Below are 107,567 nucleotides of genomic sequence, written 5' to 3' on the forward strand. Positions count from 1 at the left end.
CTATTTTAATGTCATATATATTTGGATTATGGAACAACTTTCTGTTCACTTTATATTTGATCAAGCGAAACAAAAAATCTCATAATCAAAACTTTAGTAGAGAGGTGTCTTCTGACTTATGCTCATAGAGTTTTCTAAATACCCATATCTCATCCCACTCCAATACCATTGCGTTGATGTGATAATTCCCACGGCCAAGTTATCTACCCTTGAGTTTTATTTATATGTTTATAAAAGTTGATCTAAGGATTGATGAATATTGCTACACCAGCCCAATGGTATGAGAGTGAAATAGGAGATGAGTATGTAACATAACTCATACCCATAATGCCTTATAGATAGAATACACAACCTCGGTATTTATAGGTTAGGTCAAAGAGCCTCAAATATAATTCTACCTTAATTGTTTTTTCCATCAAGGAATAAGAATTTAATTCTAATTATAATTCCACAAATTATTTCCTTATAGGAATAAATTACCAAAAACTTTGAATTTGTGATTAATTAAACCACACTAAATATCATATGGCATATGGGCCACACTTTATTAGTAAATTTCTCACTGGATAATCCCATTTAAACTGCTAGAAAGACAAATATATCACAGCAATTTGGTACATGCAACTTCACTAGAATAGAAAAATTGATTTCCAAAATGATTATAGGTTTACACATCTAAATCATACGAAGAATATCAGACCTAAACCTCTTTTATATAACTTATTAACACCCATGAACAAGCTGTAAAAAGAGTTATAAAATAGTTGCAAGTATAATATTACTTCTTTTTTTTCTTCTAATTAAGTATAATATGACTTAAATCATATGGAAGTACGACCAAATGGTTCTACCATCATGAGAATTGGGAATTGGGGGCATGGTCTATGGAATGAAAAAACATTTTCATGTTGTCCAGGTAGAAAATAGTTAGATCGATCTGTTTAGTAGTCTATCCGCATAAAAAATAATAATAATAAAGGCAGAGATTGGGGCAAAAGGAAAAATCTCCAAATTGGCACAATAAGACAGTACTAAATATCTTTATCAGGCTCGTAAATGCCAAAATCTCTAATGCAATAATGAAGCCAATTCAGTGAAAAATATGATTAGCATATATATAGGGGCATCATGATATGTAATAGAGGGCATGCATGCACACAATAACGTCAAGGGGATAAGACAAGGAGAGACACTGCCGGCCATATGATGAGACAGATTGCTTGACTAATTGATCATGGTGTTTTCTAATGGCATTTGGTAGTGCATGTTTTTGTGTTTTCAAAAACATCGGTTTGAAGACAGATTTGAACTTCTCGATCGTGAGGATCACGCTAATGACAAGGTGAACATGCTTCCGACTACGGTGGCTTGTTGTGAGTTTTTGATTTTGTACGTTTATTCTCCCAATCAGCAACTATGGAAGTTTGTGGAGTTTTACCAAAGCAAAATCTTGTAGAAGGACACTTGGAAGTGATAATTTAGGTTACCGTATGGCCATACCATTTACTAGAAATCCCTAAACCCCGCTCAAAATTCACTAAAGCTTGCTACTCAACGATTTATAAAGGTCTATTCACCCTTAGGATGGACGGTGTTCGGCAAGTTCCCTCTCTTCGGGGAATTGCTGACCACCGATAGTCATCTGCTTAATTGACTTGTGATAAGAGGACTATAGAAGAAAGGGTATCTTCTTATTGACGGTCTTATCTATTTAGATTTAGCTCAATAAGAAAAGCTATTTATGAGAATATATCATCTTCCATATCAGACCCTTGATCTCTGGTCCTTGCCATAAGTAAAAGTGACGGACTCTTCCCACCCCACCCCCCCCCCCCGCGTGCGCACTCTCTTGCCTATTGTGTTCTGTCAAATAACTCGTTGAATTAGGCACCAAAATGTTTTCCGCCAGCATCTTCATTCTTCAACGAGTCTCCCCGCTATTTGTTTATTGTCTAGATTATGTACGAGCAACGTACAACTTCATGTTCAAATATCACGCTCCACCATGCCTAAAAGCAAAGCCATATATATGTATTTGTAACATCAAGATTATTCGATCAACAACTTTCCGTCGTAGTGAAAACGTTAGCTAGGGAAAAGCATGTTTAAGTCAAGACAGAGACACATAGATTTTGATGATCTTTGCCTTTTTTTCATTTCTCCCCACCTCTTTCTAAGTTCTACATGTCTATAACAGGAGGGTAACGTGGTTTGCTTTTGGCAATCAAAGCATCATTCTGTCGTTGCTTTTGATTTTGAGTGAGTTTTTAACACTTTAAGAAGCTTTTGTAACAAAGACTCAACCCACCCTACAGGCTACAGCAGCTTGACTTGACTCTGCCCCAATGAGATACTGTAGCTGTAGATAGAACACAAAGTTAGAAACCACTCAGCAGTCTAGTCATCCAGAAAGAGCAAAAGAACTACTTGTCTCCCTTGATAAAAGTGATTAAAGTGAACATATATAGCTTTTCTTTACCAAAAGTTAATTTGTGATGGGTGATTATCATTATGATCTGCTAGGGTTAACAGTAAATCTAGACTGCATGGTTTGGTGAAATCAAATCGTAATCAAGACCCATGGTGTGCATGCTCAATATTTGAGAACACCCACTTGGATTGGCCATCAACAATCAATATGAATCCCAATAATTTTTTGTTTAGATTACTAGCAATTCAGGCAAAAAATGAAAGAAGTCACATAAAACCCACCTACTTCAGCAAATGAGCAGACTGTTTAAAACTTATCTAAATTTTTTTTTTGATAAGTAAAAACTTATCTAAATAGGTGAACCTTATAAGAGTTCTCTCATATTTGCTATTCAAATTACTAGCAATTCGAGCAGCAAAATTACTGAGAACCTCTATCCTCTCAACAATGATATTTGCCGTGTGAAAAAGCAAAACAAGTGAATATGATGATCAACTAGCCATTCACTAAAACCAATTTAGAGTGGTGTCATTTTGTCTTCCACTACGTATACACAAACTTTATTTGGCCTTATCATTATGAGATTTTGTCACAGCATCATCTGATATTCCCTTAACCTTGCAATCATACTTGGAGCCCTTTGCATGAAATCCAACCTTCATTTGATTAATACAGTTATAAGTCCTCATACGATAATGATCCAGACAAATCTCAAAATTGCATCTCACATTCCTTCAAGCCAATAAAAACTATCTCAAATCCCATAGACTTCTACTTGGAAGGTACATGTTATGCTCAACTACTACTATATACATCAAAACTGCAAGGGAAAAATTCAAAACTAATATTCTGCAGCCCTTACAAGGAAAACTCAGCTGAAACGGGCCAAGCACATTACTCTTTCACCCTGCTTACATCGATAGCTATCTCTTAGGACGAAAAGATGGCATCGCCTGTTGATTTAGTTCGCAAAAGGCCCTCTGCGCTGTTAGTGTTGTCATGTTGTGCTCATCCATATCAGAGAAAATCTAATGCTTTGCACGTTTGAGGGGAACTGCTTTTCAGAGCCAGAATCTCACCACCAACTATACACTTGAGACAGATATCACTGCTTCACTATAAACTTATGACCAATGCATGTAAAACAGTCCTTCATGGGATCCCAGCCATGCCTCCAAACCATATCTCTGCTGATATAGATACTCTGGATAGCTTTGTCTTTCATCTTGCACTCCCATCAATCCTACACAGGAATTGAATACTAATAAGTTTCTAAATTGGAAAAATAAAATATGTCAAAGAGCATCTGAAATATTATTAGGATGAGAAACTAAGAAGACATCTAGATACTTTCAGCACTATGCCAGCACACGGTTGAAGGGACCGAATTAGAGAATTTTTCCTCAAAGAGCAATTCACCAGACTTGATACTCCAGAGCCGTAATTTGCAGTCCTCTCCACCTAAAATATGAATACAATGTCAGAAAAGCTCAAATTTCTGAGAATGCCACCAGTTAAATAGCAAGCACTTGAATACCTGACATCACAAATTTCTCGGATGGGTCAACTGCAAGCTGTATACGGGTATGAGAGTTAACAAGCCCTTCATAAGATTGAACGGCCCCTCTCTGGATTAGACGATGATCATATAGTTTTACCTGGAAAAGAATGCAAGCCTAGGAATGAAAATCTCCCTCTCTCCCTTTTTGGATGGGCCAACCATAACACAAACTTGAAACTGAATGTGGAAATCTAAGTACATACATACATACATATATATACTGGAAATTTAATTGCAATAATTATTATTACAATTAGAATACTCATGAAAAAACAACTGCAATAAATGCAAAGAGGAATCTTTCACCCAGTAGCAAAGGGTTTGAACCAAGATTTCCAGATGGAGACATTATTTTAAGCTAGCAGCAATGGAAATGTACATATCTCCTATGAAGCATGTATTGCTGCTAGCATAAAATAATGTCTACCATGCGTGTGCGATACATTTTTTACAAGGTTGTTCCAATGTTGCAATCAGACATAGAAGGATTAGCTTAGACAACAACGTTAACATTAGAGAATGTCATGGTTAGATAATAATCATTTCACAGAATAACCAATGTCACTGGAGCATGTGATTAGAGCTAAACATATAAATCTGTAGTGTTAATATGAAAGAGGAAGCAAAACAGAGACCAAGAAAATATCATCTTTTGGTTATTGGAAATGAGTCCCTCCATTTGTTAGAGCATTCAAAAAAAAGTCCTCTCAAGGGGAGGTAAGAAGACATGGGAGGCAGAGGGAAATCGTGCATGTCTTGAGAATTACATACGATATACCCAAATCATGCCAATCTCCATTTTTTTTTGTGTTATTTCTGCAATATAGTTAGAGGTCCTTCTAACTAGGAGATAAAAAAAAAAAAAAAAAAAAAACAGAATTTGTAAACTGAAAGTTCATTACAATTATGTATATCAAAACGTTGGAAAAAAAAAGCAAATAATTATTTTTATAAAAATGTAACAGGCCTGAAAAAAATTGAAAATTTTAATTTCCCATTAATGTAGAGCTAAAAATTACTATATTGAACCATAAGTTTTTGATTGATAGGCAACAAAAGGAAAGAAAATAGAAAAAATACCTTCTGAATCTTAAAATCATGGCCAAATACTATTAAAGATAAACACTTTGCCCAAGGCTTAGCCATAATAAAAATCCCATAAAAGATCTCAAGTACAGCTTGATTATCTTATTAGATGCTCTTCATGCACACCTCAAACTGGTTTTGGAGAGAGGGATAGCCACTGCCAGAAAGGGAATAAGCGGAGAATGAAGGAAAGCCAACAAGACATACTTATGAGCTACGTCTTGTGTTTTAGAAAATGAAATCTTTTGGCTTTTAGAAACTTTTGGAGACCAAAATTTTATATTTTAGAAAAATTAACTACACTTGTTTCTAGATTTTTTGGGCTAACCTTTTAGTTGTATAAGAGCCAAATATATATATTAGACTTTTTGGAGGACTTCAAGAACTTTTGGAGGGCAAAGGCCCCTTAACTCCGCCTTTGCTAACAATAACAGAACAATTCAATTTTTATTGTTATGCTCAATACAGGAACATATTAAGCAAATAGAATTCTAAAAAGAGAGCAAACACTTACCGATCCATCCATGGAGCTTGCCAAGAAGTAGTGGTCATCAAACTGAAGTGATACCAAACTAGAGTTCCAAAACCAAAGTAAAAGTTATAAATGTAATAAAAAAGACAATTTGAAGGAAAAAAGAAGTCCATAAGATGTTGCCACTAACCTAGAAATAGATGAAGGCATTTTTACAGTACATGAAGGATATATGTTTCCAGAGAGCTGCACAACAAGAGATCTAATTCCATTATCCAAAGCTTCACTAAAAAGCAGCTTCAAACAGGTTCTCATGGGATAGTTCATCAAATATAAGTATAGAAGTTTCAAAAAGATCAATTATAAAAATAAATTATGAAAAAGCTGTAAATATGTGGAAACCTAAGTTACCAACCACAGAAAACAGAATCAATGCAGTGCCCAAACTTATTCCCAGTTAGCTCCTCATCACTTTGAATCACAGACTAAAACACAAACATGGAGAAGGAGAACTTGTTGTCTCAAGTCAGATTATGAAAAAATTAGTGTTTATTTGAACGTACTTGAAGACTTAAAAACTGATTTATTAACAGGGAAGAGACATTAAAATCTACAGTATCTTCACAATAAATATCCACATTAAAAAAGAAATGTTTGGTGACAGAACTTCTGGGTCTCAAAATGAACACATAAAGATACACTCATGCAAAAACGAAATTAGTTTAATATTTCCTAAAGAAACTTCATACCTCAAACAATTTCCTAGTAGAATTTCCAACAGTTTTATCCAAAGGTGCATGAGTTATTCTGTGTCTAATAAGTCTGGCAGAACTCCCCACCCGTTTCTCACGAACGTCCACGGTCACAATTACCCCATTCCTGAGTCCACATAAAATAGCATTTCCCTGCAACAATAAATAAAAGACATCAGTTTCAAGAATATGGCTGCAAAAAAAGAAACGAAAAAAACACATACACACGCACAAAAAAAAGAAAATATTCTACCTTCATGTCATTATAAATAGTTATTTTTATTTTTTATCATATAATAGAAATGTATAAAACCAAAATATAAAAATCACCCACGATCCAAAGGCTTAGTCCATTGAAGTATAGATGTGTATGATTTCATCAGGCAACTCAAATACACATCTACTGAAGCTCAAATGTTGCACAAATTACCGATTGAATAAATTGTAGCGCAAAGACATCACTTTTACTACGACACACCCATGATCGTACTCCAGTTTCCAAATCCACTAAAGCAGCTCCAAGATTAGTACCTATAACAATCAAAAGACAAACTTTAAACGTCCTAACAAATGTAGACTGAAAGCATTCTAAGGGAGAAATTACCAGCTTCAATTTTCCTCACTAGATTTCATTTACTTCCAATTTTTATTTCATGACCCAAAAATGAAGTACAGTTCACAAGTGGATGCAATTGCTACAATATAAAATAAGGCCAAATATTTATAAATTCATGTCAAGAGCGACCCACTGTTATCCTTTTGCTACAAGAAGACAGGAAAGTGAAAAACCAATATACCCTTATGGGAACTTAGTCTCAGTATTGGAGAAGTTTGCATATAAGCGAACATGAGGATAAACTAAAGACTAAAATCTTACCTAAAGAGAAAAAGAGGGGATTGAGAGAGAGAAAGCAGAAAAAAACTTGCCAGTTACTGCTTGACTCCCATTAAAATTGCAATCTGCAGTCCAGACTGTACAATCGAAAGAAGCAACCTTATGTATTCTTTGACTTATAGTACGGATATTTGAATCAAGCTCTAGTGGTTCAATGAGTTTAACAATATAGAGTGATCCACCTGATGTCTCTGATCCCAGAGTACTTATCCTGTTTTCTTATGTCAAGGCATTACAACTGCAAAAGTAGATTTTCCTTTTCAAAAATTTAATGAAGATTGTTTCAACAAAGAACATGTTAGGTATTAAGAGCATAAAGGGTACGTCAAAAGTGAACCCCACCATATAAACTATGCAAACCATAAAACAAGTAAACATATAGAAGCAAGTTGAGAATCAAATGGCAGGGCCCCCGTGAAAAACTTCTTTACATGAAGACCAAAGAGGTTACGATAGGGACTACAGAACTATCCAGTACTCCAAGAGAAGCTATAAGAACATTGTATAAGGAATTAAAAAGATAAACTACTTACTTCTTCCGACAATTACACTAGAAAGATGATTCCTTACAGTGATAAAGCCACAAAGGTGAAGGGCATTACCCAATAAATCACAAATCTGCTAAAAGATTTGGATCAAACTGCATATGAATACTAAACAAATAAAACAAGAGTTTGGGAAATATCCAATTCCTAGAAATTCAATTAAATAGATATGAAAAGCTCGATAAAGATTAAAAAAAAAGAAAAAAAAGAAGAAGCAATATGACAACAGAGGTTTACTAAAATTTGAAAGGATACAGCGCTTCCTGGATGTTTGAACTATCATCCATTGTGGAAGAGTGCTTTCTGAACAATTTTATACAAGATATATTTGATGACATTTGTAATGAAGCTCCAGCAAGTCTCCGAATATGCCCAGGAATTCTCACAAACTCTGCATCGTTTTCTTTAATTAAAGGCCACACACGATCTGGCATGCATTTTACCCCGTAATCAAAATGTTGTCTAACTTTTCCAACTTCAACAAAACTGCAAGAGTACAAAACTTCATATGCAATAAATTGTAATGGACTTATTATGCATAAAAATTAAATATTCATAAAAACCATACAAAAACTTGAAATTTAGCAGCACTATTACAGAAATGTTATTGTTATATCATAATAACAATAAAAAACTGATAAGTTTAGCTTTTATAAAAACTGAGCATTATGCTGTCCAATTTGCAGCACCATCACATAAAAGTTTTTATATCATGGCAACAATCAGAAACTAACAAGCTTAGTTTTTCTAAAAAGTGAGCATTACTCTGTACTCTGAAAAGTAGTAGTACTAAAATTAAAATAAGGATGCTGGCTCTGCAAAAGCACATACTGGAACTTCTAAGGCAAGAGAATACCAATTTCCTGTGTAAGAGGAGAGAGGGTTAAGGAGGAGGAGGTTGTAGGTTACGCCGAGGCAGTGCTAGATGTGAAATCGTGCTATCACACTATGGGGATCTCCTTCAGGGGTGATGAGAAGGGTTTTCCAGTTTCTGCTTCAAAACCTAAAGGGAGTAGAGAGCTTAAGAATTTAGAGTGCTCGATTAACTTTGATGCTAGGGAGATTTTTCTATCTATTGGGTTTTTGCAAGTGTTTTCTTTGTTTTTTTTTTTTAATTTTGATGTTTTGGTGTCCTTCTCGACTTCCTGTATGCTTAGGAGTGCCTTATGCTTTTTATGATATTTCTTTGATTACCTATGAAAAAAATAAAATTTCTGTGTAAGAGAAAAAAGGGCAGACAACAAACTATACCAAGTCTACCAACTGAGCCACATTAAAAGCCTACAGTATCGCAACCAAGGTATCATCAATCTAGTAGGGTAAAAGATCTGAGTAGAATTTGATCTGACAATGGAGCATAAGACCACTGGTGGAAAATGTAACCTAGAGCCATAAAACACAAAGTAGAATACTAATACAATCACAAACATGTCAAGGCTCCATTCTCTCTATATAAAGACAACTTTGAAGAAGAGATTGAAATGTTAGGAGAACATGCCAATAGTAATAATAGTGACATGAAGATATCATTATGTGGACTTATCAAAAGAAGATATGTGTAACATTGTAATATTGTATTATTATGATATTTTTTTTCACCACGTTTTTTCATGGTTCCACAAACTTCAAAGTAATGGGCATGTCTTTGATAGTGTATTCTAAAAGACATAAGAAAGCACTTAATGAAATAATAATAACCTCAACATACACTATCTTATGGTATAGATGTATCTTTTACACCTAAGCTTAGACGGGAAGGGGGGGAAGGAAAACAAATTCCCTTCAACTCCTTATAGCAGGATATATTATTTGAAATTACGGATGAATGACACACCATGAGCAGTCGAGGTCTATAAACGCCACATTACAGACCCATCTAAAATGTACTAGATATGTCTACTCAAGGTCCCAAATCAATACTTAGTATATCACATGATAACAATTAAGAAGCCACTTAAATAATCTTGGACTATATATGTAATAAAAGATTATAAGCTGCATTTAGCATCTAAAATTCCTTAATATGGGACCCAACAGTTCCCTCCACTCTCTTTTTGGCAACGCAAAAATAGGGTAGAAAAATCTATCCTGAATGGAAGAAAAAAATAAGTATAAAAATCAATGCATTGTTCAACTATTCTGAAGTCGTCCAAAAAAGAAAAAAAAATGATTAATGAAAAATAATCACTTCCACTTTTTTCTACCTCCTAGCACAATCAGGTTACCTGAATGAAGTGCCTTACATAAGTCATAACGTTCAGTTGTTAAAAGGACATTTCATTTTATAATGCTGCTGGCACAACAATAGCACATGAGTTGTAAATATTTTTTCTGACATGTTCCACTTCTAGAATCTTAGAACCCAGAAGACAGTAATTATTTATTCAAGCGACCATAGCTTACTGCAAAACCTCAAATGTCAAGGAATGTCTTAAAAAGCTTGCATAATTGTTAGAGCATAAAGGCATAAGTGCAACATTATGCAATTTCAATATACCTCAAAGAGCCATTTGCACCGCCAGTTAATAGAACATCAGTTTCAGTTTGACCCTCGGGTGTCTGTACATCAATGTGTATTTGTTCCAAAGCACCATCAACAATCTTATCCGTTTCACTATACTTCCACACCTGCAACATACAAAAAATAATAATATCAACAAAATAAAGTATAATGCAACTCATATATTACAAATTTCAAAGATCAATTCACTATATCCTTAAATGACATTCTGAAACAAGCCACATCAACCTTATTATGATGATATAATTTCCACATGCATGACCAGTTGACCAAGAGAGAGAGAGAGATAATTGTACATAATCTCACTTGGCCAGTAATCCCCGTCATAATCAATAATCATAGATAGATTTAGACGATGATAAAATACAATTTAGATGACTAGTACTTTTAAAAGAAAAACAAAAACATAATACCTCAGTTTGTAAATCTATCTATAATTATGACTGGGATTACCGGTCAAGTGGGAAAGAGTATGCATGCCTCAGTGATTCCCAGAGGTTAATGCAACTCATAAATTAGAGATTCAAAGATAAATTCACCATGTCATGAAATGACATTCTGAAATAATCCATAGCAACCTTATGACAATGATATATCATGAGTCATGACTCATATGAACACATCATTGCAAAATAATTAAGTAAAAATAGATTAATGCAATGAAAGATAACAGGAAATGAGACATTGATATGAAATCTTTTGGGTGATCCCAGAGCCAACATCAGATAAAACATCTCAAGATCCCAGTTCTTCATGTATACTCTCATAGGTTGCAAACAAAAAGAGCAAGAAAGGGAATGATGTTTGCTTCTATCGGCTAAACCCTTGACTCTTTATGGGATGTGATGCTATACATTTCCGTTTGGTTATCTTCCACCTTCTAATCAGTAGGGGTTTCTTTGTATACATCCTGTGTACATGGGTTACGCCCCTCTGCATGTTTGATAATATACTAATTACTTATCAAAAAAAAAAAAAAAAAGTATTGCACTCAGACAAGATGAAGATTTTAACTTCACTAATCCCATGAAAAACTACAGCAATAGCTGCATCATACATGAATTGTCATTCAAATACCGTTCGAAAGGGCAAGTCAAAAATCAGTTCATGAGACATTATATCCAACCCGTGTTGACAGGACAAAAATGAAACTCTTTCCATCTAGTACAATTAGTCTTTTTAAATTCACAAATTTAAGCCATGCGAGCAAAATCATAAAGAAAACGGAACTTCTTCACTTGCACTAGACTTCAATGCCATGGCTGAAGCAAACAGGCTGCATAGTTCACATACATTTTGAATCCACGAGAGTAGCTTTATAAATCTTGCCATCAAACTCCATAAAGAGAAGCATATTTTTCTCTGATGAAGCCTTTTTTTACTTTCTACTTCCTTCTTTTTTAATCAAATAGTAACAGTAGGGTACACAATCACGTGGTCTTCCCTCTTACAAATCCCTTACTTCCCATGGGTTGAACTGAAGACCTCCTCCTTATATGGGGAACAGGCACCACCTTGCAACAAGGGTAAGTTGTGATGAAGCATGTTCCAAGATTCTTATTTCGAATGAACAAATTTTTAAAAGCTTAACGAAAAAAATAAAAAAGGAAGAAACCAAACCATCCATTTAAATGACAGAAAATCTATTAACCCTCGTTAAGTGATACTGTCATATAGATTATCAAATCCTTTACAAGTAAATTTGCGTGTTATAGGTGGCAATGGCCCATACTTAGATGCTTATATGTTTCCCAAAATTCCAACTTTCACTGGTTATGGTAAACATAGAGTTGGGAAGGGCCCATGACAAAACATAGAAAACAAGCATTATTACCCAGAGAAGAAATATTCAGAAAAGGATTTTGAAGTTCGTATAGAATCATGAGTTGATAAAGGAGAACAAAATGCTGGAAAAGCAATAAATTCAAAAATTATAAGCTTATCTTCAATCAACATACCACAGGTTGTGATATCTGTATCTTCTGGAATTCCTCCTTGAAGCTACACTTTCCTTTACTGAACGGAATAATGTTACCAAATAACTCCCTAAGGTGAAGCAGCTTAGAAGCTCTCAGTCCAGTTCTCCTACCTAAGACCTGTGATAAAACGACTCAGTGCAAGCCCAATTGTAGCCAAAATTAAAGAAAGAACTACTATTAAGAGCAAGAAAAAAACAATTGAGGCAGAGGCTGCTATAAATTTTGGACAGCTCCAGATGCAGGTTTAACTTCTTCTATGAGAATTTAAAACAATTTTCATGAATACACATTCAAAAGCAAACATTGTTATTTATCAATAGAAAAAGTCACATATATATATATATATATATATATATATATATATATATATATATATATATATATATATTAAGTAAATGGAAAGGTTTGAGACCCTTATGCAATGATGACAGGCAGAGGTACAGTGAATGGAGTAAGTTACAATAGTTAGCTGTTTCTTCTTCTTAGCAGCTAAGCACATCATACACGCAGTATTCACTGGCAAGGAGTACAAGGTTGTTTGCCACGTCAAAAACTCAGCATGTTCTAGCACTAGTTCTAATAGATTTACAACTTTTAATACTAATTTTTTTTTTTTTTTTGGTTAATGCTCCATTTGGTAGTCATATTTGTTTTACAAGAAAAATTCATGGCTGTCTCAACTTTTGTATAAATCATGATGCATAATCTCATCAAAGAGGTAAGATTAGATTTCAGGAAAATGTACCTTGCGAGAAAACAATTAGTGGTGGATCAACACCTTTAATTGATGACGAAGTCAAGGAAAACATCTAGTTTCTTTTTTTCTATAAATTAATCAGACCCTATAATAAGGAAAAATTTCCTCTGTAACAAAAGATGATCAACGGGCATATCATTTATATAACGTGTAAGCTCTTTTTTTTTTTTATTTCGGGGGGAGGGGGAGAGGAGGGGAGGGGAGGTGTTTCCTACAGTTCAGAAGGCCATAAATGAACATGCTACAAATATGGATAGAGCTTCCTTCACCAAATAATATGCCACCCTGAGGCTTGAGGCTTGAACAATGTCCCTACTCCTCTAGATGCTGAGAACCCAGTCTAAACTCTTTTTCACAAAGCATGAATGTCAATCCAGATTGCATCATCGCATTCAACCAATATCCGCTGATCAAAACAAAGAAAAATGTAGATATGCCCTGAATTTCTTTTTTTTTTTTTTTATTTTGATAAGTAGATATGCCCCGAATTTCATAGCAAACAATTTAATAATTCTCATTGTTTTCAAGGAACCAAACGATTCAAATTACAGTCTACACACTCTCAAATGCCACCTAAATGTATGTACACTAATCAAAATGTAGCTAAACGGCCACAACTCTTACAGCATTAACGTTACCATTGTTGAAAATTGGAAACTACAAACACTAAGAGAACACAATAAAGGAAGAGAAACACTGAATTAATAGAGGACTTTGTAATCTTTTATTCAACTTAATTAAAATAATAACTTACATGGATATTTATAGGATACAAATGACCTAACTTCTTCACATTAACTTCATTAATTTACATCTCATATAACTCCCATGTAGCTCCTATGTAAATTAATTCTTGAAAAATTCCCATGTAGCTCCTATGTAAAATAATTCTTGAAAAAATCCCATGTAGCTCCTATGTAAAATAATTCTTGAAAAAATCCCATGTAGCTCCTATGTAAAATAATTCTTGAAAAAATCCCATGTAGCTCCTATGTAAAATAATTCTTGAAAAAACAAAAGACACAATCTCTTCAAGTCACTTAGTAACATACGAGAATATGAAAGGACTCAAATAAATGTTATTAAAAATTAAGTTTATTATCCAACAACACACCACAAGCATCCTTCATCTAAAACAGATGCAAGATTTTAACTAAAGCACGCTGAATAAAACTTGGGAAATCAAATGCATTATCTAACAAACAAGACATTTGACCATAACCCATTAAACATACACACACATAGTGTTCTGGTAAGAGATAAGTAACAACAACACCAACCCCATGACACTCGAAGCTCTTCAAGACATGCCATCCGGACAAAAATCAAATATTGAGTACATAATGCATAAAACAGTACATACCCGTGTGGACTTTGGAGTTGGTTTTTGAGCAGCAGCCGAAGAAGAAGAAGAAGAAGAAGCACGAGAAGAGCCGGGTATTGGGCCTTTAATAGGGAAGTAGCGGTTCTTCTCCGCATCATAATAAAACCCAGGAAGATCTGCCATTTGTATGTACATGTATCACAATTAGTGTCATTCACCGAAACAAAACCCTGAATTTAAAACAAACCCCACGACCCCCCCGCCCCCGCCCCCACACAAAGAAAAAAAGGCAGAACAATTGAAATTATATATGTGAGCCCATCAAAGTAAAGCGTAAGTAAAGGAGGGAGAGTACCTTGTGGCATAGCTTCAGAGGAACAGAAAGCTAGAGAGGAAGGGAGAAAGCTGGTGACTTGTTTGATGAAAGAAGATGGTAAGAGCTTTGGAGGCGCCTAATCTCAGAGATAAACGGTCAAAACCAAAACTTGCGTTTGCTAAGGCGGTGGAACCACCCCGTCACAAACTCGAAGTGAAACCTCTGGGTTTTTTATTTTTCTTTTTCTTTTTCTATGTTTTTTTAAGGTAGTTGGTTCAACCAAGGTCCAATTTTAGGAGTTGAATGTGAAATAACAATTTGAATTATAAATATTTTATGAATATTTATTCGTCTACCGGTATACATTTTTATGTGATATCTACATATATTTAGTTTATAAGTATAAATATGGATTAGAAAAATAAAGGGTAAATAAATTATAAATCCTTGAGTTAACTCGTTAAAACTGTAAAATTTCTAATTTTTATTTTTATTTTTAGATTTTTTACTCTCTAGGTTAATCGAAATGCCAAATAAATCTCCACATTTAAATTTTTGCAACGCCCGTTAGTTCCAATCAAAACGCATTGTTTTGTCACGTCAACATAATAATTTTTTATTAATTTAATTTAAAAATAAAATCTTTTTTTTTATAAAAAAAAAAAAAAAAAAAAAAAAAAAAACAATTTGAAGGAGTGACTAGCGGTGGTGTTGCTACCCCCCAACCCCTATGGAGTGCCACAAGCTACCCCAAGTGTAGGCAAGGGGTGGTTTGCCCATCCTTAGGGTGGCTTGCGGCCACCCGTAGGGTTTAAGGGTGACATGCGGGCCATCCCAAACCACCCATGGGGTGGCTCGCGGCCACCCTTAGGTGGTTTGGGGTGGCTTGGGTAGGCAAACCACCCCTTGCCCACCCCATAGGAGTGGCCAGGGTTGGTAGCCCCATAATTGGCCACCCCTTTAAAATTTTTTTACTCTTTAGATTTAATTTTTAAATTAAGTTAATAAAAAATTACTATACTGATATGACAAAATAGTGCATTTTGATTGGAACTAACGGGCAATATAAAAATTTAACAGTGGTGATTTATTTGGCATTTTGATTAATCCAGAGAGTAAAAAATCTAAAAAAAAAAAAAAAAAAAAAAAAGAACTTATGATTTAGGAATTTTATAGTTTGGCGGGTTAACTCAAGGTTTTATAATATATTTACCCAAAAATAAATTAGAGTCCTTTAGAATAACTAGAGAATACACATAACTTCATGATAGAATTGTTAGGAATTTAACTATTATTTTTAAGATATAAAATCTAAATAATTTAATTGAAAAATTAATTGTACAATTGCAAAATTAGTAATAATTAAAAGAGTGTAAATATAGTTTCCTCAATAAAAGTAAGGGAGGAGATTACGCTTCTCCCTCTTCCTCGACCGACACTCACTAAGAAAAATTAAGGCACTTACAAAAGGTGGAAAACTCAAGTAAAAGAGAAACTCTCTAGAGAGTTATTATTATTATTATTATTATTTTTATATCGAAGCGACAATTTATAGTCAACAAATAGTAATGTAGATAGTCTCAAAAGAATAGCTCAATCGATTGTGAACCCTACCTCAAGAAACGGAGGTCACTAGTTCGAATTTTTTCCTCCCCATTTTCTTGTGTGGACATGTCAAAATATATATATATATATATATATATAAATAGCATGTGTGTATATAAAAGATGTATAAATGAAACAAAATCTGGATCAGATATTATACCATATAGCATAATATGTCTTAAATCCTTACATAAACATTAGTTAGTACAAATTAAAAACCTAAAAACCCACTCTACAAGTGGTAGATAATCTGTTTTTGACTAAGAATCAGCAAATATATACGAGAGTGTCTTGGGATTGCTTTTTGAAATTAACCAGATATCCTTCACCAACTCTAACAGACTTTTTATTCATCAGCATATTTTATTTATTATAGTTATGCAGGAGATAATCAAGAGTGTATTAATTACTATGGGCATGTTTATTTATTTAAAATAAGCAACAATTAGAAGGAATTATAGGGAATGTTGAAATTTGTGGCTCATATTAATACCAGTAAAAGGCCAATTAGTAGATGGGAGCAGAGTATTGCGACGTTTTGGGGATTTCTTTAATTTGTCCGTACAAGTAGGGTTTAGGGTTTTTCCTATATATATGTATGATATAACCCTGAATTATATATTAAGAGTAAAAATACAGTTGCCTATCTGTGAACGTAGGCAAATTGCTGAACCACGTTAAATTTGTATTTCGACTTTCTCTCTTTTCGATTCTATATTGTTCATTAATTATTGTGCACGGTAACAGGGAAGATATATTGAAGGGAATGCTATAAATTAAACTATTTATATGAAAGCAAAATAAGTTTTAATTAGCTCGTAGGACAAGCATATTGCTTTCAACATGTATAACTCAAGGAAAGCTACGTTGTCTATGCTATCATTTTCTATGAACAGTATGTTGGCTCGGTTTGTTAATGGATTTTATAGGATATTTTCACTTTTATTATTTGAGAAAATGTTTAGATGTGATCTAAAAATAAAAATAGCTTTAATATTTTGTATTTTTGATTATTTGTTAATATTTTTTGTTTTGAGAATAGATAACAAAAGTGGATAAAAAAAAAAACATTAACGAAAAAAGCCGTTATATGTTATTGTCCTGCCAGTAAAAAAAAAAGGTAACTACTGTCCGATCTTGATAGTGTTTATTAGACTAAGGGCCTCTTTGACATGTGTTTGAGAGGTCTAAAAGTGCTTTTAACACTAAAAAAGTCTATTTAAAGAAAAAAAATATTTGTTTGGTAAAAAAAATAAAATCACTTTTAAGGGTCCAAAAAGCCTAAAAATGACAACAACACACTTTTGGCCAAAGCTTAAAAATGAAGCTTTTGCCCAAAAACTTTTTTTTGACTTAAAAACTCTATTTCTCGAACTCAATTTCAAACATGCTCTTAATTTTCGACAACTTTGTTGTAGTGTGTGCTTTTAGCCATGGTCAAATATACTCCTCGAGAATTGTGCATGTCTTATAAGATAGTTCTTTTTGGAGGAAATTAAATAACTTGCTTTGAGGATAAAATTAAACGATTTGGCATGTAGGCCTTTTGGTCAAAAAGATCAAATGTGCTTTGGGATCGAGTTTAAACTACTAGCAAACTTGAAATTTTTTATTAGAAGACACGGCAACCTTACATTTAAACGAGTTATTTTATTATCAATATTTTGTATTGTTGTATTTAACAATATACATAATAACACGCTATTTAAAACCTTTAAATATCGTGACTTCAACTGTAAAATTTAATTTTATACACAGTATATATAGTACCAAGATTTATTGATATCTTTATGTGGAGAGTGGATATCTAAATTGCTCAAAGCTAATTGCATGCAATATTGAAGAAGAAATTAAGGCCAAAGTGTAAAGGAAAAAGTTCTCACAGCAGATAGAGCAAACTACTACTTAATTACCAACAAGTAGTACTGTACCCTTTTTGACATTTTTTGTGCTGTTGCCTGACCAAATAAAACAAAGTAATAGACTACAAAAAAAAAAGCCAATAGGATACATATTGGAAGGAGATGGAGGGAAAAGGGGAGGGGGTTGGAAACAATCCCATGCAAATTGGTTAATGGGACTCACATTATAGTACATAGCACAAGGTAATAATATTAGTGTGAACTGCACAAAATCAAAGTTAGAGGAACAGGGGAGCTAACAATCCCATGCAAATCCATCCACTGGACTTGTATTATAATACATACCACAAGGCAATAATGGAGACTCCACGAAATCAAAGCCAAAGTTTGAGCTCCCAAATGAAGCATCCATGTTCAATATATCATCAGCCTTCTCAATTTCCATCTCACTGGGCGCCTTCTTCTCTTGCTGCTGTGGCTGCAACATTTCATCCTGTCTGTTGAGCTGATCAATAGGTTGAAACCCATTATTGCTACTCCATATGCAGTTCTCTTCATTAACAATCCCGAACCCAGATGTATTTGAGGGAGAAGAGGAGATAATTGGAACACTACTTCCCATTGATGTTTCCATGAAAGTGTTTGGATTTTGTTCTTGGGTTGTCCATACAAGATTAGGGTTTTGGTTTTCATAGATTGGTATGGATGGAGTATCATCATTTGGGAGAATAGAAAGTAATGTTGAAAATGGTATTCTCATGTCCATGGAAACATCTTTGGGTTGTGAATGCAGAGAGAAAACTGAAGTGGGTTTTGGATTGTTGTGATTTTTATTAGCTTTGCTGTGAGAAGGTGGAAGGAGATTATGAGTGTTGGGATCTAACCCTTGTGCAATGAGCTTTTTCTTAACACAAGAGTTCCAAAAGTTCTTGACCTCATTGTCTGTTCTACCTGGCAAATGCTTGGCTATCTGAGCCCATTTGTTCCCAAGAATCCTATGAACATCAATGATGATTCTCTCTTCCTGTGCAGAAAACGAACCCCGTTTGAGATCTGGTCTCAAATAGTTTATCCATCTTAATCTGCAACTCTTCCCACACCTTTCCAACCCTGCAGTGCAAGACCACCTCAGGAACAATACATCAAACACTTTTCAAAAAGATTAATAAGAACAAGAAACATGAGTGGAAATTAAGAAAGTTCAAATATATATACCTGCAAGTTTTGGCACTGAACTCCATGAACCATGGCCATAGGTGGTTATGTGATTGATGAGCTTCTCATCTTCTTCAGGTGACCATAACCCTCTCTTCACTTTCTGTTTGCTGCAGCAGTGATGCCCCATCCTAGTATCCTGCTTGCTGTTCCTCACACCGTTAAGTTTGAGTGCTAGCTAGCTTCCTTATATTTGCTTCTTCATCTTTAGAAAAATAGACCAATTTCTCTTAATTTCTCTATATATATAATACGTGGATGATGCAATTGGAGAGAGAGAGAGAGAGAGAGAGAATGTGCTGGAAATTTAACGTGGGGTTTACTCATAAGAGGACCACTAATCTATTGAGTGCTTCGATAGCTTCCAAAACTTGTCTTCGACCATTGGTCTGATCAAATCAATTACTTTTTTTTTTCTTTGAATTTAAAAATCTTAACTTCATTAGTGTAGAGATATAGTGACCCTCGAAGAAAGCAACATACTTAACCATTTGATGGGTCAAAGCAAATAATCTATCAGTCCGATGGAACTAATTAATACATCTTCTATGCCAAAGGGTTTGTCTTTAGTTGTTAATTGAGATTACCATAAGCTTTGAATGAGCAATGAAGACTATTCGATCCCCCATGCATTTTTAATTTTTTATGCAAGTTAAGACAAATGTGAGAGTGAGCAAGTTTATGTATATATACTACAAACTAGGTAAGACTTAATTGATTACGTGTGCCATTAATATATATGATCAATGTTACTATATATATATATAATTCAAGCAAAGATATATGTAAAAATCAAACCGTATTTGGAAAAGATATGATTAAGGGTAGAGGATTAATAATAAGATGGCCAGTTCCGGCAAGAGACCTAATGATGTAAAGGAAACACTCATCATTTCTTCCATCCGAATATTTAATATATAAAAACTCTCCACCCGAATAGCCTTCTCTCTCTCACGAGAAAGTTGAGGTTTGAAACATGTATGGAAATGGAAGAGTATATATGTATATCTTATAGCTAATATTTAAATGGAGAATATATAGGCTGCATATCCTTCCTTCACTCAACCCTTGCTTGAGGTTGGGGGTGTCAATTTCTTGATGTCAACGACGATGATTATGATTGGATGTCTGCTTTCATGATTTTCACCCCGCATCAATTTTCTGTTGCATACTTTTCATAGATCCTTCTGTTTTTCTTTTGTTTTTTGTGTACGTAGGAGAAAATCACGTCCAAAAGCAAACTAGAAAGGGTTGGAAAAGCAAACAGACTTGAAATAAAAACCGCCCTTCAGCCTTCTACAATTGTCAAATTTGTCTGCCCCCACATCATCAATTACAATAACAGGTGAAATTCTATGTTGTTCTAAGATATTTCTTTCCAAGGTCCGACATGATTGCTAAGTGTCATGTCTATATAGTAGAGGTAAAATATGTTTCTCATGATATTCATGAAGCCAAATACATCTGTTTCTAGATTGTACTTCTCTTTCATTCCTAAAATACATACATACTGGATGCTTAGCTAATTAGTTTACTGAATATCATAATTCATACATCAGCCTAATTAAACTAGTCATTAATTTTCAGGCAAAATTACTAAGCGAGTGATGCTATTCTTTACATCAATTTTACACCAGCTGATGTTGATTAAGTGATTAAATTTAACTCTTCCTATTAGCTTAAGCTTATGTGAAAAGTGATAATTTAACATGGTATCAGAGCCAAATGTCATGGGATCGAATCTTGACTCTGTCAAATCACCTCCTATTTTAAATCAAATATTACACGTGTTGGGCTTTACCTATTGAAAGGGAGTTTGAATCCGAATGAGTGTGTTAAAGTGTTGATTGAATGATTAAATTTACCTCTTCCTATTAGCTCAAACTTATGAGAAAAGTAGTGATTTAACATCTAACACGTCGTATACACCCAAAACATGTTTTAAAATGGCTTTTTCATGTTAGTTACTTAAAATATGTCACGTTAACCGATATAAAATTAGTATAATAAATGGTTGTGAAGAGTAGTATTTTTTTTTTACTAAATAAATCAAGCTCGAGCCTCACTGGTCTAATTTAACTAGGCTCGTAAAGTTTAGGTTTAACTTTTGCAAAGAGGACTTGGTGAAAGAAATGACATTAATAATATCTGAAAAATATGAAAGAAGTGAGAAAAAGTACTTTAATAAAGTTGGCAACCAATTAACATAATTACGAGGGAGTAATGATCAGTAATATTAGTAACTACGCCTTTATTCCATTAGTTCTCACCCTGTTGATGTGCTTGTATCAATCAATCAACTCTTAATTTTTATTTTTTATTTTTTAATTCAATAGCTAATTAACATAAAACTGTGGTTTCTAATATTACTTAGAAAATAATAATAAGAGTAATGTTATTTAGTAGACTGTGCGCTATACGACTGTCATAAAACTGAAATAATATGACAGTGAAAATTAACTATTAGATCAGTACTGTTACATCATTAAGTTGTATGACAGTCATATAATAGTCTATTAAATTTCATTGTTATTCTAATAAACTTGAGAATGTAGATGCATTTACTTTAATTAATTCCATTATTGAACATGATATAAAGTACCCTTGCCAAATTAGATTAGTTGATCAGACGGTTATAATCAAGCTATTATATATGATCAAAACAAATAGAGATATATATTAATTAGCAATTAATTAATCGATACACTTTGTTAATTAGGCAAGTGCTCCATATATGCTGTCTTACTTTTGGGGCTACATGATACTCATCAAGGGTTGACGAAAAGCATTTTCTTTATTTCTTCTTTTGTTTCTTTTTTAAGGGGTTTGTGATTTGTGAAGTAAAATTAGGCTTTTTTCCCACGTTTTAAGGGTGGGCCTTGTGTGTGTTAGAGGGGGTAACTATCTTGTATCATCATAATTATGGATTATGGACCACGATTCCGTTATAATTTCTTTTTAGGAATATTGTAATCGTACCGACAGTTTAATGATTATTTCTTTTAAGTTTTTCTATGTGCAAAAGATGAACAATCTTCATTATCCCCACACCCCACTTGCCAAAGTTGTCAACGTCTCAATGACTCGTTTTTACCCCCACTCATTCTCTTCTCATAGGGTTTCTTTTTGTCTATACCAGATTTTTCTTTCATCTTCAATATTCCTCCCCCTTATTGCACTTGGTTAAAGTTTTCACTAAAAAAAATTATATATTCGTTATTTTTCATTAATCGAGTGTCCGTAGATATCCCGAATTGGAATTCTTGTTGATGAGAAGTTTGAGTCTACATCTACGTACGCATAATATATAGTATTATAATTAGATTATCAAATTCATCGTTTTCTATTAAGTTAAGATTTTAGAATAAGTAATGTTGTAACTTGATTTTGATCAATGCTACTCTTCACACCCATTTATCACACTTATTTCACACTGCAGGTTGATGTTGTGCATTTTAAGTAGCGAATACTTTTGTGTTTTGTTAAGTAGCTGATATGAAAAATTACTTAAAATACGCAACTTTAACGTCCCCAATTGGTAACTCAATCGGTTGGAGATCACGCCTCATGAAGCGGAGGTCACTTATTTGAAGCCCCCTCCCATTTTTCCCTCTCCTTGTGTGGACATGTCAAAAAACACGCAACTTTAACTAGTGTAAAATGGATTTGAAGACCGAAGAGCAGCATTATTACATTTTTTTTTATTTTTTTTTTATGGGTAATGTTATATATTCTTCACGTACAGTACTAGATTTTTATCTCAAGTTCTCATTGGTTGAATAAAACTGATGTAAAAATCTAGTGCAAAGACTATCGTTACTTAAAAGTTGTTACACATATGGTTTGCGACCCTCACCACATGTTCCTCAGGAAAAAAATATGCCACGTACGTAGAAATTAAAGTGGGCCAAACTCCATGATCATGGTTCTCACATCACTAGGGAGTATTATTGTAAAAGATTTGTCAAGTTATTAGGTTTGAAATTTTAAACATGTTTTTGGTCAGCTGGGTTTGCTATAAAGTGTGCACATTAAATTAATTAATTGAATGTGTATTTTAGACAATAAATTAAGCCTAATTCTCATCACACGTACGTACACCTGGATTTCTTAAGCATGCCAATGTCTTGCCAACGATGATCACTAAAAGCTTCAAGGAAAAACAGCAAAGCTTATGATAAAAGATAATTAATTGAAAAATGCATGCAACACAAGAGATCCAACTTTCAAACTTTGATTAATAAATACACCCATTAAATATCATTTATATATGAATAAAAAACACAACTTGCTTTTGGCTTGCAAGTCTAAGAGTGGTAGATATAAGAAGTAAAAGAAACAACAAAAGAAATTAAAACAATAATTATGCATGGTGTACATGTTTTTCCAGCACTGAAAAAAAGAATCGATGGGGACTTGAAGTGTTCAAGTTAATAATCAATGTTTACACTTCAAATGAATGTATAGGGAAATTAATGCTCCTTAAATATATTATGATATTCCTATTACATGACTTATATTGTTTGATTATGTCATTTTTGTATTGCTTTTACTATGTTTCTGTCTCTCTATCAAGGAAATTTTGTTCCAAGACAAGTCACATCTACGTTAATTCTTGTGTCGCTTTTTGATCCATGCTACCCAAATTAATCATATATAAACCACAAACATGTCATGGTAATTGTACTTTCTTATAAGAAAAGAAAAGAAATTAAGAAATTTATCCTGATCAAGATAAACATGAAGATGATCAGAAGTCTCTTGATGATGACGTGTCAAAGATCTACTATTGAATTCCACTCACAACAGGTAAAGTATAGGAGATTTAAAGAAATGAGACAATTACCTCGTTGTGTATAGCTAGCAGCCTAGTCATTAGACAAAAAAGAAGTCGAAATAATAATAATTTTTTTAATTCATTAGATACAAAGAGAAAAAACTCAACATTACCCGAAGGGGGAGGCAAATGAAGAAGCTAAAAGAACGTTGAGTGTTCTTGAGGAGAACAATATATAGCCAAGTTGAGAGGAAAGAAATTAACCTGTAATTTAAAATTGGAATAATCTAATTAAAAAAAAAAAAAAAAAAGTTGGGTGATGACTTTAAATTGGAATAATTTAAACAAGGAAATTCAATTTATAATTGGGCTTCGAATCAAAGAGTTTTTTGTTTTGGGCTGGGAAGTTTACAGAAGCCTCTTTTTAAGGCAAATTGGCATGGCCAATTCATTGGTTCATTCATGGCCCAGTGTTTTACAAGGGTGTATTTAGGGGTGTTAAGTGAGTGAAGCCCGAGTGAGTGAGCGAGCGAGCTCGGACTCGGCTTGTGTTTAACTTGATTATTAAATGAGGCGTTTCGTGAACATAAATACTAGCTCGAATATTAAACGAAGCAAGCTCGGCTCGACTTGGTTAGGCTTATGAGTAGCTCATATAAGGCTCGAATTAGTAGTTATTCACATAGTTGCTCATTCCCAAAGACCAGTTGGAGTGGCCGAAGCCACCCCCTTGGCTGAGTTGATCAGGGTGCCCAGCCACCCTAAATTTTTTTAATTATTTTATTTTATATTTATTTTTTTAAAATTAAATAATATTTTATTATTTTATATTGAGTAGGACACGTGGTGAGTTTTAGCTGATTGGATGAAATTAAACGGTCTAGATTGACAAAAACCCTTATGGGCAATTCCCAGCGATAATCCGCCAAAGATGACAATAAAAGGTGTTAGACGGTGGCTGATGACGGCAAGGGTCTCCGGAGACTTTAAGAGCATGTAATCAGTAGTAACAAAGTTTTGGTGCGTCAGCTCAATTTGACACATGCCCTATTTCTTGAATGGAATGGAGCTACACAATTAACAAGGCTAGCCATGCTAGTCAATCTCTCCCATCACCTACTCAAACATACCAATCACTTGGCTTGTAGTTGTTGGTCCATCAAAAGCTTCAACTCAAGGGCATTGGCTATCAAAAATGCTGCTTCTTCCCATCAAGCCTTATACCTGTACTCAAAAATGCATCGCTTATCTGTACCCGTTGATAGTTTCTCAATACTCTTCACACTCAAGTCTTGTACCCAGTTGCAGAATCTCGCTGTTATTCAACATCTCCATGCCCACATTGTGAAACTAGGTTTCAGTCCCCACGTCTATGTGGCCACCTCTCTTTTGCACGCCTATGTTGTCACGTCGTTTGAGAGTGCTTGTACACTGTTTGAGGAAATGCCGGAGAGAAATACAGTCACTTGGAATACAATGATTTCTGGGTATTCGAGGTTGGGGGATGTGGAGAGAGCGCGTGCGGTTTTTGAGGAAATGCCACTGAAGGATGTTGCGTCATGGTCTGCTGTGATATCTGCATACGTGAATTGCGGTTATTATGAGCTTGGTTTAGCGCTCTTTCGAGAAATGATGGCGACTGAGAGTTCGAAACCTGACCAAGTGACTGTAGGATCAGTTCTGTCGGGGTGTGCTCGCATGGATTCTCTTGGATTATTGGTGGGGAAATCAGTTCATGGGTTTATCGTGAAGAATGGGTGGGAGTTGAATGTGGAACTTGGTACAATTTTGGTTGAGATGTATGCCAAGTGCGGCTTGATGAGGAAGGCCTGCTGGGTTTTTGAATTGATGCCTGAAAGGAATGTCATGACTTGGACTGCATTGATCTGTGGGTCAGCACAACATGCCTGCAGCAAAGAAGCATTATCTTTGTTTGAGATGATGCAAAAAGCTGGTGTACGACCCAACGAATTGACTATCACAGGGATTCTTAGTGCATGTGTGCATGCGGGATTGGTGGAGAAGGGCCGCAAATATTTCAAGATGATAGAAGAATGTGGCTTGGAGCCAAGAATCCAGCATTATGGGTGCATGGTCAATTTGCTAGGTAAAGCAGGGCTGTTAGAAGAAGCTTACGAGATTATTAGGACAATGAGATTTGAGCCCAATATTGTTGTCTGGGGGTCGTTCTTGTCAGCTTGCAGGGAGCATAAGCAATTTGAGATGGCTGAGAGAGTAATTGATCAGGTCTTGGGGATGGTAAAGCCAGAGAATGATGGAGGGGTTTATTCCCTTATTTGTGATTTGTATGTTTTGGGTGAGAAGTGGGATGAAGCAGAGAGGTTGAGGAAATTAATGGCCGAAGAAAATGTGAGGAAGGTTAGGGGCTCCAGTTTTATCAGAAGCCCGTAATGGAAAGCTTACTATTTTACTGTCCTTGGGAAACTCTATTGAGTTGATGAGACTATTAACAACAATATCGCCATAGATTGAGCTTCAGTATTTCTTGCATCAGATTCAGATCAAGAGAATTATCAACACCAGAAGTTCTTTTCAATTCTTTTGGTTGCTATTGTAGATGAAGAAGTGGAATTAGACGAATTAAAAGGAAAGAAGGAGTTGTAGTAGCTTCTATCTCAAAGCTAGGAGGACTGGCAGATCATTCAGATGGTTGGATCTTGAGTGCAACTGGGTCGACCAACTTTTTTGCTTGATACATGGTCAATAAATTTATTTTTAATGTAACTTTTATACACGTTTATTTATTTTTCTTCCTTTTAACTAAAATTTGCTCCAAGCAATCTTGGACAATGATACTCTCCAGTCCAAAATGAACCGGAGAGGATCTGGTTCATGGCTAGGATCTCTAAGGAGAGATCCTAAGGCCATCGACCTGCCATGTGGCACATTAAAAAAATATTATTATTTTATTATTTTACTTTTAAAAATAAATAAAAAACAAAATAATAAAAAATTAAAAATAAATATTAAAAAAAAGAAGGGTGGCTGGCCACCCCATGTTGGCCACAGGGGGTGGCCGGCCACCACATTTTGGTGCATGGGGGTGGCCAAGGGCCAAATCAAAAAAATCAAAAAATTTGCTTTGGCCCTTGGGGGTGGCCGACGCCACCCCCATGGGCCGGTTGGGGGTGGTTTCACCAAAGGCCAAGCGGTGGCCCTAGGCGGTAGCCGATCCACCCCCAAGGGCCTTTGGGGGTGGCGTCGGCCACCCGCAAGGGCCATGGGGGTGGCTTCGGCCACCCCCAACCGGCCCATGGGGGTGGCGTCGCCACCCCATGCACCAAAATGTGGTGGCCGGCCACCCCATGTTGCATGGGGTGGCCAGCCACCCTTCTTTTTTTTAATATTTGTTTTTAATTTTTTATTATTTTGTTTTTTATTTATTTTTAAAAGTAAAATAATAAAATAATCATATTTTTTTTAATGTGCACGTGGCAGATCGATGGCCTTAAAAATTCTAGCCACGAAGTGAATCCTCTCCGGTTCATTTTGGACTAGAGAGGATTCTTGTCCAGCAATCTTCTGGTTTGTACTAACTTTTATAAACGTTTATTTCTTCATCTTTTGAGTAATAAATGCCCCAAAGCGCTTTGTTTTATGTTTTCCATCTAAACTGTTTGGCAATGGCCATGGCCTAGATACTATTTATTATTGACCAGTTGACCACTTTTTCATCCTTAAAATTTGTCACTTTTTTACCATATTGTCCCTTAGTTATTGAATTTTTTCTACAGAAAATCTCATGCTATCAGCCCAGTCCATTCGGTTATGACGAATAGTTAAATTATAAATACCCAAAAGACAGCACCGCCCTCATCCACCATTTATAGAGATGACATTCAAAACAAAGCTCCAGAGTCCTCAGCTACGTTTGGCAAGGGGAGGTCCAGTACTGTAGCTGGAACGGCACTGTTCCAGCTACAGTGCGGAGCTGACATTTGGTCAGTTTTTTTATTTTTTTATTATTATTTTTTTAAGCAAAATATTTTTTTTTTTTTAAAAAAAAAAACAAAACAGAGGGGAAAGATGGGGTGGTTCCAGCCACCCCTTGGCCAAGGGGGTGGTCCGGCCACCCCCTTGGCCCAAAAAAAAAAAAAAAAAAAGGATCGGTGCATTTGGGGGTGGCCGGACCACCCCCAAGGGGCTGGGGGTGGTTTCGGCCACCCCATACGGCCGGTATGGGGTGGTTCAGACCACCCCCAGCCCCTTGGGGGTGGTCCGGCCACCCCCAAATGCACCGATCCTTTTTTTTTTTTTTTGGGCCAAGGGGGTGGCCGGACCACCCCCTTGGCCACGGGGGTGGTTCGACCACCCCCAGATCGGCCAGGGGGTGGCTCCAGCCACCCCCTTGGCCAAAAATGGGGTGGTCCGGCCACCCCATTTTGGCCAAGGGGTGGCTGGAACCACCCCCATCTTTCCCCTCTGTTTTCTTTTTTTTTTTTTTTTTTTTTTAAAAAAAAATATTTTGCTTAAAAAAAATAATAAAAAAATAAAAAAACTGACTGCATGTCAGCTCCGCACTGTAGCTGGAACAGTGCCGTTCCAGCTACAGTGCTGGACCTCCCCTTGCCAAACGTAGCTCTCTATTCCGACTAGTCAAGAACACTGAACCAAGCGGTTTCCATCTTTAAAGCTCCCTCACCCTTTGGACAACACTCATCACCCTCCCCAAGACACCCACCCACCCATCCCTTCCTTCTCTTCCATCACAAACAAGATCATAGACACAACCATCGCCACTGCCGATAACTGCTCAAGCAGTAGGAAATGCAAGGGCAAAGGAGGCCCCGACAACAGCAAGTTCAGGTACGGTGGAGCCCGACAGCGGAGTTGGGGCAACTGGGTAGCCGAGATCCGAGAGCCACGCAAGCGTACACGCAAGTGGCTCGGCACTTTCACCACCGCCGAGGATGCCGCTCGCGCCTATGACCGCGCCGCCATCATCCTCTACGGCTCAAGGGCTCAGCTCAATCTCCAGCCCTCTAGCGGTTCCTCGTCCCACTCCTGCTCCTCCACACGTGGCACCTCCTCATCGTCTTCAACTCAAACCCTCTGCCCTCTTCTCCCTCACCCCTCTGGGTTTCTTTTGCGTATTTATATTTTTGACAGAGAGAGAGGATGCAAGTTTGGGAGTGGGGGGTAAGAAGGGCTCACGCAAGTAGATTTGGGTCAGTTGGCTGAGGAAAGAAAATGAGCTAGGGAGCTGAAGAGAAATCAAAGCGCTAGAATTTGTCAGAAAAAAAAAAAAAAAAAAAAGTAAAGGCTAATAGGGTAATTGTACATCAGGTTTATGAGGATTATTTTATTAAAATGCACTTATACCGATAATCTACAGTGTTTAGGCTGGCTCAACACTTTTGCCAAACACCCCCTTAGGGGTTCAATTCCCCTTGTTCCTTGGCAGCGACAGTTTTGGCTTTACATCAGTCATTGAAAGGTCTTTTCATCTACACCTTGGGCTTTGTGTTCGAGCAATACTGGGCTCTTAATGGGTCACAAGGAGGCCAGTTGGGGCAGCCTAGCCCATCACATCCCTACTTGAATCGGATATTTGATCGAATTTTATCACAATCCCACTTTTGTTCCTGCTAAAGCCTATCCTGTTTTTATCTCTTTCAAAGAACTGGTTGGTGCAGGAGTGGAGATGAGCTCACTCGCATTCTCAGTCGGGATTGTGAATCCCAGAAAGTTCAGCACAAAATTACCCAGAAAAAAATTTGGTTCAACAGAAGCATCAAACATCAATTTCTCAAGCCAACCCCAGCAGAGCTACTGGAGTAGTAGCTCTTCGGCTCCTGTCCTCCAACAAAATGTGAACCCACCTCTCCTCGGGAGAAGAGAAACACTTGGTTTCGGCTTCTCATTTTGCTTTCTTGATGTTCTCCTGCAACCAGAAGCCATTGCAGCAGCCAACGCGCCTCCATGTGAGCTCACGGTAGCTCCCTCAGGCCTCGCCTTCTGCGATAAAGTTGTAGGAACTGGCCCTGAGGCTGTCAAGGGACAGCTCATTAAGGTGATATGTAGTTTTATCCTTCTTTTCTAAGCTTCCAGATTATGACGAGATCAAGATAATTGTATTCGTTGTATGTATGTATGCTATTAATCAAGTGCTTAAAAACCCAGTTTTGTTAATATGTATGTATGATTGCTATATGTCGTAAATGATATGATTCAGTGGATGGAGTGATGAACAGGCACATTATACTGGGAAATTGGAGAATGGTACGGTTTTTGATAGCAGCTACAATCGTGGAATTCCTCTTTCATTTCGTATCGGTGTTGGTGAGGTATATATTAAATCACTACTTTTAATCAATATTTTAACTTTGCATACGTTTTAAACACTTCACAACAATCATTTGCTAGGTTGGTATTTTCCTAAAGGCTGAGAAGTGACCTCTGTTTTCTTATGGGTTGATTAATTATGGCTTTGTGATTTTAAATATGTGAACATCATACTCAAAAGTTGACTTTGATGGGTGTTATTATAGGTCATCAAGGGCTGGGACCAAGGCATTCTAGGAGGTGATGGAGTCCCCCCAATGCTTGCTGGTACAAAGAGAAAGAATCCATGAAAATTCCATTCTTTTTTCATTGTAATTTAATTTTGTAGCACACTCTTTTAAAGTTTCTTTGGTCTTGCTTTATTTAGGGGGAAAACGCACACTAAAGCTTCCTCCAGAACTGGCATACGGCATGAGAGGGGCTGGGTGCAAAGGAGGTAAGCAGTCATCCCAACCCCTATGGGGTGGCTTACGGTTTCCTGGCCGCCCTTCAATTTTTTTTTTTTTTTTAAGATTTATTTTTTAAATTAAATTAATAAAAAATTAATATTTTAATCAGATAAAACGGGGAGTTTTGAGTGGCCTTAATGGCTGTTAAAATTTTTGACAGTAGAGAGTTTATTGTAGTTTTCGATTAACCCAATGAGTCAATTTCCGAAAAAAAACACTTAAGAAGTTTTTAATCAAAATGCGTTGACCTAAGGAGTTTATATATAATTTCCCTAAGATTTAACAATGGCAGTATCTTAAATTTTTTCAGCATATTTTGTATGTTGCAGGTTCTTGTATTATTCCTCCAGATTCGGTTCTTCTGTTTGATGTAGAGTTCATTGGCAAGGTATGAGAAGTAGTTGCCCCAAAGAAAGTGTCTACATCAATCAGTTTTTGGCTTTCTCCAATTTTTATTTGTAAAGTTGAAGAGAAAAATCAAGAAAGCACAAATGTTTCATCCCTGAATAGCATTCATGCTTGCACTGTTGCACACATTTGTCAATTAGAGACCCAAAAGACAGACCTTATATCATTATTAAGTAAATACATTTTGAAAGTGAGATGAAGGTTTGACCCTTTGAGTGCAAATAATTTTTTGGGATTATGCATACGAGCAAAAGCTCGAGTTTTACCTGACTCGTGTGGAAGGAACGCTTTACACAATGTCCTAAAAATCAAGTTTTACCCAATTCGTATGAAAATAGTGCTTTTCTCATCATTAGACGCCTCGTTTACTAAATATTGGGTCTTGAAAGCGCTGCTATTAATGGTTAAAGTGACAATGATAAAAGGTGTTTGATAAAAATGATAACTTGCAATAGTAACGATAATGACAGTGGTAATGTGAATAGTGATACTAATGATGGTAATTCAATTGCATTGGATTTGGGGACGAAATTAGAATTTATCATCGGAATACCAAAGCATAAATGAAGTGTAAAGCTTAATTTTAATAGGGCTAAGTCTAATTTTTGTCTGAAAAATTGAAAAAAAAAAAAAACATTAACACGTTTTTCAAAATAAATTATAAAATTCTATTCAAAACTTAAAACACTTCTTAAAAAATAAAACACAACATATATTTTGTAAAGAAAAAAATAACTTAAATATGTTAAAGAAAATAATTTTATTTTTCATTTTTCTTTTATTTTATAAAAATATATATATTTTTTTTCAATTTTCAATTTTACAAAATATTATTCCAAAATTTTATCAAACAAAATTTCAACTTTTCTCAAATATGACCTCCACCAAATAAATTGTCAACTTTTACATTTTCAAACTTAAAAAACGCAAAACACTTCTCAAAATTTTACCTAACTCTAAGATCTTTCGACCCAAGTTGGAACCCCGATTATTGTTTTAAAAAATGACTATAAAGGAGAGAGTCATTATTATATCTTGTAGTGTTTTAAATTTTAGTTCGAGTTCTTGTAGTATTTGTAGTCACAAATTGTAAAAAGACAAAAGGAAAATAAGAAAAAAGAAAAAAAAGAAAAGAAAGAAAACAATAAAAGTGGAACAGGAAAATCCTTATCCAAGATGGGAGGACAAGCTCCGAAGCAGCCAAACGGACCCGAATATATGCGAATCCAGAAATCATAGCCCTCTTTTATTTATTTAAAACCCTAGCGCCCCGAAAGACAAAGCGAAAGACTAGCGAAGGCGGTGGTTGAAGAAGAAGAAGAAGAAGAAGCGATGGCGAAGTCAATGAGGTCGAAGAAATTGAAGAGGCTTCGAGCGATTCGGAGAGAGATGGTGGAGCCCTACTACGACAACAAAGATGTTGCTAAGCTCGCTGCTCAGGAGGCTGCCCTCGCCGGCCCTAAGCTCCCTGCCCGTCCCACTTCTACCAATACCGATATCACTACAACTTCAAACGCTATGGGTAACCTCTCTCTCTCTCTCTGCTTATTATCCAGTTTCTGGAGTTCAATGATTTGCCTGGTATTCAATATTTCCCTATTGTTGATGGTGTTCTGAGTAGTTGTTTATAGTTTTACAAAATTATGTGCCCTAGCATTTGGTTTTTTTTCATGCTAGTTGGTGATTTTGTGTGTAGCCCATTTTGGCTTATGATGTAGAACCCATTACCCACCAACACATCAACGCCACTATTCATGTCCTGCCATAATGATATGTTTCAATTCTTATACAATGAGCGGATGATACCCCTTCTGATTCCTCAGTATACGCAGGAATGGCAAAAGGGGGAGAAAAAAAAAATGGAAGCTTTGTACTGAATGAATTGTGCTACGCTAGTTTCTTATGTTGGATTCCTCCAGTCTACCATCTATTTTTGTTCTGACCAAGTTCTCTCTGTGAAACCGTTTTAGTTATTTCTTAAGGAGGAAACAGATACTTGTATTTCTTAGCAACAAGCTTATTGAGGCTCTTATCACACCCAAACTTGTTTTGATTTACAAGTATATATATAGACCCCATCTGCAGCTCGAATTCTCACCTCTGTTTTTTTACGCAAAAGGTAAAAACTGCACTCCAACTGAGCGCTACTTTTCAAACTCAGAAATAATTGGCTTTGTTTGGTAATGTGTTTTGGGGGCACTTCTTGTTTTTGGTTTCACATAAAGGTGAAAACTGCTTCTTCTTTTTTTTTTTTTTTTCGTGTTTTGAGGACTAATTTGCCAGCCAATGGATAGATGTTTGTGTTGGATGGCGTAGATGACAACCAGGGAGTCTCCGTCAATGATGATGTTGTTCTTTATCCCCAATTTTGTTGCTTTCTAGATGGCTAGAAGCCGAAGGGCGGCTTTGGCGTCTCCCATGTTGGGGTTAGAGTGGGCTTTCTCTCAGCTTATTATGGGGCATTATCTGCTCTCAAGTGAATATGTAAATTTCGCAATTGACAGAAAATGAGAATGAGTGACACCCTTTCCCACCCATGTAACAAGCGGCGTATCTATTTGCCAAAGCGATTGAATTATGAGTAATGCGATATACTACACCTCCATCCCATTTCTCTTTTACTTGGCTGACGTGGCAGTGCCCATTAGCATTTGATTTTTTTTTTTTTTTAATAAAGATGATGTGGACAATGCCACATCAACCCTGGAGGATGGGATTTATACTTCAATTTTTTTAGTTATAAGAATGAAATATTAAATCCATGAAGAGAACATTTCATTGAAATTCAAAACAAGGAAAAAAAAAAAAAAGAAGAAAAAATAAATCGCAATCAAAATTTTCTTGAGTGTTGCTATCATGAGGATACCCATCGTTACGTTACATTGACTCATTTTGTTTTTTGAGGTACTTTGGAAAATGTAAGTTCACGTACTCTTTAGATTTAGAAAATTTATCACATTATGCTTGATTTTTATAAAATGTTTGCAAAATTTTATGCATCGCAAGCAAAATACAGAAAATGAGAAGTTTAACAAAAAGCCATTGATTTTCTAATAATTGTACTATTTTGATTTCTTACTTCCATTTTCTTGGCCACTAAACATAGCATAGGTGCTTACAGTTTTGAAATTAATTGTGCTATTTTGATTTCCTGCCCTTCATTTTTTCTACTTGGATTGAAGTAATTTACGAATAGCATGGTTAGGTTCATACTATTGATCTCAATTTATTCAGTCATTTTATGGTGACTTTACTTATTCTATGGAATTATCACAAGTTGATTTTTTGGTGATCAATTGTATTGTACGTGGAAATGATTTTGCATTCAAAATCTAGTAAGAATGGAACTTGACTATGTGAATATACTGCCCGATTTTGCTCCATCTGCAATTAGTTTTTGTTCATCTCTAATGCCTGTCAGCATTTTCAATTTTGATGATTTGGATTTTCTCTCCATTATTTGACAGATGTGGAGATAGCTGATGGGAATCAAAGCATGCATTCTTTAAAGCCTGCTGGTGGAATAGGGAAGAAGTTCAAAAGGAAATTCAAGATGGGTAAAGGCAAGCGCCGTGGTAAGGGCATCAGGAGGAAGCACCATATTTGATTCCATAACAGATACTGGTAATTGATATTTCTCCTACTATACTAATGGTATCAAGTGGCCTGTGGGCAATCTTGGTAGTTCTAAGATAGGTATATTTTGTATTCTGATTTTGTTGAGTGACATGAATGTAGACTATCCTTTTTCTTTTATCACAACTTATAAATATGAATGAATGACTTTTTTCCCCTTGCACACAGAAAATTTTAGTGGATTGAAGGACATGTGTACCTATATTCAACTAACTGTTTTACCAAACAGTGTTGGAACAAGTACAAAGTTGTGTAAAAACTTAGGGAAGCCACAGTTCTTACGGAGGAAGCTAAATTATGAAGTCCAAGTTAGTGTTTTAACTGAAAACAAGATGCTACAACAGTCTCATTTATAAACAATGTTAAGCATGCGACTTTTGTTTTGAATGAGAATGATTTAAGTAGAGATGCACATGCTGATGCAGTTTTATTGGCAATAGCTGCATCTGGATTATGCATTGATCAATTTTAGGTAACTGTATTTGCACCACGTGGTTACTAATCATTATTTGTGTGGTTATTGCGGTTATTGAATGCTATTATTAATAGCTATTCGCATATCAAGTAATGGGCCTTTGGGCCTTCTTTGGATCTCTATTATGGCATATTTTATATGCGTTTGAAAATGTTTTTAACCCTGTTTTAGTGTTTTTATTAAGCCATAATGTTTTAGATGAAATTCATATCTTGATTCCACATTTCAGCTTAAAAATAACAAAGAAAATACAAATACCCCATAATGTGTTCATCCACAAAATACAAACATACAAATTACAAAGGGCTATTGCTCAAATGTAAATCCAACAACATTACAAATCCAGCTAACATTTTACAAATTCAAAACAAAAAAAACATGATTAAAGTCTAAATGTAACACATTCAAAAGCGAATGATGAATTTGTTGCAAAGACTAAAATCTTCTTTGGATTCAAGGCTAAATTTCACTACGTCTATGGTATCAGAATGTCCAACTTTTTCCCGTCAAAGGATATATATTGTCGAAGTACCAATCCAATAACTATTAAGTAATAATAATAATAATAAAAAATTTTCACTTCTGAAAGACTGAAAAAGAATGAATTAGAATGAGGTTTTTTTAATAGCGGAAGCATGGAGCTGATGCATCAATTTATAGCTCATCATTTTCTGGATGACAATATTAGTTTCGGTAATGTAATATTAAGAAAGATGGTAATTAAGACCCTAAAATGGGACCATATGAACAAATGGTTATTAGAAAATGGGATGCAATAAAAGAGAGAATGCCTCGCACAATTGTAAAATCATTCATATGTTTGACTTTAACACATGAAGATTGGAGCATATGTTATTACAACAACCTGAAAAACGTATAAGACATAAATAATGCATATGAAGGAAAAACTCCAATCCTCATATAGCTTCAACATCTCTCTGACTTGACCTTCTTTAGCATGCGAACAATTTTGACGTTAACGAACACAACAATCCTATCTTTCAAATTATCAAAACTTTGAAAGTAAGCTTGTCTTCATGATGTTTTGACAATTAGTGTGCCATAAACTCCCCAAAATCCAACAATAAACCCAGCTGCCATGCTAATGTAGAATGATAAGCACTCAATTTTCCTTCTATTTTCGTTGGCTACTCTGTTACCACCATTTGAAGTTACTCTAGGTTTAGTTTCATCCTCTAAACACTTGGTTGAAAGTGGAGGCTCATAGAGTAAAGAGTTACCTTCGTAGATAGAAGAATCATTAAGTGTTTGAAGTTGATTCTCACTTGGAATTTTTCCAGACTTGAATGACAAATTCAAGTGAGTTAAGAAGGTCAAAGAAGACAAGCTTTCAGGGATAGGACCATAAAGCTCATTCACTGGGAGATCAAGTGTTTCTAACATGTGTAAATTCCCCATTTTTTTAGGAATTCTTCCAATGAAATGATTCATTAATAAATTCATGTTGACCAATCTTAAGAGGCTTGTTATATTATCTAGTATTTCTCCTGATAAACGATTAGCTGAAAGGTCTATGAAATAGACAAGATAAATAATTTGATTATAATATAAACGTTCGCTTCCTTTAGAAACCAACACCATTTGATCACCATAGCTCTCAACAATTTCTCCATCGTTGTAATTACTCAAGTTCCCTAAACATTGAGCGATTGCTCCAGAAAAATCATTATTTGCAAGGTCCATGATCTCAAGACTTGAAAGAAGACATAATTGTTGTGGTATGTGCCCGTGGAACAAGTTAGACCTTAGGCTTAACCTCAACAAAGTTGAAAATCTTTCTCCTATCCATGCTGGAAGTTTTCCAAAGAATTGTTTCCTCCAAGATCAAGGCTGGTCAGGTTTCTATAATTTCTAAAGAAAGAAGGAAGCTCCCCTTCAAGATGATTTTGGTGCAGTAATAATAGCTTTAGTGAACTCAAATGTCGCATTGAACTTGGAATATTGCCAAATATATTGTTTTCTGCTAAGTTCAACACTAATAACTCCTGTAAATCCTTCCAATAAGGGGGAAGTTTTCCGGATAGAGAATTGTTTCTCAAAACAAGGCCTCTCAATTTTTTAGCTTTCCAATAGAATGGGGAAGTTTACCAGTAATTGTATTTGAAGATAGGTCCAACCAAGATGACTTGGGCAATAGCTCAACCATGTTTTCAGGAATAGGGCCATAAAACATATTATTCTTGAGATGTATCCAACCAAGATTTGCATGTTTTCCAATTGAATATATCTCAGCATAAAAGGAGGAAACCAATCATATTTGACATCTAAAACCAATGTCCATTTCGTAGAATATTTTGCAGACAAGCCTAGAGATTTTAGTCGGGTGAGATTTTGAAAATGAGCCTCAGTTGGGACACCTTCCCATGAATTTTGATGAAGTTTCAACAAAACAAGCATTGATAGTTTCCCAATGCTTTTTGGAATGATTCCTTTCATTTGAAAACTCGAGAGGTCAACTGTTTGCAATGACAGCAAGTTTCCAATAGAATCTGGAATTGAACCCGAAACAGAGTTTTGAGAGAGGTAAATAGTTTTCAACTTCTTGAGTCTTCTTAATGAATGAGGCAAGTTCCCCCCAAGCAACACATTTGTACTCAAGTCCAGATACTCAAGGCTACTGTTGGGACATTGAGACAAGCCTTCCACAAACTCAGTTACCTCCCCACTTATATTGCTGTATTGCATATTTAATGTTTGCAACTTGCAAAGGTTGGCGAATGAGCTTGGTATCTTTCCAATAAAATAGTTGCCAGCTAAATCCAAGTTACGAAAGTTTGTTAGATGTCCCAGACCAACTGGAATAGCACCTCTAAACCAACTGGACCCAAGATTGATTGTTAAAAGCCCAACCAAATTTGACAACCAGTGAGGTATGAAGGAGTCAAAATAGTTGCAAGAGAGATCAAGGACTGAAAGCAATGTGAAGTTGATGGAGGAAAGAGAGTGAGGAAGACTAGCGAGTTCACAATCACCTAGGTGTAACTCCACCAAGGAAGGGAAGGGAGCATATTAACTGCATCAAGCCAATCCAGAACATTCTTAAGATTTACATCTCCCAAATTGAGGTACCTAAGAGAAGGAAAACCAACAAACCACTCTATGCTTTTCACTTCCAATCTTGGAAAGGGAATGACCATGCCGATGACAAATGAAAATGAAATTGAGATCTAGATATTGCAGCCTTGATAGATTCCCAAGATGGGGAGGAATAGCTCCGGCAAACATTGAGAAAGAGAGATTGAGATACCTCAAATTCTCGAAGGAACCCAAAACTTCGGAATATTGTATCCATTAAAATTATTCAAGCTTAGGTCCAGATAACTCAAGTTCTTTAGACCGAGTAAAGAAGAACTTATCTTACCCCCGAGGCATAACTTCTTGTAAGCTTTTGATATTTCATCACAATGGTACTCATATTTAGTTTGTGAATAATATTCTCCTTCTTCTAAAAAATAAAATTCACTCACCGAAAATGGATTTTTGAGGTCAAGCTTGATGACATGTCTTGTGCTATTGTCACAGCTAACGCCAATCCAAGTGCAGCAATCATCACCAACCCAAGAAGAGAGACGACCCGCACCCGATGGATCAGTAAGACTTTCTTTGAAGCTAAGAAGTGATTTTCTCTCCATCTCTGAGCATTGAAAATAGGGCTTTCGGTGCATGAAACAGGTTTAATAACTTGTAGGTAGGATGCAGTTCCAAGTAGAGAGAAGAAAAAAATCAGATGGAAAGGAACAATAGACATAAAGAAGTGGGTTCTAACCATTTTGCTAGTGAAATGTATGTGATGCTACATGCATGGGATTCGACTATTTATTCTTGCCAATAAGGTTGGTAGAGTTAGACATGTTATGTGGCATTAAATAAATAATAAACTCAACATTTATTCAATTCAAAACCATTAAGTACTTCAGCTTTCAATATATAATTGTATCTCAAGTTGTTAAGTGGTTGTAAGAGTCCTCATATTTTATTTAACATTTTGATGTGATGAAACCACTAAGGACTTTCTAAGTATCCACTAACTTGACTTATAAATCCACTCTCTTGATTCTCTGAGAATAAAGCCAAAAAAAATTGAAAAATAAGATGTAATTGCCGTCCCCTTTGGGTTTAAAAGTTAATCTCAGGACAAAGACTCCACGCTTGGGTCTTCCTTCTATAAAGCAAAAAATAAATTATAATTATGGTATATTTAAGCCTATGAATTTAAGTTTTTCAATTGAACTAAGATTTTGGGTCCGACATTTTTACTTTCATCATACATCATAATGATAGCAAGAGGAAGTTGCAAGGGAGGGGTGAAATTAAAATATAATGGACTATTTTATATCTAAATTGGTTGCGTGTTTGTGACTATTCTTTGATACCCTTGTTTGTACAACTTGTGAAAGGGGAAATATTCATATGCTCATTGCGATTTTGACCTAGTTCTCTCAATAAAATTATTTTAATTGTTTCTATTAGTGTTAAATTATTAATTAAATAATTAAATTCATCATTTTTTATGGAACATCCTCCTCTTTGGGTTGTGAAGTTTCTCTACAAAGACCATCCGAAATAAAAAAGAAGTAGTTCCTGATTGGGAGTCAAAACTACGTGTTTGCAAGTGATAATCAATGAAATGGACATATGGCTTTCTTTATTGATTTGTTGAGCTTAAATTCCTCCAATAATAGTGGGGGGAAGCCACGTTATACTGTATGGGGTCAATTATTTCTACTGAAATATGTAAAATATGTGAACTATTTATTAGGTTTTTGAGAAATTTGATGTATATACAATTAATTCCCAACTAAAAACCTTTGTGGGTTTAATTATGTGAGTTTTTTTTCTCAAAATTGGGACTCCCTACATTTTAGAAACTCGTGATCATTGTAGCTCCCAATCCTATAGACTTGCTTTACTCTATTTCTATTAAAAATTAAAGCAAAAGTAAATTAAAAAGATGCTTTTTTACTATAGAAGAATCATCTGGATGATTGAAAAAGAAGGAAAAGAAACATTTTTTTTACAACTGAAGCTTGAAAGTTCATGCATTCGCAGATTTCATTTCGATGTTTGAAAGACAATATTTGCTTCGGTAACGTAATATTAAGAATGATGTTTAAAATTGTAAATTAAGGCACTGTTTTGTCTTTAGCCAACCGTTGGCCCACCATTTTATTGCAGCACCATTAAATAGAGAATGAAAATATAATGGTAAGTGATGAGAAATGGATTTTGGAAAATGCGATGCAATAAAATAAATAATGCCTTGCACAATTGTAAAAATTATTCATATATATGACTTTGACAAGTGAAGATTTGAAGCAACTTGGATCATACATTATTACAACAACCTGAAAAACTTACAATACATAAATTATACATATTAAGACAAGCTCCTAAGCCCTCAACTTCACTTTCTCTCTTACTCCTTCCTTAGTAAGCAAACAATTTTGACCATAACGAACACAACAATCTTGTCTTTCAAATTATCAAAGCTGCGAAAGTAAGCTTGTCTCCATGATGTTTTGATAATCAGTGTGCCACAAACTCCCCAAAATCCAACAATAAACCCAGCTATCATGCTAATGTAGAATGAAAATGACTTAATGCCAGCACTTCCATTTTCGTTGGCTACTCTGTTACCACCATTTGGTGGTACCATAGGTTTAGTTTCATCCTCTAAACACTTGGTTGAAAGAGGAAGCCCACAGAGTAAAGAGTTACCTTCGTAGATAGAAGCGTCATTAAGTGTTTGAAGTTGATCCCCATTTGGAATTTTCCCAGACAAGTTGTTGAATGACAAATTCAAGCGACTTAAGAAATTCAACGAAGACAAACTTTGAGGGATAGGGCCATAAAGCTCATTCATCGAGAGATCAAGTGATTGTAACATTTGTAAATTCCCAATTTTATTAGGAATTCTTCCAGTGAGATGATTCATTGATAAGTTCATGATGACCAATTCTGATATGCTTGTTATATTATCAGGTATTTCTCCTGATAAATTGTTACTCGAAAGGTCTATAGAATATACAAGACCCACAAAAGTATGACCATATCCATATTCTATTCCTTTAGAAACCAACAACATTTCGTAATCATAGTCCACGTAGTAACCTTCACTCTCTTTACTACGCAAGCTTCCTAAACATTTAGGGATTACTCCTGAAAAATCATTGTGTGCAAGGTCCAGGATTTGAAGATGTGAAAGAAGGCAGAGTTGTTGAGGTATGTCCCCCTGAAAAAAGTTGGACCTTAGTCTTAACCTCAATAAATGTGGTAGACTTTCTCCTAACCATGTTGGAAGTTTTCCGAAGAATTTGTTTCTTCCAAGATCAAGGCTTTGCAAGTTGCTATAGTTTCTAAAGAAAGAAGGAAACTCTCCATCAAGATGATTTTGGCTTAATGATAATACCTCCAGTGATCTCAAATATTGCATTGAACTTGGAACATTGCCGGATATATTGTTCTCTGCTAAGTCCAATATTAATAACCATTGTAAATCCTTCCAAAGAAGAGGGGGGAGTTTCCCAGACAGAGAATTATTTCTCAAAATAAGAAAGCTTAAGTTCTTTAGCATTCCAAAAGAATGGGGAATTCTATCAGTAATTGAATTTGAAGAGAGGTCCAACACTTGCAACTTGGGCAATAACTCACCTATGTTTTTCGGAATAGGTCCAGAAAACATATTATTATCGAGACGTATCTCACGTAAATTACTATGAAAAAGTGGAAGTGGACCCTCTAAGTTGTTGAAACTCAAATCAATATAATATGCCGAAGGTTGAAATTCAAAGTACGGTACCTGGCCCCGTAGTTTATTATTGGATAGACTCCAAAAAGTGATATTTGGGCAACACTTCCAAAGGCCATGCGGAATGGTGTCTGAAATGCCAGCATTCTCGAGAAAAAGAAGATTGAGTTCATTTTGTGTTTTTAGCCACGCTGGAAAGGTTGGGCCGATCCGCACGTATCGTAATTCAAGGTCTATCAGCTTAAAAGGAGGAACCCAGTCCTGTTTGGCATTTAAAACCAACTTCCAATTTGCAGAAGATTCCATAGACAACGAAAGAGATTTTAACCGGGTGAGATTTTGAAAATGAGCTTCAGTTAAGACACCTTCCCAAGAATTCTCTGATAGCTCCAATGAAACAAGCATTGACAGTTTCCCAATGCTTTCTGGAATGGTTCCGCTCATTTGATTATCAGCAAGATTCAATGAAACAAGCATTGACAGTTTCCCAATGCTTTCTGGAATGGTTCCGCTCATTTGATTATGAGCAAGATTCAATGAAACAAGCATTGACAGTTTCCCAATGCTTTCTGGAATGGTTCCGCTCATTTGATTTTCATAAAGATTCAATGAAACAAGCATTGACAGTTTCCCAATGCTTTCTGGAATGGTTCCGTTCAATTGATTAAAAGAGAGGTCAATTTCTTGCATTGACGGTAACTTCCCATCTTCAGAGCTACTGTTGGAACATTGAGACAAGCCATCCACAAACTCAGTTATCCCCCCATTTATATTGTTCCCCCTCAGATATAATGCTTGCAAATTGCAAAGGTTGGCAAATGAATTCGGAATCTTTCCAATTAAATTGTTGCCACCTAAATTCAAGCTTCGCAAGTTGGTTAGATGTAACAACCATTGAGGTATAGAGATAGAGGTGACAAAATAATTGTAAGAGAGATCAAGAACTGAAAGTAGTGTAAAATTGATGGAGGAAATAGAGGAAGGAAGACTAACAAGTCCACATCTAGCTAGGTGTAACTCCCGTAAGGAAGGAAGCACATTAATCGCATGAAGCCAATCAGGTACTTTCTCAAGATTTACATAATCCATTCCAAGGTACTTAAGAGAAGGAAAACCAACAAGCCATTCTAGACTTTCAACTTGATTCAATGCTGGATAAAAGTCTGAATTGAGGTCTAGATATTGGAGCCTCGAAAGGTTCCCAAGCTGGGGAGGAATAACTCCAGAAAACATTGAGAATGAGAGATTGAAATACCTCAAATTCTCAAGAGAACCCAAAAACTTTGGAATATTGGCTCCAGTAAAATTATTCGAGCTTAGGTCAAAGTAACGCAAATGCTTGAGATCGAGTAAAGAAGAACTTATCTTGCCCCCCAGACACGACTTCTTGTATAGTTGATATTGATCAAAATCATCATACAGCGAAAATGGATTCCTGAGGTCAAGCTTGACGACATTTCCTGTGTTGTTATCACATCCAACGGCTAGCCAGTTGCAGCAATCCTCACCAACCCAAGAAGAGAGACGACCCGATGGATCCGTGAGATTGTATTTAAAGCCAAGAAGTGCTGCCCTCTCCACCTCTGAGCATTTGAAAATAGGGCCTTTGGTACATGAAATGGGTTTAATAAGTTGTAGGTAGGATGAAGTTCCAAGCAGAGAGATGAAAAAAATGAGGATGAGATGATGAAGAGTGGACATAAAGATATGGCTGCTAATAACCATTCTGCCAGGGCAATAGTTAGACATGATCATCTAAATGCTTGTGAGGCCTAGACATGCATGGGGTTCATGTATTTATAGTTTGAAGAATTCTAGGCGCTTCTCTTTACACGTGGCACAAATATATGCTGTAGTTTTTTTTTTTTTTTTTTTTTTAATTTATTTAATTTAGAGTTAAATGACAACGTGTAACACGAGGAGACTCCGATCAAGTCAGTTATACCATCAGACCACTCGTTATCTATAGTTTTTCACTCAAGGTTTTGGACTATATATAATCCTTTTAAATGACTATGCACGATAGACACAAATTGGTCTATCATCTCTAATTACAAAAATAAATTGTATAATAAAATGAAGTTATATCTGCGTATGCGTATCCACGCTCTAGTTGCATTCACAATAAATCCAAAAGAAAAATCTACTTTGGGAAATAAAGAAGATATAATTGCTGTCCACTTTGGGATTGAAAGTTTATCTCAATGCAAAGACTTCACACTTGGAGTCGTTTACACGCAAATTACATGTAAGTTTCATACAGATAAAATTTTTCACCAGACTGCAAGTAAGAGTCCTATAATAACTATTATTTGGAATCATTTTCTTACTTACCTCCATATATTTAAAGTTTCGTTATCAATTTGTCCCATCATTTTCTTACTTATCTCATCGTCTGGATTCTCAAATATTATTATTAAAATGATTTAAAAAAAAAAACAAAAAAAATTAATTTAAAAATAATATTTTTTAAAAAAACAAATTTTTTTAAACAAAAATTTTTATTTTTTTTTTAAAACGGAAATTTTTATTTTTAAAATATATATATATATATATATATATATAGAGTTTTAAAAAAACCAAAAATTTCATTTTATTAAACGAAAATTTTATTTTTTTAAACGTAAATTTTTATTTAAATAAAATTATAAAACAAAAATAAAAAATAAAAAAACGAAAATTTTCAATTTATATATAAAAAAAATCTAAATTTATTTAATTTTTTTCTTATAAAATTGATTTAAAAATAAAATAAAAATTGGCCAACGTTTGGATTTTTTTTTTTTTTTTTTTTTTTGTTAGTTTTAGGTTTTTTCTAGAAGTTTTAGTTTTTTTTTTTACAAAAAATTTTACTAAGGGTAATTTCGTCATTGGGGGGAACATTGACAATTTTTGGTAGTTTGGGGGGGACATTGTCACAATTGAAAGTTTGGGGGGGACATTATCAATTGAATGGTAATTTGAGGGGGTTATGTGGACTTTCCCCATTCTTTTATATTAACCAATAGTTATTATTTATTTATTCTAATAACCTTATTGCCTGGGAGTCTGGGACAGTAATAAGAACCTTGTGGCCTAATGAAACTTCTTTTTCTTTTGAAGGTAAAGTCTCAGGAATTGGTCGACACTTGCTTAGAGGAAATATATTGAGATTAAGAAGTAATATATCCTTTGTCAAAGTAACAAAAAATATTAGAAAATTGAGAAATAGTTAAGCGTAAAAACACCTAATGGATTAGCAACATGGGCCAGCCAAAAATTCTTCAGTCATCCGTGACCGTCCAAGAAAAAGAAAAGAACAAAATCATGAGCTCCGGTTCTCGTCAAACATTGTTGGAACGCGAATAAGGGTATTCTTTCGGGAGCAGCAGGGGCATAAATTTCGAGTGCTTCATTATTTTCTTATTTAATTAAGACACCTGGTCCGTAAGTTGTAATGGTCAGGTCAACAAGAAGTAGGAACTGCATCCATACGAATAGGGTGCCAAGAACAGTAGCCAAACAAATGGCTGGAATGAAATTCAATGAATCTTCATGTAACATAAGTAACAGAGCAGCACAAAATGCAATCCCCATGGTTGCAATGGGTTAGCAACATGAGCTAGCTGAAAATTCTTTAGTCATCTGTGGCCGTCCAATAAAAAGAAAGGAACAAAATCATAAGCTCTGATTGTTCGTCAAACATTAAAGGAACCCCAATAAGGGTATTCTTTCGGGAGTAGGGGGGGCAAAAATTTTGAGCGCTTCATTACTTTCTTATCTAACACATCTGGTCCATAAGTTGTAATGGCCAGGTCAACAAGAAGTGGGAATTGCATCCATATGAAGAGGGTGATAGGAATACTAGCCAAACAAATGGCTGGAATTAAAATTTATGAATACTAGCTATTTCTCTCATTTTTTAGAGGAATAGCTATTTTTGTGTGTATGAGATTAATCATTCCCATAAGAATAACTATACCCATACCAAACAAAAGAATGATTATTCCATAGGAATAACCATTCCATTTTAGGGGTCTATTCCGCAAACCAAATGGACCCTTAGTGAGTAATGCTAGAGCCATCTTTTTATCTTCTTAAAGTTGATGTGGCTTTTAAAATCACCATTGGATAAAAATCTAAGTATGATTCATCTAAAATATAATGATAATTTTAAAAGCTATATTTATTTTAGGAGGATAAAAAAATGATTCCTAACATATTACTCAATAAGTATTTAGATAAATGTGATGAGTAAATGATCGAGTTTTAGCTTTGAAGATAAAATTGTACATGTTGAGTCAATAATTGATAATATTTTATTTGAGGTTGTGATAATGAAAGCAGTGAGGACTTTTCATGCACATATATATCCAATTTCTTGACTGACCAAAAATAAATTCAAGAAAATAAAGGAGATGTAACATTTGCTACAAATGAATTCAATGAATCTACGGGTTGCAAATTGCCAGTTAAATTCCACATGGGGCCCATGATGTCAATAATTTCCAAATTCCAAGTGATAATACTAAGAATAAATCCAAGAAATGTAGACCATGAGAAATAAAAACGACGTACCTAACTTATCTCATCAATACGGCCTAGACTTTTCTCTTCAAGTCCTCTTCATGCAAATTGCTTTTTGTTAAATTCCACGTGGACCACATGATGTGAATTTGTTTTGCATGTGATAATCAATAAAGCGTATGGAATTAATTTCTGGATATCCACTCTCTTGATTCAATCCCAATAAATCTAAAAGAAAAATCAACTTTTGAAAAATAAAGAAGATGTAATTGCCGTTCACTTTCGGATTGAAAGTTCATCTCGCACAGACTCAAGGATTGGAGTCGTCCATACCCAAATTGCACGTAAGTTCCACATGTAACATAAGGGCCCTATGACTATAATGACACATAATTTGTCTGAGGCTGAGGGATGGGATTTTAATGTTGTGGGTTTAATTAAAATTGCGACTTCTTAAATTTAAACCTTTTTTTTGTGTCCCCAAGAGGTAGTTCAGTCGGTTAGGATCACGGCTAATGAAGCGAAGGTCACTAGTTCGAATTCCTCTCCCCCCTCTTGTGTGAACATGTCAAAAAAAAAAATTTAAACCTTTTTTTGTTGGGAGCTTAAAATTTAAACTTATGAATAAAGATATTTTGCTTAAATTGTATTAAATCTGAATAATAAGTCAATATATGCCGTATGTGTTCTAAAAATAAATGTGTATTTTAGAAAAAGAGATAAGAGAAAAGGTTGTGGATGCAATTCTTTCTACTCTTCTTTATGACTCTCTAAAGAGTCAATGCTAATTGGTTGGGAAAATTAAGAAACAGCTAATAATTCAATTAAGCCATTATGCACGGTAGAGTTTTCCATCCAGATCCTTTAAGACACAAATTGGTCATAAATTATATATAGAATGAAATATATCTAAGTAAATCAAAATAACTCCCAAATTCCCTACTAAAATGTCACTCATTTTTCTGAAATTGTACCAAGTATATGTAATAAATCAATTTTACATGCATTGTGGAAAAAAAGATCGAATGTATACTTGTAATTTTATGTGATGTTGTGGATTAAAAGGTCAAAATGTAGATACTTGTAATATTAGGTTGTGACTTTGTGATAATGAAAGCATGGAGTGGGAACTTCCACATATCCACTTTCTTGACCGACTAAGAAAAAATCCAAGAAATCCAAGAAAATAGACCAGGCAATGTGAAATGAAGAAGATGTATATTTGCTTTATTAATTGGTCTGCCAAAGTTTACCTAAATGCAAAGACTCAATATCAAAGTCTATTAATGGTGTGACATGACAAAACAAGTGAGGACTTTCGACGTGCCTAATACTCGATCCCTTCACTGACTAAGACTAAATCCATACAAACATAGACCATGGAAAATAAAAACATTAATTGATCGGTCCACATTGGTTGTGGAAGTTTGTCTAATTGTCTTAATGCAAAGAATCCACTCTTTGAGTCTCTGCTTATATAGAAATTGCGTAGTTGATCCTAAACACTGGCTTGACTAAAAAACTCTATACGACAGATAAGAATCTACCTATAACACACAAATATATATTAATTATAATTCCTCCCACTAAAATAACCTTTGTGGGGTTAAATTTTAATAAGGTGAAATCTTTAAAATGAGTTCAATAAAAGACACCAACTCAAAAATTAAACCAATTTGCAACTGAATAATGTTAGAAGGAAGACTCTTGTTAAATTAAAGATTCACTAATAATAAAAAAAAAAAAAATCAATAATGATACATGAGCTCGAATGGACCGGTCATGTCCCGCCTCATGCATGATGAGATTATGCTTCCTTTTGTCATCTATTTACAATTTTTTTTATTATAATACGAGATTATGCTAAAGGCTTATATATAAATAATATATCAAAACGATGCCATTTTGGTGTTATATAGCAAGATCAGCTGAGACTAATCTCCGAACAATATCTCTTCCAACATCAGATATCTATAAATGAAGTCCATCCTCGTCCTGCTAAGCGATAGTAACTGAAAGTCTGAAATAGAGAACTTGAGACATTTTGAGTTCATGTAGGAATGAAATTTAAAGAGTATATATGCTTCATGAAAGACATGCCCGGAGAGAGTACGTGCTTCAAGTCTGATCCGTGGATGACTTGGTAACAAGTCATATGGCATGATATATTGTCGATGTGGTACTCTTAACATCTTGAGAAGCAGTTAGAAAACTAAAGCCAGTTAAAAGTTTCTAAATGGAGAGATTAATTAGAGAAGCAGAATGTGAAGAAGTGGATACTGTATTTTTAGTTAACTTGAAAATCAGTTGTTCTTAATTTTTTGACATTGTATTATTGGGGACCTTTGTCATGTAGGTCAATGACTAAGGGTCCGTTTGAGATTGCGGTTTCAATAGGTGCATTTTTAAAAATTGCGTTTGTGAAATTGCTACTTTTTAAAATCGCAAAAGCGTTTGGTAAAACATGTTAAAAAGTATTTATTTTTTTATTTTTATCAAATATTTGTTATGCAAAATTGTGATTTTGATTTAAATTCATGCTTTTTTAAATAAACACCCCTTAGTCTGCTTTTAGAAATCGCAATTTTTTTTTCCTATTTTATAGTAAGTGCTTTTTAAATCACAATGCCAAACGTTTACGTTTTGCGATATTTTTTTAAAAAACGCAAATTATTCTTACGAAATCGCAATTCCAAATGCACCCTAATTAGATATGGAAGGTAAATTATTATTAATTTTATTTTTTTTATACACAAAGGAAAGTTAGAAAGGGAAAGCTTACATGCATTGACAGAGATGAATAAGAGAGATGCTTAGAAGCGGGATCCACTAATGTCCCTCTACCAAATAAATGATTCCTAGAAGAAGATTCATAGTGCTTAGGAACCCATTCGGCTACTTGACCGATGTGGGACTAATCACATTTTTCTTTTCTTTTCTTTTCACAACATTGACTGAGAAACTAGAAAATGAGAAAAACGACACTAAATAAAAAAAGAGAGGTTCAAAAGCGAGACCCACTAATGTGTAGAGGGTAACTTTACTTGAGTCATTTGATAAAAACATGCATTATTGAGCAATTCTTGCTGATTGAATTGCTCTCATTGTTAGTGCCATCTCATTTTCCAACTCAAAAGGAGGAGCAACTTTAGGCTTAGCAATTAGGAGCGGACGCCTGTACCTGAATCATTCAAGGCCTGTCTTGCTGCAAGGTAAGACAATTGGATCTTAGTACTAAAAGATCTCCTCTTTTTTTTTTTTTTTTTTTAAAGCCGAAATAAAAGAAAAATGTTACGCATACTCTCAACTATTCATTGTTTTTTTTGAAAAACTCACGACTTATTAGATACGTGATTAGTACAATGTCACAATTAATTAATTGGCCGAACAGAGTTCTCCTCCTAATAAAAAAAAAGACGTGTATTAATAATGGTATTAGTCTATTGTAGTGGCAAATTGTTGAGTTAGCTAAAGCTGTTATGGTATGTATATATAATTTAATATGATTTATGAACGGAAGGCTATATATATATATATGAAATAGTTCAGATCTTCACATATTTTCTTCATTTTTACTTCGAATTAAGATATGGAATTTATTCTTTTAGGGTAAAGTCCACATACCCCCATCAAACTACCATTCAATTGACAATGTACCCCCCAAACTTTCAATTGTGACAATGTCCCCTCCAAACTACCAAAACATTGTCAATGTCTCCCCTAAGACTAGCAATAAGACAAAAATGCCCCTATAAATTTCTCAATAAGACAAAAATACCCCTATAAATTAAAAAAAAATGATTTTTTAAAAAAAACAAAAAAATTTAATTTAAAAATAATATTTTTTAAAAAAACAAATTTTTTTTTTTTAAAACGGAAATTTTTTTTTTTAAAAAAATATATATATTTTTTATTTAGTTTTAAAAAACAAAAAATTTCATTTTATTAAACGTAAATTTTTATTTAAATAAAATTATAAAACAAAAATAAAAAATAAAAAAACGAAAATTTTCAATTTTTATATAAAAAAAAAATCGAAATTTTTTTAATTTTTTTCTTATAAAATTGATTTAAAAAAAAAAAAAAAAATTGGCCAACGTTTGGATTTTTTTTTTTTTTTTTTGTTAGTTTTAGGTTTTTTCTACAAGTTTTAGTTTTTTTTTTTTTTTTTTTTTTTTTAATTTTACTAAGGGTAATTTCGTCATTGGGGGGAACATTGACAATTTTTAGTAGTTTAGGGGGGACATTGTCACAATTAAAAGTTTGGGGAGGACATTGTCAATTAAGTGGTAGTTTGAGGGGGTCATGTGGACTTTCCCTATTATTTTATATTAACCAATAGTTATTAGTTATTTATTCTAATAACCTTATTGCCTGGGAGTCTGGGACAGTAATAAGAACCTTGTGGCCTAATGAAACTTCTTTTTTCTTTTGAAGGTAAAGTCTCATGAGGAATTGGTCGACACTTGCTTAGAGGAAATATATTGGGATTAAGAAGTAATATATCCTTTGTCAAAGTAACAAAAAATATTAGAAAATTAAGAAATAGTTAAGCGTAAAAACACCTAATGGATTAGCAACATGGGCCAGCCAAAAATTCTTTAGTCATCCGTGACCGTCCAAGAAAAAGAAAAGAACAAAATCATGAGCTCCGGTTGTCGTCAAACATTATTGGAATGCGAATAAGGGTATTCTTTCGGGAGCAGCAGGGGCATAAATTTCGAGTGCTTCATTATTTTCTTATTTAATTAAGACACATGGTCCGTAAGTTGTAATGGCGAGGTCAACAAGAAGTAAGAACTGCATCCATACGAATAGGGTGACAAGAACAGTAGCCAAACAAATGGCTGGAATGAAATTCCATGAATCTTTATGTAACATAAGTAACAGAGCATCACAAAATGCAATCACCATGGTTGCAATGGGTTAGCAACATGAGCTAGCTGAAAATTCTTCAGTCATATGTGTGACCATCCAAGAAAAAGAAAGGAACAAAATCACGAGCTCCGATTGTTCGTCAAACATTAAAGGAACCCCAATAAGGGTATTCTTTCGGGAGTAGGGGGGGGGGGGGGGGGGCAAAAATTTTGAGCGCTTCATTATTTTCTTATCTAAAACACCTGGTCCATAAGTTGTAATGGCCAGGTCAACAAGAAGTGGGAACTACATCCATATGAAGAGGGTGACAGCAATACTAGCCAAATAAATGGCTGGAATTAAAATCCATGAATACTAGCTATTCCTCTTATTTTTTAGAGGAATAGCTATTTTTGTGTGTACGTATGAGATTAATCATTCCCATGGGAATAACTATACTCATACCAAACAAAAGAATGACTATTCCATAGGAATAGCCATTCCATTTTAGGGGTCTATTCCGCAGACCAAATGAACCTTTAGTGAGTAATGCTATGAATCATCTTTTTATCTTCTTAAAATTAATATGGCTTTTAAAATCATCATTGGATAAAAATCCAAATATGATTCATCTAAAATATAATAATAATTTTAAAAGCTATATTAATTTTAAGAGGATAAAAGATGATTCCTAACATTACTCAATAAGTATTTGGATATATGTGACGAGTAAATGATCGAGTTTGAGCTTAGAAGATAAAATTTAAATTTTTAAATTTTTATGAAAAACGAAATTTTATTTGGGTTTCAGCTATATGTGATGTTAAATGAGTTTCAGCTTTGAAGATAAAATTGTACGTATATGAACATTATGAGTCAATAATCCAAAGAGTCATTGTGAATATATTTTACTTGTGATTGTGATAATGAAAGCATTGATGACTTTTCATGCACGTGTCCAATTTCTTGACTGACCAAAAATAAATCCAAGAAAATAAAGGAGATCTTAACATTTGCTATAAATCCAACAAAAGTTTGGAAGTTTATGATCTGAATCCAAAGAATCAACCATATATTTGCAAATTGCCTCTTAAATTCCACATGATGCATGCATGTCAATAATTTCCAAGTGACAATCCTAAGTTTATCATGTAGCTAAGTTTTTATTGACCGACTAAGAATAAATCCAATAAATCCAAGTCCTCTTCATGCAAATTGCTTCTTAAATTCCACGTGGACCACATGATGTCAATTTTTTTTTTTTGTTTTTTTGCAATGGAATTTCTGGATATCCACTCCCTTCATTCATTCACAATAAATCCAAAAGAAAAATCCACTTTAGGAAATAAAGAAGATGTAATTGCCGTCCACTTTGGGATTGAAAGTTTATCTCAATATGCAAAGACTTCACACTGGGGTCGTTTACACGCAAATTGCACGTAAGTTTCATATAAAAGATAGAATGTTCCTCCGGACTGTAAGTAAGGGTCCTATGATAACAAATATTTAGAATAATTCAAGTTCCCCACATTAAGTACTTTTCTTTCATAAACTATATCATTGTCTTACTTACCTCCATATACTTTAAAGTTTAGTTTTCAATGTGTCCCATCAATTAATTAAGTTTGGATAAAAAAATTATATATAAAATGACTAAATTGGTTATTTATGTGAAAAATTGGTCTGGAATATTAAAAAAACAAATCATCGTCTGGGTATAACTTGTAACCAACTGACAATTAATTGGAAAGAGTCAATTATTGTTTTTTAAAGTCTAAACTATTTATATTACGAACAGGAGAAATTGTAATCTTCCCCAGCGATAATAACTGAAACAGAGGATTTATGAGATTTAAAGTTTAAGACAGAAAACGACAAGTTATAACAAATGGAGGCATTGACTTAATTTCTAATAATTGTACTATATATTTTGATTTCTTGCTTCCGACTTCTTGGCAACTTAACATATAGCATATGTGCTTACAATTCTATGCTATGGTTATGTTGAAACTAAATTGTGCTATTTTCATTTCTTGCCCTTCATTTTTTTTTCAACATGGATTAAAGCAATTATTTAAGAGTACGTAGCATGGTCAGATTCATTCTATATTGATCTTTGCTAATAAGTTGCTTTTTTGGGTGATAATTGCATTTTACATGGAAATGCTTAAGAATGGAACTTTTGCTGGTCTACATCTAGATGCCTCCGATGCCTCGGATCTGCTTCTTTCTTTTGCCAGTTTGTCGCCATGGTAAGATCGTTGGCTCTGATACCAAATGTAACGGATTTTTCTTGTGTTTGAATGATATTTTTGGATTTTGATGTATTAGATGAATGGATGCTCATGAAATTATAGAATGGAGATGATTTGATGATAGAAATACTGGATAAACTTGTATTGAAGTGATAAAGAACAATTTCTCCTGAAATTATAAGATATTCTTTCTTGGCCTGTTGATTGTTGGTTGGGTTGATTCTTATAGACCCAATCGGTTACAATTGTCTAACAACCAAAACCCATAAAACTACTAATAAAATGCAAGACTACAAAAAGGACCTAATTAATTTACTAAAAGACCCATTACAAATTTACAACTAAGGGATCTACTAACATAATAGACCCATAAAAGCCCACTACCTAAGAAACCCATATTTTGTAGCTCAAGTAAATTTTTGTATTAGTTATAAAAGTTTTCTAAAGAGTACATACCATTTTCTGATGTTCAAAATTAAAAACGTACCAAAAAAAGGTGGTTTCATAATCCATATTGGAAGCAATCCCTGCAATTTTGGCATGACTTCTACATAGTTTGGAGTATAAAATGATTGTTTGATATTAAATTATGAATTTAAGTTTTGCGTGTCAGGACTTATTTTGATTTCTAGTTTGGAAGCCCAACTTGAGCAGAATTGGTTTGCATTTGAAAGATGAAGTCGACCAAGAATGTGATTGCTTTGGTCTAATTATTCTTACGTACGTTTTGTCAATAGCAAATGAACCTAATTCATATACTTAAAATCTCGCACATTTTCAAACAAAATTCAAATAACAAGAAACACTTATTGATCAATTTCGTAACAATACAAATCACAAAAACCAAAATTTTTAAATCGATCGCCAAAACTTCATCAATTCATGAAGCTAATAACAGAAAGGAAGTAGCATGACAACGTCAAGTAATTAAAATAAAAATACTAGTATTATTAACAAAAATAAAATGCACAGATCGATCTCCAGCAAAAAGTTAAAATAAATAAAAATATGAGCAGTCAGCATATATATATCTTGCACGGACTAAAAACGTTTTCAGGATGAAAGCTAAATTCCAGCTAGCTCGTTTATGGTACTCAGATTATCCAACATTTTCTCTTGAAAGAAAATATGTTGTTGATGTGCCAATCCAGTAACTGTTAAGTAGTGAAGGAAAAACAATAGATAACTTGTTCTTGTTTGAAAATACTGAAAAGGAATGAGTTTTTAAAGTTGAAGCGTGGAGCTCATGCATCAGTTTATAGCACATAATTTTCTGGATGACAGTTTCGGTAAGCTAATATTAAGAAAGATGGTAATTATAACCCTAAAATAGTTAAATCGAGAATGAGAATATAATGGTATTATATGAACAAATGGTTATTGGAAAATAAGATGCAATAAAAGAAATAATGCCTCGCACAATCGTAAAATAATTCATTTATATATATATATATATATGACATTAACAAGTGAAGATTGGAGCATACATTATTAATTATTAATTACAACAACATGAAAAACTTACAATTCATAAATAATGCATATTTAGAAAAGCTCCAACGCCCATAGCCTCAACTTCTCTCCAACTTGACCTTCTTTCGCAAGCGAACAATTTTGACATTAATGAACACAACAATCGTGTCTTTCAAATTATCAAAGCTTCGAAAGTAAGCTCGTCTCCATGATGATTTGATAATTCGTGTACCACAAACTCCCCAAAATCCAACAATAAACCCAGCCGCCAAGCAAATGTAGAACGAGAAGGACTCAATTTCCCTTCCATTTTTGTTGGCTACTATGTTATCACCATTTAGTATTACTCTAGATTTAGTTTCATCCTCTAAACACTTGGTTAAAAGAGGAGACCCACAGAATAAAGAGTTATCTTCGTAGATAGAAGAGTCATTAAGTGTTTGAAGTTGATTTCCGCTTGAAATTTTTTCAAACAAGTTGTTGAATGACAAATTCAAGTGACTTAAGAAGGTCAACGAAGACATGCTTTTAGGAATATGACCATAAAGCTCATTCATTGAGAGGTCAAGTGATTCTAACATGTGTAAATTCCCATTTTTTTTTCAGGAATACCTCCAGATAGATAATTCATTGATAAATTCATGTTGATCAATTTTGAGATGGTTGTAATATTATTAGGTATTTCTCCTGATAAATTGTTACTCGAAAGGTCTAAAGAATATACTAGACCAATAATAGAACCACCATATAGATTTTCTCTTCCTTTAGAAACCAGCAGCATTTGTTCTTCATAGTCCACTCCGCCATTATCATCTCTACTCAAGTATCCTAAACATTGAGGGATTGCTCCTAAAAAGTGATTGTGTGCAAGGTCTAGGATCTAAAATTGTGAAAGAAGACATAATTTTTGAGATATGTTCCCGTGAAACAAGTTGGACCTTAGGCTTAACCTCAATAAATATGGTAGGCTTTCTCTTATCTGTGATGGAAGTTTTCCAGAGAATTTGTTTTGTCCAAGATCAAGGTTTCGCAAGTTTCTATAGTTTCTAAAGAAAGGGGAAAGCTCTCCCTCAAGTTGATTTTGGCGCAGTGATAATACCTTTAGTGAACAAAGATGCCACGTTGAACTTGGAACATTGCCGGATATATTGTTATGTGCTAAGTCCAATATCTTTAATTGCTGTAAATCCTTCCAATGAAGGGGTAGTTTCCCTGATAGAGAATTGTTTCCCAACACAAGAACTCCCAATTCCTTTAGCATTCCAATAGAATGGGGAATCCTAGCAGTAATTGAATTTGAAGAGAGGTCCAACCAAGATAACTTGGGCAATAACTCACCTATGTTTTTTGGAATAGGTTCAAAAAACATATTATTCTTGAGACATATATCGATTAGATTGCTAGGAAAAAGTGGGAGTGGACCCTCTAAGTTGTTGGAACTCAAATCAAAATAATATGTCCTGTGCTATTGTCACAGCTAACGCCTATCCAAGTGCAACAATCATCACCAACCCAAGAAGAGAGACGACCCGATGGATCTGCAAGACTTTCTTTGAAGCTAAGAAGTGATTTTCTCTCCATCTCTGAGCATCTGGAAATAGGGCTTTTGGTGCATAAAACAGGTTTAATAACTTGTAGGTAGGATGCAATTCCAAGTAGAGAGAAGAAAAAAATCAGATGGAGAGGAATAACAGACATAAAGAAGTGGGTTCTAACCATTTTGCTAGGGAAATAGTTAGATATCTAAATGCATGTGATGCTACATGCATGGGGTTGGGGTTCGACTTTTTATTCTTGCCAATAAGGTTGGTAGAGTTTTTTTTTTTTTTAAGGAATAAGGTTGGTAGAGTTAGGCATGTTATGTGGCATTAAATAAATAATAAACACAACATTTATTCAATTCAAAACCATTAACTTCAGCTTTCAAAATATAATTGTATCTCAACTTGTTAAGTGGTTGTAAGAGTCCACATATTTTATTTAACATTTTGATGTGATGAAACCACTAAGGACTTTCTAAGTATCCACCAACTTGACTCATAAATTCGCTCTCTTGATTCTATGAGAATAAAGCCAAAAAAAAAAAAAATTGAAAAATAAGATGTAATTGCCGTCCCCTTTGAGTTTAAAAGTTAATCTCAAGACAAAGACTCCACGCTTGGGTCTTCTATAAAGCAAAAAATAAAAATAAAAAGTAAATTATAGTTATGGTACATTTAAGCCTAAGAATTTAAGTTATTCAATTAAACTAAGATTTTGGGTCCAACATTTTTAATTTCATCATACATCATGAATAGTACGTGACCTTTCCAATGACAGCAACAGGAAGTTGCAGGGAAAAGGGTGAAATTAAAGTATAACGGACTATTTTATATCTAAATTGGTTGCGTGTTTGTGACTATTCTTTGATACCCTTTTTTGTACAACTTCTGAAAGGGGGAATATTCATACACTCATTGCAATTTTGACCAACTTCTCTCAATAAAATCATTTTAATTATTTTTCTTAGTGTTAAAAAATTAATTGAATAATTAAATCCATCATTTTTTATCACTTAAACTTTTATGAGAATTAGAGATTTAACACCTACACCCTTGACTGACTAAAAGTAAATCCAAAGAAACATCCTCCTCTTTGGGTTGTGAAGTTTCTCTGATTGTGCAAATTAAGACTATAGAGCATCAGAAATAAAAAGTAGTTCCATATGGGACCATGATGTTTATAAGTGATAATCAATGAAATGGACATATGGCTTTCTTTACTGATTTGTTGAGCTTAAATTCCTCCAATAATAGTTGGGGAAGCCACGTTATACTGGATGGCCTGGAGTCAATTATTTCTACTGAATTTTGTAAAATATGTGAAATATTTAGTAAGTTTTTATGAAATTTGATGTATGCGCGTCCATATATAAAAACCTTTGTGGGTTTAATTATGTGAGTTTTTTTCTCAAAACTCCCCATAATTTTAGAAACTCCCATGGACTCGTTTTACTCCATTTCTATTTAAAAATAGAGCAAAAAGTCAATTAAAAAGAAGTTTTTACTATATAGAAGAATCATCTGAATGATTGAAAAAGAAGGATATGAAACGATTTTTTACAACTAAAGCATGAAAGCTCATGCATTTGCAGATTTCATTTCGTTTTCTGAAAGTCAATATTAGCTTCAGTAATGTAATATTAAGAATGATAGTTAAAATTGTAAATTAAGGCCTCGTCTTTTCTTTAGCCAAACGTTCGCTCACCCTTTGATTGCAGCACCATTAAATAGAGAATGAAAATATAATAGTAAGCGATGAGAAATGGATTTCGGAAAATGCGACCCAATAAAAGAAATAATGGCTTGCACAATTGTAAAAATTAGTCATATATATGACTTTGACAAGTGAAGATTTGAAGCATTTTGGATCATACATTATTACAACAACCTGAAAAACTTACAATGCATAAATTATGCATATTAAGAAAAGCTCCTAAGCCCACAGCTTCAATATTTCTCTGACTTGACCTAACTCCTTAGTAAGCAAACAATTTTGATCATAACAAACACAACAATCTTGTCTTTCAAATTATCAAAGCTACGAAAGTAAGCTTGTCTCCATGATGTTTTGATAATCAGTGTACCACAAACTCCCCAAAATGCAACAATAAACCCAACTATCATGCTAATCCAGAACGAGAATGACTCAATTCCCCTTCCATTTTGGTTACCACCATTTGGTGTTACTTTAAGATTAGTTTCATCCTCGGAACACTTGGTTGAAAGAGGAGGTCCGCAGAGTAAAGAGTTACCTTCGTAAATAGAGGAGTCATTAAGTGTTTGAAGTTGATTCCCAGTTGGAATTTTTCCAGACAAGTTGTTGAATGACAGATTCAAGTGATTTAAGAATGTCAAAGAAGACAAGCTATCAGGGATAGGACCATAAAGCTCATTCATTGAGAGATCAAGTGACTCTAACATGTGTAAATTCTCAATTTTTTCTGGAATTCTTCCTGTCAAATGATTCATTGATAAATTCATGCTCACCAATTTTGAAATGCTTGTTATATTATCGGGTATTTCTCCTGATAGGTTGTTTCCCGAAAGGTCTATGGAATAGACAAGATGAATAGTTGATTCATCATATAGATTTTCTCTTCCTTTAGAAACTATTGGCATTTGCTCAGCATAGACCATAACCAGACCATCATCATAACTAAAGTTTCCTAAACATTGAGGGATTACTCCTGGAAAATTATTGTGTGCAAGGTCTATGATTTGAAGATTTGAAATAAGACATAATTGTTGAGGTATGTCCCCATGCAACAAGTTGGATCTCAAGCTTAACCTCAATAATTGTGGTAGACTTCCTCCAATCCATACTGGAAGTTTTCCAGAAAATTTGTTTCCTCCAAGATCAAGGCTTGTCAAGTTTCCATAGTTTCTAAAGAAAGAGAGCTCTCCTTCAAGATGATTTTGGCGCAAGGATAAGTGTGCTAGTGAACTCAGATGTCGCATTGAACTTGGAACATTTCCAAATATATTGTTTTCTGCTAGGTCCAACACCAATAACTGTTGCAAATCCTTCCAATGAGGGGGGAGTTTCCCAGACAGGGAATTGTTTCTCAAAATAAGAAAGCTCAATTCCTTTAACATTCCAATAGAATAAGGAATTCTGCCAGTAATTGAATTTGAAGAGAGGTCAATCGAAGACAACTTGGGCAATAACTCACCTATGTTTTCACTAATAGGTCCGGAAAACAAATTATTTTGGAGAAATATGGAGCTCAGATTACTATGAAAAAGTGGAAGTGGACCTTCTAACTTGTTGGAACTCAAATCAAAATAAGATGCCAAAGGGTGAAATTGAAAAGATGGTACCTGCCCCCGTAATTTGTTACCAGTTAGACTCCAAGAGACAACATTTGGGCAGGACTTCCAAAGGCCATCCGGAATGGTGTCGGAAATGCTAACATTGTCGAGCCCAAGAAAATTGAGGTCATTTTGTGTTTCTAGCCACGCTGGAAAGTTTGGGCCAATCTGCATGTTTGCTAATTTAATTTTGGTCAGCTTAAAAGGAGGAACCCAATCGTGTTTGACATCTAAAATCAATGTCCATTTCGTAGACAAGTAGAGAAATTTTAATCGGATGAGATTTTGAAAATGAGCTTCAGTTAGGACACCTTCCCAAGAATTTCCACCAAGGCTCAACAAAACAAGCATTGAGAGTTTCCCAATGCTTTTTGGAATTGTTCCGTTCATTTGATTGTATGAGAGGTGAAGTGTTTGCAATGATGACAAGTTTCCAATAGAATCTGGAATTGAACCCGTGATGGAGCATCGAAAGAGGTCAATAGTTTTCAAATTCTTGAGTCCTTCCAACGAATGGGGCAAGTTCCCCCCAAGCAGCATATTTTTACTCAAATTTAGATCTTCAAGGCTACTGCTAGAACATTGAGATAAGCCATCCAAGAAATCAGTTATCTCCCCACTTATGTTGGAAAATCGCAGATCTAATGTTTGCAAGTTGCAAAGGTTAGAAAATGAGTTTGGAATCTTCCCAACAAAATGGTTGTCACCTAAATTCAAGTTGCGCAAATTGTTTAGATGTCCCAAACCAACTGGAATATCACCTATAAGCCCACTAAACTCAAGTTTGATTGTTGAAAGCCCACTCATATTTGACAACCAGTCAGGTATGAAGGAGTTAAAAGAGTTGTAAGAGAGATCAATGACTGAAAGCTTTGTAAAGTTGATGGAAGAAATAGAATGAGGAAGACTGACAAGTCCACAGCCAGCTAGGTGTAACTCCCATAAGGGAGGAAGCATATTAACCGCATGAATCCAATTTGGAACTTTCTCAAGATTTACATTTCCCAAATTAAGGTACCTAAGAGAAGGAAAACCAACAAACCAATCTAGGCTTCTGACTTCCAATCCTGTAAAGGGATTGAACATGAGGAAGGTGGATGAAATTGAATTGAGATCTAGATACTGCAGCCTTGATAGATTCCCGAGATGGGGTGGAATAACTCCGGAAAAAAATGAGAAAGAGAGATTGAGATACCTTAAACTCTCCAGGGAACCAAAAAACTTTGGAATATTGATTCCATTAAAATTATTCAAGCTTAGGTCAAAGTAACTCAAATGCTTTAGATTGAGTAAAGAAGAACTTATCTTGCCTCCCAAACACGACTTGTTGTGAGCTTTTGCTATTTCATCAACATGACGGTCATATTCTGTTGCTACATGAAATTCATTGTCTTCATAATAAAGATCAAATTCAATCGTTGGAAATGAGTTTTTGAGGTCCAGCTTGACGACATGTCCTGTGGTGTTGTCACAGCCAACGCCTGTCCAATTGCAGCAATCCTCACCAACCCAAGATGATAGACGACCCGATGGATCAGTGAGATCTTCTTTGAAGCTAAGAAGTGCTTCCCTCTCCACCTTTGAGCATCTGAAAATATGGCTTTTGGTGCATGAAACAGGTTTAATAAGTTGCAGGTAGGATGCAGTTCCAAGCAAAGAGAAGAAAAAAATCAGGAGGAGATGAACAGTAGACATGAAGTTGTGGGTGATAACCATTCTGTGAATTCAAAATAGTTTAGACATCTAAAGTATTTATTGTTACAGATGAGAGAGGGCTAGCTTGTACTACTAGCTTCATCAACTTAGGTTCGAAGAAGGTGAGCAGTCAGACTTTGCGAGCTATAGCCAGCTGTAGTTAGACATCTAAAGTTTGAATGCAGGAGATCCAGTCAAACTTTGCGAGCTATAGCTAGCTGTCATATTTTGTGACACTAAATGCATTGAGATCCAGTAATAAAGGTGACTTTGGAAAGTTTGAAAATTTTTTTGGATTGAAGTGTTTAGCTCTCTAACGTTTCTCTTAGAATTATAACGCCATGTTTAAGGTAACACAATCTTCAAACTGAATGGCTAAAAGTGACTATGCACCGTAGAATTATCCATCCTTTTAGGCGCAAATGGGTCTATGAACTCCTATTCCAAAATAATTGTATAATAATAAAATGAAGTTATATCTATGTACGTAAAGCCAAATTAATCCCAAATTCCCTGCACTCATTTTTCTTTAAATGTACTTGTTACAAATAATATATACTATACCATAATGTAAGAGTAATGCTCTAGACTAGATATATGTACCTTCATTCTATTAGGTTGATATGATAGTATCATTAGTTATTGAATCAGTTCTCGTAAAAAAATAAAAAATTTAAGAATTGATAAACACTGCTCCATCAACCCACACTTAACTAAATATATATATGATGCTACATTGTTACCGATTAAATGGTTGAGTTTCAGCTTTCTGGAGAAAATTGAAAATTGTATATATTTTATATGAGGTCCGTGATAGTAAAAGCTGAAAATTCTAAAATGACTCCAAATAATAATCAACCAAATACAAATATGTTATGAAAAACAAGAACACAGATATTTGGTTACGAAGAGGAAACTATTTAGAGAACTCTCTAAAATGTAAAACCTCTCCGGGGCAGCCAAACCCAGGAAATCAATCAATTATAAAAGAATAAGGATTACAAGAAGTTCACACTTACAAAACCTTTGCAATTGACACTCCCTTGCATAAGACAAGGGACCCACTTAACTTCTACCGCAGTTGCCTTTTCCAGAACATCTGACACAACATTTAACTCTAAGAGAGACTAACCCTAACGCTCAATATCTTAAACGCTCTCTTAGCACATGAAATTCTTATGTGGAATACCTTACAATTTCGTGTATAACAGCTCTCTATATATAAACTACAAGAAAACCTAGTACTAGTTGAAATAGGATTTATCCAAATTTTCTTCTTTATCTTGCGAGACGATTTTGGCATAGCTAACTTTCGAATTTTGAAAATCTTATTTCACAAAGATTTGTAGAATTTTCTGTTAGCTTTCCAATGCCGCTGGTTTCACCTCAATCCAATTCTCGAGCCGAAAGTTATGGTCCGAATACTGATACATATGCAGGATACGAAATTTAATCAAATCCTATTTTAACTCTAATTAAAGAATTCCGATTTGATTAAATTTAACCATATCATATCAATCTTCTAGGTCTTCTCTTGACACAACACCTCGTGTATGCACTGCTGACGGGATTGTAGATGAATGTATTTTGTCACTAAATTTGGCAATTTAAAACCTAACAAAAGCAATGAGGACTTTTCATGCACATATGATACGACTGACCAAAACTAAATCCACGAGAAATAAAGGCGACTTGACCATGAGAAATAAAGGCCACGTAACTATGGGTTTCGCTTGTGTTGGCCATGGTGGGGGTTGAAAAATTAATTCTATTAATTGATAATTTACGTAGTCAAGAATTTCGGGTTTTTTGTTATCAATTTTTTATTTTTTATTTTATTTTTTTAAGTACACCAAAGTGGAAGGAAACGAAAGTTGATACACTAAAATAAGAGTTTTTGAACAATAGGAGAGTGTCTGCAAAAAGCGCGAAAGTATAAGGGAGTAAGTGAAGTTTTCCCTAAAAAGAAATAGGTTATTGGCAAGAAGTGGAGGTCACTAGCTCAATCAATTAGAGACTATGTTTCATAAAGTGTATGTCACTAGCTAATTCGAATCCCCCTCCCCCTTTTTCTCCCTTTGTTAAAAAAAAAAAATAAATAAATAAAAAAAAATTAATTAATTCAAGAGAAGCTCCCAACAACAAAACTCAAATATAAGAAACAATGCTGCTTTATTCTTTCCTTTATATATATATATATATATATATATATTGTACTGCTTTATAGTTTTAAACTTTAAAGGGTTTAACGCCTTCTCCAAAAGAAAATAAAAAATAAAAAAATAAATAAAGTACCCGCCAATTTTTTTTTTTTAATTTTTAAGTTTTCATTTTATTTTTTAATTTTCACCCTTTTCAACCAAAATTCTGGTTCTCTATTGTCTTGGACAAAATCCAAGAAAAAGGATGTATAAAGTGGTATAGCACCAAAACAAAGGGGCATGACCCTTGCAAAACCTTTCAACCTTATCCAAACCTCTAAAGAAAGGAACACATGCAGAGACATGATCTTTGAAAGACCCTTTAAATCCTATTCGTGGAAAGAAAAGAAGTTTAATAGGAAATATGAAGTTCAAATTCTAATTGTTTTTGATTTTGAACACTCGAAAATATATTACTTTGATGATAAGCTGCGTATTTGGGGTTAAAACTTGACTATTAACAAGTGATTAGACAACTAGATAGTTCTGAATCAAAAATGATAAACGCAAAGATAGCTAATTACATTGGTTATTTGAGCTTATATGATGTTACCTACTACTTAAACGGTCGATTCTAATTTTATATTTCATTTGAGGTTACGACAATGAAAGAAGGGAAGACTTTCTTGATTGACTAATTAAGAATAATTAAATCCAAGAAACGGTTTCCTGCAAACAACTCTCTCATTTTCCACCTCTATATATTACGTGCTTCTCTACTGCATTTAGTTTGGTGTTGTGGAGGGAGGTCAAATTGGGTGGCTCATGATTTCTAACCTTTGCGTGATTTGCGGGGAGAAAAAGAAAGGTTCGCAGTAGTACTACTGGCCGGGGAAGACTGAAGAAAAAAGCAATTGGCTTGCGTGGGAAAGAGAGAGATTCGCGCGGTGGAGGCTGAAGAGCACTCATAAATACTGGCTCCACAGGCTGTTTGCTGTCTTCTTAACGAGGAAGAATGAAAGATGACAAAACCAGTGACGACCTTCCGAGTACCTACTACTCCCTTGACTGACTAATTAACACGAAATCCAAAGAAATCACATGCATCTGCTACTTTAATATTGGTCCGTTCCAAGTTTTGTTAGAACGGAAGACAATGCAAGAGCTTCGCTTCGTCCTAATTAGTCCAATCTGTTTTTAATAAAATCGATTTAATTTTTATTATATTTGTTGTGTTTAACTTCGCGCATAAATATGTCTTCTATGGATTCCAAATTTCACTATATTTTGCTATTTAAATTATATACTCGTATTAACGCACGTAATTGACACTGAGGTCAGGTGCGTATATATGATTCAAAAAGATTATATTGGAGTAGGTCCCAATTAAGAAGTACTGTATGCTGCCATGTATAGTGTTACTCACTTGCCAACTCTTAGTTTTGGAGAGCCTGCGATTTAAGTCACTGCAAGAGAAAATCGTCAACCACGCCACATATGCAAGAGAAAATCATTAATATTAAAAAAAAAAAAAAAAAAAAAAAAAACACACACACACACACACAAAGGTATAATATATGACCCTCTATTTCATCATCAGACTAGCTAGATTAAGGATGAGGAGGACAATGACGATCTCTATATGCAGTATAATTTCTTTTTGTCTGGTCCCTTAATCCTTATGAAAGTTTTAAATTTCCTGCATATGTACTATTTTTGCTTTGAGATGGTGCGATTGTGATCTTACTTTTAAGGTCCTTGTTATGTTATGCCAGCACAAACAAACTTTTTTGGATTTCATGTTATTAGATTATTCAATTTACAAAAATTTAGACAGCTTAAGAGAATAGATTGCAGGGCTCACCTGCTTGAAACAACTTAGGATATAGAATTTATTCGCTCAAGTTCTATGTGGCCTAAGATTAGACAAAAAGTAAGTGAGCCATACGACCTCTTTTGGAACAGCTTAATAACAAACAAAGAAATAGTACATACTACACTAATTAAAGAAAGGGTGTCATGAATATAGGACGGTACCTAGTGAAGGGTCTATCAATTCAATTACAGGCCACAAAACCTGCATATATATATATATATATATATATATATAATGCTCCCCACTCTCAAATGTAGCAATCAATATCTTCAATGGGGTTTCGTTATTTGTTCAAGGCATGCTTGGTTTTCGTACTAGTTAGGATTTAATAACTCTGTTTAATTCTCCATTGCATTGGAAATTTGGAAGTGCACATCCATGGCTTGAATAGAACCATTCAGAATAAGGTCACATTTAGGAATTCATCAAGTCACAACATTTTAAATTTTAGGAGAACGGGAATAACAATATCACTGATCACTAATTTGTAGTTGTGAAGAATATTATGTTAGGGTTATTTATTTCTTTATATATTCTAAATTTACTAGGTTTACCTTTTCTTAGTCTATTAGGTTATTTGCTTATCACTCATAGCCTCTTTATAAATAGAGGTCTCTGTAGTCGATATTAATTAATATCAATACAATGTAGTCCATTATATGTTTCCGCTCTCCCTATTTTTCTTCTGTTCTTCTATATCTCTCTATTATTCTAACATGGTATCAGAGCTATTTTAACAATAGTAATAATAATCATAAGATTATTTGGGATTAAATTATTGCTTATCCAAAAATATGATACTAATGACATAACATTTAGTATTTAATTTTCAATTTGCATAAATATATAAATAGTAACTTATATATTGCTATCAATGTATTTTATTTAGCCCAACTCAAAGCCCACACAGGCAAATTAAAACTGGGGCCGAAACTGTTCTTCAACATTCATATTTTTAACGTTGTGGGCGAAGGATATGATATATACCCTCCATTTACGTGATTAACTGGACGAAGAATACCTTCCAGTTTTGCCTAAGTCTTCCTTCACAATTCATTTCTGTTTCTTTTATGCCCTGTTTGGTTCCTAAGAAATCGGTGAAATGAAAATGAAAACTAAAAAATATATAGCCGACTTTTATGTTCAGGTGAGTCTCTCTTTAGATTAAACATGTTTCATTCAAGTAGTTGGTTACTTCTTATTTGAAAGACTAAAAAAATAAATAAATAAATACAGGAAGTGAAACGAATTTTTACAGCTCAAGCGTGGTAAATTGGGAAATGGGATTAAATAAAAGATAAAATGTCTCTCACAATTGTAAAATCATTCATATAAAGTATGGTACAATCTTCAGATGTGAAAATCATATACATATATATATATATATATATGTATATATATATATATACAAATAAAAATATGAATGTTAATGATGCATATTAAGGAAAGCTCTGATACTCATAGCCCACCTTCTCTCTGACTTGACCTTCTTTAGCAAGCGACCAATTTCAACCAAAACGATCTGTCTTTCAAATTATCAAAGTTTGAAAAGTAAATCTAAATTAATCTTAAATTCCCCACTAAATGGCCGAGTCTCAGATTATAAGATAAAATTGTATCTTAACATGTTAATTAATTAAGTCAATAATTCAAAGAAATTGACTTAATTGCCAACTAATAATTAAGATAACTGGCCGAGTCTCTGCAAATTGCCTCTTAAACTCCACATGGGCTCCATGATGTCAATAGTTCCCAACTGATAATTATTCTAAGTTTAATTATCAGGTAGCTAAGTTTTTCTTGACGGACTAAGAATAAATCCAATAAATCCAAGTCCTCTTCATGCAAATTGCTTGTTAAATTCCACGTGCACCACTTGATGTCAATTTATTTTTTTGCAAGTTATAATTAATTTAATTTAATTTCATGTTGGGATGTGACGATACCAGTATGGAATTTCTGAATTAGGATCGTCTCCAGTTCAAATAAATTAGATAATATCAAGTTAATTAGTTATTATTATTATTATTATTATTATTATTATTTTGACATGTCCACATAAGAGAGGGAGGTGGATTCGAACTAGTGATTTCCACTTCAAGAGGTGTGGTCCCAAGCAGATTAAGCTACCTCTTGGGGAGATCCAGTTAGTTATATTGAAAATGTATTTTGACATGTCCACACAAGAGAGGGAGGTGGATTCGAACTAGTGATTTCCACTTCATGAGGTGTGGTCCCAAGCAGATTGAGCTACCTTTTGGAGAGATCCAGTTAGTTATATTGAAAATGTATTTTAATCCGCTCAAAAAGTAAAAAAACAAAAATACACACGAAATTTCTAGATATCCACTCTCTTGATTCATTTACATGCAATAAATCCAAACGAAAAATACACTCTGGAAAATAAAGAAGATGTTAATCTTAGAAGCACAAAGTTCTTGACTGCTTTCTTATTCCATGGCAATGCAATATTTAAAAAACGAATACGCAGAAAATATAGTCCCTCACTAACAAGAATTACAACTGACACACGACTCAACACAATACAACGAAATAACAACACCAAAGCGATGAGGATAACTTGCTGTCAATTACTCATAACTACTGCAGCCATCAGCCATGCACACGTAACAGCCCACACCTGCAATAACTCCAAAAAAAAAAAAAAAAAAGGTCTATTGATCACCATGTTTATTTCAATACATAGAAAGGCTCATAACATAAACGAATGAAGGGTTTGTCTTGTCTTTAGCCAACTGCTTGTTCATCATATTTTCTATATGATGACAAATGGTTATTGGAAAATGAGATGCAATAAAAGATAAAAATGTCTAACACAATTTAAAATCATTCATCACTACAAGAAATTTGCTCATTAGCGGCGACCCAAAGTCGCCGCTAATGAGAAAAATGTCGCCGCTATTGATCAATAGCGGCGACCCTTGGCCGCTATTCAGTTGCTGGTAGTAATCCGCCACTGATGATCAATAGCGGCAACATTTCGGGTCGCCGCTATTGATGGGTCAATAGCGGCGACTTTTAGTCGCCGCTAATGACTTTTTTTGTTGCCGCAAAAAAAGCTTGAAATGGGCCGAGTGTCGCCGCTGATGATGGTCAATAGCGGCGACAAAAATGTCGCCGCTATTGACAGTCAATAGCGGCGACCATCTGGGTGGCTGCTATTGACTATCAATAGCGGCCACCTTCTAGGTTGCTGCTATTGATAATCAATAGCGGCCACCTTCTAGGTCGCTGCTATTGATAATCAATAGCGGCAACCTAGATGTCGCCGCTACTTAGTATCAATAGCGGCAACCTGGTAGGTCGCCGCTATTGATAGTCAGTAGCGGCGACATCTAGGTCGCCGCTATTGATAATCGTAAAAAAATAAAAAAATCATTAGCGGCAACATTGAGGTCGCCGCTAATGATATTTAAAAAAAACAAAAAAAAAAAAAAAAAAAAAAAAAAAAAAAAAGGACCTGCTTATAATAGATGTTATTATATAACAATTATGAGAATTACATCAAGCCTATTTATAGTCAAATCGCTCGAGATAATTAAAGTTAATTGGTGCAAGCATTGCATATATATGAAAGGACAAGTGGATTCAAGGATTCACTTCTTATCATGAAACAAAAAGTGAAAAGAGGGAAACAACAACACAAAATAATGACATGTTGGGGACGTCCGGACAATAAGGTTATAATCAAAAGTAAACTCATGCCAAGTCAATCAAACTAAACCACCCAATCCAAGGCTTGCCTTTGAATTGTGGACCCTAAGAGCAACAAACCTTACATATATTGAAGGGTTTGACTCCTCACCTATGAGCACAAACTATGTCCAAAAAATAATAAAGGACTTCATCTCATCAAGCAAAGGAATAATAGGTAAACCATTAAAACAAGTTGGTGCAAGCATTGCATATGGAAGGACAAGTGGATTCAAGGATTCACTTCTTATCATGAAACAAAAAGTGAAAGAGGGAAACAACAACACAAAATAATGACATGTTGGGGACGTCCGGACAATAAGGTTATAATCAAAAGTAAACCCATGCCAAGTCAATCAAACTAAACCACCCAATCCAAGGCTTGCCTTTGAATTGTGGACCCTAAGAGCAACAAACCTTACATATATTGAAGGGTTTGAGTCTTCACCTATGAGCACAAACTATGTCCAAAAAATAATAAAGGACTTCATCTCATCAAGCAAAGGAATAATAGGTAAACCATTAAAACAAGTTGGTGCAAGCATTGCATATGGAAGGACAAGTGGATTCAAGGATTCACTTCTTATCATGAAACAAAAAATGAAAAGAGGGAAACAACAACACAAAATAATGACATGTTGGGGACGTCCGGACAATAAGGTTATAATCAAAAGTAAACTTATGCCAAGTCAATCAAACTAAACCACCCAATCCAAGGCTTGCCTTTGAATTGTGGACCCTAAGAGCAACAAACCTTACATATATTGAAGGGTTTGAGTCTTCACCTATGAGCACAAACTATGTCCAAAAAATAATAAAGGACTTCATCTCATCAAGCAAAGGAATAATAGGTAAACCATTAAAACAAGTTGGTGCAAGCATTGCATATGGAAGGACAAGTGGATTCAAGGATTCACTTCTTATCATGAAACAAAAAATGAAAAGAGGGAAACAACAACACAAAATAATGACATGTTGGGGACGTCCGGACAATAAGGTTATAATCAAAAGTAAACTTATGCCAAGTCAATCAAACTAAACCACCCAATCCAAGGCTTGCCTTTGAATTGTGGACCCTAAGAGCAACAAACCTTACATATATTGAAGGGTTTGAGTCTTCACCTATGAGCACAAACTATGTCCAAAAAATAATAAAGGCCGAATGTATATGTTAACCTATAAAGGCCGAATATCTTGTCATAAACCATAAAACCACACATGTAACAGGTTTGGTGACTATATTCCTCATCACGCCATTAGTCCATACTAGAGTACATCTCGGACATGTAACTAGTTTAGTGATTATATGTCCCCACCAAGGCAAAAAGTAGTCAATAACAAAATCTGTCTTGTATAATGTTGTCGATATAGTAAACTACTTCATCTTCAAAAGAACCTCCATATAACAGCATCTGTCTCATTTGTAAATATTTACTTCCAGTCATAATTACTAAAATCTGAATTCATATTTAGGTTCATTTCTCTGCAGTTGGGTTTTTGTCTAGCTGAAACTTTACATGGCAAATCCACTAGAGCTACAGGTTTAGATTATAAAGTTTACAGTAGTGCAAAGAGTGGTATGCAAGTATGCATGCATTGAGTATCTAAATAGCTGCCTTTTCTGTCACAATTCTCAAGTTTTTTTTTTCACTTTTACAAGCTCACTCCTAAGAGCTTGGGTACAAGATTGAAGCTAAGGATGCATAGTTACATGTGCAAGCTAATAATTTTTCCCTAGACCACATGATCACACGGAAGACAACCAATATTTTGCTAAGAAAAGTTTAATATTCCCAGATCGAAAAGAAAATACTCCATTCCCTTCAAATAAAACTTCAGTCAATTTAAATGAACTCAACAAAGACAATAAGATATAAGAACCATAAAGTTTAATCTGACCGCTAATCCATTGAAAATGGGGTATGCATTCCCTTTAGAATCCCTTCTGGTGTTATGCCCAAGAACGAAGAAAGTCCGGATGTGAAACTTCTCCTGTCTAATGCACATACTTTCAACAATTTTGGCACACAAAGGATAGGAATAACCCTCCAACTTCGCACCACTTTTTGATCTAGTCCTAGAATTAGCATACTGCATAGAAAATTCAACAGAGTCAACTTCAGTTATTCTGACTCTGAGTGCATAACTACATCTCTGGAAAATCAATAACAAAGTAGAGGATCCCAGTCAGACATTAGGAGAAACATCTTCAAAACCACCGACTAGATGCACCTGCATGAGGTATTATGCAAGAATTTCAATCCATGAAGAAGTGATCAAGGTGAATAGAAGAAATCATCATTGAGAAACAAAACTTTGGGGAAATAAGGAAGAATACCTCCAAGTAGGCATCCAAGTTCTGACCAACAACAAGTGATAACATCTGAGAGAGGCCCATATCTACAATATTTGGAGAATCCATATGAGCAACCGAGGTCCTGCATGCAAAAAAAAAAGGAATCAGAAAAACAACACGAAGCACAATAAAATTTGATCGTAGTTCATAAAATCTCCTACAAATTCTCTATCCCTGATATGATCAATTCTTACATTCCATTTTGCTTGTTGCGTATAACAAGGCCCACACAGGTTGTTGCTTCATCAGTGCCAACAAACTTTTCATGTGAATAGGGAAAAAAACATTAATGTTAACTGAAAGGAATTAGGAAAGAACAGCTAGAGATGTGGAGATGAGAATGAGAATGCTAACTGGCACTGCAGTGCTCTGTCTAGTATCTATTAAATTAAAATGTTATCATCATATGACAACATTTAAGGTTATTAAATAAAAATTCTATTCATAAAACCTCCAATTGAGTATCTAAAACTTAAAACTGGAGCCTTGTAAAAATTTAGTCAAAGGAAAGTTTCTATTGGCAACAACCTGGAGATTTAGTCAGAGGAAAACTGGAGCCTTGTATATATTAAGTTAAAATGTTATCATCATATGACAACATTTAAGGTTATTAAATAAAAATTCTATTTCATAAAACCTCCAATTGAGTATCTAAAACTTAAAATTGGAGCCTTGTAAAAATTTAGCCAAAGGAAAGTTTCTATTGGCTTTAAGAAGATTAAATCTATATATATCTTTCAGGTGGTTCACACAAAGAAGGTGGGTTTTGAGAGAAAGAAAAAGAAAAATTAAAATAAGGTTTATTGCAACATTACCGAATGTACAATAAACATCTGAAAAATTTGTTACTTGCACTTCCAAAATAGGATCATTTGCCTCGTGTGCAGAAGATTATCAGAGGACTAGGAATAACTACAGAACATTCAAATGAAAAAAGTAAAAAACAGCCATTAATTCTTCAAATCTTGAACGTGCATGAATGTGGTCGCCTGTCCACAAAACTTGGATAGGTACAAGAGTAGCCAGAGACTACATAAAGCATTAAGATAGTCTTGCTTACTTAAGTACACGGCATACAACAATAAGCTTTCACCGAAAAGATACCCAGATTAAATGGCTGAAATGAACAGATGGTTCAGATTCAGTATTAAGGTCTATGATCCCCAAAATTGAGGTAACTCCTTGTGCATGCTAATACAAGTTTTTTTTCTTTCATGCATATGGATGACCAAGATATTATACACAACCAATTCTCTTAAGCAGGGTCAAGAAATTCATGTTGCTAAAGGAATATCTTGATCCAAATTTGGGAGAGGAGAGAAAGACTTCACAATTTGAATGACTCCATAGAATAATTAGGCAGAGAAGCATGTAAAGGCTTACAATGCACTGTCATTCATGTCAGAAAATCACAAGTAATTTCCCAAGGAAATTAAGAAACAAACATACATCGACTAGTGCAGGATCTACAGTTGCATATTCTCTTTGGAACACATAAACCCATTTACTCTTTTTTGATCTCTCCTGGCTAGACTCTTCATTGACTGAGAATTTCCTCTCAGGGATGGCCTTGAGAGCATTTGAGACAGATACCAGAGTGGAGTGTTCCATCAAAGCAACCAGGGCATTACTTCCCTGTTCATAAGCACAAGAATTTTTGTCCATTACCTATTCACAAAATATAACAAAGAAATTCTGCAAGCATGTCAAATAATACGCAGGATGCAGAGTCCTTCAGGAAATATTTCTCTATGAGAAAAAGTGATTATTTAGAATTTCATAGTTGCTCATTACACATCCAAAATGATGAAACACACATCTATTACCAATCTCCTCTAGTACAAGAAAGTTAGGCCACAATCTCAAGAGATGTTCAATTTTACACAAATATGCGTGCTTGAAGGCATGCACGGGTCAAGTACACTCAGCTTGCCACTATTCAAGTTTCTAAACTTGATAAAAAATGGGAACCACGAGAAAGGAGATATGCTATATGAGGCTCCAAACTTAACATCAAGCATCTAGGCAATTTTCGACATAGAAGTTGACATTGAGTATGTATCATTACTGGAGACTGAGCTCAAAAGCAATGACATTGAGTAATAATTTTTAAATACAAGAGTATAAAAGGATATTTCACCTATACTTCGTCTTATTTAACCTCAAATCATAACAATAAGGTGACATCGAGTTTTGATACACTAAAAGAGTTTTTAGAAGTTTAGAAAATGATTGCGTAAGTTCTGTTCAAGAGGTTAAAGTGAAGTTTTTTACTACCACTACGGTTCCAACTCATACAATAAGCTAGCAACTCTATAAACGCATAATGTAGCCAAGCATTTAAGTTGACATTTAGATGTCATGCTTGTCATATAAAACGGATATTTGTAATTTTATAATTACAAATGGTTTCATTCTATAAATTTTACCTCTGTCTTCATTGAGGCTTAAAAAAGATGTTAGTTTCTGCAAAGTGAAGTTATCCATTTTCAGACAAAGTGAAGTTATAAATCTTATAAATCTGCCTCAGGTGAAAAAATCATTATAAATCTTTCAATGCAAAAATAAACAATGAAAATGAAGTTCTCTCCCCATTTTGCAATCTAAACCGTTTATTTTCAGTTTCGCTGCAAGCAAGCCAAACTGAAAATACGGTAAATACCTATAAGCTAAAGGAGCTAATTAATCACTCATAAAGAGGACTTATTTAGTGCCTAGTGGAGTAGCTTAACCTAATTAAGGTGAATTGCTGTTACAAGTTGTAAATTCAACTTGTATTAGATTATCCAAAAGCTATTACTTAAAATTACATTATTCAATTGACTGGCAAATTTAATATAATTTGGTCACATTCTAGGTTTGTTGGGTTTAATGTCAGAACCTAATTGCGTAGGTGAATAAAACAATAACACAACGGACAAGTATTCCCAACTAAACATTGTTGAAATTCTCAATCATGATAAAATGGTGACGAAATAGTTTTATTTTAATATATGTATATATATATTTTTATGAGCTACCGCCCGTTGAATTTGGGCCATAGCTTTTGCTGATATGGCTGTATATATCACCATCCCTAAACAAGTTGCCTGACAACAGCACCACCACCACCCCCCCCCCCCCCCCCCCCCCTAAAAAAAAGAGAAAAAAAACAGTGTTATTTGATGGCTGTATTTGGGCATTCTTATGTTTGCTTTAATTTGTTCATATATTAATCATCTTCATGACAGAGATAGCAAGACAAAACTGGCTACCCTATGAGTGCACCTAATATATCCTATGCCATACGTACAGCCATAGGTAGTTTTTAGTGCTAATTTTGGATGGATTACCAAGCTTTTTTTTTTGAATTATGTTAAAGAAAATTCTTTAAATTTTATTTATTAAATTAATATTTATCCTTAGCAAATATGATTAATCTCCCATGCATGATGTCAGTTTAATAGGAAATTTCTAAGATGGAATGGTAAGGCTGAATTAAATGGCATCAAGATAGATGTGACTGTGCATGCACATCACTATCCCTTACAAAGATGGCTGACAAGCATTAAAAATAAATAAAAAAATAAAGAGAGAAAAGCGTATAACTGTTATTTGATGGCAACAATTCATTGCAGTTTGGCATTTTTATGTTTGCATCCCAAGGAAAATGGATAACTTCACTTTGTCTGTAAATTAATAAATTTTAAGCAAAATGGATAACTTCATTCTATAAATTTTTATGTTTTTTAGCATAGCAGTTTTTATAAAGGAATTCACTACATACAATCCAAAAGCTCAACAACATCACCCCATATTCCATAATTTTACCACTAAAAACAAAATAAATTACCCAGAAATAAAACAAAAGCAACAAACTAATTTTATATCACTTTCAGCTATTTTCAATCATGATAATCCAGATGAGCACGAAAAGAAGAACTACAAAGCTGTTTCAGAAAAAGCCAAAAAAAAAAAAAAACAGAACCACGCCAAAACTACTACAAAGGGGATAACACCATACAAAATATCCGGGAGTAAATATCCAATTAACCAAAGAAAATATGATCAAGATATAGAAGCCCTTTTCATATGCATGTACAAAGCTGAAAATCGAAGCTTCAGAACTTACGTGTTGTGAGAGATGGTGAAAACCCAGAAGCCAAAAGCCTGAGAAGTCGAAGACTTCGTACAAAACCCAATTCATCAGCTTTTAAAGGACCAAAAGAAAGATAGGAGAAATAAATATAAATAGATAGAAATTGTCACAGCCCCAAAAGAAATCCCCCTACCAGACACCTAAATTAGGTCAACCCCTCTAATCTTCTGCCCCCAAAAACCACCCAGCTGTTCACAGACAAACCCAAAAAAGTTGCTAAAATTTTTCCACCCTTAAACCCACCAAGAAGATTCCCAAATTCAAACCCTCAAGAAACACAAGGCATCAAGATTCAAAGCCACTCATTACCATTAAAGAAAAAGGATTCAGATGACTATACCGGAGAGAGGTACGCCGGAGAGAGATCGAGCTACCGGAGAGAATTGAGTGCGCCGGAGAGAGAGCTGCCGGAGAGAGTTGAGTGCGCCGGAAAGAGAGCTGCCGGAGAGAGAGAAACGTTCGCCGGAGAGAGAGAAACGTTCGCCGGAGAGAGAGAGAGAGAGAGTGAGAGTGAGAGTGAGAGAGTACTGATGGGAGGTCTGAAAAAATGAAAAATAAATGCTGAAAATAAAACAGAGCTTTCTAAAACAGAGCTTTCGATGAGGGATTTTGATCCAAAAAAAAAAAAAAGAAAAAAAAAATAAAACATGTCTGAAAATTTAAGAAATCGCGCCAATATAAATAGCTGGCGCCAATTTTTTATGCGCACTCATTAGCGGCGACCTTAGTCGCCGCTAATGAGCTCAATTATTTTTTTTTTTTTTTTTTTTTTTTTTTTTTAAATTATACTTACAATTTTGGGTAAAGTCCATGTACCCCCCTCAAACTACCACCCAATTGACAATGTCCCTCCCCAAACTTTTAATTGTAACAATGTCCCTTCCAAACTACCAAAACATTGACAATGTCCCCCCCAAAGCTAGCAATAAGACAAAAATGCCCCTATAGATTTCTCAATAAGACAAAAATATCTCTATAAATTTTTTAAAAAAAATTGATTTTTTTTAAAAACGAAAATTTTAATTTAAAAATAATATTTAACTATTTTTTAATTTAGTTTTAAAAAACAAAAAATTTCATTTTATTAAGCGAAAATTTTATTTTTTTAAACATAAATTTTTATTTAAATAAAATTATAGAACAAGAATAAAATAAAATAAAAAAACGAAAATTTTCAATATTTATAAAAATAAAAAAATCAAAATCAAAATTTTTAAAATTTTTTTCTTATAAAATTGATTTTAAAAAAAAAAAAATTGGCCAAGTTTGGATTTTTTTTTGTTAGTTTTAGATTTTTTCTAAAAGTTTTAGTATTTTTGTTTATATTTTACTATAGGTAATTTCGTCATTGGGGGGAACATTGACAATTTTTTGTAGTTTGGGGGGGACATTGTCACAATTGAAAGTTTAGGGGGGACATTGTCAATTGAGTGGTAGTTTAAGGGGGTTATGTGGACTTTCTCCTACAATTTTTTAATTTTTATTTATTTATTTATTTAGAGTTTTTTTTAAAAAAATTTATCTTGTAATATGTTTTTATTATTATAATATTAACTAAAAATTTCCGTTTAATAAATTTTTATGATAAAGATCATTAAGTTGATATTTATCTTATAATTAATTATAAAATAATACAAAATTCAAAAAGAATATAAAATCAATATAACTAAGGCACTAAGATAATGTAAAAAGCTTACAGTTCAATTGAGTATTCGATTGAACCTTTAATTGTATCCAGTTTGATCTATCAATTGATTATATCACAATCAATCAAACTAATTCATTAAGATCGATCGGATGTTTGATCGAATATTTAATCATATCACGATCAATCGAACTAATTCATTAAGAGTGATCGGATGCTTAATCGATCATTTGATCATATTACGATCAATATAATTAATTTAGTAGGATCGATCGGATGTTTAATCGATAATTTGATCCTATCATGATCAATTGAATTAATTCAGTAGGATCGATCGGACATTTGATTCTATCTCGATCAATCGAACTAATTCATTATGATCAATCAGATGTTTGACCGAACATTTGATCCTATCACGATCAATCGAACTAATTCATTATGATCGATCGTTTGATCCTATCACGATCAATTGAACTAATTCATTATGATCGATCGGAGGATTCGATCAAATGTTTGATCCTATCACGATCAATCGAACTAATTCATTAGGATCAATCGGATGTTCGATCAATCATTTGTTCTTATCACGATCAATCGAACTAATTCACTAGGATCGATTGGATGCTTGATCAAACATTTGATCCCATCACGATCAATCGAACTAATTCATAGGATCGATGTTTGATTGATCATTTGATCATATCACGATCAATTGAACTAATTCACCTGGATCGATCGGATGTTTGATCAATCATTTGATCCTATCACAATCAATTGAATTAATTCACCAAGATCGGTCAATTGTTCGATCAAACGTTTAAATAAGAATAAGAAATAGAAAACTTCAATAATAATTAATAGGAGAATTTGTTTTCTTTAAAAGAAAAAAATAAATATTGATTTTTTATATAAAATAAGAATAGAAAATAGAAAAATAGAAAAAATTCACCAATAATTAATATAAAAGAAATAATGACATATTATCGGAGGATTCGAGGTGAATTTTTGGTAAATAATTTTTTCTATTATATATGTAGGATCAATAGCATCGCCCCAATATTTATAATTTTTTTTTTTTTTTTTTTTTGTGGTGTCAATAGCGGCCATCCCTATAGTCGCCGCTATTGAGAAATCATTAGCGGCCACTAAAAATGTCGCCGCTAATGACCCCTTAATAGCGGCAACTTTTGGGTCGCCGCTAATTAATTCAAATTACTTTTTCCCGTGTCAATAGCGGCCACCAAATAGTCGCCGCTATTGAGGGGTCATTAGCGGCCACTTTTTTAGTCGCCGCTATTGACCCATTAATAGCGGCAACTTTTGGGTCGCCGCTAATTAATTGAAATTACTTTTTCCCGTGTCAATAGCGGCCACCCAATAGTCGCCGCTATTGAGGGGTCATTAGCGGCCACTTTTTATAGTTGCCGCTACTGACCCATTAATAGCGGCAACTTTTGAGTCGCCGCTAATTAATTGAAATTACTTTTTTCCCATGTCAATAGCGGCCACCCAATAGTCGCCGCTATTGAGGGGTCATTAGCGGCCACTTTTTAAGTCGCCGCTACTGACCCATTAATAGCGGCAACTTTTGGGTCGCCGCTAATTAATTGAAATTATTTTTTCCCGTGTCAATAGCGGCCACCCAATAGTCGCCGCTATTGAGGCGTTATTAGCGGCCACTTGTAATAGTCGCCGCTACTGACCCATTAATAGCGGCTACTTTTGGGTCGCCGCTAATTAATTTTAATTACTTTTTTCCTCTGTCAATAGCGGCAACTGTAGAGTCGCCGCTAATGACCACTTATTAGCGGCGACTACTCAGGGTCGCCGCTGTTGACTCTCATTAGCGGCGATCCTAACGTCGCCGCTGTTTGGTGTATTATTAGCGGCGATAAGGGTGGCCGCTATTGTTGTTTAATAGCGGCGACCCCGCAGAGTCGCCGCTAATGATGCTTAATAGCGGCGACTTATAGTCGCCGCTATTGTTGTTGCTGCTAAAGAAATTTTTTTTTGGTTTTTAGTGTCGACTATTAGCGGCGACCCAGATGTCGCCGCTATAAATGGATCATTAGCGGCAACTAAAAAAAGTCGCCGGTAATGACCCATCAATAGCGGCGACTTTTGGGTCGCCGCTATTTGTTTGGTCGCTAAAGACCATATTGCTTGTAGTGCATATAGATATATATAAAGATTATATTGGAGCATATATTATTACAGTAACATGAAAAACTTACAATATATAAATGATGCATATTGAGGAAAGCTCCAATGGTGCCCATAGCCTCCTCAACTTTTCTCCAACTTGACTTTTCTTAGCAAGCGAACAATTTTGACCATAACGAGCAAAACAATCTTGTCTTTCAAATTATCAAAGCTTCGAAAGTAAGCTTGTCTCCATGACATTTTAATAATCAGTGTGCCACAAACTCCCCAAAATCCAACAATAAATCCAGCTGCCATGCTAATGTAGAACGAGAATGACCCAATGTCCCTTCCATTTTCGTTGGCTACTCTGTTACCACCATTTGGTGTTATTCTAGGTTTTGTTTCATCCTCTGAACATTTGGTCGAAAGAGGAGGCCCACAGAGTAAAGAGTTACCTTTGTAGATAGAAGGGTCATTAAGTGTTTGAAGTTGATTCCCGCTTGGAATTTTTCCAAACAAGTTATTGAATGACAAATTCAAGTGACTTAAGAAATTCAACGAAGAAAAGCTTTGAGGGATAGGACCATAAAGCTCATTCATTGAGAGATCGAGTAATTCTAGCAGCTGTAAATTTCCAATTTTTTCAGGAATTCTTCCAGTGAGATGATTCATTGATAAATTCATGAAGGACAACTCTGAGAAGTTTGTAATATTTTCAGGTATTTCTCCGGATAAATTGTTACTCGAAAGGTCTACAGAGTAGACAAGATTAAAAAAAGACTGACCATATAGATATTCTACTCCTTTAGAAACCAACACCATCTGGTAATCATATCTTGGAAAAACAGCTTCATCACCTTGCTTATTTCTCAAGCTTCCTAAACATTGAGGGATTGCACCCGAAAAATCATTGTGTGCAAGGTCTAGGATCTGAAGATATTGAAGAAGACAAAATTTTTTAGGTATGTCCCCATGAAAGAAGTTGGACCTTAGACTTAACCTCAGTAAATATGGTGAACTTTCACCCATCCATGCAGGAAGTTTTCCAGAGAATTTGTTTCCTCCAAGATCAAGGCTTTTCAAGTTTCTGTAATTTCTGAAGAAAGAGGGAAGCTCGCCCTCGAGATAATTTTGGGGCAATGACAATACATTTAGTGGACTCAGATGTCGCATTGAGTGGGGGAGTTTCCCAGATAGGGAATTGTTTCCCAAAATAAGGCCATTCAATTCCTTTAGCATTCCTATAGCATAGGGAATTCTACCAGTAATTGAATTTGATGAGAGGTCCAACCAAGACAACTTGGGCAATAACTCACTTATGTTTTTTGGAATAGGTCCAGAAAACATATTATTCCCGAGATTTATGACTCTTAGATTACTATGAAAAAGTGGAACTGGACCCTCTAAGTTGTTGTAACACAAATCAAAATAAGATGCTAAAGGGTGAAATTGAAAGTATGGTACCTGCCCGCGTAGTTTGTTATTAGATAGACTCCAATAGGTGACATTTGGGCAAGACTTCCAAAGGCCATGCGGAATGGTGTCAGAAATGCCAGCATTGTCGAGCACAAGAAAATTGAGTTTATTTTGTATTTTTAGCCAAGCTGGAAAATTTGGGCCGATCTGAACCTTTGATAAAAAAATAGATTCCAGCTGAAAGGGAGGAACCCATTCGTGTGTGACATCTAAAACCAAGGTCCCTTTTGCATTAAGGTTCGTAGACAACCTAAGAGATTTTAATCGGGTGAGATTTTGAAAATGAGCTTTAGTTAGGACACCTTCCCATGAATTCTCTGTTAGGTCCAATGAAACAAGCATTGACAATTTCCCGATGCTTTTTGGAATTGTTCCGTTCAATTGATTATATGAGAGGGCAAGTGCTTGCAGTGATGACAAGTTCCCATCTTCAGAGCTGCTGTTAGAACATTGAGATAAGCCATTCACAAACTCAGTTATCTCCCCATTTATATTGTTGGAATACATATATAATGCTTGCAAGTTGCAAAGGTTGGCAAATGAGTTTGGAATCCTTCCAATTAAATTGTTTCCAGCTAAATTCAAGACACGCAAGTTGGTTAGATGTCCCAGACCAACTGGAAGAGTACCTCTAAGCAAAGTGGACTTAAGTTTGATTGTTGAAAGCCCACTCACATTTGACAACCAGTGAGGTATGAAGGAGTTAAAATGGTTGTAAGAGAGATCAAGGACTGAAAGTAGTGTAAAATTGATGGAGGAAACAGAGTGAGGAAGACTAACAAGTCCACAACCAACTAGGTGTAACTCCTGTAAGGAAGGAAGCATATTAACCGCATGAAACCAATTTGGTACTTTCTCAAGATTTACAAAATTCATTCCGAGGTACTTAAGAGAAGGAAAAGCATTAACCCATTCCAGACTTTCGACCTCTAATCTTTGAGATGAAAAGTTATAGAAGTTGATGGAAAATGAAAATGAATGGAGGTCTAGATATTGGAGCCTTGAAAGATTCCAAAGATGGGGAGGAATAACTCCGGCAAACAATGAGAAAGAGAGATTGAGATACGTCAAACTTTCAAGGGAACCCAAAAACTTTGGAATATTGATTCCATCAAAATTATTCAAGCTTAGGTCAAGGTAACTCAAATACTTTAGATCAAGTAAAGAGGAACTTATCTTGCCCCCAAGGCACGACTTGTTGTAAGCTTCCATCTCTTCATGCGAAAGAGATATATTTGGATCAACATGATAATAATTAAACGCAGGAAATGGGTTTTTGAGGTCAAGCTTGACAACATTTCCTGTGTTGTTGTCACAGCCAACACCTATCCAGTTGCAGCAATTATCACCAACCCAAGAAGAGAAACGACCCGATGGATCTGTAAGATTGTCTTTAAAGTTAAGAAGTGCTTTCCTCTCCAGCTCTAAGCATCTCAAATTTGGGCTCTTAGTACATGAAATGGGTTTAATAAGTTGAAGGTAGGATGCAGTTCCAAGCAGAGAGAAGAAAAAAATGGGAATGAGTTGAAGAGTAGACATAAAGCCAATCATTCTGCCACTGAAATGCTTGTGAGGCCTAAGGCACGCATTGGGGTTCAAGTATTTATAGTAGGAATTCTAGGCGCTTCTCTGTACACGTGGCACAAATACATGCCGTAGTTTTTTTAATTTAGAGTTAAATGACAGGCTAACAGTAACTTGTATAGTAATATGAAGTTATATCTATGCAGAGCCAAATTAATCTCAAATTTTCTACTAACTCTTGCTCATTTTTCATAAAATTTTCTCGGTACAAATAATAAATAGATTTTTTTAATATATATATATTAAAAAAATGTATAGTTATATATAATTTTGTTTTCAAAAAATTTAGATATATGTGATGCTACCGATTAAATAGCAGAGTCTCAGATTATAAGATAAAATTGTATGTGAGCATGTTAATTAAGTCAATAATTCAAAGAGTAATGATTATATTTAATTTGAGGTTGTGATAAATAATGAAAGGCACTTAATTTCAAAAGAAAAACTACTTTATTGACTGTCTACGAATAAATCCAAGAATGAATAGAGTTTAATTGGGAGTTTATCTCAATGTTTACAAAGACTCTACGCCTCAAGCCTTTGAATTTGAATTTTCTCCAATTCATTTGAACTGGAGATCGAATATCCAGTTAATGATATTTTTTTTTCCTTAAAAAGTGAAAAGACAAAAATACCTATAAAGTATAACTAACCAAATATTCTATAATTCATTTGAAGTGAAGAGGATCATGTTCTCAAATCTTTACAAGGATTAATTTGCCTGTTAAATTTCGAATGGGCCACCTAGATGATGTCAATAGTTTCGAGTGATAATCAATAAAGCTTATATCCACTTTCTTGACAGACTACTTAAGACCAACTCCACTTACTAATCAAAAATAATAATAATAACTCCACTCACTTTTGACTAACAATAAATAAAAATAAATTAATAAATAAATAAATTGATATAAGATAAGATGTAACATTTGGTATATTGGTCCGTCCACTTTAGGCTTTAACGTTTGTGCGAATGCAAACACAATTGACCCCTAACTTCCTATCATATATATATATAAAAGCCGAGTTTTGACGTAGGGAATGCTTAGAATTGCGACACGTGTCCTCCTAACTCTATTTCCCACGTCTCTCTCTCTCTCTCTCCCTTTATCTCAACTTAAATGTCTTAAACTTTTTTGAGAAAAATGTTTTCAACTAATTCAATGGTTTAAGACATTTAATTAATTGTGCTAACTCTCACTCTCCCATAATTTGTGTTTCAACCGTTTTTGTCTCTCTCTCTCTCTCCCTCTATCTCCTCTTAAATGTCTTAAACTAATTCTATGGTTTAAGATAATTAATTGTGCTAACTCTCACTCTCCCATAATTTGTGTTTCAATCGTTTTTTATTTTTATTTTTAAATTAATTGTGCTAACTCTCTCCCATAATTTGTCATATATTATATATATAAAAGCCGAGTTTTGACGTAGGGAATGCTTAGAATTGCGACACGTGTCCTTCTAACTCTATTTCCCACGTCTCTCTCTCTCTCTCTCTCTCCCTCTATCTTAACTTAAATGTCTTAAACTTTTTTGAGAAAAATGTCTTCAACTAATTCAATGGTTTAAGACATTTAATTAATTGTGCTAACTCTCACTCTCCCATAATTTGTGTTTCAACCGTTTTTGTCTCTCTCTCTCTCTCTCTCTCTCTCTCTCCCTCTATCTCCTCTTAAATGTCTTAAACTAATTCTATGGTTTAAGATAATTAATTGTGCTAACTCTCATTTTCCCATAATTTGTGTTTCAATCGTTTTTTTTTTAATTTTTAAATTAATTGTGCTAACTCTCTCCCATAATTTGTGTTTCAACCGTTTTCTCTCTCTCTCTCTCTCTCTCTCTCCCTCTATCTCCATTTAATTGTCGTAAATCTCTTTCCCATAATTTGTGTTTCAATCGTTTTTTTTTTTTTTTTTTAAATTAATTATGCTAACTCTCTCTCTCTCTCCCTCTATCTCCACTTAATTGTCTTAAATCTCTCTCTTTCTCCCTCTATCTCAATTTAAATGTCTTAAACTAATTCTATGATTTAAGACAATTAATTGTGCTAACTTTCATTCTCCCATAATTTGTGTTTCAATCGTTTTTTTTTTTAAAAAAAAATTAATTGTGCTAACTCTCTCCCATAATTTGTGTTTCAACCGTTTTTTGTCTCTCTCTCTCTCTCTCTCTCTCCCTCTATCTCCACTTAATTGTCTTAAATCTCTCCCCCATAATTTGTGTTTTAATAGTTTTTTTTTTTTTTTTTAATTAATTGTGCTAACTCTCTCCCATAATTTGTGTTTCAATCGTTTTTTGTCTCTCTCTCTCTCTCTCTTTTTCTCTATCCCCACTTAATTGTCTTAAATCTCTCTCCCATAATTTTATATCTGAATTCCTTTTTTTTTTTTTTAATTAATTGTGATAATTCTCACTCTCCCATAATCTCTCTCTCATAATTTATGTTTCAACCGTTTTTTTTTAATATAATTTTATATTTGAACCTTTTCTTCTCTCTCTAAACTAATTATATGGTGTAAGTGTCTTAACTATTTTTCTCTCCCATAATTTTGTCTCTCTCTCTCTCCCATAATTTTCTCCACTTAAATGTCTTAAATCTCTCTCTCTCTCTCTCTCTCCCATAATTTATGTTTGAACCAATTTTTTGATTTTTTATTTGTAATGCATTGAGTTGTCTTAATAAAGAATACAAAAGGTTTTCAAATTCTCTATTTCTCTCTCTTTATTTAATTTTCTTTTTATCTTCTCTTGCTTTATGTTTATATCTTAATGTGAGATATATTATTATATATATATATATTCATCATCATCATAATGCATTGAATTGTCTTAATGAAGAAAACAAAAAGTTTTTAAATTCTCTATTTCTCTCTCTTTATTTAATTTTCTTTTTATCTTCTCTTCCTTTATGTTTATATCTCAATATGAGACAATTAAAATATATGAGTTTTATTTGTAATATATTTAATTGTCTTAATGAAGAAAACAAAAGGTTCCCAAATTATTTCTTTCTTTCTCTGTTTATTTTTCTTTTTCTCTTCTCTTGCTTTCTATTTATATCTCAATGTTCTTCTGTCAATTTCACACTCAAATCAGGGAAAAGACAAGACTACAAGAGAGAGGTAGAGAGAGTTTCTAATCGTTGTTTCTCAATGATTTCTTTTCTTTATTTTATTTTTTTGCAAGAATAGTTCTTTTAAATTTTCCAATCGTTGTTTCTCAATGAAAAATTATACTATTCTCAATGAAGAGTAGAATAGTTATTTTCAATTATATTAGTATTTTCATTTTATTCGTTTTTTTATCTTTATTTTCGGTGCTTATGTTCTTCCATTTTTGTTTTTGTCCCATATATTTTTTTCTAATTTTTTTTTTCTTCTCTTACTTTCTATTTATATCTCAATGTTCCTTTGTAAATTTTACAATCAATTTAGAAAAAGACAAGAGAGAGAGAGAGAGAGAGAAAGAGATTTGCATTGCTGTTTCTCAATGAAAAATTATACTATAGTTATTTTTTTGATATATATTTTTTTTCTAGAACAGTTCTTTTCAATTTTTCAATCGTTGTTTCTTAATGAAAAATTATACTACAGTTTTTTTTTTTTTTTTTAATCTAGAATAGTTATTTTGAATTAGTATTTTTTTTTCCTTTTATTTATCTTTATTTCCGGTGCTTATGTTCTTCCTCTTTTTTTTTGTCCCTTATTTTTTTCTTATAATTTATATATTATTTTTGATTCAAATGATTACTTTTCTTTGGTAAATTTTACATTGAACTCAAGAAATAATAATGAGAGAGAGTTTCTTATCGTTATTTTTGGTTGATAATTTTTTAGTTTGTACATGTTGTTGTTCATTGAGTGATTTAATTTTTTTTATCTGTTTACATGCTTAATTAATGGATGACATTGGTTTTTAAGGTTTCATTGGAATCGAGAAACGTATACAGTAGAAAAAGACAATTCTTTCAATTATATTAAAATTTTATTTTTAGTTTTTTATTTTATCTTTATTTAATGTATTTATGGTCTTCCATTGTTATCCCTTAAATTTTCTACTAATTTATATATTATTTATTCAAATTGAATATTTTTCTTTTGTAAATTTCACATTGAATTAGGAAATGATAGTGAAAGAGTTTCCTATCATTATTTTTGGTACGGTGTAGGATGCTTTTTTAGATTATGTCAATGTTCATTGTGTAGATTTTTTCGTCTTTGTTTTCCTGTATGTCTTAAAATTAGTTTCATTTACTTTATATATGTGAAGGATGGCTGTTAAAAAAAAAAAATTGGTTATGTTCTTCCATTTTTTTCCCTTAAATTTTATACTAATTTATATATTATTTTTTCAAATTGATTAGTTTTCTTTTGTAAATTTCACGTTGAATTAAGGGAAATGATAGTGAAAAAATTTCCTATCATTATTTTTGGTACGATGTATAATTAGATTATGTCAATATTCCTGCCAATGTTTTTTATCTCTTTCATTTTTAAAAAGAAAAATTAAACTACCAACATTCTTTTGTTTACAAAATTAGTAAACATAACTGTAATCAAATATAAATATGCTCATATATTTTAGAACACTTCTTTATTTTTGTTAGTGTAATAGAAAAATTTCTCAAAAAAATTGTTTATGAGGAGAAAGTTCAACTCCTGAAAGACAAAAGTTTACCATAATGGATTGTATAGTGGAGGAGAAGTGGTGTCATTGTTGGAATATAATGATTAATCAATCATTTTGTATAATTGATTAATCTATGTTTTTATTTTGAATTTTTTTTCCTTTATATTTCATTTTAAACTACATATATGGGAACAAATATTTAATATGTTTCAGTTTATAAGAACTAAAATTTATGAATTTTTAAATTTATTAGATATGTATTGAGTAAAACTATGGTTTAAAAGGATCTTATGAACATTTGCCATTTTTAGTAGCTAATTAGTTAATTAAGAGAAGAAAATAAAAATTGTTGTTGATAATCTTTTAAAGAATTTTTGAGTAAATTACAAAAAAAAAAAAACCCGGCGCGTAGCACGGGCTCTAAGCTAGTATTAAATAATATATCAGCTGAGACTAATCTCTTCCAACATCAGACATATATATGTAAATGAAGTCCATCCTTGTCCTCCTGAGCGATAACAACTGAACAGAGGACTTTTGACAATTAGAGTTTTAAGTAGGAATCAAATGTTAATTAAGAGACTAATTAAATTTAGCATTAGCATTACGCCTACGTCTCTCATCCCAAACCTTCCTTGCCGAATCATCCAAATTTAGCATTACTGGATAAATTTATTTATTGATTATTTATTTTCCATCTAAAAAATGTTAAAACTGACGTAAAACTATTTAAAATAGGCCCTAGGAAGAGGCATAAGGAAGGCTTAAAATACCCTTACCTAAAAAGTGGTTCTGGTTTTATCCAAAAAAAGAAAAAAAAGTGGTTATGCGCAGGAACGGAACCAGGAAGTACTATGGGCAGGGGCCGGGCCAAGGCATAAATTAAAATTATTTTTGAAGTGAAATTAAAAATATATTAAGCTCTTCGAATTTTATCCCGTTGATTAAGATCATAACCCCATATCTGATGACGCAATCTAAGATCAAACTCTAATGAACTAATATCAAATTGATTGGCATCAGCTCTCAGAGGTTTTTTAGGAGAATTTTTAGAAATTGGGATATCATAAATTAGTGATAATGTATTACGAATATTGACATTTGAACTTTGTGCATTTTTTCTTTTGAAAAATTCAAGTATTGTATTTGGCTTTCCCATCATCTATAAATAAATTTACATGGTCATATTAGAGTCTTTAGAAAATAAAGAAAAAATATGCATAGGTTAACAATGAACAAACTCACACAAAGAACAATATAATATAAATAGCTTTCATGTATCAAATTCTCAAATTAAATGTTTAAATTATAACAACCAATATTCTCAATATTTAATAACCATAATATCCAAATTACAAGACTACTTAGATCAGAAATTGAGCTTAGAATACTAACCTCAAAAAGTGCAACTTGCATTGAGTTATTTTGCACCGCTTCTAAATGGTTTTGTCATCTACGAGTTGTTGTTCTGCATGTGTTAGGAAAGACAAAAACAAATTAACAACTCTCTCATTATTTTGATTTGAATTATTGTCAATTTTGTGAGTTGCAAGCTAAGGAGATGATTAAAAAACTCAAGAATTAAGAATTTAAGGATCTCTTTGAGAGACCTTGTTTTACATTGAATAAATTGTTTTACACTCACAGTAATTACAATTTATATGAAATTAAAAATTGCCTTTAAGTAAATTACATTGACGTTGTTCAAAAATTCCCCATATCTTCTTGGCTCTAACATCAATTTCTCTAAGATTTTCAGAAATTGACATGGGAGAATGGAATTTCTCTAACATCAATTTCTCTAAGTAAATTACATTGAAACTCATATTTCCTTCCTACAGCCCAACCCACCACCAAGTACCCTGATCAGGTCCCTCAAAATCCCAAAATGCTACAAAGAGTCTACTCTGTCATTTACGAACAATGCTAAGCTTGCAACTTTTGTTTGACTGACAACCATCTAAGGAGGAAGTCAATTATTGCAAGGATTTAAGAACCTCTTTGATAGATTCACTCAACAATTATTTCTAGGATTTGGTTAGCTTTTTCAATGCCTTGAGATAACTCGATATATTTTACTTGATTAATCGATATGATCATGTGGATAGACTATCAGTTACCTCTTTATAATGGTTATAATATACATATTTGTCTGTGTTTGTTGTGTGCATATGGAAAGAGACAATTGACATTCGATGATTAAAAACACTCTAGAATATATTACTTCGATGATGAGTTGAGTATTTGTTGTCAAAAAATGATTATTAACCAGTAATTAGGCAACTAGCTAGTTCTGAAATAAAAATAATAAATGCAAAGATAGGTAATTACATTATTTGAGCATTTCTTAATCCATAGGAATCATATATATTTTGTAGCTCACGTCCATTTTTGTATTAGTTATATATAAAAGTTCTCTAAAAGAGTACATATATACCAGTTTCTGATATCCAAAAATAAAAACATAACACAAAAGTTGTTGCATAATCCATATTTGAAGCAAGTAATTTTGGCTTGTTTTTTACATGGTTTGTACATAAAATGGGGGTTTGATATTAAATTTTGAAAAAAATAAAAAATTGCATCTATCTAGTTTCCAAGCCCAACTTGAATAGAATTTGTTGCATTTAAATGATGAAGTTGACCTAGAATGTGCTCGCTTTGGTCTAACAAAAATGGTTTGATATCTTGAGAAATACTATTTAGTAAACCTTCATATAATTGCTATACAACTATAGTAATATGACAACGAAAATCAACCATTAATTTTTTCTTTTTATGATTTGCCTTTGCAACCAGACAATCCCACAAAAGATGTCAAGTAGTCTTCGTCTCTACTCCGCGTAGGGGCCATGATGGATCTCAGTCCATAATTTCTTAACTGACCAAAAATAAATCCAAGAAAATAAAGGAGATGTAACATTTGCTATAAATCCGACAAAGGTTTGAAAGTTAATCTTAAATTCCACATGGGGGACCATGATGTGAACAATTTCCAAGTAATAATCCTAAGTTTATCATGTAGCTAAAGTTTTTGTTGACGGACTAAGAATAAATCCAAAAAAGATAGACCAACATAACTTATCTCAATACCAAGACTCCTCCCTTCAAGTCCTCTCCATACAAATTGCTTCTTAAATTCAACATATATAGTACCCCATGATGTCAAATTTTTTCTTTTGCAAGTCATATAATCAATAAAGCATGTTGAATTTCTGGATATCCACATACTCACAATAAATCCAAACTTAAAATCCACTTAAATTGGGAAATAAAGAAGATATAATTGCCATCCACTTGAATTAGACATAAAATCGGATAAATGATTCTTACGCGGTCCTCTCTCTAGAGCCTCTCTCTAGGGTTTCTTCTAGGAATCCAAGTGAGAATCTGCTAGTGGTGAGGGAGAGTCTCCATCCGGTTTTCGGACGAGGAGTGATTGTGGTCTCTGTGCCGACGATTGGTGACACTGATGGCGGAAGAAGGTGAATTTATGGGTGGAGGGAATTCCCTAACCGAAGGAGAGAAGGTGGGAATTCCAATAACTGAGGAGGATGTTTTTGAGGCAAGGCAGCAGGGAGAACCTTGCCTGGTGGGAAGGATCTGGACGGAGAAAAAAATTAACAAGGAAGCATTCAGAAATGTTCTCTCGCGGGTGTGGAGGGCAGAAGGCTGCGTTGAATTTTGGGAGTTACAAGACCACCTATGGATTTTTGAGTTCTCGGATGAAATTATTAAGCAGAGGGTCATGGCGGGGCGTCCATGGTCCTTTGAGCGCCAGATCATAGTACTCAAAGAATTTGATGGGCATCTTCCGCCATCACGAATGGACTTCACGCATTCCCCGTTTTGGATCCAAGTTCATGATATGCCTCTTCTTTGTATGTCACGAGCAGTGGGGGTCAAAATTGGGGAATCTCTGGGGGTCCTTGAAGAAGTGGATGTAGCAGGTGATGGAGCTGGATGGGGAAGGAGTCTCCGGCTAAGGGTCACCCTTGATCTCACCCAGCCCCTGGAACGTAGACGGGCCCTACTTTTGGGAGGGAAGTCTGTATGGGTCCATTTCAAATACGAACAACTTCCGATTTTCTGCTTCCATTGTGGGCGGATCATTCATGAAGCGAAGAGGTGTATTGCTAATCAAAATAGGCGAATGAACATCAGTGATGGAGCTAAGGAGTGGGGCCTCTGGCTTCGAGCGGAAGAGGGGCGTAAAAAACCTGGAGACAGCACCACCAGAACTGACAATGGAGCATGGATGCCGGAATACAAAGAGCCGGTACCGGACGGCTCACAGCAGTCTTCTCGGCGACCTGATTTGGCAAGTAGCGGATCCTCAGGGAAACCTAGAAATGATTACTCGCTGCAGAAGGAAAGGAGCGGAGAATCAATGCCAGGATTTAATGCTGATTCAAAAACCTCCCCGAAGAGGAAAAAAAAGGAGCAGGTTCCGGTTATGGAAGCAAAGGAGAATTTGAAATCCCATGATTTCAGGCCGATATCTGGGAGAGTTCAAAAGGAGGCTAAGGTTCCCGAAAATAACCATCCAAAAAGCATAAATGCATGCATGGCTATTGGGGGAAAGAATCAGCGACGCGGACAGGTGAATACTGCAGTGGGCCGAGTTTTTGGGCAAGACCATATGGGCCGGGGGGGGCAGAAAGTTGATGTGGGCCCAACTCGGAAAGCATGTGGCGGAATCAAAGCAGGTGCTGGGGGGAGTGAAGGTCTGACGCTTCAGCAGGAGGAGCATGCCATCACTCAGCTAACAGCAATGGTTGATTCTCCAGGGGGAACCAGTGTTCGAATTTGGAAGAGGAAAGCCCGTGACAGCCCAGGAGCAGAAGTAAGAACAGGAGGGGCTAAGTCTGCTCGATTGGAGATCACAAGTGAGGCAGAAAATGATGGGGTACATGTCCCACAAGTCATGGAATTGGTGGAGGCTGTAGAGCAGCCCCGCCAAACGTCATGATTCTCATAAGTTGGAACTGTCGGGGGCTTGGGAACCCCTGGACAGTGAGAGACCTTTGCCAATTAGCAAAGGAAAAGAAGCCCAACTTTTTGTTTCTCATTGAAACAAAAAGAACAGCGAAGGAAATGGAATGGATTCGATTGAAACTGGGATTTGAAGGCTTATTTGCAGTTGATTCAGTGGGAAGGAGTGGGGGTTTGGCAATTCTTTGGGCGAAGGAAGGCCATCTAACCATACAAAATTTCTCCCGGCGTCACATAAATGCAATAATATTTTCGGAGGAGGAAGGGATTGAGTGGAAGTTTACCGGATTCTATGGCAATCCTGAGGTGGGGAAAAGGCAGGAGGGATGGAGTTTGTTAAAACATCTCAGAACCTGTGCACCTAGTCCTTGGCTAAGTGTGGGGGATTATAATGAGATAATAGACAATTCCGAAAAATGGGGAGCGGCTTGGAGAAAGGAGGGGCAAATGGAAAGATTTCGAACCACTCTGGAAGACTGTCAACTGTGTGACCTGGGGTTTATAGGCCCTAAGTTTACTTGGAATAACGCAAGAGAAGACGGAAGCTTTACAAGAGAGCGCCTCGATCGTGCCTTGGCCAATCATGAGTGGTGTGCTGTGTTTAGAGAAGTGGAGGTACAAGTCTTGGCAGCAAGGTCATCGGATCACAATCCAGTGATGATTACTTTTGCTGGAACAAGGACCCACTGGGAGGCAAAGTCCCGAAAATTTAAATTTGAGGCAAAATGGCTCCTAGATGAGGAGTTTATTGATGTAGTAAGGAAGACGTGGAAGCAACAGTGTTATGAAGGGACTATGTTGGGCCATGTTGTTGAAAACCTTCAAAATTGTGAAAAGGTGTTAACAACGTGGAGTAAGAAAAAACATGGAAGCATTGATAAAACACTGAAGACTAAATCTGCCCAACTCACGGCATTGCAAGGAGCTGTAGGGCCTCCTAATCAACCACTCATTAAAAAAATTCAGAAGGAGATAGCTCAAATTCTGGATCAAGAGGAGGTTAAGTGGAAACAAAGGGCTAAGCAAGTGTGGTACGCTAAGGGAGATAGAAATACTGCCTTCTTCCATGCCTGGGCAAACCAGAGGCGTCAAACCAACAAAATCACAAGTATTAAGGATGAGAATGGGGCTGTACAAACAGATATGCATGAAGTGAGGCGGGCCTTTGTGAATTTTTTCCAGAACCTATATACCACGGGAGGATGCGAGGGTGTAGAGGGATGTTTGGAGGGTATAGAGGTTCGGGTTACTCAAGATATGAATGACCAGTTGGTGAATAGGTTCACGCAGTTGGAGATAGAAGCCGCCCTAGCCAGCATGGGTCCTCTTAAATCTCCGGGTCCAGATGGGTATGCAGCATGCTTTTTCCAAAACACTTGGGCAACCGTGAGTGATGGGGTCTGCAAAGCCATTCTTGGTTTCCTCAATGATGGTAATTTCGACCCTATCATCAACCAAACTTTTATTGCTCTTATTCCTAAGAAAAAGAAACCTACTAGTGTTGTGGAGTTTAGGCCTATTAGTTTATGCAATGTGTTGTATAAATTAATTGCTAAGGTTCTTGCTAATAGGCTTAAAAAGGTGCTGCCCCATATAATATCTCCATGTCAGAGTGCTTTTGTTCCAGGTAGAATGATAACTGACAATGTTCTAGTAGCTTTTGAAGCCCTGCATACTATGCAAACAAGAAAGAAGGGGCGGGAGGGATTCATGGCGCTCAAACTTGACATGAGCAAAGCATATGACAGAGTAGAGTGGGAGTTTCTGGAAGAGATTATGATCAAAATGGGCTTTCACATAAAATGGGTCAACCTGATTATGACATGTGTCAGAACAGTCTCCTACTCTGTTTTAATTAACGGTCAACCTTATGGAAACATTAACCCTTCTAGGGGTCTACGCCAAGGTGATCCTCTCTCTCCCTATTTGTTTATATTATGTGCTGAAGGTCTGAGTCATATGTTAAGAAAAGCTGAAATGAGAAAAGACATCACGGGGTTGCCAGTTACTAGAGGTGGAGTGCGCCTCACTCACCTATTCTTTGCGGACGACAGCTTGCTTTTTTGTAAAGCAAATGTGCAAGAATGGGAAAAGACGCAAGGGATTCTTGAAGATTACGAGAAAGCGTCGGGGCAGCGCCTAAATAGACAAAAGACCTCGCTATTTTTTAGCAAAAATACCACAGATGTGGTACGAGGCCAAATTCTCTCATTGGCAGGAGTTGGCTCAACGGATAGCTATGAAAAGTACTTGGGACTTCCGGCTTTCATTGGAAGATCTCGTTTGAAGTCCTTTCATAGCATTCAAAGCCGTATTTGGAATCGGATGACGGGTTGGAAAGAGAAGTTCTTGACGCCGGCAGGGAAGGAAGTTTTGATTAAGGCGGTGATTCAAGCTATACCGACCTATACTATGAGTGTCTTCCAACTTCCAAAGTCCTTATGTAAGAGGATTAATTCTATGATGCTTCGCTTTTGGTGGGGACATAAAGACAACCTCTCCAAAATTGCATGGATGGGATGGGATAAATTGGCGTTGGAGAAGAAGAGTGGTGGATTGGGGTATAGGGACCTTGAATGCTTTAACCGAGCCTTATTAGCTAAACAAGGATGGAGGATAATTAAAAATCCAGACTCTTTGGTTGCAAGGGTGATGAAGGAAAAATACTTCCCAAGGGGCAACTTTCTAGAGGCTCGACTGGGGCGCTATCCATCGTATGCCTGGCGGAGCATATGGCAAGCAAAGAAGCTGATCAAAGCTGGCATGGTCTTGAGGGTTGGAGATGGGCAGTCCATTAGAATCTGGCAAGACAATTGGTTGCCTACCTCTATCACACATAAGGTTCAATCCCCACAGAGCTTACTTCCCAGTGATGCACGGGTTTGTGATTTGTTTGATGAGAATACCTTTTGGTGGAATATTCCCTTAATTCAAGAGATTTTCATGGGAAATGAGGTAGAGAGTATATGCAGTATAGTGATTAGTCCTGGTTCCCAATCTGATACACTAGTCTGGGGAGGTACTAAGGATGGGATTTTTTCTGTCCGCAGTGCATACCACCTAGCTAAAACTCTTGAAGAAATGGAGAAAGGAGCTTCATCGACGGCTTCCAGTGAAAGAGACCTATGGAGTGGGATATGGAAATTAAAGAGTCCAAAAGTGGTGCAATTTTTCATCTGGAAAGCATGTCACAATATTCTCCCTACAAAAGGTAATCTTTTCCGGCGACATATAATTGAAGATGGATTATGTCCGATTTGTGAGAGAGAAGAAGAAACCCCGGTGCACATACTATGGAGCTGTCCCTCGGCACGGGACGTGTGGCTGGAAAGCTCAAGGAAAATTCAGAAATGTCACAGTGAGGTTGCTGATTTTAAGGATTTAGTAATACAGCTGATGGGAATGCTCGAGGAAACTGAGCTGCAATTGTTCGCAGTGGTGGCGCGGCAAATCTGGTTCCGACGGAATAGGGTGGTTCATGGTGAAGCTCTGTCTACTCCCTCTATGGTTCTACGCCAGGCACGGGAACAAATAGAAAACTTTGCAGAAACTCGGGCACAAAATGCTCCCGAACAATTCCCTGCCCAAAATCAGATGATGTTGTGGAAAGCTCCACCGGAGGGGTATATTAAACTAAACTGGGATGCTGCGGTGGAGAAGGAAACTAAGAGAATGGGCCTGGGCGTTGTGGCAAGGAATCACAGGGGCGAGGTATTGGCGATGTACTGTGACACGAAGGCTTTTATCCAAGACCCCACTATGGCGGAGGCAGTGGCAGCAAGTCGAGCAGTGTTGGTGGCTACTAATCTAGCCTGGAACAAGATAATTATCGAAGGAGATGCTTTGGAGATAGTGCAGCGGCTGCGTAGAAGCGAAGCCTGGATGGGGAGTTATGGAATGGTGTTGGAGGAGATGAAGATCAATTTGACACAGTTTCAAGAATGGCAAGTGGAGCACATTCCCCGTTGTGTCAACGAGGTGGCTCATAGCTTGGCCAAGCTGGCCTTACATTTGTCATCTGAAAAATTGTGGGTGACAGATTTTCCTTCTAGCATTTTAACACGTGTTTTTACTGAGCAAGGCTCTCATTAATAAATTCATTGAGATTTCAAAAAAAAAAAAAAAATTGCCATCCACTTTGGGATTGAAAGTTTATCTCAATGCAAAAGACTCCACGCTTGGAGTCGTCTATACGCAAATTGCACAAAACTTCCACAAGGGCACTATGATATGAATTATTTGCAATAATTCAACTTCCCAACATTACACTTTGTTAGTTCTTGTGTTGGTTTGATTCAGTTCCAAAATGCAGAGGTTACTGTCCACGGGCTCAAGCACTAATATAGAATGTCCAGAATCAAATCTCCACCGTTCATAATGTAGATTAATGTGTCATGAATGTCTCTGCAAAATTTCAGCTCAATCGGACCACAAATGCCCATCGATTGGAGCTGTTGATCAAAGTTGGATAGCATTTCCAGAATGCTGTTTTCTCCCCATTGCAGGCCATGTCTAGACACGGTGCTAGGCTGTCTGGATAGGCTTTTCAGAATCTCTATTTTTGCTCTGCAAGGCCCTATCTGGATAGCTCATTAACCTATCCGGACACCCCGTACCTATTATGCCCAAAAATGTGTTTTTAGTGGGCCTTGGTCTAGGATTTGATGTACTGATATATATACATCATTATAGAAAAGTGAGGCACAAATTTTTGCCCCCAGAGAGTTTGCCAGAGGTTGTGCAAAGAAAGATCATATGTGGTGAGCGTTAAATTGAATCTCTTAGAATTTTAGTTATTCCTTTGATAAATCTACGGTTGAGAAGTCTATCGGAAGGATTCGGTAAAGGAGAATCACGTTGAAAAAGATTGTGAGCAAGGAAAGCTTGTCGATCTTACAGAGCCAAGGTCTTGCAAAGGGTTGTAAGTGTCCTAGTGTTTGTAATCTCTGGATAATCTTTTGATAGTGATTTCTTGGGTTTGGCTGCCTCGAAGAGGTTTTACTTTTAGATCAATTTCTAAAAGGTTTCATCTTCGTCACCAAAATCCTTATGTGTGATTGTTTATATTTTGGTAATCGTTTTCTTTGATAAATATCTATTAATTCTGCATAAACTGTGATATTTATCTGTTTAGAGTTTTTCAATTGGTATCAAAGCGGGTTGACTTTGTTTGGATTAAATTCTTGAGTGAGATCTGTTGACTCCTATTTGCTATGAATACTTTTCAAGGGGAATATGATCTTATAAACTCCTTCAACAATTTGTTGAAAAAATTCACTCTTTTGAGACATCAATACACAAATTGTTTGGAGGATTTTCAAGATTTTGAACATGTGAAAGAATCTATTGTTACTAAATTGTCTGAATCACATGCTTTAATTGATTCTTTAAAATCTGAAAATCTTGTTTTAGGTTCTAAAGTTGATTTGTTAGAGAATAAATTACAAGAGTCAGAAACTCAAATGAAAAAATTCTCTAGCAATTCCCTTGAGAATATGTTGCATACTCAGAATTCTGATTGTGATAAATCTGAGTTAAGTTTTGATTGTCATGTTGCTTTGTCTTTTAACAATGATTCTACTTCCGAGATAATATTTGTTAAATCAGAAAAAGTAGAAGACTCTTTGGTTAAAAGAAAAACAGTAGCTGCCTCGACCTCACAAGGTAAGAAAATTAAGAAAATTCATATTGAACCTTGTGAATCTTACCCCAAGTATAGAGTCTTCCATCCTCCTTGGAATCTACCTCCTAAAAGGTTTATCCCTACTTGTTATCATTGTGGAAAAGTTGGTCACATTTGACCCAACTGTTTTAAATTGAAACCTCATGTGCATAAAAATAAAAATTCTGTTTCTAGAAAAGAACCTTTGGGGTTATGCACAATGATAATGGGAGGTTTGTCTAGATTAGACAAGATTGAAAATGTTCACGTCTCTACACATTCTTTCAAGAAGGTTTGGATTATGAAGGATTATACTATTCACCCATTGAGGGGGAGTGGTAGTGATCTCACCTAAATTTAGGTGAGTAAATAACATGTCTAGGAATGGTTGTTTTGCTTATTTTTGAAAATCCTAGAGCATGTTGTTTTTCTTTGCTTTGCATTTTTTTTTTTTTTTGTTTTTTTTTTGCTTTCTAGTTTATGCATTGCAATTTTTTTTTTTGTTACACTTTTTGTGTGAAGAGTGTATACATGTTTGTTTTGAGATTCTTGTTATGAGGCATATTCATAAAGAACTTTTCAAGAAATTCATATGTTATGATCTTTGAAAGGCTTATAGATGAGATGTTGTGTGCGGACCACTAAGATTTTTCTCTATTTGCTAATCAAGTGTTCATGAATGTGTAATGTCTTGTGAAAACCTAGAAGTAGTTATTAAACCAAATCATTATTTTGTAGTGGGACCTATAAGATGTGATGAAAGTTTAATGCTAAAGAACATTCATGTATTGCCTGTTATAATCTAAATTCAAATATGTTGTTTTTTTCTTTGCTGCCCTTCTTTGTGGTTTATTTGTGTTAATAAATTTTTGAGAAATGAATTTGGTGTTGCAAAGATGTTTGAAATGTTAAGATGGATATATGCTTTAAATGCTTTTTAATTGCTTCATTGGAAATCCTCTTAATTTATGTGCCTATGGAATACACTTTTTTTTTTTGTTGTTGATAAAATGAGGCTCTTATATTAATCGAGCATCATAGAATGAGTACAATACTGGATAGCCATCCGTCCAACAAACTCCAATTTCTCCCTAATGGCCTTGACAGACAATAGGTAGCACCACCCCAAAGGCTACACCCCCATATTATCCCCATTAGTTTCTGGGAAATTAGAGCCGGGACAGATTCTCAAAATAAAGTAATACACTTAATTATTCTCCCAGAGCAGTTTGCTCCAAACAAATAAAGTCCCTCAACCAAGCAGGCAGTGTATCACGCCATGTTTGATCTATCGAATACGAAGCTGCAAACCGGGATAAGAGGTGAGCTGCTCTATTCCCATCCCTTCGAATGAAAGTGAATTGCCAACGAGAAAAGCCCTGTAATTCAGTGCGTATGTCGTCCACAACATGACCAAGGTTACTCATATCCCTAACCGAGTTGATTATCATGCTTGAGTTGATTATCTTTATAATGAACTATCATTAATCCATTCAAGTATGTGTTATTGTGGTATATTTCATTTATGCTATTTCTATGCACTTAAGCTTCAAGATGGAATGTCAATCCATGACAAATTTGTTATGTTGAACAAACCATATGCATAGGGTGAATTTTTTTTTGTGGGTTAAAATTGACCAAATGCTGGTTGAACCTAGAACCTATAAATTTCAATTCAAACCCTTATGTCTTGTACTTTAATTTTTATGAAAGACACGTTCTCAAAGAGAAAATTTAAAGTGAAATGTGCAAAATGCCAAAATATTCCAAAAAGGGAATTTTCACTATGTCAATTTTTTGTGCTTGGCTCATCCATAATTAAAATTCCGGATGTAGTTCTGAGCCTTGTGATAAGACTAAGGGGGAGAATATTGGATGAGGGTGACTAGGCCTTAGTAAGGTTTGACTTCTAACCTAACAAGATATGAATTTCTTTCATATGGTTTGGAAGTTTTAATGTGCTTTCTTTGTCAATATATGTTTGTCCATTGCTTGACTCTTGACTGTAGCTTATCACACACAACTCATATAGCATAAATAGTGATGGTACATAATGGCATGACATGAGTTGCTACAATGATTTTGTTTATTCCTCTTTTGATACTCTTGCATGCTTTGAGTATTTTTTTTTTTTTGGCACATTCAACAAGAGTTTCTCTTAATCTGTAATTTTTGATTATTTATTGGATATACTCTTCTTATGAATATCCCTGCTTGAGACATTTTTCTCTTGTTGATATTGAGTCACACATTGAGGGGGGAATTTTTACTGATGTTTCTTCATAATCTTGCATTACTTTATGCATGTTTTGTTATCTGTGATCATGAGTTTTATTTCTGTATTCTTGTTTCACATATGCCTTGATGTATTTTGTGAAATGTTTCAGGAAACATGAAGACCTTTTGTCATTCTGTGACAAAAAAGGAGAGTAAATCTAGGGAGATGATGAGATTGGCTTGGCATTTTGGTTTTGTCACCGAATTGCCAAAAAGGGAGTTTGTTAGTTTTTGTGTTGGCTTAATTCAGTTCCAAAATTTAGAGGTTACTGTCCACGGGCTCAAACACTAATATAGAGATGATTAAAAAACTCAAGAATCAAGAATTTAAGGATCTCCCTGATCAGGTCCCTCAAAATCCCAAAATGCTACAAAGAGTCTACTCTGTCATTTACGAACAATGTTAAGCTTGCAACTTTTGTTTGACTGAGAACCATCTAAGGAGGAAGTCAATTATTGCAAGGATTTAAGAACGTCCTCTTTGATAGATTCACTCGACAATTATTTCTAGGATTTGGTTAGCTTTTTCAATGCCTTGAGATAACTCGATATATTTTACTTGATTAATCGATATGATCATGTGGATAGACTATCAGTTGCCTCTTTATAATGGTTATAATATACATATTTGTCTGTGTTTGTTGTGTGCATATGGAAAGAGACAATTGACATTAGATGATTACAAACACTCTAGAATATATTACATCGATGATAAGTCGAGTATTTGTTGTCAAAAAGTGATTATTAACCAGTAATTAGGCAACTTGCTAGTTCTGCAATAAAAATAATAAATGCAAAGATAGGTAATTACATTATTTGAGCATTTCTTAATCCATAGGAATCATATATATTTTGTAGCTCACGTCCATTTTTGTATTAGTTATATATAAAAGTTCTCTAAAAGAGTACATATATACCATTTTCTGATATCCAAAAATAAAAAACATAACACAAAAGTTATTGCATAATCCATAATGGAAGCAAGTAATTTTGGCTTGACTTTTACATAGTTTGTACATAAAATGGGGGTTTGATATTAAATTTTGAAAAAAAAAAATAAATTTGCGTCTATCTAGTTTGCAAGCCCAACTTGAATAGAATTTGTTGCATTTAAATGATGAAGTTGACCTAGAATGTGCTCGCTTTGGTCTAACAAAAATGGTTTGATATCTTGAGAAATGCTATTTGGTAAACCCTCATATAATTGTCATACAACTATAGTAATATAACAGCGAAAATCAACCATTAATTTTTTCTTTTTATGATTTGCCTTTGCAACCAGACAATCCCACAAAAGATGTCAAGTAGTCTTCATCTCTACTCCGCGTAGGGGCATGATGGATCTCAGTACATAATTTCTTAATTGACCAAAAATAAATCCAAGAAAATAAAGGAGATGTAACATTTGCTATAAATCCGACAAAGGTTTGAAAGTTAATCTTAAATTCCACATGGGGGCCCCATGATGTGAATAATTTCCAAGTAAAAATCCTAAGTCTATAATGTAGCTTAAGTTTTTGTTGACGGACTAAGAATAAATCCAAAAAAGATTGACCAACATAACTTATCTCAATACCAAGACTCCTCCCTTCAAGTCTTCTTCATACAAATTGCTTCTTAAATTCAACATATATAGGACCCCATCATGTCAAATCTTTTCTTTTGCAAGTCATATGATCAATAAAGAGTGTGGAATTAAGGCTTTGTCTTTCGCCAACCATTTGCGCACCATCTTAACCATTTAAACTTATATTTACACGTTACGAGTCAGTGCCGTGGCAATGTGGCACGTCACTGGTTGGTGATGTGCCATATTGACCGGTCACCGAAATGGTGACGTGGAAATATGACACGTCACTATTTAGTGACGTGCCAATGTAGCATGTCACTAAATAATGACGTGTCATAATTCCACACGCCGTCATTTCTGTAAGTTTAAATATTCTTGGTTTTAATTTAAAGAATTTTAAATTTAGTGACGTGTAACTTATCTCAATACCAAGACTCCTCCCTTCAAGTCCTCTTCATACAAATTGCTTCTTAAATTCAACATATATAGGACCCCATCATGTCAAATCTTTTCTTTTGCAAGTCATATGATCAATAAAGCGTGTGGAATTAAGGCTTTGTCTTTCGCCAACCATTTGCGCACCATCTTAACCATTTAAACTTATATTGACACGTTACGAGTCAGTGCCGTGGCAATGTGGCACGTCACTGGTTGGTGATGTGCCATATTGACCCGTCACCGAAATGGTGACGTGGAAATATGACACGTCACTATTTAGTGACGTGCCAATGTAGCATGTCACTAAATAATGACGTGCCATAATTCCACACGCCGTCATTTCTGTAAGTTTAAATATTCTTGGTTTTAATTTAAAGAATTTGAAATTTAATGACGCGTAACTTATCTCAATACCAAGACTCCTCCCTTCAAGTCCTCTTCATACAAATTGCTTCTTAAATTCAACATATATAGGACCCCATCATGTCAAATCTTTTCTTTTGCAAGTCATATGATCAATAAAGCGTGTGGAATTAAGGCTTTGTCTTTCACCAACCATTTGCGCACCATCTTAACCATTTAAACTTATATTGACACGTTACGAGTCAGTGCCGTGGCAATGTGGCACGTCACTGGTTGGTGATGTGCCATATTGACCCGTCACCGAAATGGTGACGTGGAAATATGACACATCACTATTTAGTGACGTGCCAATGTAGCATGTCACTAAATAATGACGTGGCATAATTCCACACGCCGTCATTTCTGTAAGTTTAAATATTCTTGGCTTTAATTTAAAGAATTTTAAATTTAGGGACGTGTAACTTATCTCAATACCAAGACTCCTCCCTTCAAGTCCTCTTCATACAAATTGCTTCTTAAATTCAACATATATAGGACCCCATCATGTCAAATCTTTTCTTTTGCAAGTCATATGATCAATAAAGGGTGTGGAATTAAAGCTTTGTCTTTCGCCAACCATTTGCGCACCATCTTAACCATTTAAACTTATATTGACACGTTACGAGTCAGTGCCGTGGCAATGTGGCACATCACTGGTTGGTGATGTGCCATATTGACCCGTCATCGAAATGGTGACATGGAAATATGACACATCACTATTTAGTGACGTGCCAATGTAGCATGTCACTAAATAATGACGTGTCATAATTCCACACGCCGTCATTTCTGTAAGTTTAAATATTCTTGGTTTTAATTTAAAGAATTTTAAATTTAGTGACGTGTAGGATTGGACACGTCACTAATTAGTAACGTGTCAAATATAACACATCACTAATTAATGACGTGTCAAATTTGACACGTCAATAAAAATTTTAGTGACGTGTTACATTTTAACACGTCACTAATCCCTTAGCTCTTTGTAGTGAATTATGATGTCAATTATTTGCAATAATTCAAGTTCCCTACATTACACTTTGAGTCGTCTACTAGATATTCTCCAGTTCAAATAAAATTGAGAGGATCCTAATTTCATCTCTTATACGCAAATAAACTCTACGTAAGTATGGGTTTGGCAATTATCAATAAATGATTATTAAAATATTAAAAAAAAAGAACACTTGACACTTATTAGATTAGGTTAAAAGAAATTTCCTTTAAACTGGTTTTGAGGAAATTTGTTTCTATTATCGAATTAGTCACTATCTCCGTTTCCAACGTCACTAATCCCTCATCTTTTTGTAGTGAATTATGATGTCAATTATTTGCAATAATTCAAGTTCCCTACATTACACTTGGACTCGTCTACTGGATATTCTCCAGTTCAAATGAAATGGAGATGATCCTAATTCCATCTCTTATACGAAAATAAACTCTACGTAAGTATGGGTTTGACAATTATCAATAAATGACTATTAAAATATTAAAGAAAACATGTAAGTGAGAATATTTGATACTTATTAGATTAGGTTAAAAGAAATTTCCTTTAAACTGGTTTTGAGAAAATTTGTTTCTGTTATCGAATTAGTCTCTCCGTTTCCAATATTGTATTTATCAATTTAGTCCCTTTTTTTTTTTTTTTTTTTTTTTTTTTTTTTTTTTAATTTGATTAATTTGATCATCAACATTTAGATTGTCTTCAATACAGTTCATGAGCTTGAATGGGCCCGAAACAGGCCTGTATCGGCATGGTTATTATTAGAGGTGGTCATTTGTGTTCGCGTATTAGGTTTGAGTCGTGTTAAGGTATGGTTTAAGATTATATATATAGGTCAACCGTAGTCTAACTTATTTAATTAAATGGGTCAAAATATTCAACCATAACCCTTTAATTTTGTGGTGGGTTCGCGAATCATTTCAAAAATTGTTAGTCTAATTACTATACAACAATTCTGCTTCCTTCTCTCTTATTTTTATTTTATTCATCAATTTTTTTTTCTTTTACAAGAATTATATGGCTTAAAGCATTATGTCACGAACACATTATACCTTCCAGTTCCAAAAAAAAAAAAAAAAAAGCACGTGACTATAAACTAACGGAATAAATTAAAAATCATACTAATTTCATTAAAAATTAAGGAATTAAATTGATCAAGTTAAAAAAAATAAAAATAAATTGCGTGGAATTTGATTTTCGAAAAACAAAATAGAAAAAGAGAAAAATGTTCCGTGTTTGTTATCATTTGAGGGTAACTAGGAAGAAACAAAAGATGATTAGAGTTTAGTAAAGGCACAACCTTTCGACTGGTAGCATTCAATATCTTCAGTGGGGTTTTATTATTAATTTGTTCAAGGCATTCTTGGTTTTCGCGCTAATTAGGATTTAATTGCTTGGTTTAATTCTTCATTGCGTTGATCCAGGGTTTGAATGGAACTATTCAGAATAAGATGAATCCTCATGGTCACATTTAGAAATTCACCCAAAGTCACAACAATTTAAATTTTGTTTAATTTGGTGGAAGAGGAATTGTTATGACTGACAATTGTCATCAAATTATGTTTTGATTGATGTATATATTTAGGGGAAAGTCCACATAATCCCTTCAAACTACCACTCAATTAACAATGTTACCCCTAAACTTTCAATTGTGACAATGTCCCCCCCAAACTACAAAAAATTGTCAATGTTCCTCCAATGATAAAATTACCCTTGGTAAAATATAAATAAAAATACTAAAACTTCTAGAAAAAACCTAAAACTAACAAAAAAAAAAAATATCCAAACTTGGCCAATTTTTTCTTTTTTAAAATCAATTTTATAAGAAAAAAATTAAAAAAAAATTCTATTTTTTTTAATAAAAATTGAAAATTTTCGTTTTTTTATTTTATTTTTGTTTTATAATTTTATTTAAATAAAAATTTACGTTTAAAAAAAATAAAATTTTCGCTTATTAAAATGAATTTTTTTTTGTTTTTTAAAACTAAATAAAAAAATAGTTTTTTTTTTTTTAAAAAAAAATTTCCGTTTTTTTTCGATTTTTTTTTTAAATATTATTTTTAAATTAAAAATTTTTCATTTTTTTTAAAAATCATATATATATATATATATATATATATATATATATATATATATATATATATATATTTAATTTATAGGGATATTTTTGTCTTATTGAAAAATCTGTAAGGGCATTTTTGTCTTATTATTAGCCTTGGGGGGAACATTGATAATGTTTTGGTAGTTTGGAGGGGACATTATCACAATTGAAAGTTTGAGGAGAATATTGTCAATTTAGTGGTAGTTTAAGGGGGGTATGTGGACTTTACTCATATATTTATGTGTATTTGGTATATATGTACATATGCAGAGAAATATATATATAACATTAGATGATTACAAAATTTCCAAGCTATATTACTTTGATAATGAGCTGCATATTTGGTGCGTGTTAACTCTTGATTATTAACAAATGTTAAGGCAACTAGCTAGATAGTTCAGAAAAAATAATAATAATAATAATAAATGCAAATATAGGTAATTACATTATTTGAGATTTTCTTAATCCATTGGAATCGTATTTGTAGCTCAAGTCCACTTTTGTATTACTTATAGTTTAGAGTACACAATTACCATTTTTTCAATAGATTTTTTGATACTTACGGTTTTTCTGTGCATTGGGTTGAAAGAAATTTTTTCAATTCAATTTACGCAATTACTATGTGTCTTTTACCATGTGAGAAGTATATGCTTATTTAATAGTATTAACAAAGTTGGAAAAGAAATCTATTGAAAATATTTGTTTCTCACGAGATAAACAAAAAAAAAAAAAAAGTTAGTGGAATGGAATAAAAATATAAAATGTCTCACACTAAAATCATTCATATATATGACTTTACCACACTTAATTGGCACATACATTATTACAGCAACATGAAAAACATATAATACATAATTGATCCATATTAAGGAAAGCTCCAATACCCACTGCCTCAACTTCTCTCCGACTTGACCTTCCTTAGTAAGTGAACAAATTTGATCATAACAAACACAACAATCTTTTCTTTCAAATTATCAAAGCTTCGAAAGTAAGCTTGTCTCCATGATGTTTTGATAATCAGTGTGCCACAAACTCCCCAAAATCCAACAATAAACCCAGCTGTCATGCTAATGTAGAATGAAAATGACTCAATTCCCCTTCCATATTTGCCGGCTACTCTGTTACCGCCATTTAGTGTTACTGTAGGTTTAGTTTCATCCTCTGAACACTTGGTTAAAAGAGGAGACCCACAGAGTAAAGAATTACCTTCGTAGATAGATGGGTCATTAAGTGTTTGAAGTTGATTTCCTTGTAGAATTTTCCCAGACAAGTTGTTGAATGACAAATTCAAGCGACTTAAGAAGTTCAAAGAAGACAAACTTTCAGGGATAGGACCAGATAACTCATTCATTGAGAGATCAAGTGATTCTAACATGCGTAACTTACCAATTTTTGTAGGAATTCTTCCAGACAGATGATTCATTGATAGATTCATGATGACCAATTTAGAGATGCTTGTCATATTATCAGGTATTTCTCCTGAGAGGTTGTTACCCGAGAAGTCTATTGAATGAACAAGATAAAGGATTGGATCATCATATAGATATTCTCTTCCCTTAGAAACCAGCTGCATTTGCTCAAAATATGGAATTTCACTATTTTTGTCAGAACTGAAGTTTCCTAAACATTGAGGGATTGCTCCTG

At 34.6% G+C, this 107,567-nt stretch overlaps 9 protein-coding genes and 3 pseudogenes across 13 annotated transcripts in view; 3 read left to right on the forward strand and 9 right to left on the reverse strand.

Moving 5' to 3' along the window:
* Positions 1-3,127: 3,127 nt before the first annotated feature.
* Positions 3,128-14,866, reverse strand: LOC132170380 (Transducin/WD40 repeat-like superfamily protein). 5 transcript variants are annotated; one of them, XM_059581345.2, is made up of 14 exons: positions 14,679-14,866; positions 14,363-14,499; positions 12,222-12,359; positions 10,240-10,370; positions 7,998-8,228; positions 7,380-7,408; positions 7,230-7,274; positions 6,733-6,833; positions 6,300-6,455; positions 5,741-5,796; positions 5,593-5,650; positions 3,969-4,089; positions 3,782-3,892; positions 3,128-3,674 (listed from the first exon to the last, which is right to left on the reverse strand). In XM_059581345.2, exons 1-14 carry the CDS (start codon positions 14,686-14,688, stop codon positions 3,556-3,558), a joined length of 1,443 nt encoding a protein of 480 aa, XP_059437328.2. In that variant the 5' UTR covers positions 14,689-14,866; the 3' UTR covers positions 3,128-3,555. The 5 variants fall into 5 exon arrangements, with proteins under 5 accessions (XP_059437328.2, XP_059437327.2, XP_059437326.2 ...); XM_059581344.2 differs by having other exon boundaries at positions 6,390-6,455; positions 7,230-7,408; XM_059581343.2 differs by having other exon boundaries at positions 7,230-7,408.
* A 3,535-nt stretch (positions 14,867-18,401) lies between these two features.
* LOC132169199 (uncharacterized) lies at positions 18,402-19,472 on the reverse strand. Its single transcript, XM_059580269.2, has 2 exons — positions 19,322-19,472; positions 18,402-19,216 (listed from the first exon to the last, which is right to left on the reverse strand). The coding sequence occupies exons 1-2, from the start codon at positions 19,449-19,451 to the stop codon at positions 18,402-18,404; spliced, it is 945 nt and encodes a 314-aa protein (XP_059436252.2). The 5' UTR covers positions 19,452-19,472.
* Positions 19,473-25,088: 5,616 nt separating this feature from the next.
* Positions 25,089-26,983, forward strand: LOC132171926 (pentatricopeptide repeat-containing protein At5g66520 pseudogene; annotated as a pseudogene).
* A 2,719-nt stretch (positions 26,984-29,702) lies between these two features.
* On the forward strand, positions 29,703-31,470 carry FKBP13 (FK506-binding protein 13). Its single transcript, XM_088512145.1, has 5 exons — positions 29,703-30,132; positions 30,314-30,406; positions 30,611-30,671; positions 30,772-30,840; positions 31,183-31,470. The coding sequence occupies exons 1-5, from the start codon at positions 29,764-29,766 to the stop codon at positions 31,245-31,247; spliced, it is 657 nt and encodes a 218-aa protein (XP_088368271.1). The 5' UTR covers positions 29,703-29,763; the 3' UTR covers positions 31,248-31,470.
* A 1,042-nt stretch (positions 31,471-32,512) lies between these two features.
* On the forward strand, positions 32,513-35,017 carry LOC132187638 (uncharacterized). The gene is made up of 2 exons (XM_059602023.2): positions 32,513-32,783; positions 34,729-35,017. Exons 1-2 carry the CDS (start codon positions 32,594-32,596, stop codon positions 34,866-34,868), a joined length of 330 nt encoding a protein of 109 aa, XP_059458006.2. The 5' UTR covers positions 32,513-32,593; the 3' UTR covers positions 34,869-35,017.
* Positions 35,018-36,299: 1,282 nt separating this feature from the next.
* LOC132186634 (receptor-like protein EIX2) lies at positions 36,300-39,328 on the reverse strand (annotated as a pseudogene).
* A 1,469-nt stretch (positions 39,329-40,797) lies between these two features.
* LOC132171478 (receptor-like protein EIX2) lies at positions 40,798-43,887 on the reverse strand (annotated as a pseudogene).
* An 11,443-nt stretch (positions 43,888-55,330) lies between these two features.
* On the reverse strand, positions 55,331-56,580 carry LOC148587980 (receptor-like protein EIX1). Its single transcript, XM_088512523.1, has one exon. The coding sequence runs from the start codon at positions 55,811-55,813 to the stop codon at positions 55,331-55,333; it is 483 nt and encodes a 160-aa protein (XP_088368649.1). The 5' UTR covers positions 55,814-56,580.
* Positions 56,581-58,591: 2,011 nt separating this feature from the next.
* LOC148587981 (receptor-like protein EIX2) lies at positions 58,592-61,896 on the reverse strand. The gene has a single exon (XM_088516530.1). It carries the CDS (start codon positions 61,799-61,801, stop codon positions 58,742-58,744), a length of 3,060 nt encoding a protein of 1,019 aa, XP_088372656.1. The 5' UTR covers positions 61,802-61,896; the 3' UTR covers positions 58,592-58,741.
* A 6,489-nt stretch (positions 61,897-68,385) lies between these two features.
* Positions 68,386-82,822, reverse strand: LOC148587982 (receptor-like protein EIX2). Its single transcript, XM_088513625.1, has 2 exons — positions 79,885-82,822; positions 68,386-68,438 (listed from the first exon to the last, which is right to left on the reverse strand). The coding sequence occupies exon 1, from the start codon at positions 82,820-82,822 to the stop codon at positions 79,937-79,939; it is 2,886 nt and encodes a 961-aa protein (XP_088369751.1). The 3' UTR covers positions 68,386-68,438; positions 79,885-79,936.
* Positions 71,312-76,634, reverse strand: LOC148587983 (protein N-terminal asparagine amidohydrolase-like). Its single transcript, XM_088516533.1, has 7 exons — positions 76,346-76,634; positions 75,979-76,056; positions 73,317-73,502; positions 72,062-72,126; positions 71,850-71,949; positions 71,705-71,743; positions 71,312-71,602 (listed from the first exon to the last, which is right to left on the reverse strand). The coding sequence occupies exons 2-7, from the start codon at positions 76,051-76,053 to the stop codon at positions 71,366-71,368; spliced, it is 702 nt and encodes a 233-aa protein (XP_088372659.1). The 5' UTR covers positions 76,054-76,056; positions 76,346-76,634; the 3' UTR covers positions 71,312-71,365.
* A 23,924-nt stretch (positions 82,823-106,746) lies between the features above and the next one.
* LOC132168513 (receptor-like protein EIX2) overlaps positions 106,747-107,567 on the reverse strand; it is a 3,174-nt gene continuing 2,353 nt past the window's right edge. Inside the window, exon 1 of the mRNA XM_088512401.1 lies at positions 106,747-107,567. This exon is cut by the window's right edge and continues 2,353 nt beyond it. Coding sequence (XP_088368527.1) covers positions 106,816-107,567 — 752 coding nt within the window. The 3' untranslated portion in view covers positions 106,747-106,815.

This window comes from Corylus avellana, chromosome 1 (assembly GCF_965113065.1).
Source record: "Corylus avellana chromosome 1, dhCorAvel1.hap1.2, whole genome shotgun sequence".
Lineage (NCBI taxonomy): Eukaryota > Viridiplantae > Streptophyta > Magnoliopsida > Fagales > Betulaceae > Corylus > Corylus avellana.

What these genes read in the sequence shown, in the direction of transcription:
- LOC132187638 (XM_059602023.2), top strand. Translation starts at nt 32,594, where the DNA reads ATGGCGAAGTCAATGAGGTCGAAGAAATTGAAGAGGCTTCGAGCGATT. An exon ending in TACAACTTCAAACGCTATGG is followed by an intron (nt 32,784 to 34,728) that starts GTAACCTCTCTC and finishes ATTATTTGACAG; the next exon opens with ATGTGGAGATAGCTGATGGG.
- LOC148587981 (XM_088516530.1), bottom strand. Translation starts at nt 61,801, where the DNA reads ATGGTTATCACCCACAACTTCATGTCTACTGTTCATCTCCTCCTGATT.
- LOC148587982 (XM_088513625.1), bottom strand. Translation starts at nt 82,822, where the DNA reads ATGATTGGCTTTATGTCTACTCTTCAACTCATTCCCATTTTTTTCTTC.
- LOC148587983 (XM_088516533.1), bottom strand. Translation starts at nt 76,053, where the DNA reads ATGAATTGGGTTTTGTACGAAGTCTTCGACTTCTCAGGCTTTTGGCTT. An exon ending in TTCACCATCTCTCACAACAC is followed by an intron (nt 73,503 to 75,978) that starts GTAAGTTCTGAA and finishes GCTTATGAACAG; the next exon opens with GGAAGTAATGCCCTGGTTGC. An exon ending in ACTTGGATGCCTACTTGGAG is followed by an intron (nt 71,744 to 71,849) that starts GTATTCTTCCTT and finishes TACCTCATGCAG; the next exon opens with GTGCATCTAGTCGGTGGTTT.
- FKBP13 (XM_088512145.1), top strand. Translation starts at nt 29,764, where the DNA reads ATGAGCTCACTCGCATTCTCAGTCGGGATTGTGAATCCCAGAAAGTTC. An exon ending in TCAAGGGACAGCTCATTAAG is followed by an intron (nt 30,133 to 30,313) that starts GTGATATGTAGT and finishes AGTGATGAACAG; the next exon opens with GCACATTATACTGGGAAATT. An exon ending in AGTCCCCCCAATGCTTGCTG is followed by an intron (nt 30,672 to 30,771) that starts GTACAAAGAGAA and finishes TGCTTTATTTAG; the next exon opens with GGGGAAAACGCACACTAAAG.
- LOC132170380 (XM_059581343.2), bottom strand. An exon ending in TACAGATATCACAACCTGTG is followed by an intron (nt 10,371 to 12,221) that starts GTATGTTGATTG and finishes TGTATGTTGCAG; the next exon opens with GTGTGGAAGTATAGTGAAAC. An exon ending in CGCTACAATTTATTCAATCG is followed by an intron (nt 6,456 to 6,732) that starts GTAATTTGTGCA and finishes TTATTGTTGCAG; the next exon opens with GGAAATGCTATTTTATGTGG.
- LOC132169199 (XM_059580269.2), bottom strand. Translation starts at nt 19,451, where the DNA reads ATGGGGCATCACTGCTGCAGCAAACAGAAAGTGAAGAGAGGGTTATGG. An exon ending in TTCAGTGCCAAAACTTGCAG is followed by an intron (nt 19,217 to 19,321) that starts GTATATATATTT and finishes CTTGCACTGCAG; the next exon opens with GGTTGGAAAGGTGTGGGAAG.
- LOC148587980 (XM_088512523.1), bottom strand. Translation starts at nt 55,813, where the DNA reads ATGTTAGAATCACTTGACCTCTCAATGAATGAGCTTTATGGTCATATT.